General features: G+C 39.2%; 2 protein-coding genes across 4 annotated transcripts; both read left to right on the plus strand.

The window, feature by feature from the left end:
* Positions 1–9,115: 9,115 nt before the first annotated feature.
* Positions 9,116–52,489, plus strand: LOC149846958 (protein CELLULOSE SYNTHASE INTERACTIVE 1-like). 3 transcript variants are annotated; one of them, XM_089996696.1, is made up of 8 exons: positions 9,116–9,254; positions 10,023–10,178; positions 14,702–14,775; positions 34,928–37,988; positions 38,216–40,763; positions 49,462–49,916; positions 51,761–51,877; positions 51,957–52,489. In XM_089996696.1, the coding sequence occupies exons 3-8, from the start codon at positions 14,711–14,713 to the stop codon at positions 52,095–52,097; spliced, it is 6,387 nt and encodes a 2,128-aa protein (XP_089852822.1). In that variant the 5' UTR covers positions 9,116–9,254; positions 10,023–10,178; positions 14,702–14,710; the 3' UTR covers positions 52,098–52,489. The 3 variants fall into 3 exon arrangements, with proteins under 3 accessions (XP_089852822.1, XP_089852821.1, XP_089852823.1); XM_089996695.1 differs by having other exon boundaries at positions 9,124–9,249; XM_089996697.1 differs by lacking the exon at positions 10,023–10,178 and having other exon boundaries at positions 9,184–9,249.
* Positions 52,490–84,792: 32,303 nt separating this feature from the next.
* Positions 84,793–105,768, plus strand: LOC149846959 (ATP-dependent Clp protease proteolytic subunit 3, chloroplastic-like). The gene is made up of 5 exons (XM_089998231.1): positions 84,793–85,191; positions 85,269–85,383; positions 104,378–104,553; positions 105,177–105,272; positions 105,364–105,768. Exons 1-5 carry the CDS (start codon positions 84,862–84,864, stop codon positions 105,649–105,651), a joined length of 1,005 nt encoding a protein of 334 aa, XP_089854357.1. The 5' UTR covers positions 84,793–84,861; the 3' UTR covers positions 105,652–105,768.
* The last annotated feature ends 21,132 nt before the right edge of the window (positions 105,769–126,900 follow it).

Consider the following 126,900-nt stretch of genomic DNA (forward strand, 5'->3'; position numbering starts at 1 on the left):
TACATATTTCTCTTGAGTGATAAAGATACCATCATTAGTCTGCACTACTTGAAGGCCAAGGAAAAAATGCAACAAACCCAAATCCATCATCTCAAACTCATTTATCATACCCTTCTTGAATTCACAAATAAGAGAATCATTTGACCCAATGTAAATAATATCATCCACATAAACACAAACCATAAGCATGTTGGTACCTTTTCCTTTCAAATATAGGGTTGGTTCACTTTCACATCGTCGAAACCCATATTTTTTAAGATATGAGTAAAGCCTCTCATACCACGCTCTTGGTGCTTGCTTGAGGCCGTAAAGAGTCTTCTTTAGCTTATACACCTTCTTCTCATGTCCACTCATAACAAACCCTTGTGATTGATTAACATACACATCTTCTTCTAAAGTACCATTCAAAAAAGCAGATTTAACATCAAATTGGAACACCTTCCACTTTAAATGAGTTGCTAATGCCAATATCATCTTAATAGTTTCAAAACGAGAAACTGGAGAAAAAGTTTCAAAATAAGCAATGCCATATTTTTGTACATACCCTTTAACGACTAATCTGGCCTTATATCTCTGCACACTCCCATTTGCATTATACTTCACTTTGTAAACCCATTTTACATTAATGGGTTCATTTCCCTGTGAAAAATCTATAGGCTTCCATGTATTGTTCTTCTCAATGGCAACAATTTCTTCTTACATTGCCTTCTCCCACTCTTCTTTACCAAATGCCTCCTCATAGCTCATTGGTCCAGTTATCATGAAAGCAAATGTACAAGAATCATAAACTTCTTGTAAGGAGCATGCCTTTCTTGGTGGAGTGTCACTATCCACTTCAATATCATCACGGCATGGGGTGGTCATCTGTGTTGGAGAACTCGAAGATGATGTAATAGAGTGAGTATGTGAGTTATTTGATTCTATAAATGGAATGTGTTGGTTTTCTAATTTTGACCATTCCCAAGAACTGTTCTCATCAAAAATAACATCATGTCGAATGATTAAAGACTTGGACAACGGATTATACAACCGATAACCTTTTGTGTTATCACTATAGCCCACAAAAATACATTTCTCTCTTCTTGTTCATTTTACATCGATCACTTGAATCAAGCAGGGAATAAGCAATGCAGCCAAAAATTCGTAAATTACTTACATTGGGTTTTTTGTTCCACCAAGCTTCATATGGAGTCATATTGCGGACTGTGTTGGTTGGAGAAATATTGAGAAGATGCAGTAGCCACCGCTTCAGCCCAAAATTCATTTGGAAGTTGTTTCTCACTCAACATACTTCGAGCCATCTTCACTATTGTTCGATTCTTCCTTTCAACAACTCCATTTTGCTTAGGAGTATTTCTCACTGTTAACTGCATGTGAATACCATGCTGCTTGCAAAAATGGTTAAAATCATTAGATAAGAACTCTCTCCCTCTGTCAGTGCGGAGAATCTTTATATGTCGACTACTTTCTTTCTCCACAAATGCTTTAAATTCCTTAAATCTTTCTAAGGCTTCTAATTTTTCAACAAGAAAAAATACCCAACTCATATGAGAAAAATCATCAGTAAATAGTAAAAAATATCTACTCTTGTTCAAGGACGAGGTTCTTACTGAACCACAAATATCATCATGCACTAATTCTAGAGTAGCTTTAGCTCTTCATGCTTTACTAACTAGAAAAGGCAAACTGTGTTACTTTCCATATATACACGCTTCACAAATATTCTCATTAATAGTGACAGGAGGTAGTCCTAAAACCATTTTTTCTGGCCCAACAATTTCAATCCACTAAAATGCAAATGCCCATAACGCAAGTGCCATAACCGAGACATTGTATTCATGTCAACAACCAAAGCAAATTCATCAAGACATGAGAGCTCAATAGGAAACATTTTATTTTCAGTCATGTGAACTATCACAAGTGGCATATCAGACCCTTTCTTTCTGATTTCACACACATTATCATGGAATGTAATCAAGTATCCTTTCTGAACTAACTAGCCTACATTGAGCAAATTATATGCAAGACCGGATATGTAATAAACATCATGAACAAACCTTTCAGTACCTGTTTTAATTTTGATAGCAATTGTTTCCTTGCCTTCAATCTGCACTTGCTTGTTGTTTTTCAACCAAACATGTTGTTTCATTGATTAAACAAATTTTTCCCCCTGTCATATGATTGCTACATCCGCTATCTAGAAAACACACATGATCAATTTTACCCTCTTTTGAAACCAAATGAGTGAAGAATAAATTACCATCTTCTGTTTTTTCTTCAACAACATTGGCTTGCTATTTTGTTTTGTCCCAACAATATGGTTTTGTATGTCCAGTCTTTTTGCAAAACTCAAAATATTTATTCTTATTATTATGCTTTTGATTACCTTTATCACCATTTTCTGACTTATTTATACCAGCCTCAAACCTGCCACGTCCATGTTCACGATAGCCACCTCTACCACGTCCTCGACCAGTATACTTTCGATCAGTAGCACTCCTTTTCTCTTTACCAGTGTCTTCCAATTTAACTTGAGCTTGAAAGACCCACTCAACATTCTTCTTAGTTGACCTATTTATCCTTTCTTCATGAACCAGAAGAGAACTCAATAATTCATTAATAGAGTAAGTAGTCAGATCCTTAGACTCCTCTATAGCAGTAACCACATGATCGAATTTAGCCTGTAAACTTCTCAAAACCTTTTCTCTAACCTTTTGGTTACTAACTATTTCTCCAAAAAAAATCATTTGATTACAATTACAAAAACTCTGGAGAAAAATTCTTGAATATGTTTCACTGTTTTTCATGAACAATGTCTTAAATTTTCTATGGAGAGTTTAGAGTTTCACAGTTGTTACCTTCGATGTTTGACGACTATAGACTAGTATGATTGACTGTAGACTATTATGTCATCAAAGAATACCAGCACGTGCTTTCCCGCAAGTGTTGTAGATGCTCCTGAAAGGGCATGGTAGGAGATGTCGTGTTGGCTCTCCTCCTCACTGTCACTCTCACCGGTTGTCGGTGCAGAGTCTTCCTCCTCCTCACTGGTCTCGATGACTTGGTAGATGTGGAGCTTTTTACATTGATGCCCCCTTGACCACGATTCATCGTAGTAGAAGCACAACCACTTTTTGATATGCTCTTCGCTTTGGGTACATGTAATATACTCCACCTTTGACTTGGAGGGGGAAGGACCCTTTGCCGATCGAGCGATGTTCTTGCTCGCTCTTCTCTTGTAGGTGTTAGCTACTCGGGTGGGACGCCTCAAGGCCCACAACTGCCTTCATTTCTCATCGTGTAGTCGTGCTACCTTGAATACATCCTTGGGAGTCCGCACACCTGCTGCCAATACTTCAATCTTCAAGTCCTCCCGCAGACCACCCGTGTATGAACCGAGTAGGGTCTCGCGGTCCACATGAGAGAGCATTGTGCATAGCTCCTCAAACTCTTTTTGGTAGTCTTCGAGACTACCTCTTTGCTTAAGGCTCTTTAGTTCAACGTGGTAGTTGATGAGGGTCGTTGGCCTGAATCTTTGTGCAACTCTGACCATGAACTGGTCCCACGTCGGCTTGTCGTGCACTATGGCCAACCACTGGTACCATCTTAGTGCACTACCTTCAAGATGGAAGACAACCTCGTCGACCTTAGCATCTTGCGCTACCCCATGGCAGTTGAAGTAGTGCGCCACTTTATACAACCACTCCATATTTTCACTAGAGAAAGGGGGTATGTCGAACCATACCTTGTAGTTGTTCCTTGGCTCGCAGCTGAAGTACTTATCGCGTCCATGCGGTGGCTGCTCTCCAAGCAATGACTCAGCAGCCTTATCTGCACGCCCCGACACGTCTGCATGGTTGGCCTCGCTCGGGCCCATGCTTTGGCCTGCAGCGTCGTTGCCTTGGCACGGGCCTGACCCTCCATTGAGGGTGCCCTGCCCCATCCACAGAGAATTATTGAGGGATTCAATCTTTTCTGTCAGCACTGCAAGGGTGCATTGAATGCAGCTGAAGTTGTCCGCATTAGCTTGATGGTCCATGAACAGCTCACGTTGTGTCTGCTCGGCCAAAGCCCGAGCTTGTTCTATATGGTGGAAGGATTCTTCCGTCTGTCCGCGCTCCCGAGAAGTCTCAGGGACATCCATGAGCATTGGTTCGCTATAATACCAGGTTGATAAGGCTCGCCCTATCCAAGTGTTAACTCTTCGTCCGAAGAGACTTAAAAAGGCAGCTGAGGAGAGACCATCGGTGTAGCAGTTCAATCCCGAACTGCCGCAGCGGGTCACCTTGGTACACCGCAGAGCGTTTGCCCTTAGGAATGCGCAAGAAGGGGTTATCCTGCCCTATGGTGCCACCTCGTAAGTCTCTGCCTGCTCTGGATCCTGGGTGACTTTCCTTCGAAGTGCTCTGATGGCCTATGCGAGTAAGCCCTTCGTCGTGCATGCCTTACGCTTTAATGCAATGGGGGGGGGGGGGGGTTCCTGACACAGAACCACGACGCTCGCTCCACTCGAGAGAGAGAGAGAGACGTTAACAGGGTCAACAGTAGATGATGCAGCCAGCGAAGAGAACACTCGGCCGGATGCTGCGATGCATGCACCTGAATGCTTGACTCCCTTGCAAAGGGAGCGGTGGGGGCAGCAGTGTGAACCTCTCATCGGGGTTGAGGCAAACGCCTCCAACTCTGATAGAGGGTGCAGAGGGGACCGAGAACCACGCGGTCACCTGCCTACTTGAGGAGAACCACACCTCAAGTGACTCTGCTCGCGGCTGAGTCCTTCACAAATGGCCTTGAGCCAAGAGGGGCTAAGAGAAAGGGGGGAAGAAGAGGAAAAACCCGTATAGGGACTTTAATATATTTCAATTTAATGCCCAAAACAATCCCCCAATAAAGGCTTATATACAACCCCTTACAAAGATGGCGGCAAGAAGTCCCAATGGGATGTTGTCGTCGACTGACCCAAACATCATGCAAGGTAGGTCATGCAGGTGTGCCATGTTATGAAGGTGCTATATGGCATACAGTCACTCGATTACACCAAAATAGAGGAGGCACATTTCCTCCATCAGATCCAAGATAGATCCCGGTCTGACATAAAAAGGTGCATGGGCATATCAGCCTGCGCACTATGCATAATCCCCTAACCCTGCCTTGTTGCACTGAACCATAATTCTCTGACGCCGCCTTGCCGTGGAGATGAGGTGAGCAGTCCGTACGACGCTCGTAGTCTTACGGGCTATAACAAAATCCACCTCGCTTCCGCCTACCTTGCCCTCAAGGTAAGAACCCTGGGTAGTTTCAGCGAAGCTCATTCTCCCACTTCCAACTGGTTGTTTTGTATCCTTCGTCATTCCACTCGACCAGGTGTTTCTTGACTAACCACTCGCTGTGGCATCTTGATAGGTTTAAGCATTTGCTTCTGATTAAAGTTCCACTGTTTCCCCAGTATGAAGGTTGCTTAGAAATCACGTGATGGTGTTCTTTGATGACATACTAGTCTACAGTCAGTCATGAGAGGAGCATCTACAACACTTGCAGAAGGTCTTGGAAATTCTAAGGGCCAATAGGTTGCACGCCAAAATGTCTAATTGCCTATTTGGTCTGAGTAAGGTTAGCTATTTGGGACATCTCGTGTCTGGCGAAGGAGTCCTGGCTGACCCAGAGAAAATTCAGACCGTGACTCAATGGCCCATGTTGCACACTGTAAAGGGCCTCCGCGGTTTTCTGGGGTTAACCGGCTATTATAGACGGTTCATCCAACGGTATGGCCAATTGGCTCACCCACTCACATGGCTCCTCAAGAAGAACAATTTTCTCTGGAACGAGGAGTCCATGTGGGCCTTTGAGGCACTGAAGGAAGCTTTGATGCAAGCCCCAGTGCTGGCGCTTCCCAATTTCACTCGACCGTTCGTAGTGGAGACTAACACTTGCGACATGGGAGTCGACACAGTCCTTTCTCAGGGCAACCACCCCGATAGCATTTATAAAAAAGGCCCTACCAATCCGACGTAAGGCACTCTCCATGTATGATAAGGAAATGTTGGCCATCATTTTAACCCTTGATAAATGGCGACCATATCTGCTCGGTCGGTGATTCATTGAGCGAACGGACCACCGGATCTTAAGGTACCTACTCAAACTGCGGATCACTGTGGTGAATCAGCAATGGTGGATAGCCAAAATCATGGGCTATGATTTTGAGATTGAGTACAAGAAAGGGCTGAAAAATCAGGCCGCAGATGTGCTGTCAAGGCAAAGTGAAGAGGCACAACTATTTCCCCTCACCACCTTCTCCTATGACATGAAAGGTAGGGTGTGCATCGAGCAAGGATGGTGAAGTGCAGAAGCTAATAAAGGAGGTTTGAGAGGACTCACATCGCTACCCCCACTTTCGAGTAAAGAGGGGAGTACTTTACTACAAAGGGAAGGTGTATCTCCCTAGCGGGTGCATGCTCACCCGAGAGATCATCAAGGAAAGTTGCTATCATAGGCACCCTATACTCTGCTTGTGGAATCAATTTCAATGACCAGTTTATATACACACGAAGGGTGCAAACCCCTTCTTTCAAGGGTCAGAGTCGTGCAAAGGAGCCTTGGTGCCACCGAGGGAACGATGAAACTTTAATCAGAAGCAAATGCTTAAACCTATCCTGGTCGAGTGGAATGATGAAGGATACAAAATGGCCAGTTGAAAGTGGGAGAATGAGCTTCACCGAGACTACCCAGAGTTTTTACCTTGAGGGCAAGGTTGCCGGAAGCGAGGTGGATTTTGATAAGACCTGCAGGACTACGAGCGTCACATGCCCTGCTCACCTCATCTCCGTGGCAAGGCGGCGTCAGAGCATTATGGTTCAGTGCGATAGGGCGGTGTCAGGGTATTATGCATAGTGCGCAGGCTGATCTGTCAGTGTGCCTTTTTGTGTCAGACCAGGATCTCTCTTGGATATAATGGAAGGAATGTTCCTCCTCCATTTTGGTGTAATTGAGTGTCTGTATGCCATATGGCACCTTCATAACACGGCACGCCCGCATAGCGTGCCTTGTGTGATGTTTGGGTCAGTCGGCTACAACATCCCATTAAGATTAAGACTCCTTGCCGCCTATCTTTGTAAGGGGTTGTATATAAGCCTTTGTTGGGGGATTGATTTGGGCATTGAATTGAAATATATTGAAGTCCCTATACAGGTTATTCCTCTTCTTCCCCCCTTTCTCTTAGCCCCTCTTGGATCAAGGCCATTTGGGAAGGACTCAGTCGCGAGCAGAGTCACTTGAGGCCTGGTTCTCCTCAAGTAGGTGGGTGACCGCATGGTTCTCGGTCCCCTCCGCACCCTATGCCAGAGTTGGAGGCATTTGCCTCAACCCCGGAGGGAGGTTCACACTGCCACTCCAACCGCTCCCTTCGCAAGAGAGTCGAGCATTCGGGTGCGCGCATCACAGCATCAGACAAAGCGTTCTCTTCGCTGACCGCGGCATCTGCTGCTGACCCTGTTAATGCCTCACCTCTACTCCTCTCTCTCTCTGTCGAGTGGAGCAAGCACCATGGTCATGTGTCGCCCCCCCCCCCCCTTGCATTAAAGCACAAGGCGTGCACGGCGAAGGGCTTACTCGCATAGGTCATCGGAGCACTTTGGAGGAAAGTCACCCAGGATACGGAGTAGGAGGAGACTTACGAGGCGGCACCATAGGGCGGGATGATCGCTTCTCGTGCATTCCTAAGGGCAAACGCTCGACAGTGCACCAAGGTGACCTGCTGCGGCAGTTCAAGATCGAACTGCTACACCCGACAGTCTCTCCCCAGCTGCCTTTTCAGGACTTTTCATACGAAGAGTTAACACTTGCATCAAGGCGGGCCTTATCAACCTGGCACCCAAAAGAAAAAGGAATTACGAGTCTCTGCTAGATAGATGTTGGGATTGGCTCATAAGCACCTAAACCATGTTCGAGTCCAACTACACTTTGGACCCTTTGGGTGTGATTCATGCTCCTAACCTACCATCAAAGGCGTAGCTGCCTCTCGAAACAGTTAATTTTTTTTTTTTTAAAATCCCAGTCCTAGCCCAGCCCTGATTCCATGTGAAATAGATTTTTATCCATTTTTGTAGCCCAGCCCAGTCCTAACTGCAACAAATAGTTTGATTAGTCCATATGAAATAGATTTTTATTAATAATTGTAGCCATTTTTTATTTTATCTCAAATTTTTTTTCAGGGGCGCTGCCCCCAAACCCCCGACTATCACAAAATTTTTTTTTGCTACACCCCTGTTTGCAACCCCCCCTCACATGAATCCTGTACGCCCTTGCCTACCATGATCCAAAACTCGTTTCACATTGAAATCTTCCGTCATGAGAGAGACAGAGAGGCGTGTTCTCTGATTGTTGGCATGTTCTTCTTAGTTAGTTGCCAACAACCGTGCTGAATTGTATAAGCTGGAAGCCAAAACAGTCAAAAGAAACCAAGAGAAAAAGAAGAAGAACGAAATAGAAGAAACTCTCGCTTGGATACTTTTATTATGCGGTTTGGCGACGAGAATGTCCCAATAATTGCCTGCCAGATGGACGAGAACATCCTGTCCAAACAACCCTTACATTTCCAGAATATAACAAGATCGCCATTCTTGCCTCCATCACAGACAGAGACCGTGTAACAGCCAGCCGTTGCATTCCTTCATGGTTTGAGCCGTAGACACGACTCTTTAAAATACAGCCTTTTACCACTTCTTTTGCTGCCTTTTATCTAGTTTTTTCTTCTTCTCAAAATACATGATTATCGAGAGCCCTGCCTTTCGAATCGAACACGCGTAGAATCCTTCTTCGTCTCGTTCAAAATATGACCCACGAGAAGGTCAAGCCAGCCAATCCTTTCCTTTTCTTCAAGGACGACACTGCCCTCCAACAGTCGTCATTTGACTAAAACAACGCTCTGCGAGTCAAGCGGTGGTCACGGGCCCCTGCCGACTGAACTCACCCGCCACACGAGCGCACCCAGAGAGAAACGTAAGCGTAAAAATGTCGGCAGTGGCAGCAAGTATTACAGTAGTGTAATTGCAACCAATAATAATAATAATAATAATAATAATAATAATAAAGTCCAAAGGAGGAAGGAAGGAGTGAGAGAGAGAGAGAGACACACACACAGACGGACTGTACTCTCTCATCGTCCCGAAGAAGAAAAAGAAGCAACCTCTCCCTCCCTTCCTCTTCGTCTTTCTCTCTCTTTTCGATCAATCTGGTCGCGGATATGCTTTCAAGGTGAGGTGAAGATTTTTCGCCTCTCCGTTACTAGTGATTTGTTTGACTTAGGATTGACAGCGAAGAGCTCTGATCCACAATCCGAAACGTTAGTAAGTCTTTTGGTCCACTGCGTAACCAAATCTGTTCGTTACTGTCATTGCCGTGAAGGTTCTCTGCTTTTTGCCTTTAAAATTGGACGATTTCAGTTGCCATTTTGAAGAAATTGGATCGATTTCTTCGTCTTTGTGTCGGCCCGTGTGAAATTCTGACAGCATTCTGGGAGATTCGTATCCGTTTTAATCGAATCTACGGGGAATTCTTGCCCAATTTTTTAATTTTGGTCTGGATCTGAGTCTTCTCGTGATGGAGTGGTTTTTGCGCGTTAAATTCTGCTGTTCTTGCTGGTTTTCTTTCTGGAATTGCGGGATCTATGTGGATTCCGTGCTATTGCATATCCATTATTCGTGACGAATGCTATCTTTTTTTCTCTTTTAATTTTGATTTCCTAATGTTTTCTGTGGAATCGGAAAGTTCTCCGAAAGTTTAGATTGAGGAAAGAAGAATTTCTGGTACTTGGAGTCTGATGAACGCCCGTTGAAAATATATTTAAGAATTTTGCATTGACTATATGATGTTACGTTATCCCAGTAGACACGTCTGGGGTTCCTCCACTTGGGGAAATGGCATTGGTGAAGAAATATCTCAATTTTGTGTTTGCGTGGCTCGATTTTTATAAGGTTGAATCGCATAGCTTGCACAAGTGACGAATTAGTCTTTATACGGTATTGCAGACCGAGTAGCTGCATTGCGCTGCTTCTCGTCAGTGCAACTGCATAGAGAACACAGTTCATCGAGCTGTTGCATAATTTGGAGAAAAGCTGGCGACAACTACTGTCACTCGGAGGTACGAGAACGGCAATAGCAGCGTCCATGGATCGAGTGATCTGGTATCTCTCGCTCCTTCTCTGTCTTATTTGGTAGATCTTGTTTATTTGTGCGCGTTCCTTAACTATGCATCAGTGGAGGAGACTGCAACGGGTGGTGGATTGTGGATTGTATGTATAAGCATTTCATCTTTAGTGGATTAGAATAAACAGGTTTTCCTGAGTTTTTTAAATTATTTTTTCCAGTTTAGAATGAGGGTAATATGAGAACCATCCTATAATAATATGAGCTTGAAAACAGAGAGAGGTAGCCCTTCGAAGTCCCTTCACCTTTTTAGCTGCCACCCATCATCCAGGACACTCTCCATTGATCTTGCATAGAGCTAGCATCAGGTGGTAGTGGGGACAATGTCTCACCAGCGGCATGAACCAATGACAACAATTCTGATGATTTCATCGTCAGCGTCTACAATAGAGGAAGGGGTGGTTAGGGCAAAGAGTTTCAACCCCTTCTCTTGAAATGTAAAGGGCATGCTGGCAGACGGTCAAATACTTTTTCTCCACACCCTGGAGCAGACCAGGGAACCTGACTGATACTTGTTGGTTGGAAAAACATCTAATGTTATTTGTGGTCAAAAGGAATGAGATATTGAAGAACATACTATTTCTATGCCTGCCCAAAAAGGACATTGGAACCTCTGCAGCCATCAGATCATTGATCACACGACAAGTCCTACATTTTGGTTCACAGTAATTGGCAATATGCATGACAATTTCTTTTTGTCTACGTTGTTTTTATGCTTTGATCTTATTACTTTGCTGTCTATATTTATCAGATTATCCTTGTTTCACAAAAGATGCATATATGGCATTGTAGAGACAGCCACTTGGTAAAATATTGTGAATGATGCTAATTTCTTTTGGGATAGGAGGAGGCAGAATTAACCATGTTTTTCTATGTTATTTGTAATAATTATTTTCTTCTTTAGTTTGCCTGTGTAGTTATACACTGCCGGTCCCAAGCCCGGATAAAGGAGGAGGATTGCGGTAGGCCTGTGACAGCCAGCATAAAAACTTTGTCATATCCTATGAAAATGAACCAATATGAGAATTTCGTTGGGGCGTTCCCTACTGAGCGACGCGCTGTACTCTCTAGGCCCGGAGGCAGTGATAAATGTGCAAGGGTTGCTAGGTCGTCGCCCAGAAGCGACGCGTCACACCGGCGCCCGGGTGTGGTGTCAAATAGGCAAGGGTTCCCTCACTTTGTTGGACGGGTGGGGGTAAAGAAGTTAGTCCAAGACCATAAAATTAGGTTAGCCACTTGGAACATAGGGTCTTTAACTGGTAAGTTGGTAGAGTTAGTAGATGTTGTGTAGGAGAAAGATTGATATTTTATGTCTTCAAGAGACCAAATGGGTAGGTGAGAAAGCTAAAGTGATAGAACCTTGGGGATATAAGATTTGGTATACAGGAATAAATAGGAATAGGAATGGAGTAGGGATTGTTATGAGTCGTCAGTTTATAGATAATGTAGTTGAGGTCCGTAGGAAGGGTGATAGAATTTTACTTATTAAATTAGTATTATGTACGGATATTATTAATATTATTAGTGTTTATGCACCTCAAGTAGGTTTAGATGATTCCATTAAGCATCAATTTTGGGAAGATTTAGATGGAGTAGTACAAGAGACATCTTATGGAGAAAAGCTTTTCATCGGCGGTGACCTTAATGGACATGTAGGCATTAGTAGGGATGGATTTGAGAATATCCATGGAGGCTATGGTATAGGAAAAAGAAATGAAAGTGGAGAAAGGATTTTAGATTTTTGTTTGTCCTATGATATGATCTTAGCAAACACTTGGTTTAGGAAGAGGGAGTCTCACCTAGTAACATTTAAAAGTGGGGTTAATACGAGTCAGATAGATTTTTTCCTACTTAGAAAGAGAGATAGGGGTTGTTGCATCGATTGTAAGGTTATACCAGGAGAAAGTGTAGCTACACAACATAGAGTCTTAATTTTAGATCTTAGAATTAGACAATGCCGCAAAAGGGATAGACATAGGATAGATCCTAGAATTAAGTGGTGGGCACTGAAAGGAGCTAAACAAGGAATGTTTGTAGAGCAGGTAGTTAAGGAAGTTGATTGGTGTCTCGAGGAGGATTCAGAATCAATGTGGAATAAGATAGCGGGTGGTATGAGAAAAGTAGCTAAGGAGGTATTGGGTGAGTCTAAAGGCGGTGCACCACTAGGTAAGGATACATCATGGTGGAACGAGGATGTCAAATTAGCTATTAAGGTTAAAAGAGAGTGTTATAGAAATCTAAGTAAGAGTCGTGATAATGAGAATTTGGAGAAGTATATGATAGCAAAGAAGGAAGCTAAAAAAGTTGTTCGAAACGCGAGGGCTAAGGTATATAAGGAGGTTTATGACAAGTTGGATACCAAAGAAGGCGAGAAGGATATTTATAGGCTTGCAAAGATGAGAGATAGGAAATCGAAGGATTTGGGTATGGTTAGATGTATCAAAGATGAAACGCAAAGGGTTTTAGTCAAAGATGAGGAGATTAAGGAGAGATGGAAAGATTATTTTGATAAGCTATTTAATGATAGTCATGCTCAAGATCTTGGAGACTTCTCCATTCCTTTTCATGAGATAAATCGTGACTTCATGCGCAAGATTCAAAAGAAAGAAATTGTAGAGGCTTTGAAGAAAATGAAATCAAGAAGGGCAGTTGGCCCAGATGGTATACCTATCGAGGCTTGGAAATGCTTGGGAGAGAAAGGTTTAGAATGGTTGACAAATCTTTTTAACTTGATTTGGCGAACAAATAAGATGCCTAATGAGTGGAGGAAGAGTACTTTGGTGCCTTTATATAAGAATAAGGGTGATATACAAGATTGCACAAACTATCGTGGTATAAAACTCATGAGTCATACTATGAAACTTTGGGAGAGGGTGATTGAGTCTAGGTTGATGAAGATTGTCATGATATCGGAGAATCAATTTGGTTTTATGCCTGGAAGATCAACTATGGAAGCTATACATCTTCTTAGACAACTTATTGAAAGATATAGAGAGAGGAACAAAGATTTGCATATGGTTTTTATTGATTTAGAGAAGGCATACGATAGAGTACCTAGGGACGTTCTCTGGTGGACAATGATGAAGAAAGGTGTTTCTCTCAAGTACATTAGTATAATTAAAGATATGTATGAAGGAGTAGTAACCAATGTCCGCACTTGTGGAGGGGTGTCAACCAATTTTCCGATAACGGTTGGGTTACATCAAGGATCTGCTTTAAGCCCTCTCCTATTTGCGATAGTGATGGATGAGCTTACGAGATCAATTCAAGAAAATGTACCGTGGTGTATGTTGTTTGCTGATGATATTGTTTTGATTGATGAGTCTAGAGCTGGGGTTAATGCTAAGTTAGAATTATGGAGACAGACATTGGAAGCTAGAGGTTTTAAGTTGAGTAAGAGTAAGACTGAATATATGGAATGTCGGTTTAGTAAGCAACGAAGTAGTGATGGGAGTGTAGTGAAGCTTGGTGAGCAAGATATACCGGTGAATGATTATTTCAAATATTTGGGATCCATCATTCAAAAGTATGGAGAAATTGATGGAGATGTAAATCATAGGATAAAGGTTGGGTGGATGAAATGGAAAAGTGCTACTGGAGTGCTGTGCGATCGTAGAATGCCATTGCGGTTGAAGGAAAAGTTTTATAGGACGACTATTAGACCCGCTTTACTATATGGTACGGAATGTTGGGCTGCCAAGAGACATCATATTCAAAAAATGAGTGTAGCTGAGATGCGGATGCTTAGATGGATGTGTGGAAATACAATAAAAGATAAGATTCGGAACGAAGAGATACGTAAGAAGGTAGGTGTTGCACCCATTGAAAATAAGATGCGAGAGAATCGTTTACGGTGGTTTGGACATATTCGGCGAAGGCCTAATGATGCTCCAGTTAGAAGGTTGGAGAAATGGGAAAATATATTAGTTAAAAGAGGTCGGGGTAGGCCTAGGAAGACTTGGATGGAGATGATAGGAAAGGATATGAATGCTTTGAACCTCACCGAGGACATGGCGTTGGATAGAAATGATTGGAGGAAAAGGATTCATGTGGAAGACCCAAAATGAATTTCTTTTTTGGTTCATATCGCTGACCCCAATTGTTTTGGGATGAAGGCGTAGTTGTTGTTGTTGTTGTTTGTAGTTTGCCATCTCCTTTCTGTTCTCTTTTCCCCTTCTCTTCCTTGTTCTTCTTATCTGTGGGATTTGGACATGGCATACATATATTGGTAATAAATGAATAATTTTGAATGTCGCTTTTCAAAGGGCTATTTTCTTATTTTTCTGGGGATGCTTATTTTAGTGATGCCCTAAGAATGAAATGTGCCCTTCTTCCATTCGTGTTTATATCCACGACTGAGGCACTTTTATTTCTTATTGATGCTATAGAGAATACTGTTCTGCTTTTCTACAGGATATTATATTTTGCTAATTTCTGAAAGAACTTCTTTCCTTGTAAAACTCAAACACTTAATGGTATCATTTTTTTTTCATAAATATAGGAAAGACATATGGAGTTAAAACTCCACGACATGGAGCCTGCTACCCCACACTCAGTAACGAAGATGAGCCTAAGGTGAGCATAGCACAAAGTTTTATGAAAATTCACTGATTGGATGGTTCCTGATCCTATCTTGCTAGCAACCAACTGCCAGCTTCTCTGCACTCTACTTGAAACAATTTTGTTATGTTTTATATTAGCCTTTAATAGAGGATATCTGTATGTGTTGTGGGATATAAACAGAAGAATCATTCATATGTTTGTAAATTTTCTTAAATTACAGGGAGAAATTTTAATATATTAGTGACTTATGCTGATATGGGACAAAATGGATATGCTGATTGATATATAACAGTTCATAATACTTCAATCCATGTGGAGCATAAGGCCATTTTCACTGGACTACCTTTTGTCTGTCATAATGCAGTGGCTATGAAATGCTTGTTTTGAATCCCATTTACAGAAGCATATCCAACCAAACAGATCTTTGAGTCTAGGCATACTAAATGGAAGACAATAATAGTTATGAACATCTTGGATGTTGAAAATTCATCTGAATTTAAATAATCATATTCTTTTAGATGCCTCAATCTAATCATGGGTGCTCCTTGTGAACCTAAATTCAATAGCTGTACGACCTATTCATAACATTTCTTGTAAGTTCACAGGCATATGTTAGACTTAGAAAACACAATGTGCTATTTTAATCTGTTGTTTTATTTCTGCATTTGTGTAATTGACAAGGGCCTTCCCAGAGAATTCAAGGATGTCCTGTACTATATCTCCCCACTTTGGGGCCCTTTAAAGAGGAAGTATACTGGATGCAATTGTTATGGTTTGTTGACCTATATTTCTTAAGAGGATCTAAATAAAGCCACCAACTTTACTCTTTTCAGAATAATGCAATTCATTCTGGCCAGGATATCATAGTTTTATGTCACCTTAGTGGTTGCGAGTTGCATTGGAGAGGTTGGACAAGGAGACCTTACATCCCATATTATTGTTATCATTGTCCATTAGTCTGTATATAACCTTTAGACGTGCAACTAATATTACAGGCATCGACCTCCCTGAGTGTATACCACCCAGTGACATACCTTGTATATGTAGTTGAATCATTATCTATGGACATGCTTCACCTAATCAAGTATGGCCATATAGTGGGTTTTTACTTGGGTATTTTAAGTAAATGATAGGTCTTCACATAAATAGCAAAAAAGGATAAAGAATTGGTGAGTCCCTTTATTTGGAAGAGCAAGTGTGATTTGAAACCACTCTATTGCAAAAAATTGGTAACTTCCCTTGAAAGTTGAAACTTTTTAGGCATGTGTTTGTTCAAGGGAATTCCCTAGGGAGGTATTGGCTACGGCTGAAAAGTTGACAAAAGGATTGATTCTTGATTTGCTGGACACTGTGTTCAACTAGGGGTGAACATCAGGTCAGTTTTACCTAGCATTGCTGTGACTTCAAGCGCCAGAAGGAAAACGTGAAGGTTCCTTATAGTGCGTGTGTGCCCTGTAATATTAAACACAAAAACCCAAGAAAAAAAGAGAGGAGAAGAGAAGAAGGAAAAATATAGGAAGCAAAGGGGCATCCCATATTGTCTAGGGCTTGGGTGTCCCATCTATTTATGACTTGTACATTTTGGTGTGGATGAAAATGTCTCTTTACAATGTAAAATGTTACACATTTGTAAATTACAAACAATGACTGAAACACCCTTAACTAATCTTCTATTCTCACCAGCAATAAGTTGACATATACAGTTTTGACATTTAAATTTTCTTTCTATGGTTGCAACATATGCATCAGTAGCTATGGTGGTTAGATATTGCAATAGATCAACTCTGTGTGAGTGTGTGCATGCACGAGTGTGTGTAAAGGTGCAGTACCCCCTCAACTAGTTTCTGCTATCTTTTGGGAGAGTGAGGAAGACCTTAAGTAGCCACATTATGGGTTATGTCACAATGATACGGGTATGTATGTGCACGTAACTCGCGTACGTGACACAGGTTCAAAAAAAAATTCAAAAGTAAAATACTGCAACAAGTATATATATATATGATATTGTATTGTTTTTTTAAAAAAGCTTTTTCATTTAATACTTATGAAAGCATGTTGATATTAATAATATAATTAATATAAAATATTTTATATCACCCACCTCAAGGGTATTTTTGTAATATTTATATTAAAATGACTCTCTCTCTTAAATCATAATATAAATCATGTGATTGATAAAAAACATAAGTAAAATGAACTATTTTTTTTTTGTTCTCTCTCTCTCTCTCCCAAATCATAATGTAAAAAAAATAAGTGAAAAGAATGATGTCATCTACTTTTTTTACTTTCTCTCACTTACTCTCTTTCTTGCCATGTCATCTCCCTTTTTACTCACTCTCTCTCCAAGCACAACAACAAAAAAACTTTTTTTTCAAAAAGTCAAATTTTAATTGCAGTGCTTATAACGACCCTAATAAAAATAGTGGATTTTTTTTTTAAACATTTGCGGAAACTCTCCCAAGGATCTGAGGCACATCACAAATTTAATATACCAACCACAAACCAATCCATGCATTGAATCAACTAGAAATAATAAATCAAACTTTATTAATCAATCAATAAGTCGAAAAGTCTAGGGACATAAAATCGACTATCTCAAACTAATGCCATCTAGTCAGAACTCAGAACACCATCACGACTCTCGTAGCCTCCAGCTAGCCAGTCTGAGACATCACTGAGCATTTGTGCATGTAAAATAGTTTTAAGAAAACGGGTAAGAACCGAAGTCATACGAAATCCTCTAAAAATCCAAACAGTAAAGGAAATAGCATGAACAAATTCATGCATAAATTTCAGAAGAATAATACAAGCAATAACTTACTACAAATACTTTACCATTCAGGCAATCAACCAAAGATCATGCATAATCAAATATTATACAAAGTCAAATATGCATAAATGCATGAACTAATGCTGAACAGTAAAATATGTATGATTCAATGCACATGCATGAATAACTTATTAAGTTATTTATTAGATTTGCTTTTGTATGCATGTTCTTATTAAATGCACACAAGTTTAATTTTCACTTTTTTCTTAAACCCATGAATACTCAAAATGAGCACAATTCCCGAAGTTCAAGTTAGGTTCTGAATCGTAGCTTAACACACAATTTGTATTTTATTATTGGATTTCACACTTGTTCCTCAACCGATATCATGAATCACTTTTTTCTTAGCTATATAAGTTTCATTGTTGTCATGACCATCGCTCGATATTCAACTTCAGTTAAGGATAATAACACTTTTTGCTGCTGCTTGCATCTCCACGAAATTAGAGAATCTCCTAAAAAACACCAAAACAGTAGTTGAGATTCTATCATTGAGGTTTCCCCAAGTCAACATCAGTATAAGTAAGCAAATCTAAAGAGAAGGATGAGGATAAGAAAAGTCCCTTAATTATAGAGTTTTTTTATATATCCGATGATTCTCAACACAATACTCTGTTAAAATATGATGTATATTTATATATATATATATACATAGATTACGACACATACACATATATATAATATATATATGTCTATGTGTCTATCTATATATATAAATATATATATATATTTATTTTGTAAAACCCGATAGGGGTATTTCTGTAATTTCACCTTGTACACGCATATCTTTGATATGCTTTTCTCCTTTTCTTTTTCCTTTATTCTTTTTCCTTTTTTTTGCTTTTTTCTTTTTTGTTTTTATTCACTTGAGAGGGGTCCACATAGAGTCGTTGGACCCCTCCAACGGTCATAAATATGACCGTTGGAGGGGCTCCAACGACTCTATGGGAGCCCCTCCTTGGGTCCCTTGCTGTGTATAAATAAGGGGCTCAGCCCCATGTATTTGCTAAGCTTTTCTTGAAGCATTCTATGAAGTGAGATATATTTTTTATCTTCTTTTTGTGCTTGACCACTTTTGTGGTTTATTTTGCCCTTTAGTGGCATCTTGTGTATGTGCGTGCTTTCGCTTGGAGACGTTGCTCTTTTCATTTGGCACTTCATTACATGGTATCAGAGCCTTGGCTAATAAGACTTCATTGGATCCTCCATTGACAAGTAATACCTCTCCACTCTCTTGTCTTATAAATTTTTCTTCTAATGGCCAACAAAGATGCAAAAATCGATCTCTCATTCAAATTGGATGGGACCAATTATCGCATGTGGGCGGCCGCTATGGAGAATAATCTCAAAGGTAAAAGGCTTTGGGGTTATGTATGTGGAACCATTCCGGAACCACAACTAAAGTTAACTAAATTTGAAGGAGGTGAAGAAAAAGCCTTGAATGAAGAAGAAAAAGAAAAGGCTATTCTTGATTACTCTTCTAAAATGGAAGATTGGGAAAGTGAACATGCTAAAATCTTGGCATGGTTCATGAATAACGTCGAATTGAAGATTTGTGCAAATCTTGCAAAATTCAAGAAGGCTAATGAAGCATGGTTTTTCATGAAAGGTATGTACACTCAAAGAGACCTTGCTAGGCACTTTTTTCTTCAAGAAAAGGTAAGAGCTACCAAGCAAGGTGATATGAGCATTAGGGACTATTATAGTGCCCTATCCCCTTTATGGGATGAACTTGTCCTTCTCGAACCGCAATGGGAAGGAAGTGCTATTGCTATGAGACAAGAGCAAATGGAAAAAGAGAGGTTCTTTCAATTTATTCATGGGCTTCGTCCCGAATTTGAACAACTTAGAGGATCTCTACTTCATAGAGCCTCTACTCCTCTAAGCGATATTTTGGCCGATTTATGTCAAGAAGAAACCCGTTTGACCTTGAAAAGGGATGTTGATGAAGTACATGCCGTGTCTAGACCCGGCAACAATGTAAGATCATATAAACCACCACATTTTTGGAAGAATAATGGTGGAGGAAGGAAAATCATTTGTCATAATTGTAATGAACCGGGCCATATTCGTCCCGATTGCCCTAAATTCAAGAAGAAGGTAGCTTCCGTGGGAGAAACTCTTCCAATCATCAATGAAGATTCAAAGAAGGATGGTGACATAAAGGATTCCATCGCTCATCTAACCGAAACTCTTCAACAATTTATGAAGATGAACGCCTCTACATCATCATCCTCACCTTCCACTTCCGGTGCCGCCATTTCTTCATTCCCAGGTATGTCTTCTTGGATTCTTGATTCGGGTGCCTCTTTCCATATGACTCCAAATGCATCACTTTTGTCAAAACCAAGTCTCAATAAATTTAAATCATATGTATTCACCGCCGATGGAACTTCTTTAAATGTTGAGGGTATTGGAAACCTTGAGAAAATTTATGACCAAAACAAAGAATTTTTTGTTCCCAAAATCCGAATCATCCCAAAACTTAATCTAAATCTTTTCTCCGTCTCTCAAATTACCGATTTTGAATGTAATGTCTCTTTTTCACAAACCCATTGCTATGTGCAGGATCTCCGGTCCGGGAAGCGGATTGGGCAAGGCCATAGAAGAGGGGACCTTTACTATATGGATTTTTTGTCTTTGCCATCCAAATCATTTTGTAATCATGTTCAATCCAAAGATATTGAGACTTGGCATAGGAGACTTGGGCACCCTAGTATTTCTAAATTGTACCTTTTTCCATTTTTGGAAAAATTTTGTAATACAAATACTTTTACATGCAATGATTGTATTCTTGGGAAAATTCACTCTCTTCCATATTCTCATAGCAATTTTGTGTCAAAAAAGCCTTTTGAACTTGTGCATTCCGATGTATGGGGACCGACACCCGTTATGTCCAAAGGAGGCTTCTCTTACTATGTTTCTTTTATTGATGATTTTACTAGATACACATGGGTTTATATTATCAAGAATAAATCCGATGTCTTCACCAATTTTAAAGAGTTTCACGCTCTTGTTCAAAACCAATTCCAATACAATATAGCCATTTTTAGATCCGACTCTGGAGGAGAATACATGTCTAAAGACTTTCAAAATTATTTTAAAACAAATGAAATTTTGCACCAACGATCTTGTCCTAAAACTCCACAACAAAATGGTCTTGCGGAAAGGAAACATAGGCATTTAATTGAAACCACAAGAACTCTTCTTGTGTCTAAATGTGTTCCTAAAAACTTTTGGGCCGAAGCTCTTCTTACCGCAACATATCTTGTGAATCGTATGCCCTCTTCCTCTTTGAAAAATGTTTCGCCCTTTGAAAAATTATTTAAAATTACTCCCGATTTTAATAGACTAAGAATCTTTGGATGCAAATGTTTTGTACTTAGTCTAGGACAAGATAAGTTGTCACCTAAAGCTATTGAATGTGTGTTCATTGGCTATGGTGAGAATAAAAAAGGCTATAGATGTTATGATATTCGAAACAATAAATTATATGTGTCGAGAAATGTAAACTTTATTGAAGAACAAAATGGTTTCGATATCCACACATCTAAGGAAGACATCGATTATTCTTTTCTATTTGACTTAGCTCCTAGAATTGAGTCTCCTGAGGCTATTTCTTGTGATACTAGTTGTGATGGGATTTCACATTATAATGATATACAACAACATGATAATACCTCCCAAAATGAAAACCTTAATGATATAAATGTCTATACCCGGCGGATAGGAAATGAACATCAACCTGCTATTGACAGATACTCTCAAGACTTTTCTTTAGAAGAATCTACTGACAACCATCTACCTAGGAGATCTTCTCGTACCAGTAGGCCACCACAAAAGTTTGTGTCCTATGAATATTTTTCTCCGAATTATAGGACTTGTCTTATGTTAATACATTCGTATCACGAACCTTCCTCTTTTAAGGAAGCTAAAGATCACCCACATTGGATTGAAGCCATGAAAATCGAATTAGAGGCTCTTAACAAGGCCCAAACCTGGAGCATTATTCCTCAACCTTTAGGGAAGAAGGCAATTGGGTGTAGATGGGTATATAAAGTCAAAACTAAATGTGATGGGTCTCTTGAAAGATACAAAGCTCGTTTGGTAGCAAAAGGCTATGCCCAAGAATATGGGATTGATTATGAAGAAACCTTTGCTCCCGTGGCCAGAATGACTAGTGTACGAACCTTAATTGCCTTAGCATCCTGTGAACACCCCAAAATTTTTTTTTTTTAAAAAATTTTGTAAAAATGACCATTTTGCCCCTAATCCCGTTTTCTGAGAAAATCAAGTCATTTCTTCAGATTCTCTGAATTAAAATTCATATTGATATATTCAAAATCAACTCCGGATCCGAATCCAGCACTTTAAATCCATATTTCCTCCAAATCCGGATCAAAACCCATTTCTGAAGAAATTTTCTCAAAATAGATTTTTAAAATTCTCAGAAAAATTCCTTTTTGTAAATATTTTCGCAAAAACACAAAAAAAAAATATATATAGTTTTTAACCCTTAATTTCTCGTAAAACTTTAGGATTTTATTCTAAAAATACAAAAAAATAGAAAAATAACATGAAAAAGCAAAAATTTGGAAAAATTATAAGAAAAACAAATGATTTCAAACTTTGCAAAGTTGTCTTTTGCTAAAAACCTCATTTGAAAAACCATTTTACAAAAAATTTCTTAAAAGGAGTCTTCTTTTTGGAAAGAGAGAAAATCCACAACAAACTCCTCCCGCGCTTCCCTCTTCTTCTCTCATCACCGTCCGATCTGAAACAGCCTGCCCATTCTTCACCTTTCATCTGCAACAGTTTTCACTCTCGAACCATCCTTTTCCCTTTAAGAGGAGACCCCCCCATCTGATGATCAGGGATCCATCCCGAGGCATTGCGTACAACAACCCATCACTTCCCCTTTTGCTCCCCTCTTCCGGAGTCCCTACAACCAAAGGGAAGCCACCAGATTTCTCTCTGGTTCCCCTTAAAGGAGAATCGACCTCCTCCTTCTTTCAGAAACCCCTGCAAACGAAGAGTCGGATTGACTCTCTACTTCAGAATTCCAGCAATCCCGCTGGAAGTTCCCCTTCAACATCCATCTTTGCGAACCAGGCTCACATTGAAGGAAGCCTATCAAGCCCCGGCAGTAATCGACTTCTGAATATCCCTCATTCGGTGCATATTGATCTGGTCTTTTCTCCAACCGACGGAAGAAAGTGCATCTTGCTATAGGAATTTCCGGTAACCAGGTAAGAACTCCTTTCATTTCCTATTGTAATTTCGAATTCTTCACTTCGGGCCCCTTTTATTGACATTATTCTCTTTAAACAAAGCATACCTGTGACCCTGATGTTGCTTATAGTAAGATCGGGTCACATATCGTGCGATAATGAATGGAATTTACAAATTCCAACATTTGTTTTCTTGTTTTCCGTCGTATTTTGTTATTCCGGTCTATAGGTGGTTTTACTTCTGATTTCCTTTCCATATATTGGCTCCCTACTTGCTTCGGGATTTTTGTTTTGTTATGATTGACTTGTATTTTCGGTTCTTTGTTTTGCTTTTCTAGTAATTGTGATTATCCGCTGGCATATGATTTCTTGCTTTGATAATGCATGATTCATTGTTTTATTCCTTATCGTATTTCTGTTTAAACACCATCTCCACTTAAATTTCCACATTCTGTCGACATCTCTTGATTTTTTTTTTTTTGGAGTCTGCATTATTAGCATATGACCATCGTCCCTAGGTTTCTACTAGGGCATTCCATCATCCGATCGTGATTACTTGTTATGTCTTTGGGTTCAGCAAGTGGATCTAGTACATCATCTGTTTACCTGGTCGTTTATTCGTTGGATCATATACCAGGTGTTTTGATCTCATCGTTTGCAATCTGTTTCTCCTGTCATTCAGTATCCGTGTGTCTTGCTGAAGGTTTTACATCCCCTGCTTTAGGGTCCAAGCTATATGAAAGTAACCAACGGTTCTAATAATCAACAAGTTTGTGAAAAAGAAAGTCTGTGTATCGAATTTCCCACAAATTCTGATTAGAAGCATAGGCATATCCCCTATAGCTACAGTCTTTATAAATTAGTTTCATGTCCCTGTTGTTGAATTCATGATATCAACCTCTTGTTCATCTGACCTTATGTATCATGTTCATCATATCTTTTTTTTTTTTTTTTTTTTTGCTTTTACCCCTTTTACAGCTAATTTTCTGCCTCATTGTAATGATTGGTTTGTATTCTTACCTCTACCAATTTTCGATACCTTGTTTTCCTCTTTTTGATCTTGATTATCTGTATGACCCATGTACAAAAAAATAAAGGGGGTCGGTGGTGTTCTGCTCACTACTATCTTCAGTTTGCTGGACTTTCAATATTTATCATTTTGTTTCCATGACAAGAGGTAACTTGCCTAAAATGGTGTTATCAGCATTTTATTGATCTGTTAGAAGTCCCATAGCTTGTGTACCAAACATTACACAAACCTCTACCTGTGTTTCTTGCTTCCATCGCATTCCCCTTTCTATTCCCAGTTTCAAATGCACAAATTTCACCCTTCATGCACCACCTTGGATATGCATGTCATATTATCCATATGTCTCTGGTTTATTCATTATTTATAGTAATATTTCGTTCATCATGGCATAGCATACTGTTGAATCATCATAATTATATGGCATTTTGTGTTTATGTCGGTCGCTTACATATAGTACCCCTCCATTTTCACTATCTCCTGTTGCTCCAAATGATAAAATCAATACTACTGAAGAAAAGGTTCCTACTGAAGTCATTGAGTTTATGGATTTCAGTTCAACAGAACTAAGGCATATGGGGGAAGAAGGTAACATTCCCAAATTTGATGCCCTAAAGTAAAACTGATTTGTAAATATACTGATCTACTGATGTGATGGTCTATTGTCACTAGGATCCACGTACTGGCCAGAACCAATGCTTTTGTTGTTGTCAAGGAAAGTTCATCAAATTATCAAGTTGCGATAGATCAATATAAGAAGCCAAATGGTGGTGCAAAGTTGTTTGTTTAAAATTAATTCACAGTCGTAGTAATGGCTGTTGTTGACACTTGTACCGATACCTTCCCACAGCACATCACTGAAAGGTCCCCTTTTATAATATATTGCTTGCACACCATTTTCTTGCTGCCTGCACTAATTCCCTACTGCACATATACAACAACTGTTCATTTTTTTTATTTGTTTTATTACATTTCATAATACTTGCCTCCATTCCATTTCCTGTAATGCATTTTATCATTAGTCTTCATATCACTACACCACTCACTTCACTGCATTTTGCACTACATCCCACAGCATGGTCTCAACATAGTACCTGTGTTGCCTATTCTCTGTGCTCCCTAAACTCGCCCCTGTGGCAATTGTACAGCTGCTATATCCCTTATTTCAGGTCACCTGTAACATTACACAGTATTGTCACATCCTTCTTAATTGTAAGTTTCAGCAGTCATTTGTGTGTAATTGTGTTATAAGCATCATTATCATGTAAAAAACTGAGAGGTTTGGGTCCTTCCAGACCTGCTTTTGGGTATTCTGCATACATCATTGTGTGTTTTGCCATGGTTTGAGAGTCCCTAGAGGAGCTATTGGCTATCCTGGGGACAGATTATGTAACAAGGGAATTTGCAGAAGCTATGTCCAGGAATATTATCAGTAACCAATTTTCTTTTGAGTCACTTTGCTGGGATCGATTTTGCAGCAAATCGAATCATTACAAAATCAATTCTTTATTAAAATAGTCCATCATTTGGCGGCTGCTGAGAGGGAAATCCTTTGATTTACAATGTTGAAACCTTCTTGCTTGGTTAAAAGGGTACCTGGAAATGCTAAATAAAATCACCCTGATCCAGAAGGTGCTCTGTACTGATAAAAGCCAATTGGTCATATTATGTATCATCAGCTTGAGTAAGCAGTTTCAAGAATCGGCTTGGTAATCAATTTACTGTTATGACTTACAACTTATATGTTTATTCTGGTGACTGTATAGCATCTCTATTAGCCCCTATAATATACTTCACCCCATTGCACCTATGTATTGCTACTTTTATGCCATAATTTGCTTGTCCTTGATGCTTTATTAACCTATAACTGTTTGCCTGTCACTATCCATCTTCACAACCTATCCCTTTAGAATTTTTTTTTTTTTTATTTTCACCAACACTTGCTTCACTGCATACTTTATTTTTGTTGTATATTCTACAACCATCCACATTTCAGCACATTTGCTTCGGTCCTTCACCATATCATCCCATCTCACAGGTTATTGTATATACCTTACATATATATATATGTATATGTACACATCCATATATACATATATATATATATATATGTATATATATGTCTATGCATATATGAGCATACATATGTATATATTTGTATATATAAGTATGTATATAAGTATATACATCATCTTCTATCTTTTCATCATAAAGGTTTTGACCTATGAGAAATTTCTCTTGACATTAACATCCTTTTGACATATGTAACTCTCTTCCATTCTTCATATTAACCAAGTTTTTTTTTTTTAGGAAATATATGGAAGACATCATTACTTGGGGTTGTAAATTTGATTCTACATGTTGTAATAGCTAGATTTGAATGAGAATTTACATTCCTTGCTTTAGGTAGAATGAATGAGCATCATAGAATACCATGAATTGTTTATTCCATGCATTTTTTGTTCTTCATTTCTCAAATTCTCACAATGGTGAAACACGAATGGCACGTGCACCATTTCATAAAAGGTAAGTTAATTCTAAGTTGATGATTTACACCAACGGCCATAGTCGGGGTGTAAACAAGACTTAGTATTCTTATCTTTTATGAAATAATACTGGATCCACACTGGATCCTTTTTCAAAAATCATCATATTCTTCAAATATTTTACCTTTTATCTGAGTTTAACTTAGAATTAATTCAATATATATACCAATGGCCATAGTCAGGGTATATTGAGGGTTAATTCTATTCTAAACTCTATAAAAGCACAAAATGTGTTTCATTCTTCACTAGAATTTAAATATAGATTATTATATAATACATTCAATGACCATAGTCAAGGATGTATTATATTTTCAATCTTATTTTAATTCATTTAAAGAATGAAATAGCTTTTCAAAGTCTAAATTCAAAAATCTGCAAAATCATTCATCATTTAGGATAGAACTGCATCATATTTTCAAAATTCCTTTTTCAAAAATTCCAAGTGATGTAAACATCTTCCTCAATCTATCTTCAATTCTTATAAAATCCAATTCATCCTTTCATTTTCAAAATTCAATTTTATTTTCAATCTCAAAGTTTAATTTAACTTTGAGACTCCAAAGTCATTTTTATTCAAATTCAAATCGGATTTCAAAGTTCAAATTGACTTTGAAATTCCAAATTCATTTTATATTCAAAACTCTAATCAAAACTCAAAGTTCAATTTTAACTCTGAGACTCTCGATTCATCTTCTAAATTCCAAATTCAGAAATTCAAGGTTTAATTTGACTTTGAAATTCATCTGTATATTCAAGTTCTAAATCTCATTTTTTAAGTTCAAATTAAACTTAGAAATTCTTGATTCATCTTTTGGATTTAACTCCAAATTTCCTTTTAGGATCCAAATCCTTATTCCACTTTGGATCTCCAATCATAGATCCAAATTTCTCTTAGGATCCAATTCCTTATTCCGCTTTGGATCTTCAATCATAGATCCAAATTTCTCTTAGGATCCAGATCCTCATTCTACCATTGGATCTCAGATTCGGATCCGAATTCCAATTCTTAGGATCCAGAATCCAACCCCACTTTGGGTCTCAGATTCAGATCCAAATTCCAAATTCTTAGGATCCAGAATCCAACCCTACTTTGGGTCTCAGATTCAGATCCAAATTCCAATTCTTAGGATCCAGAACCCAATTCGCCTTGGATCTCAGATCACAGATCCAAAAATTCATTCTAGGATTCAGAACCCAATTCTACATTGGATCTTAGACTTCGGATCCAAATCCATTCTAGGATCCAGAACCCAATCCTACATTGGATCTCAGACTTCAGATCCGAATCCATCCTAGGATCCAGAATCCAATTCTATTTTTGATCTCAGACTTCAGATCCAATTCCATCTTAGGATCCAGAGTCCAACCCTATCTTGGATCTTAGATTTTCAGATCCAAATACCATCTTGGATTCCAAATCTTAAATCCAATTCCATTCAAAATTTCAAAATCCAAATTCCTTCTTGGTTCCAATTCATTTGAACCAATTCCATTTCATTCCTGATTTCAAATCAAGTTCCCATTTCAGATCCTGAATTCAAAATCCAACTTTTGAACTCTATTCAGAATCCAGATATTGGATTCGGATTTCATCTTGAAAATCCAACTTTTAAATCAATTCCATTTCTCAAATTTCGTTCAAATTTCCCAAATCTATATTTCCTACTGATTCAATTTTCATTTCTATTTCTGACTCAAAGTCCATTTATGACTTAGAGAAATTCTTTCTTCTTCTCTCTCAAAAAACTTCAAAAAACCATCTCTTTCCAGATCTAGATTTATCTTCCCAAGCTCTTGATTATTCTAAAAACTTAGAACTTTAATCTTAAGTTCTAAGTTAGGAATCATTTCTTCACTTTATCAATTTCACTTGGAAATTCTTCAAAATATTTTCAAAAAGAGCATACATCTTTGCATTTGCACAAGCATGATTCATTGTGCATTTAGACTTAGGATAAATATTTAGATAATTTCTTTGCAAAGCAAAAGGCATGAAATTCGACCCTTGGTTCGATTACCCCTGGTAAAGGCGCCAGGAACGGTCGAACCTCGTACCGACGAGCGGATCCCGTCTCCCGATTTTCCCGCAAATATTTCAAAAACGGAGGCGAGTTATTTCAAAATATTTTCAAAATTAAGGTCAAGTGAGATCCGCAAAAGAATTCCTCTTCTCTTCTCTTCTTTCTCTTCTCTCTTTCTTTCCGTCTTTTATCTTTCTCCCTTCAAAAAAGGAGGAAAATAAGAGGTAGGAAAGGAAAAGAGAAGGAAGAGAGAGAACATTATGAGAGAGGAAAAATTTTGCGATGATCACACATCCATCAAACAATGGCCTATATACCAACTTGATGTTAAAAATGCTTTCTTAAATGAAACTTTATGTGAAGAAGTTCTTATGGATCCTCCGCCGGGTCTTGAAATTGGGAAAGGCAATATTCTAAAATTAAACAAAGCTCTTTATGGGTTAAAACAAGCCCCCAAAGCTTGGTATGATCTTTTTAGCAAAGTAGTTCTTGATAATGGTTTCTCCTCATGTTACACTGATATTGCTTTGTTTGTTAAATCCTCTAATGAATACATAACCATTTTGTTATTATATGTTGATGATATGATTATCACAGGTAATGATAAGAAAGGTATTGATCTTATTAAAAATATTCTTAAGAAAAATTTTGATATGTCTGATCTGGGTTTTTTGAGGTATTTCTTAGGAATTGAAGTTGCATACTCCCCCAAGGGGTATGTCCTATCTCAGATGAAGCTTGCCTCTGATATTATTGCTAGGTCTGGGCTAACAGATGACAAAAAGGTGGAGACTCCAGAAGTGATCAATGCCAAGATGAGAGCCAATGATGACACTCCTTTAGCAGATCCCACGCCTTATCGTCAATTGATTGGATCCTTAACATATTTATCTATTACCAGGCTTGACATTTCCCATGCTGTTCATAGTGCAAGCCAATTTCAGACTGCTCCTACCACCACTCACATGGCAGCAGTAATGAGGATTATCAGATATCTAAAAGATTCCATAACTAAGGGAGTATTCTTATCCTCTTCTTCACCTCTTACTTTACTTGCGTATACTGACTCTGATTGGGGGGGTAACCCCGATGATCGTATTTCGACCACAGGTTATTGTGTGTTTCTTGGGGAGTCACTTATCTCCTGGAGGTGTAAAAAGCAGCGTAAAGTTTCTCTCTCATCTACTGAAGCCGAATATCGGGCGATGGCCACTACCACAACTGAGATTATATGGTTAAGAAGCTTACTTAAAGATATGGGTGTCTCATTCTCAACTCCCTCAAAGCTATGCTGTGACAACAAGAGCTCCATTTATATCGCTAGCAATCACACTTTTCACGAACGAACGAAGCATATTGAGATGGACTGTCATTATGTTCGAGACGAGTTTTTACGAGGCACCATTCAACTTCCATATGTTCCTACCGAATATCAGTTGGCGGACTTCTTCACCAAAGCTTTGCCTTCGCCTCGCTTCTACTTCCTCCTTAGCAAACTCTCGGTGATCTCACCATGTGTTTGAGGGGGGGTGTTAAAATATGATGTATATTTATATATATATATATATATATATATACATAGATTACGACACATACACATATATATAATATATATATGTCTATGTGTCTATCTATATATATAAATATATATATATTTATTTTGTAAAACCCGATAGGGGTATTTCTGTAATTTCACCCTGTACACGTATATCTTTGATATGCTTTTCTCCTTTTCTTTTTCCTTTATTCTTTTTCCTTTTTTTGCTTTTTTCTTTTTTGTTTTTATTCACTTGAGAGGGGTCCACATAGAGTCGTTGGACCCCTCCAACGGTCATAAATATGACCGTTGGAGGGGCTCCAACGACTCTATGGGAGCCCCTCGGGTCCCTTGCTGTGTATAAATAAGGGGCTCAGCCCCATGTATTTGCTAAGCTTCTCTTGAAGCATTCTATGAAGTGAGATATATTTTTTATCTTCTTTTTGTGCTTGACCACTTTTGTAGTTTATTTTGCCCTTTAGTGGCATCTTGTGTATGTGCGTGCTTCCGTGCTTTCGCTTGGAGACGTTGCTCTTTTCATTTGGCACTTCATTACATACTCATGTGCACAGTGGTTGGGGCATGTTGAAACTGACTAACGGAGTGAACTGCATAGCCTATATCCAGTCTGGTGATAGACAAGTAAGTGAGTGACCCGACTAGTTTCCGATAGGGTGTGGGATCTTTGATAAGAGTCTCATCTTCAAGCCTTAATTTTGCATTGATCAGTTCATGGTTCGCTACGTTCTTATTATTTGAAATGCCAAACTTAACACAAATATCAGTAACAAGCTTCATTTGAAAAAAACAATATCCTTTAGGAGAGTAAGCAACTTCAATACCTAAAAAATATCTTAAAAAGCCCAAATCAGACATATCAAAATTTTCTTTTAAAACATTTTTAATATCTATAACTCCATGTTTGTCACTTTTAGTTATTATCATGTCATCTACGTATAGTAGAAGTACAACTACCTTAGAACTTGTACTTTTGATAAAAAGAGCAGTGTTAGTATAGCAAGAATGAAAACTGAGATAAGTCATAACATCACTAAATTTATCATACCAAGCCTTACGAGCCCATTTAAGACCATACAAAGTTATTTTAAGTCTTAAGAGTTTTACCTTTATCAATATCAAATCTCGGCGGATGATTCATATAATCTTCCTCATTTAATTCTCCATTGAGAACCATATTTTTAACATCTAGTTGATATATGAGCCATTTTTGGATAGACACAACAAATATGAGAGTCCTATCACTAGTCATCCTAGCTAAAGGTGCAAAGATTTCTTCATAGTCAATATTGTATTCTTGGGAATATCCTTTTGCTACTGACCTAGCTTTATATCTTTCTAGGGTTTCATCAGAATTTCTTTCCTAAGGGTAATGTAACCACTTCTCAAGTCTGGGCTTTCTTAAGGACATCTAATTTTACATTAATGGCTTCAACACAATATTAAAGGTTTTTGGCTTCATTATAATATGATGGTTCATAATATGAGTGTAAAGCTATTAAACAAGCCCTATAGTTTGGTGCCAATGTGTTATAAGATGCAAACCTACTTGGTGGGAGTTTCTTCTATAGTAGAGTTATGTGTGTGTTTCTCTAAACCACTTAGATGATTGCTTTGCTCATGTTGGGTATATGTTTGTATAGGTTTTTCAATAATATCATAGTTTTTTAATGGTGATTCGGCATTCTCATCATTTTAATGCATATTATCATCAATAATTAAGTTTTCTTCATTATCATTTAATGAAATATCATAAGACAAATTAACTTCTCTTGGTAAGATATCAAATAAAAATGTATAATTTACTTCATCTTTCTCCTTAGTTTTAACTATCATTTTTATTTTCTAAGAAGGCCACATCCTTAGAAATATAGAGTTTGTTATTCTTAAAATCAAAGCATCTATAGCCTTTTTGGCTTTTCCCATAACCAATGAAGACTCATTCAATAGCTTTATGAGATAACTTATTTTTTTTAAGAGAACAAAATACTTACAACAAAAAACATGCAAACATTTAAAATTGGGTGTTCTTTCAAAAAAGAAAAATACATCAGATTTGAAATGGATGAAGTAGACCCACACATATCTAGTGAAATCATCAATAAATGTAACATAATATGAGTAAACTCCTTTTGATATGACCGGAGAGGGTCTCCATACATCCAAATGCACTAATTCAAGAGTTTTTTTAGAAATAAAGGTCCTATTGGGAAATAGAATAGATTTCATCTTTCTAAGAATACAATCTTTGCAAATAAGATCATTTTTTTCATTACAATTTTTTTTTTCAAAAGGAAAGAGATATATCTTTAAATAGCTCAGATGTTCAAGTCTTTTATACCAAGTTTCAATGTCTTTATCTTGGACATAATTAAAAAAAGATTTAAAAGGAAGATTTAAATAGTCCATGAAGTAGAGATCTTCCCTCATATGTCCTTGCTCAATCTGCTTCCTGAACCGGAGATCATGCACAAAGCAACCCTTAGATGAGAAGGAGATTTCATATCCATGGTCAGAGACTTGAGAAACCAAAAAAATGTTAAATTTAATTTTGGAACCACCCTAATTTTTGGAGCACAAAATTTTTAAGAGTTTTTAGAGTCTAAGGTTCTAATATTTTTTATTTGCAAAGATGTTTCATCGGCAGTAGAAACACAAGATAATTTTGAATTAGTGCACATATCGAATAGGACATTCTAATGCAGTGTCATATGAAAAGAAGCTCTCGAATCAAGAATCCAATAGCAGATATCTGGAAGAGAGGAGGAAGCTAGTGCGACACCCGAAGTTGACGAGAGTTTGAGTAATTTTTTAAAGTGCCTTTGATAGTTAAGAAAGAGAGAACGGGTCTTTAAAGTCTCCTGTTTTAATTGATTATTTCCTCTTTGGTGTGAATTCTTCAACGAAAACCACCTTGTATTTGGAGGTACCATTGAGCTTGGGACAAGTGGGTCTTATGTGTCTCGGCTCACATTACAATAGTGACAAACAACTTTTCTATCACTACTATAGTTATTATTACTACTATAGTTATTTTGTCTCCCAAAGTGTGGAGACTTGTAAGTCTTCACATGGTTGACGGGATTAGACATCGCCAACACTTCATTTTCTCCTTTAATCATACCAAGACGAGTTTCTTCTTGACATATTTCGACCACCTCATCTTCTAAGGGAAGATGTGCAGATCTATAGAGAAGAGAAGATCTAACTTGTTCAAATTCAGGACGAAACCCATACAAAAATTAAAAAAATTGTTCTCTTTCCATTTGTTGACGCCTAAGCTCAACATCCTCGATGACAACCCACTGTGGTTCCAAAAGTGCCAATTCATCCCATAGTAAATCACTAAAAAAATCTTAAACACTTAAGTCCCTCTGCTTGGTAGTCCTAACCTTTTCTTGCAAGAAGTATTGTCTTGTAAGATCCTTTTTGAGTAAACATACCCTTCATAAAAAATCATGCTTCATTAGCTTTACAAAATTTTGCAATGTTAACACATATTTTAAGCTCAACATTATTCGTAAATCATGTAACCATTTTTGCATGGTTACTCTCCCAATCTTTTACCTTAGATTGATGATCTTCAATAGCCTTCATTTGAGCATCTCCTTCTAGAGCCTTTTCTTGACCTCATTCTAGTTTGGTGAGCTTGAGTTGAGGTTCGGGAATAGTGTTCATCACATATCCCCAAAGCTTATTTCCCTCGAGGTTATTTTCCATAGTGGATGTCTACACCATATAGTTGGAACCATTAAGCTTGAAGGAAAGATCAAATTTGTGATCATGCTTCATTTTGAATGGGAGAAGATAGAGAGAGAAAAGAAGAGTGTGGAAGAATATGTCCACTTGAGTCATAGTAAGCACCACGGACACACCAACACTTAATGGCCTCTTTCCACAAGATAAAAAATGCTATGGCTCGGATACCATCGAATGAGATACACGGAAACACAATACAAGGGGCCTCTAAGGGCTTAAAGATCATAAACACAAATTTGCACGTGCACAAGTCCACTATGGCACAATACAAAAGCCAACAATGGCTATAACAAGAGAACAAAATATAAAAAATAAAGGCTTTATTGATGAAATGTTTAAGCAAAAGCATTGAGAACAAGAGGGGGCAAACACCCCTATATATACACGAGGCCATTGGGGAGCTTTCAATGGAGTCGTTGGGAGCTCCCAATGACTCTATGGTCTAAAGACCATAGAGCTCATGCTCTAATTCTAAAAAGACAAAAAATAATAAAAAATAGAAAGTGTAAAAAATGTTCCTAATGAACAGTATCTATTACAAAGGAAAAAATGACCAAAATGCTCCTCACTTTAAAACAATTTACAAACATATGTACATATATATATATAATATATATATATATATATATATATATAGAGAGAGAGAGAGAGAGAGAGAAATGGAAACCTACCTGAAAGAAAACATACCAACCCTACCCACTAAGGATTTTTTCGGTGTTTATTTGAAATTCTGACCTTACAGATGTGTTCAACATGTTTGATTTACTAGAAATTGACACTTGTATCATGCATTTTGGATGAAAAAATGGTATTTGAAGCCTAAAAAATTTATGAAAATTGTAGACCATTGATTTTTGAACATTATAAAAACCTATCCATGCATCAGAATCAAATGATCCAAGTGTCAATTTCTAGTAAATTAATCATGCTGAACACATCTGTAAGGTCAGAATTTCGAAAAAACACCAAAAATTGATGGTCCCAAACCATCTGATTTCATCTGGTAGGGATGCAGTCGGGTAGCTTCCCACTACCCTATATATACATGTATGTATGTAACCTATTTAATAACCTTTGCCTCGATTGCTATTGATGATTATCCTGTTTAAAATGACAGTGATTGATAGTTTGAGTTATACGTGAGCAATAACATACTTTTATTAAGATCTTTCTCCATTTCATGATCTAATTGCAGGGAACGCAGTAGTAGCATGGAGGATCCAGATGGCACCTTGGCAACTGTGGCACAGTGTATTGAAATATTGCGGAGGAATGCCTCCTCTGTACTAGATAAAGAAAACTCATTAAAGCAATTATTGGATATGATTAGTACTCGTGAGAATGCTTTCAGTGCTGTTGGATCACACTCACAGGCGGTTCCAATATTGGTTTCCCTTCTTAGATCAGGATTGCTAGGAATAAAGATACGAGCTGCCACTGTTTTAGGGTCACTCTGTAAGGAGGATGAATTGAGAGTGAAAGTATTGCTTGGTGGTTGCATTCCTCCATTGCTTGGTCTACTCAAATCCAGTTCTGAGGAGGGGCAACTTGCAGCTGCTAAAGCTATCTATGCAGTTTCTCAAGGTGGAGCAAAGGATCATGTTGGGTCAAAGATCTTCTCAACAGAAGGAGTAGTTCCTGTTTTGTGGGAGCAGCTGCAGATTGGGGCAAAAGCTGGCAACCTGGTAGATAGCCTGCTCACTGGTGCTCTAAGAAACCTGTCTTGCAGTACGGAGGGGTTCTGGTCTGCTACAATTGAAGCAGGAGGAGTAGATATTCTTGTGAAATTGCTTACTACTGGGCAGTCAACTACTCAAGCAAATGTATGCTTTCTACTGGCATGTATGATGATGGAAGAGAGATCTATTTGTGTGAGAGTGCTGAATGCTGAAGCTACTAAGCAACTTCTCAAATTACTAGGACCTGGCAATGAAACATCTGTAAGAGCTGAAGCAGCAGGAGCATTAAAAGCTCTCTCTGCCCAATGTAAAGAAGCAAGAAGAGAGATAGCTGGTTGTAATGGCATCCCTGCTTTAATAAATGCAACGATTGCACCTTCCAAGGAATTTATGCAGGGAGAGTCTGCACAAGCATTGCAGGAAAACTCAATGTGTGCTTTGGCAAACATATCAGGTGGATTGTCATCTGTAATATCTAGCCTTGGTGAAAGTCTCGAATCTTGCACATCATCTGCACAAATTGCTGACACAATGGGAGCATTAGCCTCAGCTCTTATGATATATGATAGCAAAGCAGAATCTGTTAGGCCGTCAGATCCAGTGATTATTGAGCAAGTATTGATTAAACAATTTAAACCTCGGGTGCCTTTTCTTGTGCAGGAACGCACAATAGAAGCACTGGCCAGCTTGTATGGGAACACAACATTGTCAAAGAAATTAACAAATTCAGATGCAAAAATATTGCTTGTTGGTTTAATAACCATGGCAGCCACAGAGGTCCAGGATGAGTTGATAAGATCCTTATTGATACTTTGCAATAGTGAAGGCAGTTTATGGCGTGCATTGCAAGGCCGTGAGGGTGTACAACTATTAATTTCTCTTCTTGGACTATCATCAGAGCAGCAGCAGGAATGTGCGGTGGCATTACTTTGCCTTTTGTCAAATGAAAATGATCAAAGTAAATGGGCTATTACAGCTGCTGGAGGTATACCTCCGCTTGTGCAGATTCTTGAAATAGGGTCTGCAAAAGCCAAGGAAGATGCAGCAACAATTCTTGGGAATCTGTGCAATCACAGTGAGGATATCCGTGCTTGTGTTGAAAGTGCTGATGCGGTTTCTGCTTTATTATGGCTGTTAAAAAATGGAAGTTATAACGGGAAAGAGATTGCTGCAAAGACTTTGAGACATCTTACACATAAATCAGATACAGGAACGATTAGTCAACTAACTGCAATGCTTACCAGCGATTTACCTGAATCAAAGGTTCACGTCTTGGATGCACTTTGCAGTCTTCTTTCAGTTGCTCCTTTGAATGATATACTGCAGGAAGGAAGTGCTGCTAGTGATTCAATTGAGACGATCATAAGGATCTTGAGCTCTACAAAAGAGGAAACTCAAGCTAAGTCAGCATCAGTTCTTGCTGCACTCTTGGATTGCAGGAAGGACTTACGAGAAACTAATGTTGCTGTCAAGACTCTTTGGCCAGTCATGAAGCTGCTTAGCATGGAGTCTGAACAAATCTTGATTGAGTCTGCACGATGCCTTGCTGCAATTTTCCGATCAATAAAAGAAAACAGAGAAGTGGCATCTGTTTCTAGGAATGCACTTGATCCTTTAGTTGCACTCACTAACTCATCCATTCTTCAAGTTGCAGAACAAGCAACAAGGGCTCTTGCTAATCTTCTCCTTGACAGTGTCATTGCAGAGCAGGCTAGTGCTGGTGATATAATTGCATCGATTACAAGAGTACTGTGTGATGCCACCATTGATGGGAGGACCCATGCTGCTGCTGCTATTGTCCATCTACTTGAATGTCACCCAATCAATGATGATTTGACTGAGGTTGTACACCGTGCTGGAACTGTACTTGCGCTAGTTTCTCTACTTGAATCTGCTAATATTAATTCTGCTGCTGCATCAGAGGCACTTTGTGCACTTGCTTTATTATCAACAAAGAGAAGCAGTGGACACAGCAAGCCAGCATGGACTGTTCTTGCTGATTTTCCCAACACTCTAGGTCCTCTAGTTTTATGTCTGGCTGAGGGGACTTCTAATTTACAGGAGAAAGCCATAGAAATCTTATGTAGGCTTTGCAAAGATCAGCCCATTTTCCTTGGTAACAAAGTTGCTAGTACTTTTAGGTGCGTTGAGTCCATTGCAAGGCGCGTTATTGGCTCAATGAACATGGAAGTCAAGGTAGGAGGGACTGCACTTCTTATTTGTGCTGCAGAAGAAAATCATCATTTAGTTGTGGAGGTCCTTAATAAATCAAATCTATGTGCAAGTCTTATTCAGTCGCTTGTTCAAATGCTTAGTTCTGGATCTATAAGTTCATCATTAGGTCATGATGAAAATGAAGCGGCTGATTGGTTTTCCATTTATACTAAAGATAGAGAAGCTCAAAGCACAAATGGTCAAGCAGATTCAACAGTTGTGGTATTAGGTGGTGCTGCACCCATATGGTTACTCTCTGTCCTTGCATGTCATTACAGCAGAAGCAAACCAACCATGTTGGATGTTGGAGCGGTGGAAGTACTCACTGAGAGGATCTCACAGTATTTACACCAAGCTACACAGGTAAGAAGAATGATAAGCAAAAGGTTGCAATTATAACTTTAATGGCTTAACCTATATGGTTTTGATAAAAAATCAAGAAGCAATAGCCCCATTTTGAGATTTTATTTTTTATTGAAATGCTTCTCTCTACTTTCCTGTTCATGCACTTTCGTTTGTTATATTGTATGATTTTGCTTCTTAAAACCATCCGAACGCATCTCCTTAATCATGTACACCTTATTGCACAGACTGATTGTAAGGAAGATCAAAGTACATGGGTTTGTGCTCTGTTGCTTGCAATTCTTTTTCAAGATAGGGATATTATACGGGCACATGCAACTAGCCGGTCTATCCCTGTGCTAGCAAGCTTGTTGAAGTCAGAGGAGTCAGCAAATAGATACTTTGCAGCCCAAGCAGTGTCCAGTCTTGTCTGCAATGGTAGCAGAGGGACCTTGCTCACAGTTGCCAATTCAGGTGCAGCGAGTGGACTGATATCATTGCTAGGTTCTGCTGATGCTGATATATCTGATCTATTGTCACTGTCAGAAAAGTTCTCACTGGTGCACTATCCAGACCAGGTTGCTCTAGAGAGGCTTTTCAGAGTTGACGACATAAGAAATGGTGCAACTTCTCGAAAAGCAATACCATCACTTGTTGATCTGCTCAAACCAATTCCAGATAGGCCTGGTGCACCTTTCCTAGCACTTGGTCTTTTGATTCAACTGGCAAGAGATACCCCTGCAAACAATCCAGTGATGGTAGAAGCTGGGGCAATAGAGGCATTAACCAAGTATCTTTCCCTTGGTCCACAAGATGCAACAGAAGAAGCAGCAACTGATTTACTGGGGATTTTATTCAGCAATCCTGAAATAAGGAGACATGAATCAGCGTTTGGTGCTGTTAATCAGCTTGTAGCTGTCTTACACCTTGGTGCAAGAGCTTCTAGATATAGTGCTGCTAAAGCCTTGGAGAGCCTTTTTACATCAGATCATATAAGAACTGGAGAAACTGCTCGGCAGGCTGTCCAACCACTTGTTGAGATTCTTAACACTGGCTCAGAAAGGGAGCAACATGCTGCAATTTCTGCACTGGTGAGGCTTTTGCATGAAAGTCCATCCAGAGCTTTAGCTGTGGCTGATGTTGAAATGAATGCTGTTGATGTTCTTTGTCGGATTCTTTCCTCTAATTGTTCGATGCAACTGAAAGGAGATGCTGCAGAGCTGTGTTGTGTCCTTTTTGGCAACACAAGAATTCGATCTACACTGGCTGCAGCACACTGTGTGGAACCTCTGGTGTCCCTTCTTCTTGCTGAGTTCAACCCTGCTCAGCTTGCAGTAGTCCGAGCCCTAGATAAGCTACTGGATGATGAACAATTAGCAGAACTTGTTGCTGCCCATGGGGCTGTGATTCCTCTTGTTGGTCTTCTCTTTGATAATAATTACATGCTTCACGAGGCTGTGGCCAAGGCACTTGTGAAGTTAGGAAAGGACAGACCTGCTTGTAAAATAGACATGGTGAAAGCTGGAATTATTGAGAATGTACTTGATATCCTTCCAGAAGCACCTGATTTCCTATGTGCTTTGTTTGCAGAACTTTTTCGTATACTAACAAACAATGCAAGCATTGCAAAGGGCTCTTCTGCTGCAAAAGTAGTGGAGCCTCTTTTGTCATTGTTATCACGTGCCGATTTTAGTCCTGAGGGACAGCATAGTGCCTTGCAGGTTCTTGTAAATATTTTGGAGCATCCTCAATGTCGAGCTGATCACAAGCTAACACCTCAGCAAACCATTGAGCCACTCATTGCATTGCTATTAGGTTCAACTTCACAAGTGGTACAACAGCTGGCAGCTGAACTTCTTTCTCACTTGCTATTTGAGGAGCATTTGCAGAAGGATGCCATAACACAGCAAGCAATTGGCCCTCTAATTCAAGTTCTTGGATCCGGTGTGCCCATTCTGCAGCAGAGGGCTATAAAGGCTCTTGTAAACATCGCTTTGACTTGGCCAAATGCAATTGCAAAGGAAGGTGGAGTCAGTGAGCTATCAAAAGTTATATTGCAGTCAGATCCTCCATTAGCTCATGCCTTATGGGAATCTGCAGCATCTGTCTTGTCTTGTATTTTGCAATTTAGTTCTGAATTTTATCTTGAGGTGCCAGTTGTTGTACTAGTAAGGATGCTTCGCTCTGGTACAGAAACAACTGTTGTTGGTGCATTAAATGCTTTGCTGGTGTTGGAAAGCGATGATGCAGCCAGTGCTGAAGCAATGGCAGAAAGTGGTGCTATAGATGCTCTTTTGGTACTTCTCAGGTCCCATCAATGTGAGGAAACAGCAGCAAGACTGTTGGAAGCTTTGTTGAACAATGTGAAGATAAGAGAAACAAAGGCTGCAAAGTCTGCAATTTCTCCACTATCCCAGTACCTTCTTGATCCACAAACTCAAACTCAGCAGGCAAGGCTGTTACTAGCTCTTTCTCTTGGTGATCTTTTCCAGAATGAGGGTCTTGCCCGTTCAACAGAAGCTGTTGCAGCATGTCGTGCCCTCGTGAATCTGCTTGAAGATCAGCCCACAGAAGAAATGAAAGTGGTAGCAATATGTGCTTTGCAAAATCTTGTGATGTACAGCCGTTCAAATAAAAGGGCTGTTGCTGAAGCAGGTGGGATTCAAATTGTGCTTGACATCATTAGCTCAAGTGATCCAGACACATCTGTACAAGCAGCAATGTTGATTAAACTTCTCTTTTCTAATAATACAATTCAAGAGTATGCTTCTAGTGAAGTTGTGAGAGCTGTAACTGGTAAGCCGTCCTGATCCTCGTCATGCATGCTTGTGTTGTTTTCCCTTCTTGCTGCAGTTTGCCTATTTGGTTCTCTATTTATCTGCAGTACACTTGATAGGGTGATGGTTGACTTGTAGTTCTCTCTTCAAATAGATTTCACAACCATCTAATCATATTTCTGATTTCATGCTACCCTCAAATCTTGTTAACTATGCGATCTTGGTCTTGATATTTATGTTCTTATATATTCTGCCACTACTAGTGTCTATGGTTTTTTATTATTTTAATTAATCTTGAATCCCTGATTGTTTATTTTTAACTGTGACGTGATGGAATGAAAAGTTATCTTATTTATGTGTGTTTTTATGAAGTCTTTAGTTTCAAATAAGAAATATTGCAAAAAGGATTACTACAACTGCCGCTCTGTCATTGTGAACAAACACAGCTGATGATAAAAAAATGAAGTTGCTAATATGCTCTTTCTGCAGAATTAGATGCTATAGTGAGCTAATTCCACCAAGGATGGACCATGGTTGCCAATCGAGGAAGCAAGAGCGGGAAGCGAGGCACTTTCAAAATTTTAGGAAGCGGGAAGCGGAGTGAATCAGGAAGCATCTCGGAAGCAACCTAGGAAGTGAACCGGAAGCGACCTAGGAAGCGAGGGGGAAGCGAAAAAGAGAGAAAACAAAAAACAAACAAAAAAATAAAAATACAAAAAAATGAAAAAAATGGGGGAAGCGCGCTTCTCAGCGTGACATTTCGTGCTTCCGAAAGGCGCTTTGGGGAAGTGTGCTTCCCCACCTACCTAGGCGTTTCTGGTAACTCTGGGATGGACAGTGCTCCCGGATATGAATGGTGCTCAAGCCAGACCTGCCATGATGCAAGTTTTTGTTAAAATACTGTGTATATATTCATACTTGATTGATATATGTATATTTATACAATATACGTATATCAAGGGTATTTTGGTCATTTCATAATATATATTCTAGTACAGTCCATTAGGGACTGAAAAGTCTGTTTGTTTTTATTTCTTTTTTGTTTATTGAAAATGTGATGTCATATGACTGTAGAAGGATAGATGAGATGCACCGAACCCTAGAGAGAGAGAGAGAGAGAGAGAGAGAGAGAGAGAGAGACGGCTGCACAAGAAGCAAACTCGTTAATTGATATTAGGGTGGCTCTCTATGTTAAATAGAGAGAGGCCAAAATAATAAATTACATCTAAGTCCATTATTAAATAAAAATATCAAATAACCTCCAATCTAAGAAGATTTAAACTTAAACCACCTATTCTCAACACTCCCCCTCAAGTTGGAGCATAGATATCAATCATGCTCAGCTTGTCACAACATTTTGAGAAATTTGGTCTAGCAAGGGGTTTTGTAAACATATCTGCAACTTGATTTTCCGACTTTAGATATTTGGTAGTGATATGGCCAGCTTGAATCATATCTCTTACATAGTGGCAATCAACTTCAATGTGCTTTGTTCTCTCATGAAAGACAGGATTGTTCGCTATATATATTGCAGCCTTGTTATCGCACATCATGGTCATAGGAGAGAAAACCTTCACCTGAAGATCATGAAGAATAGTACGAACCCACATCAATTCAGCAGTTGTTTGGGCCATAGCCCGATATTCTAATTCTACACTCGACCTAGAAACCACATTTTGTTTCTTCTCCAAGAAATCAAATTGTCTCCCAAAAACACACAGAATCCTGTGGTAGATTTTCTATCTACTACAGATCCTGCATAGTCAGCATCAGAATAGGCCACTATCTCCAGAGTTCCACCTTTCCTGAACAATAACCCCTTTCCTGAGAATCATTATGGCTGCATTCCAGTGTACCTCAGTTGGTTTGTCCATAAACTAGCTAACTTTGCTTAATGCTAAAGCAATATCCGGCCTGGTCACAGTTACATATAATAGCTTCCCTACTAGGGAGCGGTAGCTTTTGCTATCAACTGGTTTTGACCCTTCTTCAAACAACTGAACTTTATGGTCCATGGGAATATTTGTTGGTTTAGCTCCCAACATTCTCGTTTCCTTTAATAAGTCAAGAACATACTTCCGTTGAGAGAAAACCATCCCTTCACGGCTCCTAGCAACTTCTATACCCAGAAAATATCTAAGTGAACTAAGGTCTTTTGTAACAAAGTGCTTTTGAAGATGAGCCTTTGTGTTTTCAATATCTTTCACATTGTCTCCTGTAAGAATGATGTCATCCACATATACCACCATAACAACTATGCTTGAGTTAGTTTTCTTGATAAATAGTATATGATCTGTCACTGACCTATTAAAGCCAAAGCATGACATCACTTCAAACAACTTTTGAAACCATGCGCAAGGACTTTGTTTCAAGCCATAAATCGCCTTTCTCAATCTACACACCTTCTGACACTCCCCCTCAACCTCGAAACCTGAAGGTTGTTGCATGTAAATGGTGTCAGATAGATCCCCATATAGAAATGCATTTTTCACATCTAATTGGCACAAGCTCCAACCATGCTGAACAAGACGAATGGTACCCATCCGTGCAACAAGAGAAAAAGTTTCAAAGAAATCAATACCATATGTCTTAGTATACCCTTTCGCTACTAATCTGGCCTTGTACCTTTCAATAGAACCATCAAATTTGTACTTTATTGTATATACCCATTTATATCCAACAATGTTAAAAGCATCTGCTGGGGAATCAACTAGATCCCATGTATGCTGAGATACTAAAGCATTAATTTCTTCTTGCATAGCCAGCTTCCAGTGGTTATCAAGCTCTGCATGTTGATAGTTCAGAGGAATAGTTTCAGCAGATAAGACTGAAATAAAAGACTTCATCTGATTTCCAATTCTGGCATCGGAGACAAAAATGAGATATGGGATATAAGGTACATTTTCGTGTCCCCTTTCGTAGAGCAATAGGCATGTTATCATCATCATGAAGATCACTATTGTCAGTAGAACTTACCTCAGGGGAAGAAGAAGATGAAGGCACTTGCGGAGGTGGAGCTCTACGCACATATACCAATGGAGGATTATGAAATCTGGAAGAGGATGAAGTTTGGTTCGGTAATAAGGGCATGGATTCCAAAGGAAAAGGAGGTATAGGTAATGAAAAAGACTCAGCTAGATCAACCTGCAGCGGGGAACCGGTACTAGAGTAATATGGAGTGGATTCCAAGAAAGATACATCCGCACTGACATACTCTCGGCGAGAAATAGGATCATAACATCGATATCCCTTTTGATTTTTGGGATAACCTATAAATATGCATTTTGTAGCTTGAGCGACTAATTTATCACGGTCAGGGCCAAGTTTGAGTACAAAACAAACACATCCAAATATTTTGGGCGAGAAAGAGAAGAGTGGGGCATTAGGTTTTAGGATATGTAATGGAATTTGATCACCCACAGAAGATGAAGGCATGCGGTTGATCAGATAACAAGTAGTGGTAATCGCATCACCCCAGTATAACGCAGGAACATTAGATTGAATCATAATGGTTCGGGCAACATCAAGCAGGTGCATATGTTTTCGCTTAACCACCCCATTTTGTTGAGATGAATAGGCATAGGAAGTTTGAGGTTGAATGCCATGATCTTGGTAAAATTGTAACAGAACTTTTGATTTAAACTCAAGAGCATTATCAGTGCAAACAATCTTGACAATAGATTCAAACTGAGTTTTTATTTCAAGAATTAAGGATTTGATAATACTTGGAACTTCAGATCGTTCTTTTATTAAAAACACCCATGACAACTTAGAGAAGTCATCAACAATAACAAGATAGTATCGACACTGAGTCCTAGTAGGAATCTTACTAGGACCCCATACATCTGCATGAAGAAGTTCAAAAACATTATTACTAGACTGACTCTGACTCGAAAGGAACGAACTTCGATGATGCTTGCCCAGCTGACATGCTTCACACTGAAATGATGTAGTGCAAGAAATTTGAGAAAAGACCGAACGAAGCTTTGACAATGAAGGATGACCAAGACGACGATGCCACTGAACAGGACTGAATGAGTGTTCCACTGCAGTATGAACATTACCCATTGGATGATGTAGGTAGTAAACTCAATTTTCTTCATAGCCTCCACCAATCTTCTTCCCCGTCAGCAAATCCTGAAAATGACAACTCATCAGATCAAATATTACTCTACAGTTTTGTTCTTTTATAAGGCAACTAACAGAGAGTAAACTTTGAGGAAAGTTTGGAACATGAAGAATATTTTGCAACTGTAATGAGGAGGATATAGAAATATTTCCCTGACCAACAACCGGGGAGGAACTCCCATCGGCTAATGAGACTCCTCGATGAACATTAATATCCTTTAGATCTGAAAAAACAAGTGAATTTCCACACAAATGTCTGGATGCACCAGAGTCAATAATCCACTTACTGTCAGTCGGATGAAGATGATTTCCGGTTGAATAGGCAACACCAGCTACAGGAGGGGTGAAACTCAAAGGACGAAGAGATATCAGCTCATCATATTTAGCACGACTGAGGGTGATACTACTGCCATTTGCAGAGATATTATCTTGTACCTTTGTTGCCTCGAGAGTAGTAACATTTGCTTTAGGAGCATATGACTTTGATGAAGAAGAGGTTGGCCGACCATGCTTATCCCAACAACGATCTTCTAAATGTCCAGATTTTCCACAGAATGTACATTGAAGCTTTTATCTGCCTCCCATACCTCGTCCACGACCTCGTCCTCTAATATTCTGAAGATTTCTACACCCATAACCAGATGAGACAACTAGAGCAGATGACTGAGTCACAGGCTGAGATTGTGGAAGAGAGATCGCAAGTCTACTCAGACGATTGTATGCATCATCAAGAGTAGGTACATCTGAACCAGTCAACATTTGGACTTTTGCAACAGAGAATTCTGAAGATAGACTTGTAAGAAACCGAGCAACCATAGTTTGTTCTTGATGATCCTTTTGTTTCGAACAACAGAGAGGTTTGTGAGCATTAAGTCTTTCAAAGGCAGCTTTGATGGAGGCATAGTACTGGGCCAAGGTCTGATCTCCTTGCTGTAAATTATATATCTCCTGTTCAACTTGCAGGATACGACTCACATTAGTTTCTTGTGAGTACGTATCTCGAAGATTGTCCCACATCTGTTTGGCTGTATTATAGTAAATTAAACCATCTGCAATAGGGGGTTCAACACTATTCACAATCCACGACATAACTATGTCATTATCTTCATCCCAAGTAACATATTTTCCCACTTTTTCAGTGGGTTCGTCTTCCAACAAGATATGTTTTCTACGATGTCCAGATACCGACATCATAAAAGTTCTGGACCACCTGGCATAGTTAGTTTCATTCAACCTTACAGAAGAGCAGTACGAAAAGGGATTGGCAAATGCCTTATACTCCCCAATATGTTTCATTTTGGAATCACATTTTGAAGTTTCAGCCATACTGAAGATATACTTCTATTTCAGTAGAGATAAAATCTGGACAGGCTTCAATCAACACAGGGAATAGCGTGTGTTACACTCACACATCAACCGATACGACAACCAATAGTTGTTCACACAAAAAAAACCACGACAGTAAGGAACAACAACCCACAATAAGAATATTTTCCCAGCACAGCAGGGAATCAAGCCTTCAGTTTCCACGACAGTAATGAACAGCAGCCCACAAACATGAATAATAATTTTAGTTTTTTTTTCAGCACAGCAGGGAATCACGCTTGCTATTTCCATATTCTGAATTAAACTACCAACTAAAATCCAGGGAATCACGACCAACGACAATATGCATACGCAAAAAATGAATCAGGACAGTTGCTGCTCCCAGACATATATAGCTCAACAGTCATATCTCAATCACGAGCAACAGCACAACAAGTGTGATTGTTGTTTCTCCCAAACAGCAGGACATCACGACAGGAAATAAAAAAAAAACTACGACAAAGGAGATTGCTGTTGTGCCTAAACAGCAGGATATCACGACAGGAAAACTTAGCAACAGAAAATCACGGCAAGAAATCCAAGAAATCACGGCAGGAACAAAACTCGGCAACAGAAAATCACGGCAGGAAATCCAGGAAATCACGACAGAAAAACTCGGCAACAGAGAATCACGGCAGGAACAAAAATCCAAAAACGCTGAGCTACCATACCAACAACACGCATCCACATCTGCTCCCTTGGATCTAATGACAGATCCGGGTCATGACCTTGGTCAAATCCCAGATCTGTTATCAGATCTTACACAGAAAACGAAACAGCTGACCTGATTTGAATATAAATTTTTTTTGTTGGTGTAGATCAATCGTAGTTTGATCACGATCGATCACGCTCCCACGATCGATTTCTCTGATACCATGTAGAAGGATAGATGAGATGCACCGAACCCTAGGTATATATATATATATATATATATATATATATATATAGAGAGAGAGAGAGAGAGAGACGGTTGCACAAGAAGCAAACTCGTTAATTGATATTAGGGCCTCTCTCTATGTTAAATAGAGAGAGGCCAAAAGAATAAATTACATCTAAGTCCATTATTAAATAAAAATATCAAATAACCTCCAATCTAAGAAGATTTAAACTTAAACCACCTATTCTCAACAATGACTATTGGGAGGAGAGTCCAACTAGTCGTTGGACTGCCCCCAACGGTCATGGAGGCAGTCCATCAACTGTTGGACTGCCTCCCTTAAAGCAATGATAGAGCCTCACCTCTCCATGTATCTTTATGCTTTTCTAAAGCATTTGATGTGTGATTAATACAATACTTTTTTATTATGCTCTTGTGAGCTTTGTGATCTTGTGGATTTTATATTTTTGTGTATCTCTTTTATGAGATTGTTATCGGTCCATTAGAGACCATATTATATTTGTGCACTTGTGTAGCCCTTTGTTGGCATTGTAATTGTGCACTCTTGTTTCATTACAGTTTTACCCATCAGAGGCAAATAATATTTCATTTTTACTTGGAAGTGTTCTATGTAGCTAAGTCTTTTCCCATGGTCCCATGTGAAAAGCATCACTCTGCCTGGTCAAGCTAGCTTAAATAAGCTGCTAATTGATTACTGAATACTCACAGAAAGTTGTCTAGACATTCCCTTTGTGCTCTGACATAGGATACACCTGCTATCTAACAGTAGGCCCTTAGTTTGCAGGTTTTCCTATAAATCTCAGGAACACACACACACACACACACACACACACACACACACACACACACATATATATATATATATAGAGAGAGAGAGAGAGATTGGTAGCTGCACAGCCCTTAGGTGCACAGCTACCAATGGAATGATCATGGCCATCCATCAGGGGCTAAAACGCGCTGTATGTGCATTTTAGCGCCTTTAGCGATGCTTTAAAGCGCCGCTAAAGGTCCCAGTTTCACCGGGGCCTTGAGCAGCGCTTTAAAGCGTTGCTAAATATCTTTTTACAAAAGACGTGCACATCCCCTGGGCCTGAACAGCGACACTCTAAAGCGTCACTAAAGCTTAAAACTCGCAAAACAGTGTTTTTGCAAGTTTTTTTGGGCGCTGGCCCCGTGATGGATGGCCAGGCTCGTTCCACTGTAGCTGCACACCTAAGGGTTGTGCAACTATATATATATATATATATATATATATATATATATATATATATATATATATATATCCCAACCATCAATCATCCCCTAGATGGGCTCTTGGCTCAAAGACATCACAAAAATTCCGAAACAGTCTATTGGCAGGAAATAGTTTGAGAAATTCATAACTCAGCAATTGGGTACCAAAAAAAGATGCAAAATTGCTTAAAAATCTTCCAAAATCAAACCTGCAACTTCAGGCCAGGTATGTGCTGATGTCAGCTGGCTGGTGATTTTCAACTCCTACAGTCCCAGAGCAAAAATATGATCTGGTAGCCACCTTAAATACATCTGAAACTACTTTTTTAACCTTTTCCTTTTTATTTCTGCAACAGATCATATGAAATGGAAGATATGCAAGGAGAGAGAGAGAGAGAGGTTCAGTGCTTTCTCATTAGTTCCTTGTCAAACGTGTATTGCATATTAAAGGTTATAGTAATGTTCTTTCTGAAACATATACTACATATTAGAGGTTCAGGTAATGTTCTATGGAGATAATTAACGTTGTAAAAATAAGAAATGACAAAAACATACGTACATGTGCAAAAAGACAAAGATGCCCTTATACAAACAAATCATGACATATTTACCCTTCAGAAGTATGCTCGTATGTAATTGTGGAGAAAGCAAAACCATGTTAAGCTGCAAATATTATTGAATCATGTATAACAATGACAATGCGAAACTTAAAATTGGGAAGCTGCTCTTTGGCACATTACCATAGCGGTAGTGAGATAGTGATTTACCTGCTATTTGTTCATACAAGAAATTTGCCTTTATAACTTTGAGCTATTTGCACAACATTTATAATCTAATATTCATCAATCAGTCATCATTTGTTCATTAGTTCTTTTTATATGGAAATCAAATGCGTTTTGCAAAATAAGTAGTCACTCCTCTAGTCAATTCTAATGACACATGCATCTAGTTTGGTGTTTCAGGCACTGAAAAACACTTTCATATGTGTGGTTTAGCTCTCCAAATACAAATTCTTGTATTTCATTATTTTGGGTTTTATATCTAGTGTTTGTGCTCTGAAATTTCTTTTGCCTTTTGTTTTTCTCATTTGTAGTTGCTATAGAAAAGGATTTATGGGCATCTGGAAGTGTAAGTGAGGAATACTTGAAAGCTCTTAATGCACTATTTGGCAACTTTCCACGTCTGAGAGCCACAGAGCCTGCTACTCTAAGTATCCCTCATCTGGTGACAGCCCTCAAAACAGGCACAGAAGCAACACAAGAAGCAGCATTGGATTCACTTTTCCTTCTTAGACAAGCCTGGTCTGCCTGCCCTGCAGAAGTCTCTAAAGCTCAATCTGTTGCTGCAGCAGAAGCCATCCCTTTGCTTCAATATCTCATTCAGTCTGGGCCCCCTCGTTTTCAAGAGAAAGCTGAGCTTCTCTTGCAGTGTTTGCCTGGCACACTTATGGTAATAATTAAGCGTGGAAACAACTTGAGGCAGTCAGTTGGGAACCCAAGTGTGTACTGTAAGCTGACACTTGGAAATACTCCTCCTAGGCAAACAAAGGTGAGAAAATGACATAATCAAGCCTTAATTAGGAACACACATACTTGCTTAATGAATGACTTTCTTTTAATCAACATAATTTTCACCCTATAAATTATGGGAGAAATAAACTAAATAGCCTACCTACAATGACATGTCTGTTGAGTATAGCATAGTTTTCGTACTTTAGGAAATGAGAAGAATAGGCATAAATAATGTTTTTCTCATATGATGTGAACATGCTTTGTCATATCCACTCCATTAACACACCTTCATGGAAAAGGTCTATATAACATAATCTGAAAGCAGCTGAGTCATTTGAGCTACCCAAGCTCTGCAGTGATTACATACATTCTTTGCTGGTGGTAGGCTTTGCCAAGCTCTATTGGTCTTTGCTCCTTAAAGAGAGCAATTTAACTCCAAGGTAAATAGCAAAGCCAGATGTGATTGCCCATCAGTAGTAGATCTAAATTTCAAGACCCTAGAGGTTGTAGTCTCCTGCAAAGGAGAAGATAGGAACTTAGGAAGAACAGGCATAATCCATTGGTCTTGCTGTATCATGTGATAAAGGCAATCCTATCCACCCAATGTAGGAGCGCTCAAAATAAATAATGACTTGAACCATATCTAATACATCAATTCAACATTATGAAAAAATAAACAAGGCTCCTAGCCTTCTCTCTTTGCACCGTTTGTTGTAGGTAGAGCTCTCCACCAATCTCAGAAGTTCTACATTAACAATACCTGATGTATCAGTTCTCTTATTGTGTTTAAGGAATAATGCACTAGAAACATGGTTTGCTTTCTTTTGCTATGAGAATACGAGCCTACATTTTTCTTAAGGTCAGTTACCTGGTATTCCTAAAATTTTTACCTCAAATGTTGTAAGTTGACGTCTAGTCATGGTTTAGTATTGAGCTCCTCAACTCTGATAACCATATTATCTAACGAAAGCAACAAAATAATGTGAACTAAATAATAGACAAACCCAGTTGCCTGACGTTGAATCTGTTAATTCAGTACAGTTTGTCATGAAATTTTGTTTTCTTGAAAAAAGATACTAGTCTTTAAATCATTTGATCTAAAGTATGGATGCAATATGAACCGTGAAATCGGTGTGCCATCCATACATTAGCGGCAAGGTGGAAGATACTTATTGGCATCTACAAAGTATGTCGTTGACTCGAGACTAATATACGTACATACACACACACACTTGTGTGTGTGTGTGTGTGTGTGTGTGTGTGTATATATATATATAGCTGTGTCCCCGTGTGCACATTTTTTGGAATTGCCGTGTTGTACCTGCACCTGCACCCGTACCCAGGTGACATAGATTCTGGCCATGGATCCACTGCCCTGAATGTAAAGAACTGGACTTTATGACCATATGATTCCCTATATATTAACCTGGATTTTCAATTTGACCTCCAGATGATAAAAACAGACAAACGATAATGTACTTTCAGGTATTTAAGTTTCTTGTTGCATGGAAGATCATGGAACGTGCAGGGATATCTCCTATTATATAGTTAAGTTGTGTCTTTACAATGACCAATTACCTTAAAATATATCACATAAATTCTTTGTGTGTAAATTTCTCAGTATTTCATGTACCCAAACCATCAAAGTTACTCATGGTCTTGTCAAGCACACCATTTCACTATGAACCAGGGCATGCTTATTAAATACACTTATCACCTTGTAAATTGAGCTTACTATTCACAACCTGTAGGCAACTTCTTTTATTCTGAAAAACTTTCTCATTTTCTAATGCTACCTGAAGGACCAATTTTTGAGGCAACTAGTTTTTTTTTTTTGCCTTCTTTATCATGCTTATTCTTTGGATGTTTCAATCTGTGCAGATTGTATCCACTGGTCCCACTCCTGAGTGGGATGAAGGCTTTGCTTGGGCATTTGACAGCCCTCCAAAGGGACAGAAACTCCACATCTCATGCAAGAATAAGAGTAAATTTGGAAAGGTAATCTTTTTATTACAAGCCCTAGGAAATTTGACAAGGGAATATGGCATATGTTGACATTTTGTTATCTTGTTAACAGAGCTCGTTTGGAAAGGTCACCATTCAGATTGATCGGGTCGTTATGCTGGGAGCAGTTGCGGGAGAGTATACTCTACTACCTGAAAGCAAGAGTGGACCGAACCGGAACCTGGAGATTGAGTTCCAGTGGTCTAACAAATAACAAATTGCCAGGTTGTGTGATCATGTTATATAGTGTATCTTACAAGAAAGAATATGAGAAAGGCAGCAAGGGAGAAGAGGAGGAAGAAGATAAAGAAGATGGCGGTTTTGCACGTTTGATATTTCTACAGAGGAGTATCTGTGTTGTTTTTGCCCACCACCATTGTAAAAACATGATTTGTTACATGACACAAGTGTGAAGTGTTTACTTGATACAGGCCTTTCCTCCCCTGAGACCTAGAGAGACCTTTCCCATGTCCTCCATTAATTACTATCCGCTTATTCTTTTATTCATTTCTTTGTTCCTGTTTATGCTCTACACCACACGCCTATCTTGGTTCTTTTGTTACTACTATATTAATATATATTTTCTTGTCCGCTTGGTTTATTTCTTTTTTTTTCCTTGTTAAAATGCAGGTGATGCCACTTTAAAGTTTCTATAAAAATTATGTTAAATTTTTAAATAAGCATTGTCATAGACTCAACTGTTTGATAATGGAAGGTTTGGAGTTGGACACCTTTTAGGTGGCTAAAATCTTTGTTTTAAGCTCATATTTCTGGTTTTCTTGCTTCTGAATTTTTCTTTTTTGTGGTTATGGTAATATTATGGAATGTGTGGAGAACTTTTGAGATCATTGATTAAAAATGATATCATGAACTTGAAGAAAAGATCATAGGTGCGCACCTACTATAAAATGTTGCCAAAAACTTGAAAGAAAGTGGAAACTTAAAAGCTGGATAGCCTAGTTTTTTTTTTGCTTCCCCTTAATGGCCATTTAGTAATTGTTACACTTTGTGAATTACTTTGCTTTTCTGTTTTAGATGGATCCAGTTTGAAACAACTAGATGATTTATTTTGTAATCTAAGGACGTGACCTTTGCCACATCTGATAGATCATTAACAGCAGGATCATACGCGTATATCACTTTACTGGTATATTAATGTCTTTCAATCGTACATTTTTGTTTTGAGATAATAGAAATATGAAAAATGATCATAGTATACAAAAAAAATAGTGTTTTAAAAAATGCCCCGCAATTTACCAAATCCGCCGAATGGATTTTACCTCTCACATGAGCCTAAAATAATACACCTATGGAACTCGTCAGCAAAATCCTATCCGAGGTTGCATTTAAAAAAAAAAAGATTATGATTATAGGAACGTTGAATGTCTCTTGGCAAACCAGTGAATCATGCACACACGAAGGGCTATATGAACCCAACCCAATTCAGTCAGTTCTGAAGCACAAGACTTTGCATGGGGTAAGGGTTATTTAAAGTGCCTGTGCACTTAAATTCAGTCAATCATATGTATATCTTATACATGAACATTACTATTGCACTGTTATATTTACTACAGGTACACTAAATGCATATGTGCTAAACAAATGTGTATAATATATACTATGTCTATGCATATAATGCTCAAGTAATATGTAAAAGCATGATACAACAACAACAACTACGCCTTCATCCCAAAACAATTGCGGTCGGCGATATGAACCAACAAAGAAAATCATTCTGGGTCTTCCACATGAATCCTTCTCCTCCAATCATTTCTATCCAATGTCATGTCCTCGGTGAGGTTCAAAGCCTTCATATCCTTTCCTATCATCTCCATCCAAGTCTTCCTGGGCCTACCCCAACCTCTTTTAACTAATATATTTTCTCATTTCTCCATCCTTCTAACTGGAGCATCATTAGGCCTTCGCCGAATATGTCCAAACCACCGTAAACGATTCTCTCTCATCTTATTTTCAATGGGTGCAACACCTACCTTTTTACGTATCTTCTCATTCTAAATCTTATCTTTTATTGTATTTCCATACATCCTGTAACACCCCAAAATCGTGGACTTGAAACCTTTTATGAAAAATGTTGAAAGCTTTGAAATCAATCATTTATCAGAGTTTAAAACAGAAGTTCAGCGGAAGATCAGGTTCAAAACAGCAAGTCCCTAGACCTTGGGCGCATTACAACACAAAAGCAGACTACCCCCTTACAAACCGATTTCAGTTCAAATATATATTTTATTGAAATGAAATGAAGAACCAAGTTTTAGTAATACAGTTTTAGAAATGCAAAGTTATAATCAAAAGAGATGTTTTCAAAGAAACCTTATACCACATCTATCAAAAGAGTCCCCATGAGCGCAACGTCAGGAAAGGGCATTGCGTTGAATGCATCGCGTCATCGTGCCATCGCAAGCTGTCTCAACCTGTTCACCACCTGCCCATGAAAATGGGTCAGTCTCACAACAGACTAGTAGGGGTGCAAAGGACAAGAAGGAACAAAGGTTGCAATAAGCAAGATAAACGTTAACTCAAGTAGGAACAAGCAAGACTAACAGATCTAACCAAATGTGTTGTAGAGTAAGCAAGGCTCTAGTAAGGCAAACATCTACGTACAAGAGCAATAAGGATTATAGTGCTAAACAAGCAACTATAGCAATCTCATAGATATAATAGGTGAAGAGTAACTAACTCTATCCACCAGTCAAGCAAAGCAATTGCATAAGACAGGTATTCATGACAACACTCATAATACAAGTATCATTGGATGGATCAGGCCATCGGCAAGTAGCTACATTAATCGTAAGGCACAAGCTATTGCATCACAAGCAATTCATAAGCTACATATGATAAGCAATCATACGGTAGCAACTATATTACAAAGGTAATAACTAGTATAACGCTACTAGTATAAGGAATTGACTAGTATGAGAAGCTAGTCATTCCTTAGCAGAACTGCGCAAGCAGTTTAACCAACTAGAGTAACGCCTCGACAGGCGTACATAGCTCAACGAGTAGCGTACCTAACTACCGAGCTAACAAGTAAGCAAGCAATGCACGTCACAACATGCGTATCTCATGATCATGTGTATGAGTTATATCTTGTCTCATTACTGAGCAGGCCGTTGTGGGTACGCACAAGGCAAAACGTAGAAACAGTCGAGATCGATTCGGGGGTCCATTATGCTATGTATCTTATTATACCCTGAATGACTGACTGAGTCCGCTTCCTAAGGGGACGGTCTGTGACCAAGATAGTAAATCCCCAAAGGCAAACAAAGGCCCAATGGATGTGCATCCGAACTTCTGCAGAAGTGGCCTAAAGGATTTTCCCTAACCTCCGATGACTGGGGAAGGTCGGATCTTTGCCCGAGATTGCCATTAATGATTGTCCATCGGAGTTTTGTACCATCCATCCTCTCTCTTGATGAACCGTCTCGAATGAGCACGACGAAGGGTTTCTTAACCGTCGTCCCATTCTACATGCTCTGGTCTTTCAACCCAATCGAGCATCTTGCCTGTGAAGGCGCATGATTATTATTTAGGTGAGTTATACGCGCCATTGCGCGTTCGAGGCAAGCACACAATTCTCATCCTACTCACCGCAGTACGCATCGTACCTATTCAAATGTACAATCATGAAGAAAAGGGGTCAATCCATAGTGAGGGCAGAAACATCACTCTTGTGATCTCAAACACATGCCCTTGCATGTTCGAGGCAGACATAGACCTCTCATCCTACTCATCATAGTACGCAACGTACTTGTTCAAAAGTACAACCACGATGAAAAGGGCCAATCCATAGTGAGGGTAGAAACATCACTCTTGTGATCTCAAACACATGCCATTGCATGTTCGAGGCAGACATAGACCTCTCATCCTACTCATAGTAGTACGCAACGTACATGTTCAAAAGTACAACCACGATGAGAGGGGTACGGATCTCTCGCAGGAAATTCCAATGCTTCTACTTTATAGAAGCCTACAGTGAACTCATTCCAGTTCCAACTGATCGTGCTCGGGTCCTTTAGACAATCGCGAGCAATCTGCCTATTAGGCGAAATCAACATAACAGGATTAGCTTAATGTGTCAATACACGTTTAGAGGTTACTATAAACCTCTCATCCTGCTCTCGTAGTCCAAACATATCGTACGTGACTAAGGGTACAACTACAAGAGAAGGAACATGGACCCTTTGTAAGAGATCCAACAATACCTTCACGAAGGAGGGAAGGCGCTACAATCTTGGTTGAACCAGAAAGCCTAGAAACTAGGTCTCGCATCAAAGGTGAGGTAACGTCGATCTAGTGATGGTGCAAGTACCTCGCTAGGATCCCCGCCCTATTCGTGCACAGGATCCTAAACAAGGTTATCTAAGTCGTATCGAATAGGCAAACTAAGGTTGTACACATCTATCTTAAATACATCGATTTGGGAGGTTCGACCGCTACCTCTGCTTTACAAGCTATACATCTTGAAAATAGGTTTGCACCTAAGACGATGTCTTTGGAGAACCGAAGTGCATAAGTGTGTGTCGTGGCTTCTAAGACAAGCGAAACGATATACACTATACATTCGAAGCTGCACTCAAGGAGTGCAAGCTGACAAGAGGCAAACTCATGCACATACTAATATAAAGGCAAAACGAGGGGCAAGACTCGTTGGGCGGAGCTGCACCGCGAGGGTAGAACGCTAGGGCTACTCACGAGGTATGAGATCATACCTCGATCATCGTAACGCACAAGCAGGCAACTACGTAAGCAACTCGTGAGGTAGGACATCCTATACTGACTACGCAAGTGTAAATGATGACTCACGAGGCATGGGGTTGCACCTCGATAGATCGATAAGTGTAAGCAAGGCCATGGCGCATAAAGCGCGGGGCAACAAGTAAATGCAGGAAATAAAGTGCAAGAACGTAAAGGAGGACCAGGATCACATCCTGGAGAACAAGGCAGACATAAGCAAGTAAACGCCAGGGCGCAAAGCGCGGGGCAGCAGGAAAGTAAAGTGCGAGAAAGTAAAGAAGACAAGGATCGCGACACCGCGTCCTTGAGTTAAAAGACATGGAATGTAAAGACAGAAATGGAAAGCCTAGGCACATATAGCGCGGTGGCGACAGAAAAGGAAAGTGCAAGAAAGTAAAGAGGACAAGGATCGTGAAACCGCGTCCTTGATGGTAAAGACATATGTATATATATTATACGTATACATATATCGTCCTCTTTTAGTTATCTTTCTTATTTTAGCATTTATCAGTTCATTGTCCTTTCACGCAAGAATCCCCTACCTTAAGGGGTTGCGGGTCCTCGTACGCATGCAGCGTAGGCAAGCAAGAGCTCGAGCCACAGAGGGTGAACCGGATCCACTCTTCAACCTGGAGAGCTTAGAACGTTAGTATATGCCGAATATAAACAAGTAACAAGGCAGCAAGGTCTCTTGCCTGCAGGAGGCAGAGGCAGGAGCTTCTGCATCCTGCAGACAAGGGTGCCAGAGGCAGGGGCCTCAGCCCTGCTTGGAAACATCAGCAGAGGCAGGGAGCAGAAGCTCCCTGTCTGCCAGCACAAAGAAAGGCAGGGGAGGGAGCAGAAGCTCCCTGCCACGTCTGCCGCAACAAGGCAGGGGGGAACACCCCCTGTCAAAGCACGAGGCAGGGGCGCAGCCCCCTGCCGACAGCAAGAACAAGGCAAGGGGGCAAAGCCCCTTGCCGGAGAACAAACACAGAGATGCAAGGGGCAAGCCCCTGCTCGAAAACAGGAAAGCAGGGGGGCTTCGCCCCCTGCTGGCACAACGCAGGAGGCAGGGGGACAGAACCCCCTGCCGAGGAGCAACAGGAGAGCAGGGGGGGCTCCGCCCCCTGCCAGGAACAACAGAGGGTGCAGGGGGGCTCCACCCCCTGCAGGGGAAACAACAGAAGGCGGGGGGGCCCTCGCCCTCTGCCGGCAAACAAAAGAAGACAGGGGGGCAAAGCCCCCTGTCGAGAGGCAACACCAAGGCAGGGGGACCCCTCCCCCTACCGAGAACCAACAAAAGAGCAGGGGGGCTCAGTCCTCCTACTGACCCACTGCAAAAAGGCAGGGGGGGTAACCCCCTGCCGACAAGAGGCGACAGGGGGCTCAGCCCCCCTGTCGACCAACAGCAAAAAGGCAGGGGGGTAACCCCCTGCCAATACAAGAGGCGATAGGGGTTCAGCCCCCCTGTTGACCAACCACAAAAAGGCAGGGGGGTAACCCCCTGCCAAGCAAGAGGCGACAGGGAGCTTAGCCCCCCTGTCGATCAACAGCAAAAAGGGAAAAAGTGACAAGGGGCGGAACCCCCTGCCAAGAAGAGCCAACAACAGGGGGCTCAGCCCCCCGTCGACCAAAAACAAAGAGAGGCAGGGGGTGTTTAGCCCTCTGCCAACAAGCGGTGATGACAGGGGTCTCAGCCTCCCTGTCGATCCACCCTGCACACAGAAGAAAAGATGCAACGAAGAGGGGAGGGTTCACCTCCGAAGACGGCAACAACAGGGGAGTCTGCAGGCTGGAGGGTCGAGGGCCACCGTCGGCTGAGGCCACCCGAACGGAGGGTGGTGGCGCTGCCGAAGCTGGAAGGCTGTCGCCGGCTGCAACAACCGGCGACGAGGAGGCAGAGAGGAAGAAAGGGTGGCTGACCAGGCTCAAAGGTTGCCGGCACACAGGGTCCCTGGCACAGCCGATAGCCAAGCAGGGAGGTCGGCGGCAGAAGGGGGGAGATGCCGACGACAGCGATCACCAACGACGAGAAGGCAACGAGGGATGCTTGCGTTGCCGGGAGACCTGCCGGACTGAGCTGCTCACCAAACGGGGAGGAGGCGACGATCGCCGACGGCTGCAGCACCTATGATAGAGGCCGTGGCTGACGGCGAGTCGTCGGTGCTCGGGGCCGTCGACGAGAGCAGAAAGGGGAAGTCCTGGATCGCCGAAACTCAGAGGGGAGGCGGTCGGACAGAAACGCTCGTCGGCGTCTCCGATCGCCGACGGCTGTGGTGTGAGGAGGGCGGAGCAGATGAGAGAGAAGGGGCGAGGGTTTTTAACCCTCGTCCGAGACGCCTGCGTCTTTTAAAAGACGCAGGTTCTCGAGGATTCGAGAACCCGAGTCCGGGTTGGGCTCGGGTCCGGTACATACCCGAATTCGGGACCGACAAAGCTGCCCAGACCCCCGACACGTGTCTGACACGTGCAGGTCACATGTCTGACACGAGTCGGACATGATTTTTTTTCACGGTTGTTACATATCCATCTAAGCATACGAATCTCAGCTACACTCATTTTTTGAATATGATGTCTCTTGGCAGCCCAACATTCCGTACCATATAGTAAAGCGGGCCTAATAGTCGTCTTATAAAACTTTTTCTTCAACCGCAATGGCATTCTACGATCGCACAACACTCCAGTTGCACTTTTCCATTTCATCCACCCAAACTTTATCCTATGATTTACATCTTCATCAATTTCTCCATACTTTTGAATGATAGATCCCAAATATTTGAAACAATCATCCACCAGTATTTCTTGCTCACCAAGCTTCACTACACTCCCATCACTACTTTGTTGCTTAGTAAACTGACATTCCATATATTCTGTCTTACTCTTACTCAACTTAAAATCTCTTGCTTCCAATGTCTGTCTCCATAATTCTAATTTTGCATGAACCCCAGCTCTAGACTCATCAATCAAAACAATATCATTAGCAAACAACATACACCACGACACATTTTCTTGAATTGATCTTGTAAGCTCATCCATCACTATAGCGAATAGGAAAGGGCTTAAAGCAGATCCTTGATGTAACCCAACCGTTATAGGAAAATTGGTTGTCACCCCTCCACAAGTGCGGACATTGGTTACTACTCCTTCATACATATCCTTAATTATACCAATGTACTTGAGAGAAACACCTTTCTTCATCATTGTCCACCAGAAAACGTTCCTAGGTACTCTATCGTATGCCTTCTCCAAATCAATAAAAACATATGCAAATCTTTGTTCCTCTCTCTATTTCTCTCAATAAGTTGTCTAAGAAGATGTATAGCTTACATAGTTGATCTTCCAGGCATAAAACTAAATTGATTCTCCGATATCATGACAACCTTCCTCAACCTAGACTCAATCACCCTCTCCCAAAGTTTTATAGTATGACTCATGAGTTTTATACCATGATAGTTTGTGTAATCTTGTATATCACCCTTATTCTTATATAGAGGCACCAAAGTACTCTTCCTCCACTCATTAGGCATCTTATTTGTCTGTCAAATCTTGTTAAAAAGATTTGTCAACCATTCTAAACTTTTCTCTCTCAAGCATTTTCAAGCCTTGATAGGTATACCATATGGGCCAACTGCCCTTCTTGATTTCATTTTCTTCAAAGCCTCTGCAGTTTCTTTCTTTTGAATCTTGCGCACGAAGTCAAAATTCATCTCATGAAAAGGAATGGACAAGTCTCCAAGATCCTGAGCATGACTTCCATTAAATAGCTTATCAAAATAATCTTTTCATCTCTCCTTAATCTCCTCATATTTGACTAAAATCCTTTGTGTTTCATCTTTGATACATCTAATCATACCCAGATCCCTCGATTTCCTATCTCTCATCTTTGCAAGCCTATAAATATCCTTCTCGCCCTCTTTGGTATCCAACTTGTCATAAACCTCCTTATATACCTTATCCCTCGCGTTTCGAACTACTTTTTTAGCTTCCTTCTTTGCTATCATATACTTCTCCAAATTCTCATTATCACGACTCTTACTTAGATTTCTATAACACTTTCTTTTAACCTTAATAGCTAATTTCACATCCTCGTTCCACCATGATGTATCATTACCTAGCAGTGCATCGCCTTTAGACTCACCCAATACCTCCTTAGTCACCTTTCTCATGCCACCCGCTATCTTATTCCACATTGATTTTGAATCCTCCTCGAGACACCAATCAACTTCCTTAACTACCTGCTCTACAAACATTCTTTGTTTAGCTCCTTTCAGTGCCCACCACTTAATTCTAGGATCTATCCTATGTCTATCCCTTTTGCGGCATTGTTTAATTCTAAGATCTAAAATTAAGACTCTATGTTGTGCAGCTACACTTTCTCCCGGTATAACCTTATAATCGATGCAACAACCCCTATCTCTCTTTCTAAGTAGGAAAAATCTATCTAACTCGTATTAACCTCACTTTTAAATGTTACTAGGTGAGACTCCCTCTTCCTAAACTAAGTGTTTGCTAAGATCATATCATAGGATAAACCAAAATCTAAAATCCTTTCTCCACTTTCATTTCTTTCTCTTATACCATAGCCTCCATGGATACTCTCAAATCCATCCCTACAAATGCCTACATGTCCATTAAGGTCACCGCCGATGAAAAGCTTTTCACCATAAGATATCCCTTGTACTACTCCATCTAAATCTTCCCAAAATTGACACTTAATGGAATCATCTAAACCTACTTGAGGTGCATAAACACTAATAATATTAATAATATCCGTACCTAATACTAATTTAATAAGTAAAATCCTATCACTCTTCCTACGGACCTCAACTACATTATCTATAAACTCACGACTCATAACAATCCCTACTCCATTCCTATTTCTATTTATTCCTGTATACCAAATCTTATATCCCCGAGGTTCTATCACTTTTGCCTTCTCACTTACCCATTTGGTCTCTTGTAGACATAAAATATCAATCTTTCTCCTATACATAACATCTACTAACTCTACCAACTTACCAGTTAAAGACCCTATGTTCCAAGTGGCTAACCTAATTTTATGGTCTTGGACTAACTTTTTTACCCCCACCCGTCCAACAAAGTGAGGGAACCCTTGCCTGTTTGACACCACACCCGGGCACCGGTGTGACGCGTCACTTCCGAGCGACGACCTAGCAACCCTTGCCCATTTATCACTGCCTTCGGACCTATAGAGTACAACACGTCGCTCAGTAGGGAATGCCCCAACGAAATTCTCATATTGGTTCATATTCATAGGGTATGACTAAGTTTTTATGTTGGCTGTCACTGGCCTACCACAACCCTCCTCCTTTATCCGGGCTTGGGATCGGCAGTGTATAACTAAACAGTTATACACTGGCGAAGTTAAACAAAAAATGTATACACGCTCAAATAGATATGAATGCAATTATAGAATAAGCATGGCAGTGTACGGGAAATGTGTATACACATAAATATATGCATTACACATGGCCTATGTGCAAAATAACACATTTGCCTAAATAAATTACAGAAGAAAATTACATAGTATATATATTAGATAAGCAGGGACATAGTCGCAAGGACACACAAGTTGACATCGATGCAAGAGCACACAATGGCCTAGATGGCATGAACCAAGGATAAAGACCCGATTTCTGTGTACGATGTCGAGCATAGAAACACGCAGGTTGACGCAGGTGGTATTAACACTCTGCCATCTAAGAGCATGTTCACTTTGAACAAGGGGGCTAGACAAGGGTACAAGTGAGCGTACGTGTGCACGCGTGAAGTTAGAAACACGTACAGGGGGTAGCCACACCATACACAAAGCATCAATTTTAACATATTAATATTGATGCCTTCAACATATGATCCTACCTTGTTATTCGTAGACGAGACTAAGTTTGCACGTAAGGCTGCTCGTGGCCGGCACATACTCTTGTTAGGTACATCACAATAAGGTCAGTTTACGTAAAAGCATGAAAGAGAAGGAAAGAGAGTGGTAGAGATAGTGTTGACTCGCAACGTGCTCCTTTACGCACTTGGCTTATAAAAAGAGCGAGAAAAAAGAGAGATATAGGCAAAGAATAGGTCAAACCTAGCTTAGGTCAAGGTAGGTTTGACCCACTAGGTTTAAGCCTAGTACTGATTAGGAAAGCCCAAACCTAGGTTCGGTCCAGTCCAACTTGGTGAGAGAGAGAGAGAGAACTAACCTGTCGAAGTCAAGGTCAAGTAGATTTGAGCTTACCCAAGTGGGCTCTGTCTGGGTCAAGTGAGATTAACCCAAGCAAGAAACCAAGAAGGAAAGAAGAAGCAAGGAACAGAGAGACAAAGAGTCCACCAAGAAAAAATGTGAATTCCAAAAACGGGGGTGTTCTCTTCTACTTATAAGATTCTTAAGTGAATTTTGGGTCTAGATATGGGTTTGATCCACTTCAGATCCAAACCTATAAAGCATAAAGGTTATGTGACATGAGACTTATCTCAACACAAGACTTAAGAAAAAAGTAATTAAATGACATTTATATCTCTATAAGATATTTTTGTGGGACTTGAAAAATATTTTGTAGAGCCCGCATGGTTTGGGGGCCCAACAATATTTTTTGGAAAAAACTAAAATTGGTCACAAGCTTCATCTCGTCGAGACTAAGCAGTTTGGTTCATACAAAACCTCTCATTTCGCTTAACGAGCTCTGTATGGTCCTCTGAACTTTTCTGGCAAAAATCGTTGAGGAGATACATGTATGTATCTTAAGCACAGTTGGCTTGTAGAATTTTTTTTGTTTCGTGTCCTTAGGTCAAAAGGATAAATATACGTAAAATACCTTAGATATTTAACTCAAAATACTACAAAAAATTTGCAGATCTTATATCCTCCCCCATTAAACGAATTTCATCCTCGAAATTCTATCATATAGTACTACGTGAACAATTCATAATATTTCTCCATTATACTGGATTCGGGCTCCCAAGTGAAATATTTGATTCCATGATGTTGCCATCTCACTTTGACAAGTGGGATGACCTTCGACCTAAGCACATGATCCCTACAATCTATGATTTTGGCGTGTCTTTTCTCCAAAGTCATGTCTTCCCTAATATTGACGTTCTTGTATTAAATGACATAGGAAGGCTTATGGATGTACTTTCTAAGCATTGACACATGAAAAAAAATGTGTATTTGAGCATATTTGGGTAGCAATTCTATATGGTATGTCATCTCTTTGATTTTCCTCAAGATCTTGAAGGGACCAACGAATTTGAGACTTAATTTCTTCTTCTTTCCAAAACAGAAAGAACACTTGGTTGAAGAAACCTTAACGAAAACCTTGTCTCCAATGCCATTTTTCAAACAATCTAAGAAACTCATGATGAGTTTCATGCGATCACCAGCAAAAATAATAAAATTTGCAAAAGTTTGATAATTGCAAAATTGTGGATGAGTATCGCATGAAGTATTGTGAAATTTCTTTTTCTTGCAAAATTTCATACGAGCATAGTATAAAAGCAAAGCTAGGGTTTCACAGAAATTGGGTTTTTTGTGGTCTCCAACCAATAAAAAATTATAACCATTTTTCATGGCTAAGTAACGAGGTAAGAAGATCAGCGACATTTCATTGGTGAAAAATAATTGACAATGAGTTTTTCTAGTAAGGGCATCTTATGGTATGTGTGGGATGACAGTGAGTTTTTCTAGTAAGGGCATCTTATGGTATATGTGGGATAAAAAATTAAATCTGCAACCCATTTTCATTATAGAAAATGATAATGATGATGATGTATCTCCCCATCAACACAGAGTTGACATATCTCACAGTCAATGATCACATGGTATGGGTGGGATATGCAACATTCTTGAGGTTTTTGTTTTAACAAATTGAGTTTTTTCAGCAAGCGCGTCTTATGGTATGAGTGAGACATGAAACCAAAAGTTCTCAAATTATCATATGAAAACCCGTTCTTATCATGAATGATGATGATGTAAAATCGATGGGGGGCTTCGCTCTAATGAACTATGATAGTTGGATAGATGTGTTTTCTCTCCATCAACACAAAGTTAACGTATCTCACATTCAGTGTTCGATCACATGCTATGGGTGGGATAGGAAAATCATGAGAACACCACAGAGTGTAGTGTTTTCTTTCAATCAAAGATGTGATATACAACATTTTTGAGGCTCAAGAGATTGAGGTACCTTTGTACATACTCTGTTTTCTCTCCATCAAAGAAGCAACATTCTTGTAAAAAAATAGAATGAATGTAATGTAAGAGCGACTTCATTTTGTGAAAGAATGAAATAAAAGCAATGTATGAGTGACTTCATTTTGTGAAAAAATAGAATAAATGCAATGTACAAGCGACTTCATTTTGTGAAAGAGTAATGCTTTGTTTCTGATCAACCCCTTTTTTGCATCTGGATGCTCTATTTTTGCAAACCACGAATTTTGGCCCTCCTCCAACCATTTTTCTGGTGAATAGTGGAGGCAAATAAGAAATTTTGCAAGAAAAATGAATTTCACAATACCGGTGTGATGCTAATAAGAAATTTTGCAATATTAAACTTTCACAAATTTCTGCACGTACCTTGCGAAATTATTTTATTATTTAAAAAAAAATAGACTGGAATTCACATGTACCTTGAGAAATTCCTTTCTGATGCAAAAAATCACTAGATGCAAAATTCACATGTACCTTGCGAAACACATGTTCTTTCTCTGTTATATACATATTATACATAATTAATTCTTATAAACAAATCAATCACATATTATATAAACAACACATTAAGCAAAAAACAAGATCAAATAACTTTATTCTCTATTATACACACAATTCATTCTCATAAACAAATCAATCACCTATTGCATACACAACACATAAATAAATCAATCACCTACTATATAAACAATTCGTTCTACTCAAAAAATAAAAATTAAATAGCTTCATTCTTTGTTATATACATAATTCATTTTTTTCAAAAAACAAGAATCAAACAACTTCATTCCCTGTTATATACATGATTCATTCATAAACAAATTTATATACATGATAAGACTCTTTATCAACTTTCATTGCCGCAAGCGCAATGGTCACCTTCATTAGCTTTCATCCACAAACACAAGTGCATCCTTCAGCTTAGACTCTTCATTAGCTTTCATTGCCACAAGCTCATCCCTTATTTTTTGGTTCGCCTAATCCCAAGTATTGCATATACAAAAGGACATATATTCTACAATCATACATATAATGTTAATATATCATATAGACAAACATATATAAAAGTAATTACCAATTTGATTGTTTAGGAATGTCTTGCATAATAGTAGCCAACCATTCTACGTAAATATCATAACCAATCCATACTGAAAAGAAAAAAAAAACCTGCAACACAACATTAAACTGAGTGATCCTCTCATCATTTAACCGTTGGGAACAATGGGATATTCGCCAGAGAAGTGAGCTCAATCACTAGTGGCTGAGATATATGCATATTATCCACAAGATTTTCATTATTTTATTCTTGTATATCACTTTTGACCATGGTTGTATATTATTTTGAACTACCACTTAATGTTTAACTATGCATCCTCCAACTTCTTGTTTAACTTCACAAACATTGGCAATTCGTGTAGCTTTACTAGCAACTATATATATGGTGTTCATAATATAACATTAATTGTACATCATCGTCATCCAAGAAATATATTCATATATCTTTTCTATCTAATTTTAGAGTGTACTTATACCGGAGGACTATTAACTCTTCGATATATCTAATTTTATGAGACATTAATGCTATAAATTTCTTATAGCTGTTGTTTTTAGAGACCATTATAGATCTCTAAAGGGAATGTTCAGTGTTACACTAATTTACAAATACCATTTCAGCAGTCATCATAACTGCCTACACCAACCACACAATGTATCACTCAGTTAACAACTTTGAAAACTAACAGCCCACAATAAACCACAATACCCCTACAACCAACCCATTTTCAATGCTTATGCACAGTCAACCCCAACCACATCTAACTAATTAAATGCTTATGCGCAGTCAACCCTAACCCCAATCAAACAGAGACAAATATTAGACAAAACCACATAATATTATGTAACCATATGCAAAAATCAATAAAGATCGTAAACCCTAAACGGTAAACAAGAAAAAGAAAAATATATCGCAATCTTAATAGCTAACCAGAGAAGTGGAAGAGAAGGATATCATAACCTTACAAGAGGTGGAGCAAAAAACTTTCATAGAAATCGTCAGAAGGGTTGGGGTTCTAAAGGGAGGAGGATTGGGGTTACTGCTCTTTCCATATGCAAACGAGAAAAATAAAAATAAAACCTAAATGTGCATTTATATGGAATGAAATTTCACAAGAAAAATAAATTTTGCAATACAGGTGCGATGCAAATAAATTTTTTGCAATATCGAACTTTCGCAATACTTCATGTAATACTGATCCGCAATTTCGCAATTATTGGACTTTCACAATCTTTTTTGGAATTTTGCAATCTTTTTTGAAAAATCGCAACCTCATATGCAGTTTTGTTAATGAGTTACGTGGGTGTATTGTTTTAGCGTAAGGAGTGCAAAAATAGGAAATTCGCACCTACGAGGGGTAAAAGTGTTAATAAAAAAATTGAGAACATGTAGTGTTGTCTATTTTGCGGATTTGATAAATTGTGGGGCATTTTTGGAAACACGTCATTTTTTCATATAGTAGAATCATTTTTTGATAGAAATATGTTGTGAAAATGATTATTTGACCGGCGTGTCTCACTAAAAATTGGTGTTAACAACTGTATGCACGTGAGTGGATCAGGTCTGCCCCTTGGCATCAACGGCTATGGGCGTATGCTTTGCTTTTAGTTATCCCATATAGATGCTCTAAATGCACGTGGTATTTTTTGCAAATCTGACCCTGTAGATATGTTTGACATGTATGAATGATTTGATAGAAAAAATTGGTTTGTGTTTCTTGGATAAAAAATTTGTGGAAGCTTTGAATATTTACGAAAGTTTCACCCTCAATTTTTAAACCTTATAAAAACTTGTCCACATGTTGAAATAAGACGACCTTTAAAATCAATCATGTGTATGGTCAGATTCGCGACAAAAAAATAAATAAAAAGAAAATCTTCAAACGGCCCATATGGTTGGCAGTGCCTTAGATCGGAGTAGGCAGCTACCCCGATTGATCTTTTTTTTTTTCTTTTGAAAGTGTAAAAAAAAATGCGAAAGTGCCCACTCGATCTTGAATAGCTCTAAAAAGTAACATGGGGCCTATATAAGACAATTAATCCATCCAAGGTGTTTGGATGCCGTTCATCACGTGGATGGATGTCATTCGAGCGACCAGGGTATCCCTGACATGATCTCTCTCCTCTTCTGCCTCGATGTTCTTCCCCATAGAAATCACTTTACTTTCTGTTATTGTAGATGTACCTACTTCTGTCTTTTTTTTTTTTTGAAGATTACCTACTTCTGTCTACAACATGACATGATTGTAGGTTAACTTTTGGCCTGGGTTCCTGCTCTTGTTAAACATATGTACCAGATACCAGCTTTCTATGGAGAAGTAGGAAAGAATATCAAGACTTCATAGGGGATGAAACTGGTGCAGCCTAGTGGAGTAGAGAACATCTAGCACTGATTTGCAGATTACCATAATTAAGTTGCACGCCCTTTTCCTGTTTCAGCAAATCCAACTCAAACACAAGGCTCTTGTGACGGAGCTGTTGGAATCTATGGCGATATAGAAATAAACTGTTCAGATCTGGAGCAAGATTTTCAGTTTAGCCTTTTTAAAAATTGATGGATTAGACGAGATTTCATCCATAATTATCTTTATCATTTGAGATTAGTTTTCATATAAGTTGTAGATAAAGTTCATTGATAATGTTAAATCTGTATAAATGTAATTTGAGGGATTGAATAAAGTGAAAAGGAAAAAAAGGCTTTGACCGAACTACGTATATGATGTGTTTTTCACCTTTTCTCCTACCTGATTTCTTCTGTTATTATTTTATTCATTAATTTCTTTATTTTTTTCGTGGGAGCTGTCCTTAGTTTAGGCATATATATGCAACGTTGGTTGGATGTGGTAGTCAACGCTAGAAGTGGCTAACCTTCCAAGTTTCAAAGTTGGTGCTTAATGAACTGATGCAATTCCAAGACTGGATTGACAAAAAAAATCTACAACTTGTCTAGAAAAAATAAAAAAATTCTAGAGAAAACAAGAAATAATTGAAAATTTAAATAAGAACTGAAAATTGATGTCTCAAATCTAAAAATGAACTACTTAGCTTGGTGGATCTCTCATCTATTTAGCATGATGAGCTTAATCTTCCTATTTTGATCACCATAAATTAATGAAGCATCATAAGATAGTAAAACTACTAAATTAATCAATACCCATTACAGAAATTCTAAAATGACAAAATACACAAAATAAGAAAATATGGATCCAAAATTATTTGATAAGCCTAGCTGGATCATACCCCACTCCAACTCCTGCATCATGAGATCATCTTGATTCATTGTCGTGCCAAAAAGATTCTAATTGCATTAGTACATACATCTACTTTAGATCCAAAGAAATGACTAGACAAGAATGTCAAATGAAGGTTACATTTCTTCTGAATGAAACAATTTAAACTTTTAAGGGTGTTCAATTAAACATGACCATTTATCCAAGAGAGTTTATTCTTATGTAGCAAAACATGAACTAAAATTTGTGCTTCAAGTCTTTGTTTTTGAAGGAAAAATAAGTTCATTAATGTATCATATTTTTGCTTCATGTCATTAGAGCATTGTTGCACAGGGCATTGATTCCATTATATAAATGCTTTTTTTCGATGAATTATGCATGAATCCAATGAAATAATTGGTGAAGCAACACCAATATGAATCAAAATCATGCTGGTTATTCAAACAGTCATTCACGTTTTAAAGAAATTATTTTAGCAAAGAATCATATGTTGTGTTCGTCCATGTATAATCCTGCTAGAAATGAGAAATATATATATATCAAGTCCTAAATCCAAGTTAAGGGTTCGAAAAAGAAGCCCAGGATGGAAGAGAAAAGCACCAACATCCCTGTTTCAACCCCCTCTACCCCTACTCGTAGTTGGGCTGACATAGTTGAAGGAGAGAATCTTTCTTCTTGCTATGGATCGATGCCGGTTCGTGTGGATAACATTGAAAATATGTATTATTTGTATATATATATATATATATATATACAAATAATACATATTTTAACACTCTTCCTCAAATTTATGGTACAATGACCGAAAGTTTGTTAAGAAAAAAGTGAAACCTAAAGCCGAAATAAGTTTAGTAAAGAAGTTTATAAATTGATACTAAGATGTGATATAATGTAACATCTCAAAATTTTTAACCCAAAAATATGTGATTTTTTTATTTATAATTCTAATATGCAATTATCCAATAGTTTTGTCAACAGATAAGTTTCAATTGTGTCAAGCACTAGACGACTCGCCTGAGCGCAAGCACGAGCATATCTTAGCCTCATAGTGACAGATTCAGTATGAAATACCATTATCAAACCGATTGAACAAACTATATAAAAGAATCATTAAATTAAGTGTCTCATCAATGATATTACCTTAATTGAATCAAACTCTAAGGAGTCAGCCTACGCAAGTACCGATGATTACTAGCTCTCTAGAACAACATTCGATATAAGACAACCAATTAATAAAACTTGCTTGGTTTCAAATCACAACGAAAATAACATTTGAAATCAGTTAAACAATTTGAGCGAGTTACAGGTATGTCAAAATATTTCTACCAATCCAATCCATTCATTCTATCAAAATAGATAATTTTAGAGAACATAATTTTCAATTATATCATAGTTAATCATCACATAATCAATAGCATGCTTTAAACACAATTGCAACTAAGAACATGCATGCAATATTTGTAAAAATGTTCATATTCAACTAATGCATTGTTTCATTTTTAACGACCTAATGTGTACATGAAATGGTCACATAACCCAGTCTAAATCACTCAGAGTATATTATTCAATGTGTTTTAATTAAAATCGAGATACTGACTGAGCTAAAATCACCTGAGCACAGTCTAACACCGAGAGAAACTCATCAATGACTACAAACAGGGTCAATCTTAACTCTGCAAAGACATGGATATACCACCTATGACAAATTTAGGTAGTCTGACTCTCTCTTAACTCCATAGATTGGAGACCAACGAGACCTTTCGCTCGCAAAATAAAATAGGGTCCATGCAAGTTGTAACATTGCCCTCTCCAAGGAAAGTCAGGAAAGTTTGTTCACGTGAGTTCAACAACTAATTATGCTCGAAACCACTAATGTGATCCATCATTCTGCGATTTTAGTGACTAATTTTGTCTGAAAATCGCTCTCAGGGTTCTCTTCATTAATGCAATAGGTCAGTGTAGCTGGGTTGTCCACCCACACTATGTGTCTCAAGTTCATACTTTTATAACCAAATGCATGTTTGTTATTATGCACACACATGTCAAATTCTATGCGCAATCATGACATACTGCATTCAACCATTATTATATGCACATTAGGATATCATATACAACAATCACATGCCCCCATGCTACATTTTAAAACATTTATTCAATTAGAACCTTATATGCACCATATCCATACTACATGTCATATCCCTATATGCATTGTGACATATGCTCTCATACCTTTAAATCAATCAAGTATCTTGCTTGTGAAAGCGATAACTAACAAATTATTATGGAAAGTTTGGTTCAAGATTCATCCTGCCATCAGTATCACACTGCAAGTTTTGCTTAAGTTATTATGTATCTCTATGCATATAAGAATACTAGTAGGATGTGTATTACTAAAAATCTTTTTTGATTTAGACATTTTTTAAAATTAATTGCCTAAGATTTTTATGTCAATCGTGTATGATGGGTTTTCTTAGAAACAAAATCGATTTTCGAATATAATAGAGAGATATTCAATTGATTTTTTATGAAAAAATCAATTAGGATGCTTAATTTAATTCTCTTATTCATGTTGTATGCTGTCAATATAGAAAAATTGAAAATATGCCATGTTTTTGTGAAAAATTTTTAGTTATATGTATGAAATTAAGAGAAATACCAAAAACTTTTCTAAGAAAATAGTTTTCGGAAAAACAAATCAATTTTTCAGTTTAACAGCCATGAAAGTAAGATTTGTCTGTAGAAAAATATGTACTGTTATGATTTGAGAATTTTAAAATAGCATATGAAGTTGTGTAATTGAGAGTTTACATAAATTTCAATTCGGGTGACAAATTTCGGCTCACTCGAATGCATGTTTCTTGTTATTATGCATTTTTTGCCTGAAATCCGTCTAGTAAATCATTCATATCTCCCTCATCAAGACTTTTTACGAACGGTTTATTACGTTGGAAAGCTAACAAAATTTTACATAATTTATGAAATTTTGGGATCTGTTCCCCAAATGAGCACAGAACAATAATAATCAGAATAAAAAAGTATAGGAAAACATTAAACTGGTCGTATCTTCCTCACGCACAGATTTTTATAAACGGTTTGCAAAATCAAAAAGTTGACAGAATTTTCTACATTTTGTCAGAAATTCAGCTTTGTTCAAAAATTGTACACAGTTCTGTGATAGTTGTAACAATTATACAGTTTAGGGGTCTAACAGATTCTGAATCGGCTAAGAACCAGGTTATCGATGTGTGCGGTACTTTTTACAAAATCGGTCTAAGAATACAATAGGGAGATATTTAATTGATTTTTTATGAAAAAATCAATTATGGTGCTTGATTTAATTCTCTTATTCATTTTGTATAGTGTCAATGTAGAAAAATTGAAAATATGCCATGATTTTGTGAAAAAAATTTAGTTATATGCATGAAATTAAAAAAAATACTAAAAACTTTTTCGAGGTTTTTGGGAAGATGGATTGATTTCTCAGTTTAACAACTATGAAAATGAGATATGTTTGTAGAAAGATATGTATTGTTATGATTTGAGAATTTTAAAATAGTATATGAAATGTTGTCATTAATAGTTTACGAGCATTTCAATTCGCGTGACCATTATGCTCACTCGAGTGCATATTTCTCGTTATTTAGTATTTTTGGCTTGATATCAATCCAGTAAATTGTTCATATTTCCCTCGTTCAACCGAGTTTTTATAAACAGTTTACTGCGTTGAAAAGCTAACAAAATTTTACACAATTTGTGAAGTTTTGGGCTCTGTTCCTGGAATGAGTATAGAAAAATGTCAGTCAGAACAAAAAAGTATAGGCAAACACTAAACTTATCATATCTCTCTCGTACAGAGGAATTTTTACCAACGGTTTATGTCATCGAAAAGCTGACAGAATTTTCTACATTTTATTAAAAATTCAGCTTTGTCTAAAAATTATACACAATTTTGTGATAGTCAAAACTGTCATACAGTTTTTAGGGTCTGACGGATCCCGAACCGGCTAAGAACCAGGTTATCGATGTGTGTGGTACTTTGCCGGTGTTTACATGTGATGATCTTAAAATGAGTGATATTGCATATGTACTGTTAAAATGATATTTATGTTGGGATTGAGTGTCCAATTAGAGGCATAAACTCAATAAAGTGCTTATGCACTATTTAGCTTTGTCGCTATTTGCTATCAAACTAAATGAAATGAGCATGAAATATAATTTAATATAGATGCCTTTATTTGTTTATGACCACTGCATATTGATGAGTGAATGTTGAAGTAAAAAATATATACAAGTGCATTGATGTATGGTTATTGATTCACATTTGAAACTTGTGCATGAGCTCTGAAGAGACCCGAATCTTTTAATTTGATTCGAATTGTGTGTTGCATGGAATCAATGAATTAAAAAGGTTTAAACAAGTAACACTAAATATTGATGCTTATAAGGAGAGAGTAAGTGGTACTTCTGGATTTGTGGATACTATTTTTAAGTACGGAAGGTTGCTCCTCCCTAGCCGCGAAGATAGGAGAGCCCTTCATATTAGACTGTAGCATGGAGGACAGAATCTCATAAGTAAAGTCTAATGTTTCAGGTTGGTGGTGTTGGGTGCTTCTCTTGCTTTGATCGTCCCTCACCCAACACTAGTGAATGGTGTTCGACCATGCCAAAACCATAATTGTATGAAAATACTACCTACGCCATAGCCCTGATCCAGGTTACTGCTTGTGTTAGTACCCACAAGGCGAAGAACTGAAACCTAAATTGATTATGCATTTAGTTAGGCATGGCATATATTATTTAAAAGGAAAATCTAGTTAAAAATGTTAAAGTTACTCATGCATAAAGGGTTGATTGTTCTGCAATGATAAGTGCATGCATTACTAATTGCTCATGCATGTTTAAATATTTATAAATATGTAACTGCTTCTTATTGAAAAAAATATGCGAAGGTGAATGATTGGAAATCGTGTAAGCATTACATCGTGTGTATCTTAAAATGTTGATTGATATCTGCATGTGTGAGTGTTGGAATATATTTTTGCATACTTATTTTAATTTATGTGTATTGAATAGTGTTTTACGACTTAGAACTTATTAAGTCTATCCCTATTATGATTTTTTTTCCGGTAACGAATAGAGGACCAATGCGAAGACTGGAGGTTGCTGCGGGAACCGAGCCAAATCTTTTTCCATTTTGCTAATGTTTTGGATTATGAACATTCATATTTATTTTAAGGACTTTGAATAAGTCTCTAATATTATTAATAAATTTAAATTGAATTTGGATATAATACATGCAATTCTCCAGGGTATGTTAAATGAATAAAATAGAATTAATAATAAAATAAGAAATGAGTGTAAAAATGTAAATTAACCTAAGATAAATGAGAATAAATATCTTATGAAAAATTAAAGTTGATTCAAGTGAAATTCACATTCAGAATCAAATTTATGAAAAAGATAAAATTTAATAAAATAATTAGTAAATTTCATCAAAATAAAGTCAAATATGATTTTAGACAAATTTAGGATAATTTGATATGTATGTAATGTAATTTCAATAAATTTGAATTTATTTTCATGAGTTTAAAATCCAATTTACAAGGAAAAAAATGAAAATGACTAAATTATCCTGCCGACCCTAGAGAAAATCGCATTCGAAATTAATTTCAGTAAAAATGACATTTGTGAGAAGAAAACTTAAACAATTATGACAAATAAGTATTGAAAATAATTTAATATGAATTTAAAATAATTTAGATTACATGTAGAGTCATTCCATTTAAAATTTAAATATGGTTTTAGAAATTTTGAAATCCAAAATACTAAATAAAATTAATTAATAAAATAAAAGAATTATGGAATGGATAATGGGATTTAACCAAATCGTATAAAGAGGTAGAGGTCCATAGGTGGGTTGTCTCTTATGGGCCCATCCTATGTGGCACCTTAATGTTTAATTGAAAAAACATTAATTTAAAACTTTAAATTGCAAAGCCTTTTAAAAGTTTAAAAAAAAAAATCAAAATTTTAAAACAAAGTCAAAAGCTTCCATATGATAAGAAAACCCTCCCAAGTGGGGGAGGGGGATGAGGGGCGGGGGACGTCCCATCCTAGAATCTTTTAGGATGGGCTGACATGTTAAAGTAAAAAAAACATGAATGAAATAGTAAGTTTGAAAGAAGGAAAAAAAAAAGATAGACCAAGTCAAATTGTAAAACTCATGAATTTTAAGAAACTTTTAATGAATAAAAATATACATATGTGTGAAATAATATGGTTTTTGGTCATATTCAATGCAATTTCAATGCTTACGAGTTAGTTAGTGTAAATCCAATGAGGAATACTTGAAGCGGGACTTGAAGTCGGACTTTAGTGAGATCTCAAGATCCGGCCCGGTTTGCGAGGATAATTCAAGGAATTCGAATATTCCATGACTATAGCATGAAATCCGAAGCATATTAAATATAAGATAGTGCAGAGATGGAAAAACTTGAGAAAACTTCCCGTGGAAATGCGAAAATCCACTAACTAGGGAAATGTCCCAAGAAAGCATATAGAGAATTACTTTGCAAAATCAAATAACAAATGGTGAAGCGGTGTTGTGGTAAGACGCACAGTTGTTTGAAACCACAACCCTAGTTCAAAACCCACGGTGTGCCTATGTAGAAAGGAAAAATGTTTCCTTTTTACATGAAATCCGGAATGGAACAAAAAGGGATAAATACAATAAAGTAGACACACTTTGCAACGAAATCAAAGATATCACAAGTGGTGGGGTTTGTTGCCCCTTTGATGGAAAACCACGGTTTGAAACCCTCTGTGCACAGAGTTCTCTTTTTTTTTGCACAAAAAGACCATGATTTTAACTCAGTAAAAAAAATGTGGACTCCAAGAATCCTTACGTTATAGCCCATCTCCCACGAAAAACGTGTGGGAGTTGGCTATCTTTTTTTCCTTTTCCAAGAAGATAGGGGAATCCCACCAAAATGGGATAGAAGGGCACCGCTAAAGCAAAAAAAAGAAAAAGGTGGAAGTTGAAGAAATTTTAGTCAAAGGGGAGAAGGGTGTTTTTGGAAGTGGAAGAGAACCCACCCAAAATCATGGGGCATAGGGGAGTAAGTGAATTCGAATTTTTGAAGCTCCACCTAATATAGTGGAGATAATTTAGGAAGAGAGGTTTTTTAGAAATCGTGAAACACGATTTCCTAAACCTCTCTCTCTCTATCTCTCTATCTCTCTCTCTCTCTCTCTCTCTCTCTCTCTCTCTCTCTCTCTCTCTCTCTCTTATCGTGCTCGACCTCTATAGCTGAACCGTGGAAGTCGTCTTCATCTTCTTCATGACCAAGTGTGTTGCAACATGAGAAAAAAAAAACACAAGAGATGCCATTAACGTTGGTAAAAACTTCAAAAAGGTAAGGAGTGTTATTTTTGTGTGTAGTGTTCGATCTCTTGTAGCGCAAATATGCTACAACACCATCGATGTTATTAAATCGACATCATCTACATGTGTGGGTGTTTGGGGTTCTGAGGCCCGCTCATGTATAGGTTACACTGTTTATTTTCTACATGGAGATGCTGAGAGTCTAGCAAATGGTTTTTCGCCATGACATCTCTTTAAGCAAACATGCAGTCCAGCGATGGACTGTGAAGCTCTCCCTCTACGACGATCATAGTGGGAATACGCTGGGTATTTCATTTTTCCTTCAAAAAAAAATTGAGATCACTGGATCCTAAGTCCAACGCTCAGTCGAACGCCCACGTATTACATGTCCCTGATCATCCAGGAAATGTAGGGATGTGTCTGGCCTATCAGACGATGTCAGTATGCTATTACTAAACCCACCTCACGGTGCCATGGCTGAAACTGCTGTACTCATTTTTATTTGCTAATACTAGTCAGTATGTCGTTTCTATTTACTAGTACTCGTTATGTAGGTCGTCAGTGGGAAGCAAATCTGCATTTTGGCTTAGTCAAGATTGTCAATAGGCTACTATGAAATCTATCTTATGGTTGGAAATATGTTGTCGATAAATATAAAATGTTACTTGTGTTTTTTTACAAACTCTGAAATGGGGATACAAAAAAGAAAAAGGAAAAAAAAGGGAACCAGTATTGCATGACTCATTAGTCTGTAGGGTAAACCAGATGATGAACATGGATCTCAACCTAGTACACTATTGTTTACCTTAGGTTCTGCATCACACATAAGAACCATGCTAAAGCATCCTTAGGTGGGTTTGTAAACGGTGAGGTCGCATACCTTGAATAACCAGTAGTAGCATTCTGAAAAGAAAATTTATAACAATATATATGTATTATGATTGAAAAAAGGATTGAAATCGACAAGGCTCCACTGAGCCAGTTAGCTACTAAATAACCATGTACTGGGTCGAGGCAGACTGTGTTACACCGGTTACAGGTTGACATGGCCGGTTTCGTAACCGCTGTCATTGTGCAGTCGTTGCGACTATGTCACATGCCACTACTTGGCGGAGGGCGATAGACCGACAAGGAGTCTGTTGCTGTTAAGCACGGTTTTATGGGGATGCTACACTGCTTGGGCAGTGCAGTCCCACAATGTCTCACTCTTCTCAAATTGGTGGTTGTAGCCTCGCACTGGTGAGGGTGATAAACCAGACCAAGTAGTCCAGCTCCTCCCGAACCGGGGGCGACAAAGTGGTCGCATGTTCCGGATCACGTATACTTCTGGTGGCAACTATAGGAGGCATGTCGAGTTAAGAATCCATTGAATAAGGGGAGTGCCTACGGTTTCACCAAACGATGGTTTGGGCATTTAAAAAAATAAATATTCATTAAGGGATCGAGCCCATGTGCCACGGGGATGTCATCATTCGTGGGTACGAATGCGTACGTCATGGCTCAGAAACAAATATTTAAATGTGGGCTCTGAGTCGAGCTATGTTCTGAGAAATGATACTTTGATGGTGTTCATGGCACCCTGTTTTTAAAATGCATATAATGTGTGTGTACCCTGAGTTGGGTTTGGGATTTTTGGGGAAATCCCCCGTGGTGTGATGGCTCACACAGGAAAATAAACAAAAATGAAAATGTATGCAACATCATAAAGTTTTGAGGCTCTGGGTACACTGAAAGGCGGTGTATGATACTGGATTCTTCGCGCTCTGGGTACACCTGAAAGACGGTATATGTTACCGGACTCATGGTCTAACTTGGAGAGGGTAGGTGGTACAAGCTTTGTGGACCTTCGTATTTTTGTGAGAGTTAGGCGGCTCACCAGGTCCCCAATCCATGGAGTTAGGGGGCCAAGACTACCAATGTGTCCTAGGTGGTAAATCCAAATCTTCTGCAGAAGTGTCAAGGGGTGCATCCTAATTTTTTTGTTCTAGCCTCTGGGGAGTTCTCTCTCGGTCACGGACCGTCTACGGCTAGTCATACGGGTTACTAAATAATAAACATCTATATGGTCTCGGTCTGATACGATGTCAAATGTTTGTGCGTACCCACAGGGTAAGAGTAAAATAAGCATAAAAAGTGTTGAATTGTTCTAGTAAATAGTCTCTGTGTAAACATGGAAATTAGTGACATGGAATCCATAGAAATGATAGAAATAAGATCATGCTTATGTGAATGAATTTAGCTATAGCACTACTTTCTTTACTGTATAACGATGTAGAAAGAATGCATAATTCAATAGAATATTCATAAGTTACATGATAGCTCAGAACTTAAATTGTTGCACATATTTGTACACAGGGCACTGAGCACAACATATAAATGTAATATTTCTTACGCAGACAGAGGAGTCTGACCCTTCTGCTTTAAATCTTTTCAGGTAGCGAGTAAAATGAGGCATCAGAGCGTCGCTTACGGATGTGGCCAAGAGACCTTATTTATTTCAGTATTTTATGTTTAGACTCTGATTAGTTATGTTTATGTTTTAGTTATGAGATGTAATTAATAACATTAATGCTTTAATTAATGAATGTGCTGCTTTTTCCTACTTCTCTGTTACCCTGTAATTCGCCCGACACTTGGACTTGTCACTTCTGCTATTTCAAAAAAAAAAATCCAAAATTTTCCGTCCAATTTATTGGGGTGTTACACAAATTGCTTGCTTGGCAAACAATTTGTAATTTGGAAAAAAAGGCACACAAGGGGGAGACATCCATCCTTTTGGACCCCCCTTGCATAGCATTCAAAAATATCTAAGGCCTAGATTAGCTAAACAAAGAAAAAAATATATTGCATATAAAAGAAACAAGTCAATGGCTTGCCAAACAAGCAAGCCATTTTAGCTTGTTTTGAGAATGAGAAAGTAAGCCAAAAGGGGGACATCCCATGCTTGTAGGCCTTCAAGGGATTCTTTGAGTTCATATAATACATAAATATAGTATGTTATTCATATAGTTAATGCAATTATATTATATAAGTTATAAAGCATCATATATATATATATATATATATATATATATATATATATATATATATATATATATATTACTTAAAGTAAGGAAAAAAAATTGAGAAAAAAGAGATACTTTTAGGAAACTATGGACTGGAGCTAGAGAATTAGAAAGGGCTAGAAATCCCATATAAGAACTTGGGAGGGGTTCATGCTCCCCCCTATTTGCCTCTTTAGGTTCTCTTTTCTCTCTCCTTTCTATCTCCCTCTTTCTCCTCTTCTTCTTATTTCTTCTTCTTCTTCTTGTTAATCTCTTTTTGAGTTTTCCTCTTTTACATCACAGGAGGTCTGTACCTCCATTGAACCGAGGCTGAGCAAGGAGCTACCATATTATAAAAGAAAGAAGGTAGATTGATAGAAGAACTAGTCCTTCAACAATCAGATTTGTGTTTTTCACAAAAAGGTAAGGGTTCTATTTTGTACACATAGATTGAAACTCATATGCACGAGTTTATTCTGAATCTAAATAGATATACTCTGTACCAAACCTCACATGAGAGGATTCAACGTCAGATTTATTGTATTTAGAGTAGAGACAGTTTTCAGATTGAAAACCCTCTCAAAAATTGGTTTATATTAAATCAGTTATATGGAGTTTAAATTTGGAGGGTGGCACGCATATGTTTGAATACACTCTGAATGAGAGGTGTGCACACACATATATGTGTGAGAAAGGACTCTAATCTCGAGTCTTAATAGAAAAAAATATATGACATTATATTGTATCCGGATATGGGCAAATCGAGCATAGCGGATTTACCCAGATTCGAAGCGTGAAGGGTTTTCGAATGAAAACTCTTCGTGAATCCATAAATATGTTAATTAAGAAGGGACTGATCAGATTTTCCAGTGAGAGTCGGTTCAGTCCATAGAATTTTGTTTTTTAAATAAGTGCCTAAGATTTTATGCCAACCACGTATGATGGGTTTTCTTATAAACAAAATTGGTTTTCGAATGCAATAGGGAGATATGTAATTGATTTTTTGTGAAATTTGTATGGTGTCAATGTAGAAAAATTGAAAATATGCCATGATTTTGTGAAAAAAATTTAGTTATATGCATGAAATTAGGAAAAATATTGAAAACTTTTTCGAGCAAATAGTTTTAAGAAAGATGGATCGATTTTTCAGTTTAACAACTATGAAAATGAGATTTGTCTGTAGAAAGATATGTATTGTTATGATTTAAGAATTTTAAAATAGTATATGAAATTATTTCATTGATAGTTTATGAACATTTCAATTAGGGTGACCAATTTATGCTCATTCGAGTGCATGTTTCTCGCTATTTAGTATTTTTGGCCTGATATCAGTCTAGTAAATTGTTCGTATTTTCCCCGTTCAAAAGAGTTTTTATGAACAATTTATTGCGTTGAAAAGGTAACAAAATTTCACATAATCTGTGAAGTTTTTGGGCTTTTTTCTCAGAATGAATATAAAAAAGTGATAGTAGGAATAAAAAAGTATAGGCAAACACTAAATTGGTCATACCTCTCTCATACAAAGAAATTTTTACAAACAATTTGTGGCATCAAAAAGCTGACAAAATTTTTTACATTCTATTAAAAATTCAGCTCTATCCAAAAATTGTACACAATTCTGTGATAGTTGAAACTGTTATATAGTTTTTAGGGTTCGATAGATCCCAAACTGGCTAAGAATTAGGTTATCGATGCATGTAGTACTTTGCCGGTGTTTACATGTGATGATCTTGAAATGAGTGATAATGTATATGTATTGTTAAAGTGATTTTTATACAGGGGTTGAGTTTCTAATTAAGGACACAAACTGAATAAAGTGCCTATGCACTATTTGGTTTTGTCGCTATTTGCTATCGAACTGAACAAAATGAGCATGAAATATAATTGAATATAGATGCCTTTAATTGTTTATGACCATTGCATATTGATGAATGAATGTTGAAGTAAAAAATGTATACAAGTGCATTGATGCATGGTTATTGATTCGCATTTGAAAAATGTATATCCATGAGCCCTGAAGAGGCCCAAATCTTTTAATTTGATTTGAATTATGTGTTGCATGAAATCAATGAATTAAAAAGGGTTAAACAAGTAACACTAAATACTGATACTTACAAGGAGAGGGTAAATGATACTTCTGGCTTTGTGGATACTGTTTTTTAGCATGAAAGGTTACTTTTCTCCAGTTACGAAGATATGAAAACCCTCCACATTGAACTGCAGTGTGAAAGACAGAATCTCATGAGTAAAGTCTGATGCATCGGGTTGGTGGTGTTGGGAGCTTTTCTCGCTTTGGTTGTCCCTTATTCAGCACTGGTGAATGATGTTCGGCCAAACCAAAGCTACAAATATATGAAAATATTGCATATGTCATGACTCTGATCTAGGTTATTGCTTGTGTTAGTACCCACAAGGCTAAGAACTGAAACCTAAATTGACTATGCATTTAGTGATGCATGACATACATTATTTGAAAAGAAAATCTAATTAAAGATGTTAAAACTACTCATGCATAAAAGGTTGATTGTTCTGCAATGATAAGTGCATACATTATTAACTGCTCATGTATGTTTAAATATTCATAAATATGTAATTGCTTCTTATTGAAATAAATATGCGAAAGTGAATGATTAGAAATCGTGTAAGCATTACATCGTGTATATCTTAAAGTATTGATTGATATCTGCATGTGTGAGTGTTGAAATATATTTGTGCATGCTTATTTTAATTTATGTGTATTAAATAACACTTTCCTACTGACGACAAGTTAAGTTTGACCCTATTATGATTTTTTTTCAAGTAGCAAATAGAGGACCAATGCAATGACCGAAGGTTGCGACGGAAACCGAGCCAAATCCATTTCCATTTTGCTAATGTTTTGGATTATGAACATTTATATTTGTTTTAAGGACTTTGATATTATTAATTAAATTTTCGTAATGGACTTTTATTAAGTGTGGAAGTTGAGTTTTATATTTATATGTGAATGATATGATGGATTTATAACATGCCAAAGCTTTTATCAAGTTTTGAATTTTCACAGTAATTTTTAAAACCATTTGAAAAAAAAAATCAATGATTTTTGGGATAAAAATTTGGGGTATTACAATGTATGTTTGAGAATATAATCGCATCCTTGAGTTTTCAGTAAAATGTGCATGCTAGAAAATTATTGGATTTTAGACATGAATCCATATTCTATGCTTCTTGAGAATATAAACTATATACATGAGAATAAACTTGAGTAGTTGAGTTATTTTCTTGAGTCCTTTCTTTCAATTATATTTACTATAATTTGAGTTATCTTAACGTACCTTAACCCTATAAATTTCAGAAAAGGCAACAGGTGCAAAAGGCTACCTGACAGTCGTTAGAGTTAGAGTCGCCATAAGCGTGGGCCTTTGATGGTTTATTAATGTAGAAACACTATATCGATATAGAGATACTATATCTTTTGCATGCTTAGATTTTTGTGAATATCAGAACCTTAAGAAGAGCTTGATAAACTTATTTGAAATATAGAGAAAATAAATTTAAAGTAGTTTATATGGAAAAGCAAGAGCTGCATAAAGTATCCTAGGGATTATATTTCACACACTGTTTGAAACTTTAGGGAGGTAAACTATGATAGGATTTAGCATGAACTACAAACCTTAGGAGCAAGTATAACTCCCTAGACTGACTCTTCAGCTAGCTACTAATGAATCATCTTTTTCTGTAGTGCTTAGTGATCACTCATAGTAGTTATGATCGGGATCGCTCAAAGTAGTTCATTATCTGGCGAATACCATAGAATTGGAGCATTCTATACGGGTTGTTATACACATAGTAGGTTATGACTCATATATCCAATCTAGTGTAGTAGTTAACATCGAGTGAGTGCTAACTTAAGAGTTTTGAGAAGGTTAATAAAGGATTTAAAAGAAACAAACTTTTGTATTTTGTAATGAAAAACTAAACTTAGGCTATGAGCTTAGAGTCTACTACAATTGTAAATGAGAGTAAATTGCTTATATTTATTTCTTATTGAGTAATAGACTCACCACCTTAATAATTAGGATTGTAGGTTGCAAGAGTTCCACTCAAAACAAAATTTGAAGATTTGACATGGTTGCTTCTTCAGCCGATGTTCATCGGTGGCCGTAGAGTGAAGCATAAACTTTTATTTTATATTTTTATTTTGTTGAACCTTGCGATGACTTTATACTCTTTTTGTTATGGATGATGTAGCCTATGATGCTTTTATTATGAAAGGATTGTGTTTAATTTGAAAAACAAATTATGCTATGGTTTTTTTGTGCTCACTTTAGACTCTTTCCTTTGAGAAATAATACCTACGAACCTAGACTTGAAAAGTACCGGATCAAGGTATTACAAGGTACAATCTCACTCTCACATGAAAGTGGTGGTTAAAGAAAAGTCATTTCTTGTTCACCAGGTCCGACTCTTTCGGCTGTTCAGTTCAATAAGAGAAAAACTGTCCACTTTTGTATGAAAATTAGTTTGTTTTATCTTGAAAGCTGGTGAAACAAAAACAACTAAACATACCTTTTTCATAGGAAAATGATCGCTTTTTTCACATACCTTAGTAAAACAAACACACCGTATTAATTTTGGTGGAATCATAAAAAAACAGGGCTAGATAACAGGCTGGGCAGCCCGTAGCTCGACGAATGGGTCGAGCTTGGATATAGTTTTCAGAAGAAGGCTTGACCCGAACCATGACAAAATCTCGGGTCAGTTTGTGGCTTACGGGCTACTCACAGGCTATATATATATATATATATATATATATATATATATATATATATATATATATATATATATATATAGAGAGAGAGAGAGAGAGAGATATAGTTAGATAGATAGATAGATAGATAGATAGGTAGATATGGAAATCAAGCTAAATATGTGGTTCAAAAATTGAATACATCTTTAATCTCATTTATTTTTTGCATTTTTAAACTTTTGTTAAAAGAACCTATGAATCAAGGAAACAAATGAAAAATGTTGTAAATACATGAGGACTTGCAACTTGGTCAGATCCGGTCTAAATTAAGCGCATGACCTTAACGGGCTGTGAGTTTTATATTAAACCCAAGCTCAACCTGAACCAGGCCTAAGCCTAACCCGGTTAATCAATGGGGCAGGCTTGACCAGGCCCGACTTCACAACCCGATCAAACCCGTCCGCTGGCCCGGCCCACCCATTGTCCAGGCCTATCGAAAAGGGTCCGAAGAGGGACGAACAGGTAGAAGGCCAGAGACTCTCTCTCTCTCTCCGTCTCCGTCTCCGTCTCCGTCTCCGTCTCCATGGAGTTGAGCACGACGGTATTGGGCTCACCATCATCATCCTTGGCTGCTACAGCTGTGCTAACCTCAACAAGCTCTTCTTCTCCTTCCAAGACCCTTCTCTCTCCTCCTCTTATCCGTTTCAACTACTCAAAGAGAAGTGGTAACCACCTAAATGGGCTCCTACCCACACGCTGCAGAGCCCTCAAATCTTCTTCTTCTTCTTCGTCCACCAGAGCCACCCTTTCTTCGACCTGGAATGTGGGTGGTGGCGCTTGGATGCCTAGTTTGGAGGACCTTGATACCACCAACATGCTTCTGAGGCAGAGGATTGTCTTCTTGGGCTCTCAGGTCTGTGTGTATGCGCGCGCGTGTGTGTGTGTAGGTTCGGAGAGTATTTGTTCTTAGTGGGTGGTGGTGATTTGCAGGTGGACAACTTGACTGCTGATCTAATTATCAGCCAACTTCTGTTTCTGGACGCCGAAGACCCAACGAAAGATATCGTGCTTTTCATCAATTCGCCAGGCGGCTCCGTCACTGCTGGTCTCTCTCTCTATACCAGACTTATTTTCCTTAAAAAAACTTGAATTTCATGTTGCGTTGCATCTAAATGTATTTATGCAGATTGAAAGTTTAGTTGTTATGGTCGTTTTCTTGAACAATAGACCCTTTAAGTTGTTGAGACCGTAAACCATATGCAACCTGTGCTTATTTTGGGGCTACTACTGAATTGGTTGCTTCTTGTTTGTGTGGACTGGTGAAGAGAAGCCTTTGGAGAAACTTTTGTGTTCTGACTACTTTAAAACTCCATGCGTTTTAGTCTATCGAAAAAAAACTCCATGCGTTTTAGAATAGTATCTTGCTAAAGGCGAAAAAAAGATATCTTGGATTGATAAGAGGCCTTTTGTTATCTGTAGGACTTTGGAAACAAAGGAATGAATAATCATGAAACAAGTCAAAATTTATTTTTGGGTTCTAAATGTTGCAGTGAACCTAATAGTACTTTGCCACATTAGTGGAAGAATTGTATTTCCGGCAGTCTTCATGATGCTGCAATCAAGTTGTTATGAATATTAAATTACAAGATGAACTGCAAACAGAGTACTCTTTTAATTCATCTCTAGATATGACCTAGAACAAACTAAACTGGCAACTGGAGTGAGCCTTGCCACAATGTTTTTGCTTCCAATGCTATTGCTCTGTTATTTATATTTTGATAACTTTCCATGATCTTGCATTGGTACAATATTATAGCTTTCTTAATTATTTCATTATAAACACCACTTTTTGATGTAGCACTAGATGTTGCTTATTGTTACCATATATATAAGCTATTTTACCAGGATATGGTTATGGGTTACAAGTAAAGGAGACTATTTATAAAATGTAGTTGAGAAATGGTCATTTCGTAAAAATGATTCGGATAGAACAATCGATCACTGTTCCTATACCAGAGGTATGTAGCTGTTTCTAGAATTGGGTCTATTTATGGCATATTGGGAACTTAAATGGATTAGTGCAATTGTGGATGAAAAGAAGTTTGTTTAACTTGGCTGATTTGTTTAATTTGGGTCATTTGTTTGTTGGATTGGACCATTTCGGTCTCTGCAGCAAATCATAAGGCTGGTTGTTATATTTTGGTAATGTGTGTTTGAATGGAGTGCTATTATGTTTCATGAGATGGATATTACATCATTGATGCTCTATATGAGGCTATGTGCACTTTTACAGCTGCCAACAAATTTCTGTTGTAATTTATTTTTCTAATCAACTTTTAACTTAATATAATGGATATGATGCTCACTTAGTTATTGAAAGCATTGTGCTTGTTGTTGACTTAAAGAATGCACTATTTTGGCATGTGAATTATCAATTTTCACAGGCTTTGGCTATCCTAAGATATAGAGGAAACATTTTCCAAATCATCTTCTGTTGGAAAAGGCAGTTCCAAGGCTTTGATAGTCTTAGGCTGCAGAAGATTTCTAATTTCTTGTGTAGATGTAATGTTAGTCTTTTCTGTCATTTGAATAATAATTTGGTTTGTATACCAAGGATAAAATACTAAAAGTACACTCATCTAGTATAAACAGATAACACATCCCAAATGAAGATGGTTATAGGATGTCTTTTTTTCTTAAACAAATACTTTCTCCTTCCATCTTTCTCTCTTCTCCATCCTAATCAGTTATTGCAGCAGAAGATATTGAAAATAAAAATGCAATTCTTAACACAATATCAAAGTAGAGCAACCATTAATGTACTTATCAATCTCTTCCTCATGGGCCTTTTTCTCTTCTATCCTCTATTTTCTCCACCTAAATATTTCTTTCAGCCTGTATTCCTAAGCCCATATTTGAACCTACTCAGATTAGACCTGAAATTTTCAGATTTGACTGTGTTATCCATAAAAAAAAGGGTTGATGTGAACAGTTTGATAAGCTGCTGATGCCATCCTGTTGTCAGTGTTTTTGTCTCAGATCTCACTATAGGTTGATTTGGATTTCTTTTTAGAATTTTCATATAGCAAAGTAACACAACGACACAGTACACATACCCAAAAACACATCTTTTTGTGAAGTATTCTTGCTATTCTCATTCTTTACTCAAATTTCCGTTCTAGTTATGATGGCTGGTGTTGATCCTTTCTTCCTCAAGTGGTTACTGAAAGCGGAACTTTTCTAATTTCTTTACTAAGAAAAAACAAATAATTCCTCTTATTTGTATCTGAGATTGATGGGTGATCTTCTTCCTGCATAGGCAGAGTCTACTCTATGATGAGGGAGTAATTATCTTGAGCACAAACCCAATCTAGACTCATTAAAGAATGCTCATTCAACATTTTCATATGTTTGGCACTTTCTTTCTGAAGCTTTAGTGCAAGTACTAAATAATTGCACAATCTGAGGTGTATGAGAGTTGGTACATTAGTAGTTTGTCCATATCTGTGCACCAATAATATATTAGTTGAAGAATGGATTTAACACCTGCAGTATGGCAGCTCTATTGTCATTGAATATCTAAACAAAATGGATACAATGATCAACTTATAGCAGTTAGTAGCACAGTTTCTTAGCAAGGCAAGGTCATTCACAACTTTGACGGTTAGGACCTGAATACAATATTTTTGGCACAATGGTTGTTGTGTTCCATGTTCCACATTTGAGGAGTTGTGGTATATGATTTGCAACATATCTATTTATCTCCTCTAATCTGTTCTCTTCTCAAACCCAAAATCAATGTTGTAAGTATCATAACTATGACCTAACTTGATACAATACACACTCGTATCATGATACGAGTGTGTATCATATCCGTATCGCCTGTATCGTATGATACAACTTTGTATCGTACCACATCGTAGGATACAAGGTATATCGTGCGATACGTGTCTGACACACTTTAAAAGGGCCAACACTCAACTTTTTTAATTTTGGGTTTTAAAGACCTCCCTAGGGCTGATTCTCTCATTTGTGTAGATGCCTTTAGAGGAGAAGTCACACACCCTAAGAGGCATGAGAGCGGTTTGGGGGCTGATTCATGCGCAAGGGAGAGGGTTTTTACGAATTTATCACGTAAAAGTACATTTCCATCATTTTTTCACTCAAGGAAGTGGGCTAAGGTAACAAATCCGTATTGTTTGCTTCCCATTGTGTCTACCTCGTAATATGAAAGTATTAGTCTTGTTGCATGTTCTTAATAATTGCAAGATATTTAATATTTTGTATTGTTCTTATGAGATATGCATGCAATATTATCTATATTAGTTGATGTTTGATGATGTCTTGTGCAGTTCATAAATACATAAATGCTTCATATGTGATTTTATGGTTGTATTTTTTGCAATTCATTATTGTTTCATGTGTTATGATTTTTTAAATTTTTTGCTAATTTTTCTTGAATTTTTTGGATTGTTGGAAATTTTTTATTAAAAATTATGATTTTTTACGATACACTACGTATCTAACTTTGGGCCCGACCGATATGGGTAATGATATGCTACTTACAACCTTTCCCAAAATAGCCAAGAAGTCATGACTGTTATGTCTGGTAGCTCACATAAATGAGGACATGGTGGTCATTTCTTCCCAAATCAAGAAAGAATTAGGAGCAACTTTGGGCTACACAAGGTAGTTTTCTGTTTCTTTGCTAACTGTAAATCCTGCAAGTATGTGAGGATTTAATGTTCCTAGGCCTTAATGCAACATATGTGGTATGAAGAAGCCACACATCTGATGCATGCTAACACAAGTCTGAAGCCTCGTCTAGTCCTTAAGTGAACCAAGGGACTTCATTGCTGTCTGTAATTAGTCTTCCATCTCCTTTGCACATGCAACACTTTCATCATCTTTTTCTAGAGTTAGCTTCCAAGGTGGCAAGGATGTAGGATGGAATGTGGATCGTGGTGCAACAAACCATGTGACAAGTGATGCAGGTAACTTCTCACTTTAATTACTTATCAAGGATAGGGGAATGTCATTATTGGTGATGGCAAGTCAAATTTCATCATACATTTCATTGAGGATCTGATTCCTACTTCCTTTAGTTCCTTGCCTCTTCTCAATTCTTTTCTAATTCACAGTTTAATTATAACCTTATTTTTATTCCTCAAGTTATTGATTTAAGCGAGATTCTTTACATTTTTTCGCTCATCTGTTCTCATGCAATATCCATTCATGAAAAAGTTGTTCCTTGAGAAAACAAAGCATCGGAAGATCTATGTCTTGAAGTTCTTCAATCAAGTCATATGTTAATGTGTATTGTTATACAGTTTAGTGTATATGAATTATGGCACAATTGTCTTGGCCATTGTAGTCTTTGTTTATTGGAGAAAACCTATGTCACATGGGTGCGGGTGCAGGAGCGGGTGCGGGGATTCGGCACTTCCAAAAAACCCGGGTGCGGGGGTGCGGCAGGGGCAAAAATGTAAAAAAAAAATTATATATATATATATAATTTTGAAGTTTTAACAGTTTAACATTTATTTTAAATTATTTAAATGTTATAAGGCACAATAATTTATTTTAATTTTTCATGATTTTCTCCTAGGTTTCATCTAGGTGCAGTATGGAAATGGACCACTGTTTCTTAGTCATTGTCACCAATCCATGTGTTATATTCTAGATAATTAGCAGTCTATACCACTCAATGAACTTCTTCATGGAAATGAACTAAAAACTCGGTTTAAGATTAAGCTAAATCAGGACTTTCACCATGCTTCTCCATGAATGTAAAGGCATCTTCTAGAAAATAAAAGCTCTTAAAGGAGAGGAATATGAATGTCACTAATCTTCTTGATGGGTACTAGTGACCTTACCTGGAATCAGGCATGCAAGTGGTTTCATTTAAGCATCCATTAAATCAAGCAGACATTCATTTAGTGGTCAAGACATTGACAGTTGACCCATTACTTGCAGGTTTTAAAAACAGATTGAACCAGAACATCAATTCTGTGCTAACCCTCCAGGCAAGGAGCTTCTGCATTCATTTCTACCACGAAGCACACCCTTGAATTGCAACATGCATTTGAACTTATTTATTCTTAATTGCAACATGCATTTGAACTTATTTATTCTTAGTCATGCATTTGAGCTTATTAATTCTTAGATATACACTGCATACTTAGTTAATTCCATGGCTGGTAGCAAGCGCCTAGTCCCACCACGCAAAATAAAAATGAAGAAGAGCAGTGAATAAGATTACTTCCACTGTTGCCATGCTTCAAGACACATACGCAACATTCAGCAGTGGATGACTTACTAGATACCATTCAACATTTTATAACATTTAAATAAAGGGGAGGGGCTCGGCCCCTCCCCTGTCGACCCAAAAAAGAAAAACATAAATGGGAGGGCGGCCCCTCCCCTGTCGACCCAAAAACGAAAAACATAAAGGGGAGGGGCTCGGCCCCTCCCCTGTCGACCCAAAAAAGAAAAACATAAAGGGGAGGGGCTCGGCCCCTCCCCTGTCGACCCAAAAAAAGAGCTAGATGGGGGAGGGGCTCGGCCCCTCCTGTGCCAAAAAACGAGGGAGCAGGGGAGGCTCAGCCCCTCCCCTGCCGACCCAACAAGAGACCGAGAGGGGGGGGGGGTGCTCGGCCCCTCCCCAACCGACCCAAGAAGAGAGTGAGAGACATACCTGCGAAAGGAGAGGAGGAGCCGAGAGGAGGAGCCTGGGAGGCGGAGCTGGGGCGGCGGCGCTGGGGGCGGTGATGGGAGAGCTCGAGCTCAGGGGGAGAGAGAGGAGAGATTAGGGCAAAAATTTTTTTTTGCCCTAATCCTCCTTTTCATCGGGGGAATTTTTTTTACGCCCAAATTATGGACAAAAATGACCCTGGGTGCGTTGACCGCACCCAGGGTCGTGTTGACCGCACCCGGTGCCGCACCCGCACGCGAACCCGCATCGCGTCGCGTCGACGCGGGTGCGGCATCTGTTTTGCCGAGTCCCTGTGACATAGGAGAAAACTTGTTTGGATGGAAATGTGTCCAATGTTAAAAGAGAGATGATAAGTTATTATGTCTACATTGTCAAGTTAGTAGAAGCCATAAGCTTTTATTTCCCAATCATAGTGAAAGCCAAAAGTGATGGAGACACAACCCGACTAATGGAGAGTCCCGACTACGGGAGAGTCGGTCTCGCAAAAATGAGTACGCATACACACCAAGTGTACGATGCAGAATCGACTAAACCTAAATGAAAAAATTATTTTTTTTTTGTTTTTCAAAAATAAAGACTAACTATGCTAGACTCACTAAGACCTATATATATATACTATGTCACATGGGTGCGGGTGCGGCGCAATTTTAAAAAATTTGGACACGGGGACTCGGCTATATATATATAAATAAATTTGTGACTGTGCATACAGCACAGTCACTGTGATTGTGCACTGTGTACAGCAGTCTATATATATATATATAATCGTTTCTTTTAGTTTTTTCACCCTAAAATAGACGAATATAGACTCGGTCAACATTGACCGAGTCCAAAACGAGGACGGACTCGGCCTCGATTCGTTGACCGAGTTTGGGCCGTATCCGTGTCCGCACCCGTGTCGGGGCGTGTCGACTCGGGTGTGACGCCTCCCTAGCCGAGTCCATGTGACATAGTATATATATATATATATATATATATATATATATATATATATATATATATATATATAAACGACTTACCGAATCTGGACAGAACTTCGCTAAGATCCTAATTCGTCTATATACATATATTTATATATATATATATATAAGTATATATACGAGTCAGCTCCGGTTATATATATATATTTGCCAATTCTGAAAAATAGACCTATTTACTCTGAAATGAACTCCAATTACCAGGTGGGATAGTTGGCACAAAACGATTCAGTTCACAACCTGATTTAGCAAATTCTGTTTTTAAACAAGCTAAGACAACTTCAATCATATGCGGATGAGACAGAATTTTTAATCACAACCCACAACTTGATTCAGCTGTAGTTGATGGGGCTGACAACTCGCACCCAATGCCACATGTAGTCGGTTCAAAGCGAAGGAAAACCGAACCCGATTCGGTCTCACACAATCAAGCACACAGTCTGTTATAGTGGAACCACGCAATCAGATGGTCGGACAGTTCTGACCAACAGAAATTCAAGGTTGATTCAATCCCTTTCAGATTGCACCTATGTTGTCAAAAGCGCTAGGCGGGGCTAGTTGGTAGACCTTCGAAAAGGCCTAGGCGGCCGATTAGGCGGGCAAAAAATTTTAAGAACAAACAATGTAGAAAAAGATAAACTACACAATATTGAGATAAATAAAGCATGCATGAAGTATAACAATTAATATTAAAGGGTCAAAACATAAGAGTGAATGACATTAAACATGGAACAAACAATTAATATTACTTGGGTTTGCATCTTCCATTGTTCTAATTAAACATTTCAAAACAAACAATTATTAATCAATAAAGTAGATAAACAAAACATACACAATATATATATATACTGAACCGTCTAGGTAGCTCGCCTAGTCGAGCTGGGTGGCGCCCAGCGCCTAGGCGGGCGCCTAGGCACACCTTTGACAACATAGGATTGCACATAACATGCTAGACAGGAAACCAAATTGCAGCAGCATGTTAAAACAGAGAATCAGTTTGCAAACAGTCAGTTCGCAAGATCAGTTTCAAGTTAAATTTCATCAGGGGAATACATGCAACAGCAGAGCCGGATCTAACAGCAATCAGACAATGAATTTGCTCAGGCTCAAGCCGATTTCTGAAAACAGAAATTAGCAGGAAAATCAAATCAGAACTTTCTTTTCGCAATGTTTTAAAAGCATCAAGGACCACTATTTCAGAAAATGAGTTCTGAAAATAACAGCCAACAATTTGTAAATAAAGAACCAGTTCACACACTTCAATCTACAATATTTCAACAAGTAAAGCACATATAGAATAACGATTAGCGCACAATGTGAACAAGGGCTGAAGCAAACACCTTTCGCGCCTCAATGCTAATGATTTTGGCGCTATTCCAGTGATATTCGAAATTTCTAGAGGCATGTGTTTGAACAGCGAATATTTCTCAGGAAATGTCAAGTTCAACTAGATGTAAGCGGCTAACACAAATTAACAACAATAACTTCAAACAGTCCGGACAAGTTCGGCCCAGAAATGGCTTCAAACACAAAGTATACACATAAGATTCAATGGGGACAAGAGAAAGAGGGTTGGGTATCTGTAAGAGTGCTGGTACAAACTCCGTTCCAGCTGCAACGGTTCACCAATAGATGGATAACACGAGGTCTGGTTCAGCTGGGGCTTGGTTCATGCCCAGCCACAAATGAACACGGCTTCACAAGTTCGATTCACTCCCAGCCACAATGGACACTCCAAAGAAAAACACTGCAGCAGGTCTTCAAATGAGGACTAAAAGGCGTCCCAAGCTTCTCAAGCTTGGATGTTTCCAAGGCACATAACGTGTCCACCGCGAGCTCCACAAGTTCACCAAGGTCCACAAATTCTCCAAATGCAGATTCACAATTTTCTCTTCATTTTTCTTCCATGTTCTTCCATTTTTTTCTTTCCAGATTTTTTTTTTTCAAAAGATAGCAAAAGACCCCTTCACAATTTTCTGGAGCTCTTTTAAAGAGGGAAAAAGGTGGTTGTAGCTCCCATTGGTCCTTTGGGAGACCAATGAAGGGCCATCTTTTGAAAATTTTGTCTTACTCTCCTCTTGGCTAGCCAATGAAGAGCCATCAAGAGAAAGAGGAAAGCCCCCATATGGGTGACACCTCTAGAAGTGCCAATGGGTTTGAGATGAGGTAGCTGGCCCTTGATTGGTCACTCAAGTGGCCACCTCATTCAAAACACAATAACAAGTGACCACATGGCATGTGGGCCTCCAAACAAAAATGGATCCAGATCTAAATCAAAAACCTGCCCAATAGACCCACTACACTCTCTAGTACCTCAAAAGAAATTTTATTGGATACTAGAACTATCCGGATCCGTAAGATCCGGCCCCTATAAAAAAACAAAAAAAAATCACTACAATATTGTTCTAGGTTTCGAAAATCACAAAATAGGAACCAAGTGCGAGAATGAATTTTCTGAGATGTGAAAACTAGAATTCTCAAAAAAAATTGAAACTGAAATTACTAAAATGTCCTTAAGATCGTTTGGCCTAAATGGGTCGAATTTGGATCGAATCTTTTCGGGTAAGCTTTCTCGGATCGCGTAATCATCGGCGGATCCTCCTCTTGCTCCTCGTAGAGTGTGGAATGGGCCGGATGCATTGCATAAGAAAGGATTTCCTTTCCTTTTCAACTTCTTATTTTGTTGTGTGATGTCTAGCTCCAAAGCCCTCATCTAATTCCAAATACTATGTGACCTTTATTTATGATTATAACCAATATGTTTGGATATTTTTCTTTAGATTCAAGACCAATGGATTGACTGGTTTTGTCATTTCAAAGTATATGTTGAAAACCACTTCTTTTATAAAACTGTGTATTGCAAGCATCAAAAGTCCAACTTTTAGAAAGATAGTATTGAATAAGGTGTGGTGAATACAACTTTCTACAATATTTACTTGATTATGGAATAGAGCATCAAAAATCCTTATGATACCTAGAAAGATAGTATTGCTGAGTGGAAACATTATCACATTGTAGAGATGAACCTACCAATGATGCACACATTAAAATCATGGGCAGATCTACAAAATGTTAGGTGTAAGAAGGAAGGGAGAGAAAATTCAAAGAAGAAAATGGGTTGTTTAGAGATAGTGGTCTTGATGAGGTGGAATAGTCCCATATTGCTTTTGCTTGAGTTTTCTGAGGGCTTTATAAGCAACTAGTGAACTCATACACTTGTTCCTGAGAACAAGGGAGTGGGATGACAAGCACACACGCGCGCGCGCGCGCCCGCCCGCCGTGCCGTGTCATGTCGTGCCGAGCTGAGCCGGGCCGGGCCGGGCTCGGGCTCGGGTTCGGGTAATTGGCCCTTTAGGGCCATATCCAATCAAGACAGTATCTTTTTACCCAAAGTTTCTTCGGTTATTTGGATTCGGTAACGGGTTATGGGAATTGATAACGGGTCACGACTCCTCGTATTTCGTGCCCGTTATGGCCCCTCGGATTCCGTAACGGGTCTCGATTTTTCGAAGACCGTTAACGGATCACGTCTCCTCAGAATCCGTAACGGGTCCTTCCACGTTTCATAACCGTTCGTGGGTTATAAAAGCGTGGTGAGGGCTGGGGTTATGCACAGACTGAGACAGACGAATTTTTGGCTCTGCGATTTCCCATCTCCTCTGTTGCTCTCTCTCTCTCTCTTTCCTGAGTTTTCCCGAAAGGGTGTTCTGCAACATTTGGTTCGTGGAGGTTGTTTTCGAAGGACGACCCGCCGGAGTGCACCGTTCGGTTCGTCGTGGCTATTGTATCCTGGGGGAAGGACGCCGGACCCTGATCTGCACAGTATGTGAGGGCGAATCTTCTCTAAGGGGAGTACTTTCGTACGCCTTAGCCTTTTACACAGTATTAACATGCGTTCGTTGTTTTCATTGTGTTCTATGCAACTATTTGTCTATTTGCTGTGGTCTGGATTTTGGTTGCTTGCGGAAACCGACATGCCTGCACCCTGTCATTGTTTCGGTCTTCTATTGATCATGATTTATACTTTGTTGTATTTCCTTATTTATATCATGTTTTATATCATGATGACGACTGTGAAACTGTGTGATCCGAAAAATGATCCAACAGTCTTAGAGAAGATTCTAAGCATGTCGTCTTCTTCTGCGTTTGTACCAAAAGTGGACATGTCCGGTATGCCGGAAAAGTTTGCCGGTCAGAACTTCAAGCGTTGGCAGCAACGCATGAAGATCTGGTTCACTACGATAGGGCTGTTGAATGTTCTGGAAATCGACTGCCCTTCGGTGTCTGATACTAACCCTGACCCTTCTGCAGTCACTGCAGTTGTAGAGTGGAAAGAAAAGGACAGTATATGTCGTGGCTGCATATTGTTGGCTCTGTCCAACACATTGTTCGATGTGTACTGTTCTTCGTCTACCACTGCTAAGGGTCTATGAGATCAACTTGACAAGAAGTACAATACCGAAGACCAAGGTCTTGAAAAGTACTCTGTTGCCAAGTTTCTGAAATATCAGATGGTAGAGGGCAAGTCGGTCACTGAGCAGGCACACAAGTTTCTGCTACTGCTTCATAGTTTGGCTGAGGCTGAAATGAAACTTCCTGAGAAGTTTCAAGTTATGACCATCGTAGAGAAATTTCCTAAGTCTTGGGTAGACTTCGGTATGTCTCTCAAGCACCGTAGAGGGAAAATTTCCCTAGATAATCTTATGGTAGCCATTGCCATTGAAGAGGAGCATAGGAGCCAGAAACAGATCGTGATGCCAACTGAACCGCCTAAGGTGAACATGATGACCGGAGCTTTTAAGGGCAAAGGACAAAAATCGAAATCTGCAATGAAAAACCAGTTTAAACCTAAGGCCAAAATCCAGAAAAAGGCAAAGAACAAACCGTGCTGGAACTGTGGGCAGGTTGGGCACTGGGCTAAGGAATGTCCTTCCAAGAAGGCCAAAGCTCATGGGACCACAGACGGAACGCCTCAAGTCAACATAGTGACTGAGGTCGTTGGGACCAGTACTGGGTATGTTTCTGTTCACCCGCAAATCTATCACGTCTATGAGCCAATAGAGTGGCTGGTTGACACTGGGGCTAATGTGCACGTTTGTGCTGATAAGTCTGTCTTTGTCTCATACCATGCTGCTGCAGGCAGATCCGTGACTATGGGCAATTCAACGACTGCAAAGGTGTTAGGGATTGGACGCGTGGATCTGAAGTTTCCTTCAGGACGAGTTTTATCTTTACACAGAGTGCACCATGTGCCTGTAGTTAGAAGGAACATTCTAAGTGGTTCATGTCTTGTTAGAGAGGGTTATGAATTTAACTTTAAATGTAATAAAGTTGTTATTTTACATTCTGGAACCTTTATTGGCAAAGGGTATTTAGATGATGGTTTATTTAAACTTCGTGTTGAACATGTTTGCAGTGATAAATTAGAAAATGATGTTTCTTTTGATTCATTGTCTAATGTTGCATATAACATAGAATCATCTGACTTATAGCATAATAGATTAGGTCATGTGAATTTCAACTCTGTGAAACGCATAATGAACTTGAAAATGATTCCTGAGCATTCCATTGATACAACTAAAAAATGTGAAATTTGTGTGCAAGCAAAACAATGTAGGAAACCATTCCATACGATTGTTAGAGATTCTGAAATATTGGATCTGGTGCATACCATGGTTGCCAGTTGAGGAAGCAATACGGGAAGCGGGAGCGGGAAGCGAGGCACTTTCAAAAATTTAGGAAGCGGGGAAGCATGGGACCACTTAGGACCGATTCAGGAAGCATCTCGGAAGCGTCTCAGAAGCGAGGGGGAAGCGACAAAAATAAAAATAAAAAATAAAAAATACAAAAAAATTGAAAAAAAAAAACAGGGGAAGCGAGGGGGAAGCGAGGGGGAAGCGCGCTTCCCATTAAAGGGAAGCGCGTCCCCCATTAAAGGGAAGCGTGCTTCCCAAAAAAGGGGGACGCTTCCCCCCACGCTTCGGAAGCGCGACGTTTCGCGCTTCGGGGAAGCGCGCTTCCCCTTTTAGCTAGGCGCTTCCGGTAACCCTGGTGCATACAAATATCTGTGAGTTTAATAGAGTATTAACCAGAAATCATAAAAAGTATTTTATCACTTTTATAGATGATGGCACTAAATACTGTTATGTGTATCTGCTAAAATCAAAAGATGAAGCTTTTGATAAGTTTCTTAATTTTAAGAATGAAGCAGAAACACAAACTGGTAGAAAACTTAAAAGATTGAGGTCTGATAGAGGAGAAGAATATACCTCTAATAAACTCGATGAATATTGCAAGTCTGTTGGAATAGTTCATGAGTTTACTGCTCCATATTCTCCTTAATCCAATGGGATTGCAGAAAGAAAGAATAGAACCCTAACTGACATGATAAATACTCTACTTGGGAGTTCTGGATTACCTACCTATATGTGGGGGGATGCTCTGAATACGGCTTGCCATATTCTGAATAGAGTACCTCAGAAGCATAAGGATAGTAGCCCTTTCGAACTCTGGAGAAATAGGAAAGCCAGCTTAAAATACCTTAAAGTGTGGGGGTGCCTTGCTAAGGTACTTGTCCCAGAACACAATAGGAAGAAGCTAGGTCCTAAAACAGTAGATGCTGTCTTTTTGGGTTATGTAGAGAACAGCTATGCCTACAAGTTCTTAGTAATTAAGTCTGAGATATCTGGCATAGACGTTAACTCTATTGTAGAGCTTCGAGAAGCTATATTCTTTGAGGATGTATTTCCCATGAAAGTTGGTATACCTCAGAATTTGTTTTCTTTAGATATGCCTTCAACTTCTGGTTCCATTCTCGAACATGTGGAAAGGATGATAGATGTGGGGGTAGAACCATCTTGTTCTCATCCTAGACCCGATGAGTCTAAGGAAGTGGTTGAACCTAGAAGGAGCAAGAGACCAAGGATTACCAAGGATTTGGGAAGTGACTTTATCACTTACCTTATCGAAGATGATCCTCCCACTTTCCGAGATGCAATGGCTTCACCTGAAGCAAAGCATTGGAAAGATGCCATCAAGAGTGAAATGGACTCTATTATCTCTAATGGTACTTGGGAACTGGTTGACCTCCCTCGTGGTAGTTCCACAATTGGGTGCAAATGGATCTTTAAGAAGAAGTTGAAACCAGATGGATCCATTGACAAGTACAAGGCGAGACTGGTTGCCAAGGGGTTCAAACAAAAGGAGGGAATAGACTATTTTGATACCTATTCTCCGGTTACCCGGATGACCACTATTAGGGTGCTTATTGCACTGGCTTCCATTTATGATCTCTCGGTCCATCAAATGGACGTGAAGACCGCTTTCTTGCATGGCGATCTTGAAGAAGAGATCTATATGGATCAACCTGAGGGTTATGTGGCTCCTGGTAATAAAGATAAAGTTTGTAGACTTGTTAAGTCATTATATGGACTTAAACAAGCCCCTAAACAATGACATGAAAAGTTTGATAATATTATTTTATCATTTGGCTTTGTTGTCAATGAATCTGATAAGTGTGTTTATTGTAAAGTTAAAAGGGTTAGCCATTTCTCAATCTCACTTTGTTGAGAAAGTACTTGTGAAATTTGGCTATAACCAAGGGAGATCTGTAGCAACTCCATATGACCCTTCTATCCCTCTTCATAAGAATACGACTGGTGTTCCTGTGTCTCAATTGAGGTATTCCCAGATTATTGGAAGTTTGATGTATCTTGCAAATTGCACGAGACCAAATATTTCGTTCTCCGTGACAAAATTAAGTAGATACACAAGTTGTCCAAATCGCACTCATTGGAAGGCATTGGACAGGGTACTTAGATACCTGAAAGGAACTATTTCCTTGAGTTTGCATTACAAGAGATTCCCTGCAGTTCTTGAGGGATATAGTGATGCGAGCTGGATAGCCATGAACTCTGGAAGTTATGGCGTGACAGGGTATGTATTTACCTTGGGTGGCGGCGCAGTCGCCTGGAGATCAGTAAAGCAGACCATCTTGTCTCGATCTACTTTTGAGGCTGAACTCTGTGCTTTAGATGTCACAAGATTGGAAGTTGAATGGTTAAAGGGACTTCTTGAGGAACTTCCTTTAATGTGCAAGCCAATTCCTGCGATATCTGTGCATTGTGACAATATGGCCACAATTGCAAAGATTAAAAGCACAAAATGTAACCAAAAGCAGAGGAGACACATCCAAGTCAGAATAAAATCTGTAAGGGAACTGGTGTCTCAGTTAGTGGTTGTTGTGGACTATGTTGGATCCAAAGAGAACACAGTTGATCCATTAACGAAAGGATTAAATAAGTCTTTAGTCCTAAAATCCAGAGAGGGGATGAGACTGAAACCCATCAGTAGTTCATCTGCAGTAGCAACCCAACCTATCTGAGTGGAGATCCCACAAAGTAGGTTTAATGTGGTAATAACAAGTTGTAGGGTGAACTAGATAGCACCTTATTTATATGATATTATGTATCTGTGTCTGTTCCCCTGTTTACTCTATAAAGGTGCTGTAGCTGCAAGTTAAGGAAGAGTTAAAACTCTGAATGGGTTCAAAGCCTTATAGGCGAGATGTTAGCAGTGCATCTTTGGAGAAGCCTACCTATGTGAGTGTGACTGTGTGACCGCAGTTTAAGGAATTGGGTTATTCCTGAAGTCACTCATGAAACAGGATTCGGGCGCATGGCCTTTAACGCGCCGCCCCTAAAGATTACAACCAGAACCTTTATCATGTTGTTGCTGATGGACACTCCTACACCAAAGGTTCAAGTTCAAGACTTCAGTTCACTTCGTTCCTGTGGGGGTAAAGTTAGTCAACTAAGGTAGTGGTTCAAACCGGAAGGTACCATTGCTGAAATCATGATATGTCCTGTTGCAGGTTGTCTCATTTTGCACCTTGGTTTCCTCCCGTTTCATTCTTTGAATTTGTGGGAGAATGTTAGGTGTAAGAAGGAAGGGAGAGAAAATTCAAAGAAAAAAATGGGTTGTTTAGAGATAGTGGTCTTGATGAGGTGGAATAGTCCCATATTGCTTTTGCTTGAGTTTTCTGAGGGCTTTATAAGCAACTAGTGAACTCATACACTTGTTCCTGAGAACAAGGGAGTGGGATGACCACCACACACACACGCGCGCACGCGTGCGCCCGCCCGCCGTGTCGTGCCGAGCCGGGCTCGGGTTCGGGTAATTGGCCCTTTAGGGCCATATCCATTCAAGACAAAGTATCTTTTTACCCAAAGTTTTTTCGGTTATTTGGATTCGGTAACGGGTTATGGGAATGGATAACGGGTCACGACTCCTCGTATTTCGTGCCCGTTATGGCCCCTCGGATTCTGTAACGGGTCTCGATCTTTCGAAGACCGTTAACGGATCACGTTTCCTTAGAATCCGTAACGGGTCCTTCCACGTTTCATAACCGTTCGTGGGTTATAAAAGCGTGGTGAGGACTGGGGTTACGCACAGACTGAGACAGACGAATTTCTGGCTGTGCGATTTCCCATCTCCTCTGTTGCCCTCTCTCTCTCTCTCTCTCTCTCTCTTTCCTGAGTTTTCCCGAAAGGGTGTTCTGCAACATTTGGTTCGTGGAGGTTGTTTTCGAAGGACGACCCGCCGGAGTGCACCGTTCGGTTCGTCGTGGCTATTGTATCCTGGGGGAAGGACGCCGGACCCTGATCTGCACAGTATGTGGGGGCGAATCTTCTCTAAGGGGAGTACTTTCGTACGCCTTAGCCTTTTACACAGTATTAACATGCGTTCGTTGTTTTCATTGTATTCTATGCAACTCTTTGTCTATTTGCTGTGGTCTGGATTTTGGTTGCTTGCGGAAACCGACATGCTTGCACCCTATCATTGTTTTGGTCTTCTATTGATCATGATTTATACTTTGTTGTATTTCCTGATTTATATCATGTTTTATATCATGATGACGACTGTGAAACTGTGTGATCCGAAAAATGATCCAACACAAAATAAGGTGTTTCATGCCTCAATTATATAATTAATAAAATATCTGAAAGTACATGGAAAATGCACACCTTATTATTTTCTTTATAAGGAACACGTTTTTCGTGCCTAAGAACCTTTAAGCGTTGATGTTGTGTTCATAATGAGGACTAAAATATGCATCAAGATACACTTGGCCTATGCCACACGAACTCGTTAAAAAGGCCGTCGTACCCGTGTTGACCGACGCGGGTGCATGTGTAGCATCCGGTGTGGCAAATATTAAAATTTGCCGCACTGGATGTGGTTAAATACCTCTGGGTGCGATCAACCTGCACTCAGGGTTATATTTGTCTAAAATGGACTCAGTCAACTTTGATCGAGTCCATTTTGGTCCAATTTAAAAAAATGAATTTGGGGGAGGGGGGTGTAGGGACGATTGCACCACCCCCGAACCCGATTCCTCCCCCTCTTCAACTCCACCTCTTCCAATGACGGCGACAGCAACGCCGAAGGCGCTGACGACGAGGAGGTGAAATAGGTACGACTCTCTCTCTCTCTCTCTCTGTGTGTGTGTGTGTGTGTTCCTCTTATTCCTCCTTCGCCTGTCTTTCGTCTTCTTCTTCCTTCTCCTCCTCCTATCTTCTTCTTCCTTCTCTGCCTTCTCCTCCTCTCTTTCTTCTTCTTCCTTCTCCTCCTCTTTCTTTTTTTTCTTCTTTCTTCTCCTCCTTCCTGCCCCTCTCCTCGTTGGTGCAGGGGCCGAACCCAAGCCTGCTCCAAAAGAGGCTTTGGTGAACCCAGGCTTGGGTTCAACAAAGCCGAACCTAGGCCGCCCCCTCTTCAACTCTTCCTCTTCCGACGACGGTGACAGCAACGCCGAAGGCGCTGCTGACGACGATGAGGTGAAATAGGTACAACTCTCTATCTGTTCCTCCTCTTATTCCTCGTTCGCCTCTCTTTCTTCTTCTTTTTTATCTACCTCCTCCTCCTTCTTGCTCCTCTCCTCGTTGGCGCAAGGGCCGAACCCAGGTCTGCTCCAAAAGAGGCTCTGGTGAACCCAAGCTTGGGTTCAACAGAGCTGAACCTAGGCCGACTGGGTTCGGCTCTGGTGAACTCAGGCCTGGGTTCACGAGAACCGAACCCAAGCTTGGAATAACAATTGTAGATTGTTAATTTGATTTATTGCATAATGATTTGATGAATTGATGATATGATAATTGTTTTTATTTCATTAGTGTTTACTTAAAACTGTTGAAATATATATATACACCCTCCCCGCACCCCCACACCCAAGTTTTTTAAGGTGCTGCATCCGCACCCTCATCTATGTGACATAGCAGTTTGCAAAAAAAGGTCTAGATGTTATTGTCCAGGTTGCAAAAAATTTTAGCCTCAAGGCACATTATTCTTGTTAAACTAAATTAGGATGTGAGTAGTGCAGATAATAATTGTCATCCTAGTTTATCAACTTCATATTTTTGTGATGGTCAATCTTCCTAACTAACTAATAATGAAAACTAGGATGCTACATTTGATTATGTTTTCCGGTTGATGCCATATTCGGATCAATAATGCAGCTAACAGCTGATCTCATTCAGCCAATCACTGAGATAATCACGCTAGTGATCTGAACTCAGCCACACAAGTCAAGGGACTTTAGCATCTCACTGAGTTGTGGTGTACTTGTCCTTTCTAAAATGTCTTCATCTTTTTAACAAGCTGAAAATGTCAAAATATGAGAAACTACATGTCTGTCCTAGCCTTGCAACTGATAACATGATCTACGTGCAAGTTATGTTCTCATGCACGGTTCTGCTTCCTTCTATTAGGACACACACTGTGAGTTGCAGCATAGTCACTTCAGTCAACATTATCTTCATGTGATTATCAATCATGAATAAATGTGGTGTTTGCTTTGTACTTATGCAGGCTCCATTTTCCATTGCCATGTTGTTTGATTATCAGTTAACTTTAGCTATATCATTTATAGTGTCTAAGATTGAGCCATCCTGGTGAAAATTTTCTTTATATTAAAAAATAACCGTGATGCATGTAGAGTACATGCATGAAGTGTGGATGGATCTACAAATGCATCTATCACATGTGAACAAAAACGTGCACATCATAAAATGTTTATTTTTATGATACAGCCATTTTTATGAAGTTTACAATATAAGGGGATATGTAACGAGAGCCAAAATGGAGTATTTGTGTGACATAGGTTTTATTGCTTAATTTGTTATTAGCATGAAGTGTGATGGCCCTTGCATTTAAGTTGACAGACACCGAACAAATGAAACCATTCATATGCAAGACCCTTCCCATGAATGCCTGGCCTTTTCTGAAAATATGCTTCTGAACCATTTTATTATTTTGTGATTGATATGTGTCAAAAATGACATTATTTATTTAACTCGATCATTACCGTGTCTACTATCTTTTTACCACTATGCTGTTTTTATTGTAACTTGCAGGAATGGGTATATATGATGCTATGAAATTGTGCAAGGCTGATGTTTCAACTGTCTGCCTGGGTCTTGCGGCTTCCATGGGTGCATTTCTGCTTGCATCTGGAACTAAAGGAAAGCGATATTGTATGCCAAATGCAAGAGTAATGATTCATCAGCCACTAGGAACTGCTGGAGGGAAAGTGAGTATGCCTTCCTGTGTTTATTGTGGAAAAGTTATCTTTTAGATTTAATGATAGCAAACTCAGCTAAGGTATTAGGACTGTGATGTCTAATTGGTCATATGGGCAAGTGCATCTGTTATATTATATGGATAATTAGGTGTGCTCGTATTTGTTCTTCTGAATGTTAGGAGCAATTTAGTCTTGTTATGTCTGCGTATGCACATGCTTGTGCTTGTGATAGCGTTGTGTTGTGTTGTGTTGTGTTGTGTTGTGCTGTGTGTGTGTGTGTGTGTGTGTGTGTGTGTGTGAGAGAGAGAGAGAGAGAGAGAGAGAGAGAGAGAGAGAGAGAGATCCCATCTGGTTGATATATGTGAATCTTAATCTCAGAGAGTTGGAGCCACTTATCCTATCTGGTTGATATTTGTGAATCTTAATCTCTCCCTATGCTTGTGCTGTTCTTTTTGATAGTTGAAAAAAAAAAGAAAACACATTTAGTCAATTTCATAGGGAACCATAATACATCTCTCTCTTATGGTTTTTATTATCTTGATGTTGAGAATTGGGTATTTATGGTGCACATATGACATGTCCTTGTCCAATCGAAGTCACTGACATATTTTATCCTCCGTGTTTTGATGTAGACAACTGAGATGGGGTTGCAGATTAGAGAAATGATGTATCACAAAGTGAAACTGAATAAAATACTGTCAAGAATTACGGGGAAGCCAGAAAGTCAGGTGAGTTATGATAATTAATGTTTTTAGAAGCACTAGAATAATTCTTTCGTATTTCAAATCCAACTTTTCTATTGGATCTCTTTTTATGCAGATTGAAGAGGACACTGACCGTGATAATTTTATGAATCCTTGGGAAGCAAAGGACTATGGTCTGGTTGATGCTGTCATAGATGATGGTAAACCAGGTTTAGTTGCTCCTATTGCAGAAATCGTGCCGCCACCAAAGACCCGTGTATGGGAGTATTGGAAAGTTGAAGGAAGCAGAAAAACTAGGAAGAATTTGCCATCTGAGCAGGCGCTTACACAAAACAATAGTGAAGGGGGTGATGGGGGTCAGGGTAGTGATAAGCAGGCAAAGGAAGAACCAACAGCTGTATGATTTCTTTAAAATTGCCTGTGCCATTCTTTTCAGTTGATCTGGAAGAAAACTATTTACTTGTATCATTTGATGAAATATCAGGTGGGAATAATATTTATTGGAATTTTGTTGCCTCAAGCCATTAATGTGGATATCAGATGAAATTGTCACTTTACCTGTTGAAAGGCCAAAGGGTGAAATTGCAACGTTTATGTTGTCAATGGCACCATAATATTTCATTGTGTCCTTGGAGTGCATGGATTTTAGATATTGCGCTTTCAGGCTCCCGTACTGTCCTAACCTTCTCTCTTTTGCAAGAAGCGGCCGCTTTAGGATTCGAACCCATGATCTCTCATTTGCAAGCCCAGCACTTTACCATTGCACCAAGCAGTGACCTCTCCTCTCAATGTAATAACGTGTTGTAAAAACATAAGTTCGTAGAAGTTGATGTCCAAGTCCGTGTTTACAAAGACAGGCGCAATATTAATACGGTGGGAAATGAAAACCTACCAGAAAACCTCTTAAACCTACCAAATATGAGACATTTATCAGATTTTCAGTATATTTTCCGGACCTTACAGATGTGTCTAGCATGATTGATTTACTGGAAGTAGACACTTGTATTATGCATTTTGCATGGAAAAATTGGTATTTGGAGCCTTAAAAAATTTTAAATTGTATGCAGTTGATTTTTGAAACCTTATAAAAACATATCCATGCATCTGAATCAAATACTCCAAAAACTGATTCCTATGAAAACAAGCACATAGATCACATCACGGTCAGAATTTTGAAAAAATACCAAAAATTTGATAAATGTTTCTTATTGGGTAGGTTTGAGAGGTTTTCTGTTGGGTAGGTTTTCATTTCCTTTAATATGGTAACTGGCAAAATAATTATAGTTTTTTTAATTACTATGGGTTAATTTATTCTATTCAAAGAAAGAAAAATGGGCATTTTAATGATTACGATGGTTCTCAAGATGGAGTGTGTGGGTCCACTTGCGTTGAGAATTCATCGGGCTCTGTACGTTCATCCGGTTTGTCTCTTCAACTCTTGAGTCGTCATCACGATCTTGCTTCTGAGAGTTGTGCTGCATTTATCGCCCATGATGGATCCTGGGCCCGTTCATTTTTTAATGATCGTGGGATCTTTTGTTCTGCCGATTCTACCCTTCATATTCTAACGATATTCCTACCGTGCGAAGGCGTCCAGGTGTGCATGGGGTCCACCCTGACATGTTTTTTTAGTTTTACTTGCATGGTCTCGTTTTCACCTTGCATGCCGCAACAAACCCACTTTCTGTGTTCGACGGACTATTTGCCAGGTCAAGACGGGGGATGTCTCATAGAGGTTATTGGAGCGTCTGTTCAGGGGGGCTCAGGGGTCTTCTGCTTGCAACCCGTGCATCCACAACCTTGCCCAGATTCGTTAGCTTCGGGGGTGGATCGCAGGGGGTCGATGACATGTTCGACATATGGGGTATGTCTTTTGCCAAGGTTGTGCAAGCACTAGGAGTGCAGATTTCACCCGGGCAGCTTTCTTTGATCTAGGAACATATTGTTCCTCGGGCACAATCGGCGGTCAGGGTCGCAAATAGTCTTCGTAGAGCTAAATCATTGGCATGTTCGCAAGCCCGACTTCAAGAAGATGGCTTCAACTCAGTTCGACGCTCAGCCAGGTAAAGCCGTCCTAGGGTGTTGCTTGTTTATTTATCATGAAGATGTGTATATGGAATATTAGGGGCATGAATTGCTCTCGTAAGCGCTTGTTTTTAGCTAATTGGATTATATATGAAAGTCTAGACGTCGTTGCAATTTGTGAAACCAAAATGGAGGATATTCTGTTATCAGTGGTGTCTTACTTATGGAGAGGTGTGGCATATGCTTTTAAACTGGCCGTTGGGTTTGTTGGGGGCATTTTGGTTCTTTGGAAAGCTTCTCTTAAGGTGGCGATAGTGGATATTAGTCATTATTCCATCTTCCTTTCTGCAAACTTGTTGTCGTTGTTACAAGATGTCGTCTTCACCTTTGTGTATGGCCCTGTGGTGTCTGCCTTGCGACCAACTTTCTGGGTTAGACTTACACCGAGTTTTGGATACATTTAGAGCTCTTCAGTGTTTAGGAGGAGATTTTAATTGCCTGTTGTCCACGCAAGATTCTAGTCTACTGGTTCTTCTCAACCCCTCCATTTGGGGGTTTCAGGAGTTTGTTCGGCGGAACCAGCTTTACTCGATGCCTCTTGGGGGGGAACAATTCTCGTAGTCAAATATGAGGTCTCGCCCTTGCTTATGGATACTTGATCATGTATTTCTCTCCCTAAAACTATTTTACGCAGTCCTGAATGTCACTGCATGCCTACTGCCGCAGAACCTGTCTAGTCATGGACAACTGATTGTTTCTTGGGGCACAGGCTTCAAAGCGTGTTGTAGGTTCTTCTTTGAGGAGTGGTGGCTTCGTGTGCCAGACTTTTATCAGTTGATTGGACAATCGTGGGCTCAACCTGCTATGGAATCTTGGGTGACCCTCCTCATCCATGCAAAGCTTCTTCGTCTTCGGCAACATATTAAGGAATGGATCAACTTTAATAACCTGAGCAAGTTTAGGTTCATTGGTCAGTGGGAAGCTGAGCTCTCCTCTTTGTCCCAACGTCAGGTTGATCTTGATGGTGTGCTGGAGGGTCAAGTGCTTCAGATGCAGGAGCATATCGTCGTCCTCTCTACTCTCGTCGCAGAATGGAGAGCACAAGATGAGCTTAGATGGAAGTTGAGGGCCAGAGTTGCATGGTTGGCTAATGGTGATGATAATACATGATTTTTTTACATGAACGCATCAAATAAATACAGATTGAATTGGTTCTTTTCGGTCGAGATCGATGGATGTCAGTTTGGTCAGCAAAATTGCTTGCCAGCTATTACTTCTTATTTCTCCAGGCTGTATTTGGTTGACTTAGGCGTTGGGGGGGGGGGGTCATCGGTGGTATGAGTTATAAACGGTTGGCGACAAACCAATCTCTTCCTATGCAGGCTCGATTCACCGAAATTGAGATTTTGAATGCTATTAGCGGCATCTCGGGATGGAAGGCCTCAGACCTTGATGGTTTTCACGTCGACTTCTTCAAAGCCTTTTGGTCAATTGTTAAAACTGACCTACTCCACTTGTTTGATGAATTCTATTGTAATGCAAGGTTGCCTAAACTATACCATGTGGCAGTCATCTCTTTGATTCTTAAGAGACAAGGGGCATAAGACATATCCAACTTGAGGCCGATTTCGGTGATGGGTGCTTTGTATCGCATTTTATCTAAGGTGTTGGTTAATCGGTTATGCGCTGTCATTGATCAACTTGTCTCTCTAAACCAGGGGGCTTTTATTCCAGCTCAAAGTTTGCAAGGGTCTTTTATTTATGCAACTGAGCTTCTTCACTCTTTACAGTCGACTGGAGCACTATACTTCTTGCTAAAATTGGATTTTTACAAGGCTTATGAATAGTCTGGCAAGGGATTTTCTGATTGAATCTCTAACAAATATGGGGTTGGGCAGCCAGTTTATAGCATGGGTTGAGGAGTTGGTCACGAAATTCATGTTGTTGGTTTGCGTCAACGAACTGAGAGGGAAATAATTCAAGTTGGCTAGAGGTGTGCAACAGGGTTGACCCCTAGCCCCTATCCTTTTTAATATTGTGGCAGTTGGTTTACCTATTATCATGAAAATGACAGAACAAACACGCTTCTTGGACTCCTAGGGCATTTTTGGTTTTGTTGGTCACACCATTCAATATGCAGACGATACTATAATATTTGGTCATGTGAATGTTAATCAAATGTTCAGGTTGTGCTTCATTATTAAAGTCTTCGTTGCACTTCCAGGACTTTGCCTGAACGAGAGTAAATATGCTTTGGTCTTACTCAATGTTGACCTTCTTCTTCAATCGGCTACTGTAAGGATCTTCAACTGCCCGATATCTGACCTTTCAATCAATTTCTTGGGTCTATCGTTGCACTCACTGCAGCCATCGAGAATTTCATCTTAGATGTTTACTATAGAGCGGGTGCAAGAGAGATTGCAGTCTTGGAATGCCTGATATTTATCTTTTGCAAGCCAATTGACGCTAATATGTCATGTTTTGGCCCGATTACCAGATTTTTGTATGAGCATGTTCATTATACCGACGATAGTAGAATGGACGATTAATTGTTTGCTCTCACACTTCCTTTGGTCTAGGAATGCGTCTCACAAAAAGACCCCACTTGTTTCTTGGCAACAGATCGTTCTCCAGAGGCAGCGAGGCGGCTTGGAGATTTCGGCTCTAAGAAAGAGGAATATTGTTTTAATCTTGAAGTGGGCCTGGGTCGCTTCCACATCTCCATCTCCTTGGGCTACATTTGTTAGGCAAAAATATGGTAGTCTACCTGACTCCCTTCTTTCGACGCCCAGTTCAGTGTGTCATTTGTCTCTCTGACTGGAGTGGCAGAAGACTCTTCGCTCCTTCAGTGGCAGGAATCTTAGGCCTGTCCATGGTCGTCTGTGGCTTCACTGGGCCATTACGAGCGAAGATAGGTTCTCCATTAAGCAAGTTTACCATTCCTTGTTGCCTTCCGGGATGGACTGGTTTCCCACTGATTGTATGTGGGGTCAAGGGCTCGCTCCAAGGGCCAAAGCTTTGGCATGGCTAGTGGCTCTGGATCGTGTTTAAACCCAGACTAATGTTAGGAAACGGAAGCTTCAATTTCCCAGCATGTGTGTTCTTTGCGAGAAGGTAGAAGAGGACACGACTCACCTATTTTGGTTTTGCCCGATCGTTCTAGACCTATTTTTTCAAACTTGGGGTGCACCGTCTGTGTTCTGTTATTCGGGACCTTTTGCTTGGTCCCATGATTTTACGGCACAAAAAAAGGGAGATTATTGTGGCAGGTATGGTTGTTTTCAACATGGTGGGTGATCTGAACCGAAAGAAACGACAGGTTCTTCAGGGGCGTCAAATTCGATTTTGAAAGGCTTCGCCAGCGGGTTATGTCTGACGTGTATTTGGCTCTTCAATTATATAGTAGAGACGGGGTTTGATCAGCTTGTACTCTGAACTGTGTACAGTCAACATCTAGATTGTGGTTGTCTTACTCTGATGTTCTTCTCTCATCCAATATTCTGTTGGATGTATTTTGGTAATGTTGAATGTTGAATGTTGAATGTTGAATGTTGAATGCTCTCTCTCTCTCTCTCTCTCTCTCTCTCTCTCTCTCTCTCTCTCGTGCGTGTGCCAGCCTTATAATTAAAGTGGATTTAGATCCTATATGGCTAAGAGACAAAGATCCTATTTGTGTAAGCCCACGGATACCCTACCCACACAAGTTCTCATATTTTTCTAGTGGTTGAACCTATACCCAAGTTCCATACGCTTGATCTTGGTTCCTCTTGGATTGCATTATTAGACCTAGACTAGGACCATCTATATTAAGGAATGCTCCTACCTTTTTGTTTGTTTGTTTGTTTTTCCCTTTCTTTTCCAGAAGCTCATACATGAGCCAGTGATGTCCAGATTAGTTTCTGTACCCAATCCATTTAAAAAAAAAATCAGATAGTTGGTCGATTCAAGCTCGAATCGAATCAGGCTGAACCACTTGATTTATTTTTTAATTTCAAAAATTCTAAAAATAAAAACTAAAAAAGAATAAGAGAAGGGCCGATTCATCATTGATTCTGTCGATTTGAGATTGAACCAGCTGATTTTTCAGTAGGGCCTGATTCAACCCTAAAACAAATCGATTTGGGGCCAGTTCAATTGGATTTAATTTGATTATTTTCACCTTGACATGAACAATTGACATTTACCATTTTTTTTGTAAGAATTTCTATTCTCTTCAAATGTTTCACCGTTTTAAGTTTAATTTAGCTGATATTTCCAAATACTTATGTGGAAAACATCTACACAAGAATAAGATTTAGGCCCACACATGGTCCAATAGGCTTTTCAGGTTTAGTCGCAAGTGCTTCATTATTTGATAAACTTGGGCTTAGTTTGCATGTTTGGTACGTGGATTCACATTTGATTTGAGTTCCCACATAAAAAAGAATCATGAAGAGTGAATGACCAGTAAGCTTGGAAATGTGTTCATCTAAAACGAAGTCTGCTTCTTGAAAACAAAACATACAGTTGTAGTTGGATGTTGCCATTATGATTTTCAAAAGAAGAGATGACAACCAAAAGATTTTGATAGTGCATCATGTTATTAGTCTCATGCTACTACATGTGTGAAGAAGCTTGGTAACCAATTCATCACTTGCTATCCACACCCACATCTTCTACTCATAAAGGAATTAGGCCCTCTGCTAAAATTCGGGTTAAATTGAAAAGCCTTTTTAATTCAGAGAATCTAAAAAATCAAAGGCTGAATCTAACCAACTCATGCTAAGTCTACCATATACCTCTCTATTTGGAATTGAAAAAGTGAAAGTGGATCACCCACATGAAGTCCAAGGAGCAGGAATTATACAGCTCCTGAATAATCTAGAGAAGATTTTGTTTCAGAATGATAAATCCAAATCCATTTTATTGGATCCCTCAAAGCCCATTTTGGAATCTGTTCACCGATTCAATTTGAACTTGAAGTAAAGCCTTCCAAATCCAATCCGACATGGACCTTTCCATATCCAAACCCAATTCCCTAATGCCCAAACCCAACTGGATCCAGCCCAAAATGAGTCATCTCAAGCCATATCTAGTAGTTGAACCCAAAAGCCTCGTATATCCAAATCCCACAACCCAAATCTATCTTTGTTCTTGGATTTGGTTGAAGAGAAAAGGATGATGGCTATTTTAGAACATGAGATCTAATGTCTTCATGATTGTTTCTTTAGTGGTATGTTCATATGGCATATCATAAATTTCTTATTCTAAAAATAAAATAGAGTTGGTAAAAACTTAAACGGGTCAGGACTAGAGGGCAAGTCATCTCGAACCTAAAAAAAATGATAAGTGAACAAGATACTACAGGGTTCATAAGGCTCATTCAGATCCAACTTGATTATTTGTATTTTTATTTAGATTTTAGTTTGAGTTTCAAATCTATCTTATATCTGTATTAGGAATAAGGTTTTTCTTTTATTGCTCATTGTACAGAGGAGATGAAAACTTATAAATGAGGTACTGAAGATTTTAGTTATTTTTCATACCATTTCCCGTTAGTTTCCTGTCTTTTCATATTTTCTTAGCTTCATAGCTGCACTAAAGTGCTGATTCTTGTGGGGTTCAATCAGCAACCCAGAAACACATGACAAACTTCAGAACAAATCCTTGTTTCTTGAGATAGCACCTCTGACCTCTCTTCCCTTATTTCTTCTCTTCATCTTGGTCTCTGAAGTAATTGTTGTACCTATCGATGATGGGTAGCAAAGAGCCCTCAACCTTAGGCCATGTCTGGAATTGCTGCTGCTATTGTTGTTGGTGGTGAGCGCCTTCTGATTCATCGTTGCAAAGAGTGTGGGGAAGAAGGTATAGGAGACAGACTTCAACCCCGCACAGAACAGAGAGCTCATGCATCTTCTCCATCCATCTCTGCCTCTTTTCAATCCTTCTATTCTCATTCTTTTTGCGGACGGTGGGTTTGAGCCTCTTTGTCGTTGAATTTAGGTTCGTAGAGTTGACAGAAGAGTTGGAGCATCCTTTATGAGGCATTGGTTTTCTTCTGTAAATGTTCTCTCTCCTCTTCGCTTCAGTTGCTTCAGAGAGAAAGAAAGACTACGCGATGAAAACAGAAAGCTTCATGTTTTATATGAGGAAAAGCATCCAAGAAACTTGAACGTTGCTTCCTCTTATTGCCAGCAACCCTCCCATCTTCGAAATCGGTTCCTCATCCCCTATGTCATCCCCGTATTCATACCCCTTCTTAGGATTTCATTGATGCAAAGGACGATATGCAAGTTGTTTTGATCAAATCAGACTCCGTGGGTGTGATCTAGATCATTCATTTGGTGAAGATCAGCATTTAAATTGCCCAAATCCAAAATGTGCAGGAATTTTTGGCTATTCAAAAAACAACGGTTGACAAAACACAATTTTGTGATTTAAAAAAATCATTTTTCTCATCAAAAAGATATGATCCAAGGGTCGATTCTTATTACAACCATACTGAATCCATCTATAAGGTCAAATTAGATCTAAGATTTAATAGGGGTATGAAGATGGGAGATGACATAGGAAATGAGTGAAACCTAACTCCCCATCTTCAACCTGCCTAAACTTGAAACTTATGAGACACTATTGGTAATGTGGGTGGACCATTTTCATATTTCGGATAACATCGTTTCACAATAAATCAGGATATGAATCAACACAGTAATCATGATTAACAGTTGATCGAAACATAAATAGGGAGCAAACATGTCGATGATATCCATATAATACCAGAATCCAGACAAAAGAAAATGACCAAACAGATGCATAAAACATAATAGAAATAACAGAAACATGCTAATATTATGTAATAAGCTAAGGCGTACGAAAGTACTCCTCTTAGAGAAGATTCGCCCCCACATACGGTGCACATAGAGTTTGGCGTCCTTCTCCCATGATACAATAGCCTCGACGATCTTGATCGGTGCACTCTGACGGTAGATCGTCCTTCGAAGACAACCTCTCGAAACCGTTGTTGCAGAAAACCCCTTTCTAGGAAAACTCAAGAGAACGAGAGAAAGATAGCAATAGGGAGAGAGAAAATGAAGAGTCAGGCGACTTCCTCTGTGTTCGTAACCCCAGCTCTAACCACGTTTTTATAACCCATAACCCACGAACGGTTACAAAAACGTGGAAGAGACCCGTTACGGAATACGAAGGGTCGTAACCCGATAACGGATTTATCAGTTATCCATTTTCTTAACCCATTATCTAATCCAAATAAAAACAGAAAAGCGGAGCAAAAAGATCACTGGACTCTGATTTGATTTGGCCCTAAAGAACCCGAACCTGGCCTGGTGCGATGCGGCGGGAGGGCGCATGCGCGCGCGTGTGTGTGATAGTAGTCCCACTCCCTTGTTCTCTAAAACAAGTGTAAGAGCTTCCATGTAGGTTATAAATCCCACAACATACTTGAAACTCTTCAATATGGAACTATTCCACATCATCAAGTCCAAACATTGTGCTAGCCTATCTGGGTAAACCATCTCTCTCTCTCTCTCTCTCTCTCTCTCTCTCTCTCTCTCTCTCTCTCTTTGCCAGTTCAAGTGGTTCTGGATATGGCTATGAATCAAATCTGGCCCAAGTATTTGCATAAGTCTAAAGGTAGTACCCCTTGGGGGATTTCGGGATGAGAATGGATAAACACTTTTTTTTCTTCTTTTAGATAGTCCAAGGGAAAACCCCCATCACTGACAGCACATTGGTCAAAGTTAATTTGTAAAATCATGGTTACATGAAGTCATTTAACACTAAAATATGCAACTAAGAAGCTTGGATGACCGGTTGGCTTTGGCAGAAAAGTTTTTCCTTTTTTCAGGAGATGGGGAATAATGATATTTTGTATGCTAAAATCAAGATGCACTAGAAAGACGATAACATTTAGCAATAAGACATATATAAAAGATGGAATGAGTTTATTTAGCAAGTAAAGCAGAAGTCACACTGAAAAGGTTCGAGTCAATCAATCATCTGGTTGATAGATGAGGTAAATATGAATACTTAGAAGAGGAACTAAAGCTAGCTCTCTGTATAAATGCAGTGCATGAGATTTAAATTGAAATATTACATGGAACCCTTGAGAAGTTAAAATGGATGGAGGTGTTCAGCATATAAATGTAATACCTGAGAACTGTGAAAGGGTGAAAGGATTAGAATTTTTGAGAGATGTGGTGGCACTTGTTGAAAAGGTTTGCCAGATTATAATTATAAAAAAAAGATTCACTCTAGTAACTAAAATGGACGTAATGGTAATTGCTGTCGCTTAGTGCAAATCATGGTTCTGTTTTACTTTGGAAGAATGCTTCCTTTCACTGATGTTTGAACAATTTATGTTTGTAGAGTCCATTAAACCACAATATATCGAATTCTTCAATGGAAGACTTCAGGAAATTTTCAGATGTGATGTCAGATTAAACATCAACATCCACACTGAACAAATAGAATTGGTCTTAAATCAGAAGCAAATGTGCACTCTGGTTAGGTTCATAATTCAAGGGTAGTAGACCTGTTCAAAGGCTTTTCAACATTATCATCAGATCCATAATTAGGCTTGCATATTCAAGAATGGCTAGATCTGATCAAAGGTCTTCTGACAATATAATCATAGGACAAACCAAAGGAGTGGTTTATCTTTTTATCAGGAAAAAGATAAAAAGTGTACCCATGTGAGGTTGAACAAGATAATTGGATGGTTGGTTCACAGAAGGGCCTCAGATTCGAATTCCGTTGCTTTCCACTCACCAAAAGAAAAAAACTACCCATTTCAATTCTTGATTTTTTCTAAAACCGAATCCCATGGGACTATCTCTCGCTTGCCTATAAAAAAAAAACATTTCTTGCAATTTTCTAAAATATCTCCATATTATTACAGTAAGGGTTGAAATGCAAAAAGAATTTTCTGGTTTTCAGTGCAGCTTCACTTGAGCCGACAAAAACCAATCCCAACCTCAAGCCTATCCTACAGATAAAGCACTAGAGAAAAGAAATATGAATAGAACACTAATAGGAAGGCTGTGAACAGCTGAAGCTCACACCATTCGCCCAAGAAACCAGAAAATTCCTTCATCATTTTGCAATGCGAGCTTATTTTCTTGTTACAGGTGATCCTTCACCTGCTACGCTGACTTATAAAATACATGGAGCAAAAAAAGTAACTGTTGAATCATGTAATATTGAGCTATTTTTATTTCATCAGAATTATTTGAAAAATCAATTGTTAATTCTAGATGGGAATTCTTAGTTAGTATAAGCAAAAGCTCCATAATATGAAGCATTTCAAAATATGAACATGTTTATAAGATTACATTGAAGGGTGTTTGAAAATCATTTGCCCAACAGGCGGAACATCTCCATTGAGTGCATACAATATAAGTCAAAAAGTAATATTCAAGGCCTTTCACAGATATATACAGAGTGCAAAACACAAAATCGAAGCCTGATGCTAACCAACTTCTTCTCATGCAAAGTCGACCGTATACCTCCCCATTTCAAATTCAGAAAGCGAAATTAAATCATTCACAGGATGTCCACAGCAATAGGAGCAAGAATTATACGCAGCAGCTCTTGAATCTTCTAGAGAAGGAAGATCCTCAAATACAGCTGCCATCATCTTCTCATACTCTTCATCATCACAGGAAGGAGTGCCGGGCAGCAGATTCTGGCACTCACTTCTGACCATCCTCTCGTTCATAGTCAGAAACTCTCTGCTGTTCTCAACCACCTCAGATTTGTCGTTGATGTGATTCAAAGGCATGCCCTCAAAACCAAGCTCATGGAAGTTGGGACTAGACCTTGCAATAGAAGAGTGGGTATCACTCAGCAACTGCAACTCTCGCTCTATCTCCCACTGTTGCCCTCTCGATTCCTCGATCTTTTTCAGCATCCCAGAAATCTTTTCACATGACAAACTTGGGAACAAATCCTTGTCTCTTGAGATGGCACCTCTCTTCCCCTGTTTCTTCTCTGCAACATCGTCTTTGAAGCAATTGTGGTACCGACCAATGATGGATAGCAGAGATCTCTCATCCTTAGGCCATGTCCAGAATTGCTGCTGCTGCTGTTGGTGCTCGCCTTCCGATTGGTTGTTGTGAAGATTGTTTGGAGGAAGGTAGATGAAACAGGCTTCAACCCCACACAAAACAGAGAGCTCGTGCATCTTCTTCTCGATCCCTCTCAGCCTCTTTTCGATCCTTCTCTTTTCCTTCTTCCCACAGACGGTGGGCTTGATCGGCTTCGTCATCGAATTTGAGTCGACAGAAGAGTTGGGATGCCCTTTAGGAGGAACCATTGGTTTCCTTCTGTGCTTTCTTTCTCTCTTCTCTCCTTCCGTTGCTTCAGTGAAGAAAAAAGACTACACAATGGAATCGAACACTTGCTGTTTTATAGATGAGGAAGAGCGTCAAAGAAACTTGAACGTTGCTTCCTGTCCTCTTCTTGGCAAGCCACCCTCACATCTTGACCGCTTAAATTTGAAACTTGACGTTGATCAGGTGGGTTGACCGTTTTGCCCTTCGCACACGCTCTTCATATCTCGTTGCTGTGCTGGTCGTTTCCGGGCAAGTAAAGCAACCTATCTTGATTCTTGAAATTCGTTGGCTTTTGAATTAACCTCTCTCTCTCTCTCTCTCTCTCTCTCTCTCTCTCTCTCTCTCTCTCTCTGACGACTCCTACCTCACTGTTTCCCTTTGAACCCCCTGATGCCCCGTTTCTCTCTCCCTGACTCTTTCCCTAAACCTCTCCAGCTCACCCGATCATCCTCTCCCTCATCCCCTCGCCAAAGCAGAGCCTCCATCCATCGACCTCCTCTACAGCTACGCCCCGCCATCGCCCGACCTTAGGGTCACCCTCTGCAGTGTCGTCCCTCACTGCTTCGGTGCCACCGTCGCCGAACCTCTGCAGCTTCTTCCCTCTCTGCATCGGAGCCACCATCACCTGCATGCACTTCCACCTCTAGTGCTGCCCTCCTCTCCTCCTCATATTGCCGCCGTAGTGGACAGCCGCAGGAAGCCGCCCCTCTTCTCCCTTCGCTGCTGCGTGTGGGAGATGCCCAAACAGTGGGAAGGGAGGAACGATCGTGGGTGGTGACGACCTTCTCCGTGTGGGCTCTACAGCGACGCTCACCGCCGCTAAGGAGCCACCGTCGGCAGACCTCCCCTGCACGACGCCCCTCGCTGTGCCAGAGCCACCATCGCTCGACCTCCTCTACAGCTACGCCCCGACCTTAGGGTCACCATCGCCGGACCTCTGCAGCGTCCTCCCTCACTGCATCGGAGCCACCATCGTCGGACCTCTTCAGCGTCTTCCCTCACCGCTTCGGAGACATAACCAGTTGCAATCGCCTCGACCCCCCTCTGCAACCATCCAACGTCCCTCCGACAGCCAGGTGCTCTCTCTCCTTTCTTCCTCATGAGTCGCTTGCCGCGTGTTTTTTGGGGTCTTGCTTCTGATCGCTCCTTGGGAGCAAATCAGAGGGCCCTCCATTTCATTCAGGATGCTCTTAATGACTGGGGCGCAGCATTCGCCCTTCGACGGTGGGGTTTCGATGTTGACCTGCCTTTCAGACTCAAGCATCAATTTTTTTCAATCTCTCGGATGTTCTTGGTTCATGCTTGGATGCGGGCTCTCTTCATATCTCGAACGTCAGAAAATTTATCCGTGCCGTTAGGAGAGAGCCTCTCGAAGCCTGTTCTGTCATGGCGCTGCTTGACCGGCCTTTCTTTTTTCGGGAGCTTCCACATTGGGTCGTTGATCGGGGTTGGCAGCAGGTTCAATCTTCATAGCAACGCTCTTTTTGTGCCCTTCGCACAAGATCTCAGTTGCGACGCGCTAGACCGGGAGACTGGTGGTGCGCATCATGTTTGTCTTTGAATTTTCAGAAACGCTTTGACTGCCATAGGTGTGGTTCATCTTTCCATGCTCGTCGTCATCCTGTTTGGAAGAGAAAGCGAATAAATGCTCCTCACCAACATTCAACCGGGAAGCCTCTTGACTCCAACGAACCTTCTGTGTTGGGGACCCACTTTGCCTGTCAGAGTTCTAAGCGACCTTCACGACGTACTTCTTTTTCGCCATGGGTGCAGATTGGAGATCTTCAGGAGCCGCAGACTTCTTTTCATGCCATTAAGATTGGGACTATCTGGGTCCTAGTCCAGTTATCACATGCTCTGCCAAGGCAGCTTACCAGGAAATCTTGTTCTAATACGGTTCCGGCTTTATCATCTACATCTTCGACGTTCGTTGCCAAACCCAGCACGTCTGCTCGACTTCTCGCTTCTCGCTTTCAACGACCGTCGAATGTGCTGCTGGGGAGCCCTAAGATATCTGCCGCAACTAGTTCTGAATATTATCCTACTGGTGATAAGTCTATCATTATTCCACATGCTCATGCCCATCATGGTTTATTTGTTAGTGACTCTGTGCCTTACACGACTAGCGCCCCTTCTCGAGGTGGATCGGCAACTTGGTTAGACAGTCATGCTAAAGGTGAAAAAAGGTCAATTTTGTCATCGTCTTTCATTATTTTTCCATTGAGGCGCTTTGATTATATGGTGGTTCACATTATGGCGTTTAATGCTCGTTCGACTGAGGCTCACAGATGCATGATTATTGGTTTATCAGTTCCTTTTTCTTTATCGTCGGTCGTTACTGAGGCCACTATTACTGCATCTACCGTCATTGATTCTGTGTGTAGTTCTTGGAGGTGTGAGGCTCTCCCAAGTGTGGCTCTCCCTTCCTCTCCACCTGTTCCTCGACAGTCCCCCCCTCTGTCGCCCTTGGGTGTTGAGGTTGAAGAGGCAGCCCAGATGCTTGATATCTCTCTCTCCTCAGCTCAGCTGCATCATATAACTGTCGATATGGTATCTACCATTTCGATAGTCTCTACTATCCTAGGTGGCTCATTAGGTCATTCACTTAATGTTGTCTCTGATCTAAGGGGTGATTCTCCCGGTCCTTCGAGGGCTACTCAGCGTATGGGGGTTGTTCGGCACCGACAAGTTAGCAGTGGTAGTAGAAGCAAGAGGAGCAACCCACTCAATGTTACGACTTTCGATGGCAGGTCTTCACGAAGGTCAGCGAGGTCACACACCCCCCGAATTTTTCCAGATTGTGTGTCATGAAGTCTCTTTGCTGGAATATCAGGGGCTTGAATTGCCCCACTAAGCGTAGGTTTCTGGCGAATTGGGTTAGTCAGGAGAAGCCTGACCTGATTGCTATTTGTGAAACTAAGATGGATGAAGTTTCTCGCTCTGTTGCCTCTAGTATATGGAGGGGTGCTGACTATTTTTTTAAGCCTGCGGTCAACCATGCCGGTGGCATCCTTATTTTGGGGAAGCAATCTTTAAATATTTCTCAACTGGACATGGGTCTGTTTTCTTTGTCTGTTGCCTTCACTTTGCAAGACAGTGGCAGGAGGGTTGTGGTCACTGTTGTATATGGCCCTAATCACGCTGTCATGAGGCCTGCTTTCTGGAACGACTTAAATAGGATCGTCGTCTCAAACGGGGAGTACCATTTTCTTATGGGAGACTTTAATTGTCTTTTGTCTATTCAGGATTCTAATAACCCCGTTCTTCCAAATCCATCTATGCGAGGTTTTCAAGATTTTGTTCATCGGCATCACCTGTACCCAATCCCTTTTAGTGGGGAGCGTTACTCTTGGTCGAATAGGCGAATTCGCCCATGCTGCAGAGTTCTTGACAGGGTTTTTATCACTCCAAATTTGCTGGATCTCATTCCAGATGTCAAATGTGTCTTGCTGGCTCCTTCTATCTCGGACCATGGTCAGTTAATCACTACTTGGGGGGGGGTGGTTTTAATTCCGCCAGGAGTTTTGTGTTTGAACAATGGTGGCTCCAGGAGCCAGATTTTCATACTATTATTTCAGACTCTTGGAACAAGCCCTCCAATGAGCAGTGGGCAGCTATTCGGTGTCATAAGAAGTTGTCTCGTCTCGCTAAGGATATCAAAGCTTGGCTCCATAATCGAGACGTGGTTAAATTTCAGCAAATGACTGCTTGGGAGCAAGAGATTTCAGCATTGTATCAAACTATGTCTTCCCCGGAGTCTCTATCTGATTCACACTTGCAAAGTTTGCAGGCCAGATCTATTGAGTTATCAACGCTTTTGAAGAACTGGAGGGTCAAAGAGGAAATTAGATGGAAGCAACGGGCAAGGGTGAAATGGCTTGCGGCCGGAGACGGTAATACTAAATTTTTTCACTCATATGCTTCTCATCGTCATAGGAGGAATGTCATCCCATCAATCACTATTTGGAATGTTTCGTTCCTTAATCAGCACGTTATTTCAGCTGTCACTCAGTATTTCAAAGATTTATATTCTGTTTCACTTACTGCGAATGGTGTCATTGGTCCTGTTTCTGTTGGTTCGATTCGGTAAGATCAAGCTAGAATTATGCAAATGAAGTTCTCTGAAGATGAGATTTTTAGGGCAATCAAAGGTTTGTCAGGGTGGAAAGCTCCAGGTTATGATGGGTTTCATGTGGATTTCTTCAGAATTTTTTGGCCTTGTGTGAAGCCTGATGTTATTAACATGTTTGATGAGTTCTATCGCAACTCCAGATTGCCTATTCAAACCCACTTGGCAATTATTTCTTTAATTCCGAAAGATGATGCTGCTACTGATATCTCTAGGTTTCGTCCGATTTCTGTTATGAGTGCCCTTTATCGGATGATTGCCAAGGTGTTAGCTAATAGGTTGAAGGTCGTGGCTCACCAAATTTTTTCTAACTCTCAGTTTGCCTTTATCCACAATAAGAGGATTCAACATTCATTCATCTTGGCCTCTGAAGTCATTCACTCCTTACATCTTAGTGGTCAGGCCTATTTTTTTCTTAAATTAGATTTTCATAAAGCCTTTGATTCTGTGCATTGGCCCTTCTTATTTCAAATGTTATCCAATTTTGGCATTGGTCGTCGTTTTTCTGGGTGGGTGAGGGAATTGGTCTCTAATGCTCAGGCCATGATTAAGATTAACGGCACTAGAGGTGGTCAGATCAAATTGGGGCGTGGACTAAGGCAAGGATGCCCTCTATCGCCTTTGTTGTTCAATGTCATTGCTGAGGGTCTCGTGGTGTTGCTCAAGCGTGCTGCGGAGAAGCGCCTGATAGATCCTCTAGATCTTCCGGATTTTTCAGACCATATTCTTATTTATGCTGATGATATGATTATTTTTGGGCGAGCAAACGTGCAACAAATGCTTAGATTCAAGCTTATTCTCCAGTTTTTTCTTTCTCTTTCTGGGCTTTCCCTAAATGATAGCAAATGCTCTATTACTATGTTCAATGTTCAGTATCCTATGCTTGCAGCGGGTCAACGGATTTTCAATTGTGCAATCTCTGAGTTGCCGATGACGTATTTGGGCCTGCCGTTACAAGTGAAGCGCCTATCTTCCGCTGCTTGGGCTCCAACTATTCAAAAAGTGAAAAACAAGCTTTTTTCGTGGCAGGCGTCTTATCTCTCCATTGCTGGCCGTCTGACTTTAATCAGACATGTTCTTTCTTCTATCCCTGAATTCTTCATGTCAATGTTCGTGATGCCGGTGGGCGTGGAGAAGCAGATTTGTCGTTTAATGACGGATTTTCTTTGGTCTAGGTGTCAGCTTAAGAGTAAGCGCCATTTGGTTGGTTGGCGAACGTTGGTGTTACCTAAGCGTATGGCTGACTTAGGTGTTTTTGCTCCAAGACAGAGAAGTATTGCTCTTGTGGCCAAGCAATGTTGGATGGCCCATCAACCAGGTTCTCCTTGTGCTCGTTTGCTTCATGCTAAATATGGTGCTCCTGATTTATCTAACTTTCGTCATGGAACCCGGGGGCTGGCGATCTCGCACTTGCAAAGCATGTGGCTGAGAGCCTTATCGTCCTTTAGAGATCAAATTGGGGATACAAGTAATTATGATCAGTGGTTGCATTGGGCTATTGCACCAAATGGTGCGTTCCACACCCATAAAGTGTATAGATCGTTGCTCGCCCCAGGGGCAGATTGGTTCCCTGAGTGTGCGTTATGGGGTAAGGGCCCTACCCCAAGATCTCAGGTCTTGGCTTGGTTAATTTTGCATGATAGGGTTCAGACTCACAGTTATTTAAAGAAGTTGGGCTTTCAGTTCCCAAGTTGGTGTGTGTTGTGTCAAGCTGCTGAAGAAACTACTTTTCATTTATTCTGGTCCTGCCCAATCTTCGTGGCCCTATTTAATAGCACGTGGAGATCTCCGAACGTAATTGTTAAAGAGGAGTCTTTTGCGCTTGATCTGCTCCTAGGCCCTATTGAAATTAGACGTTGCAAGCGGTGAAGACTGATCTGGAAGACATGGTTGCTTACTACTTGGTGGTTTGTTTGGATGGCACGCAATGATGCTACTTTCCGTCAAATTTCGGTCATCCTTAACAATCTTGTCCATAAAATCTTGGTTGATGTATACGCAATTCTACGTATGCATCTTAGAGACCTCTCCTTCCGTCTGAACAACGTTCACTCATCGGTGGTTCCTTCTTTTCCAGAGGATCCTGGTTGAGCTTGGCTTTGTTGTTTGTTGCTAGCTGGTAGTAGTTTCTTTTCCTTTTGCTTTTGTTTTTCTATATTTTAGTTTTGTTTTCTATTTTGTTGGGTTCAACATTTTGTTGATCTTCATGTGTGATAATGTTGATCCTCTTTCGGCTCTCTCTCTCTCTCTCTCGCTCGCTCGCGCGCGTGCGCGCGCAAAATAACCGGCGGGCGGTGACACTGGTGCGAGGGTTACAGTGACACTAATTTTAGAGTTCGTGTCATGTGTCGTGCTAGTCTGAAACGATTCGACATGCTGATGGAGATCTGGCACTTAAGGTTATCGTTTTAACGTTTTGAATGCGTTTTAATATTTTAACAAAGTATATTTTAATTTATTAAAGTTAACGGAGAAAAGTTTTTTGTTAATTAAATAAGTGTTATGTAAGTAAGACTATTTTTTGAGAAAAAAAAACGCATATATCGAGTCAAATTTATAGTTACATTTCCAAAAGCATATAAAAAAGATGCCCATTCAAAAGAAGTTCACCCATAACCAATTTGGAATTACCTTTCTTTTGTTTATGTATTGTTTAGCCTTTCATACTCGTGGTAGGCAGACCCCTACCACTTTATTGAACTAAAACAAGTAAATTCAAATACGTGGTACGACACGGTTGTTTCACGCTTCTTTGTTGTTCATGATAAGTCTCTTCGTGAGAAATTTTTTTCATATGGAAAGTATCTCGCGTGACAAATTCTTTTCATGTTTGTTTTAGTTGGCGAGGAAACCTCTTTTTTTTTGTTAACTTATTTCCTATGAAAAACGTTATAAAAGAACTTTTAACTTTTGTGCACATTTGAATCATATCCAGTTATACCCATTATAAAACATTACCCAATTGGCCTTTTTTAAGTGAAGCATCATGTAAGGGATCAATATTTGGGTTGGATTTGTGTACAGTGTTTGACCAGATCTGCTTTCTTCTCACATGTTTCGTATGAGAGAACTTTTTCAGCATGTTTGGATCGGATCAGGACCAAAGCATCAGGTAAGGGGTCCATATTTGGGTTGGATCTGGGTACAGTATTTAGCTATATCATTTTTGTGCTCAAGAATTATATATTGTCATTCCTGGGACTAGGATAAAACACGCCAACCAAGTAGTTTTTTCATCGGGGTTGGAAATCCGGTGGCAAAGAATTGCGGCATGAAAAGTTTTTCACACTCCGAAACAATTGTCCATGAGGAAAGGACATTTCATTGACTGGGGGTGACCATTTTCCTATGTTTTAAGCATGAGAAAATAGCTGTTTTCATGTGAAAACTGACTGGTTTCGCATTAAACAAGCATGTACCTCTGCTGACCGTCGTCTGTTGAAAGTGCCAAGCAGTCTTTGAATTTCTCATTCTTATATTGTTCTTCCTGTTTTTCTTGTGGGTTGTGTCAAAAATATCTGTGTAAATTTAGAAAAAGACATATATGAGAACCAAATTTGGTCTGTGGTACTTGTAAGTGAAAGAGAGTTAACTACGAAAATGTCTGTAACAGATGTTAGATAGGCGCAAAATTTGACAATAAGGGTGTTTGATTGGCAGGACACAATCGTCCATTGAATTCTGTGAAGGTTCGTTCCGGTACTGACCATGTGACCAACAATTACAACAATATGTTAAAAAATATCACTTTTTGCAATATATTGCAACACTACAACAATTTTAATGTATTTTATTTTCATTTTGTTTACTTGTTTTTTCATTTTAATATGTAACTATTTAGACTGAGAAAAAGAGACAAGCTGCTCATGGCTCCGCTCTGTGGCCGGAGCCACGTTGACCCCAACCCAAAAGCACACAGTGTGCCCCACATCTGATCTGACCCCACGTCTCCCTCTATTGAACGGTATCTCTGGTCCTCTATCTCTGGACTTTGCACTTTCTCATTTTTTTTAAGGGTATAGGTTTTTTTTATTCAATTAACATTTAGGCTTTTGATTTTATTTTTCAAATGATGAATCATGAATATTTATTTTTGTTCAACAGCTACGATATGGCAGGCCAAGGCAAATAGCCACGACAATGGACTGCACCACGGGTAGAGAAGAAAAAATTGGGATCCGGGAGGACCAATAGACTTTGGCCGTTTCCACACTTGTATTGAAGACAAGGCAAATTTTAAGGGGGGGCGGGAATGATACATGCACTCTTCCCTAACCATCAATATTGGTTATATAATAGTCACAATTTTCTCTACACTAGCTGGCTAGCCTAGATAGGCTCCTACAGCTAAAGCTTCATGGCTCACAATCTCATGTATCCTACTTGATTGCTTAATGCAAATTTGAAAGCAAGTGAGAGAATATACTCTACTCTAAAAGGGTTAGGGTTAGGGTTAGGGTGATAATTTACTCTACTCTAAATTTGGAAGCATTCACTTGTGATTTCAGGATGAGAATGGATTAAAAACTTTCCTGTTTTCTTTTTTAGATAGTCCAAAGGAACGCCCCCCCCCCCCCCCCCCCCCCCACATCACTGACAGCACATCGGTCAAACTTGATTTGAGAAAACATGGTTAATTGACAGCCATTCAACACTAAAATATGCAACTAAGAAGATTGGATGACCTGCTGGTTTTGGCAGAAATGTTTCTCCTTTTTTCAAGGGATGGGGAATAATGATATTTTGTATGCTGAAATCAAGATGCACTAGAAAGACTAACATTTAGCAATAAGACATAAATGATGGAATGAGTTTATTTAGCAAATAAAGCAGAAGTCACAATGAAAAGGTTCGAGTCAATCAATAATTTGGTTGATAGATGGGGTAAATATGAATACTTAGAAGAGGAACTAAAGCTAGCTCTTTGTATAAATGCAGTGCATGAGATTTGAATTGAAATATTACATGGAAGCCTTGAGAAATTAAAATAGATGGAGGTGATAAAAAAGAGATTACAGCACATAAATGTAATACCTGAGAACTGTGAAAGGGTGAAAGGAGAAGAATTTTTTAGAGATGTGGTGGCACTTGTTGAAACGGTTTACCAGATTATAATTAAAAAAAAAAGAAGATTCTCTATTTACTAAAATGGACATAATGGTAGTTG

This window comes from Nuphar pumila, chromosome 2, assembly GCF_984573655.1.
Source record: "Nuphar pumila chromosome 2, dmNupPumi1.hap1.1, whole genome shotgun sequence".
NCBI classification, from domain to species: domain Eukaryota; kingdom Viridiplantae; phylum Streptophyta; class Magnoliopsida; order Nymphaeales; family Nymphaeaceae; genus Nuphar; species Nuphar pumila.

What these genes read in the sequence shown, in the direction of transcription:
- LOC149846958 (XM_089996696.1), top strand. Translation starts at nt 14,711, where the DNA reads ATGGAGTTAAAACTCCACGACATGGAGCCTGCTACCCCACACTCAGTA. An exon ending in GTAACGAAGATGAGCCTAAG is followed by an intron (nt 14,776 to 34,927) that starts GTGAGCATAGCA and finishes ATCTAATTGCAG; the next exon opens with GGAACGCAGTAGTAGCATGG. An exon ending in AGTTGTGAGAGCTGTAACTG is followed by an intron (nt 40,764 to 49,461) that starts GTAAGCCGTCCT and finishes TCTCATTTGTAG; the next exon opens with TTGCTATAGAAAAGGATTTA.
- LOC149846959 (XM_089998231.1), top strand. Translation starts at nt 84,862, where the DNA reads ATGGAGTTGAGCACGACGGTATTGGGCTCACCATCATCATCCTTGGCT. An exon ending in TAGGAACTGCTGGAGGGAAA is followed by an intron (nt 104,554 to 105,176) that starts GTGAGTATGCCT and finishes GTTTTGATGTAG; the next exon opens with ACAACTGAGATGGGGTTGCA. An exon ending in CGGGGAAGCCAGAAAGTCAG is followed by an intron (nt 105,273 to 105,363) that starts GTGAGTTATGAT and finishes CTTTTTATGCAG; the next exon opens with ATTGAAGAGGACACTGACCG.